This window comes from Excalfactoria chinensis, chromosome 5 (genome assembly GCF_039878825.1).
Source record: "Excalfactoria chinensis isolate bCotChi1 chromosome 5, bCotChi1.hap2, whole genome shotgun sequence".
NCBI lineage: Eukaryota > Metazoa > Chordata > Aves > Galliformes > Phasianidae > Excalfactoria > Excalfactoria chinensis.
Window position 1 is genome coordinate 48,934,398 of NC_092829.1, and position 121,096 is coordinate 49,055,493.

At 40.5% G+C, this 121,096-nt stretch overlaps 2 protein-coding genes across 3 annotated transcripts; one reads left to right on the forward strand and one right to left on the reverse strand.

Moving 5' to 3' along the window:
- The first annotated feature begins 18,290 nt into the window (after positions 1-18,290).
- LOC140253325 (uncharacterized) lies at positions 18,291-23,292 on the forward strand. Its single transcript, XM_072338841.1, has 9 exons — positions 18,291-18,461; positions 18,564-18,626; positions 18,726-18,752; positions 18,930-19,101; positions 19,543-19,592; positions 19,728-19,825; positions 19,905-20,033; positions 22,261-22,293; positions 22,833-23,292. The coding sequence occupies exons 1-9, from the start codon at positions 18,291-18,293 to the stop codon at positions 22,894-22,896; spliced, it is 807 nt and encodes a 268-aa protein (XP_072194942.1). The 3' UTR covers positions 22,897-23,292.
- An 8,987-nt stretch (positions 23,293-32,279) lies between these two features.
- Positions 32,280-114,233, reverse strand: LOC140252644 (DEP domain-containing protein 7-like). Of its 2 annotated transcripts, XM_072337571.1 has the most exons (6): positions 114,200-114,233; positions 113,775-113,862; positions 38,038-38,425; positions 36,442-36,626; positions 35,968-36,096; positions 32,280-32,946 (listed from the first exon to the last, which is right to left on the reverse strand). In XM_072337571.1, exons 2-4 carry the CDS (start codon positions 113,845-113,847, stop codon positions 36,620-36,622), a joined length of 468 nt encoding a protein of 155 aa, XP_072193672.1. In that variant the 5' UTR covers positions 113,848-113,862; positions 114,200-114,233; the 3' UTR covers positions 32,280-32,946; positions 35,968-36,096; positions 36,442-36,619. The 2 variants fall into 2 exon arrangements, with proteins under 2 accessions (XP_072193672.1, XP_072193671.1); XM_072337570.1 differs by lacking the exons at positions 32,280-32,946; positions 35,968-36,096; positions 36,442-36,626 and having other exon boundaries at positions 37,773-38,425.
- Between the last annotated feature and the right edge of the window lie 6,863 nt (positions 114,234-121,096).

Genomic DNA, 121,096 nt, shown 5'->3' on the forward strand with positions numbered 1-121,096 from the left:
AAAACTGAGAAAGTAGCTATACGCTGACAGCCTGCGGGTCAAGAAGCAGATGAAGTCACGCCACGCTTCACAAAGTCGGATGCTTTTCTGGAATTGCTTACAGCTTGATCCAGGCAAAGATCCACAAAAATCCAAATACCAGAATCGGAGCAAACTTCAAAGTTTGACCTCATCTAGTTTGCATGCCCAGCGGTATAGGGGGAAAAGCATTCAAAAGGAGACTGTGACCTTGGCTTCGAGGCATGAATCATCTTGTGGAGATACTGCAGTCACTTTTCCAGTCTTAACATCAGGCGATCTTCGTAGGGAGCACCAAAGAGCTTGCACACAGCCCAACAATCCTTCAGTTGGACTTTAGAGGCCTCAGAGGCGGGTGACGTGACAACTCTTTGGAGGTGCTGGCAGATGCCCCACTTCCTCTCCTGGAGTGGCAGGACTGGCTGTGCCAATGCCGCACACTGCAGCTGTAATGAAAAACGGGCCAAACCCATAGGATTTGAAAAGACTGGCAAATATTTCTATAACTCCAGTAACTCCACAGTTACTGTTCAAAGCACCACCCAATAGCCCAAAACAGCTAGTGGAGTTTGCATGCATAATTGATAGGCATCAGGCCAGTCCCATAGACCAATTCATATGCTTGGGGAGACCAGCTGTGGTCAGGTAGTTCTATCAGTTTGCCCTACTGCAGTCAAACTGGGCCTGACACTTAATCACAGAAACCAACACACCTACACAGCTTTCCAAGGGCTGCCCGGGCCTCTGATGCCATGCGAAAGTAAAAGGAAAAACCAAGCAAATAGCAAACACAAATCTCAGGCCCGAGAGAACCCACGGGCAAGGAAGGTAGGACTGCCTTGTCCCAAGCCCTGGAAGAGCAACGGAGGCACAATGCCCCATGTGTGCAGGACAAGACATAGGGTGCCTAAACGCTGTAAGGGTGCTGATAAGTGAATCTCAGAGTTCAAAATTGCGCGTTCCCAGCACATTCCATAGGAAATACATATATTAATATATACATCACTAACAGGAAAAAGAGGAGTTAAGAAGCTGGAATAATAGCTGATAAGGAATTGAGAAACTGCTGCAAGTAAAGAGTATAGCATGAGAAAAGAGGAAAGGGAAGAACTTACAGCACAGAGAGACCTGGAAAGCAAGCAGACTAGCCTAATAGTACTGCAAAAAGCCCCGCGAGCAATGATTCTGGAACAAACTGACAGAGACCAGCAAATCATAATTGCTACCTACATGGTCTTAAGGTACTCCACGAAGTTCACCTATCTGGTCAATCCAGAGAGCAAGCTGCAATTAAATTCTGTTAGCCAGCTCACAAAACAGGTAAGGGGGGGGGCTGGGGGGTGGGAGGGAAACGTGTAGGGCACTAAGTTAGGAAGCAGGAAATGCTGAAGAAAGCAACTGTGCCTGAGATAATCCTAGGTGACTTAGCATTCTCAGCCTGGGAAGCCTTGAAAAGCAGATCACCACAAGCTTAGAACAGCTTTCTATACTGAAGAGCCAATGGCCTGTATGTGACGATTCTTTCCTTTCTTTTAAAATGCTGCTAATGGTTCTCATAGCCCATTAGACTGCGTTAAACCAAAACTGAATGCCCTGTGTGGTCCAAAGGGCTTCAATTGTGCATTCCCTGGACAGAACTTCAGCATCCGAGTTGCAAGCAGGTACCTTCCTCCTCCCTTAAAATCCTTCCCTCGCAAAGCAGCACATTCCATTTCCTTCCCTGCTGTAGGCAAGCCCTCTCTAAAGTGCAACTTGAATTCAAAAGAGTACAAGAACAAGTCTACTCCTTCCCTGCTCCCTGACTACAAACTATACTTCTCAGTAATGTGAATTTAAGCACCTTAGATTAAGAAGTAGCACAGTGAGTTCTGGCTCGTTGGATAATGCCCCTAATCGCTCAGCCATTTTAAACCAGAGGGCGGCCACCTTTCACTGGTGGAGTGAAATGGTGTTTCACCAGAGACATAATGACAGGCATGGCACAACAGAGAAAGAAAGAAAAAAAGAATGCTTACCCATATAAGAAGATTGTAGGTTCACAGAGAAAAGCCTCACCAAAGAGAACACTCCAGGAAGAAACCCTTCCCCAGTGGCAGTCAGCCCTTAAATGAGGTCTAAGAGAGGTGCAGCCAGGTTCCACCCCTTCTGCTCACACAGCTCAGTTGCTTTCACCTGTGCTCCCAGGGCTGACTGGGTCCTTTCCGCAGGTGCTCAATCAGTGGTTCGGGCCTCCACTCGATAGTTCCCATACACAGGCCTTTGCCTGTAGCTGAACCAAAAAAGCACAGCTATCCCCAAAGGCAATATTCCACTCTTAAAGCTTTTAAAATATTGGTTTACTTGCAGGGGAAACTCCTTTCCTGATCAGAAACCAAATAAAACATTGGCAACTTGACACTCGCGTAGTCTGGGAAGAGACAGAGCAACTCAATAGAACGTGGTATAACTTGAATCAGTTGTAACTTTGCAGATAGCGTCAGAAAAATATTTTTAAAAAAGTATCGTGATAGAAAAAAAACCCACAAATGTTTAAAGAAGTTGGTGACCACGATGGTGGGTACATGCTGAAAACCAAAACAGAGTGCAGTACTTGGTTCTTTTTAACAACAAACAGCATGTTTCTAATCGCTAGCATCAGAGTCAAGCTAAACACAGCACCAAAGACAGTAAAACGTCACATTCTGATGTGTCCTACCCAGCAGACTGTAATGCTGCTTTATGCCCACCTCATCTGTTGTCCTGTCAACGTTCTTTCTTGTTACCAGCTTCTGCTTGAAACGCCGCTTTTCAGAATCACTCAGTAATTCATGTTGAGGTAACCATTCCGCTCTCTTAATGGACATTTCATAAGGAATTAAGCAGAAGAGGCAGGAAGCGAGTATGGCTGAGCAAGGACCTGCTGGTCAAACTGAGGGAAAAGAAGAAAATGCAGAGGCGGCGGAAGCAGAGACGTGCGGCCTGAGAATAATACAGGAATGCCATCTAGATGTGCAGATACGGGATTGGGAAAGCTGAGGCACCGATGGAACTGAATTTAGCGTGAGATCTGAAAAGGAACAAGAAGGGGTTCTACAGGTACAGCGGTCAGAAGAGACAAGCAAAGGAGAGTGCACCCCTCTGATAAATGGAAAAGGAGAACTGGTTATAACTGAGATGTGCAACAAGTGCTTTGCCTCAGTCTTCACTGCCAGTCAGGCTTCTCACACCACTCACATCCCTGAACCTCTAGGTGGGGGTCAGGGGAGCAAAATGCCTCTCTCTCTAAAAGCAGAGCAAGTCACAGACCACCTCATGAGACTAAAGATGTACAAGTGTATGGGGCCAGACAGCACGCATCCAAGGTTCTGAAGGAACTGGCCGTTGTGGCAGGGGCACCTACAGCTAGATTACAGTGCTCAGAGCCCCGTCCAGCCTGACCTCGAACGTCTCCAAGGACAGGGCGTCTCCACATCTCCAGGAGACCCGTTCCAGTGTCTTGCCACCCTTATCGGAAAAAAACATTTCCAAATCCAATCCCGAACTCCCTTCTTTTAGTATGAAACCGTTTCCCCTTGACACATCAGGACAGGCCCTGCTAAAGAGTCTGCCCCCTTCTTACTTGTAGCCTCTTACACATGATCTTTGAAGTCCCTTGTAACCTAAGCCATCGTGTAATCTTCGATTTGTTCCCTTTAGAGATCTTTGTCAAATAGCTAGTTATTCTCAAGTGCTTAACACCAACAACTCCCACGGACACATCGATGGGGAAACTGCATTTGAAACCTCTACCTAACTGCCTTTCTTACAGATGCAGTTTAGTGATTTCATAGCATTCCCCCTTTCCTCTTTTTCTCAATATAAAGCTGGAGGGAATCGTAATGAATACCACTGTCTGGCTGTACCACGCTTGCCTGTTTTTCTCATTAAGAAAAAGAGTAGAAGGGCTATTAATCTCTGGAGAATGCAAAATAAAAGATGCTGCTATCTGACAAGCTAGCAGCCTGTCTGCCTGCAAAGGCTGCTAATTCATACAATGCTTGCATGATGAAATATTAGCAACTTTTGGTTTTAGTATGTAGTTATAGATAATGCCACGTGTAGAATGAAGCCAGCTGAAGAACTGGCTTCTCACTTTGGGTACTGTAAGGGAAACTGTCAGTCACAGCCTCAACCTCTGATTAACCAGCTGAGGCAAGCGATGAGTCAACTGCAGGAGCACAGGTGAAGGTAATTCAGGTGTGCTCCTGGAAGGAGTGGAGCTTGACTCCACCTCTCTCCCAGATCCCATTTAAGGGCTGACCACCACTAAGGTAGCATTTCTTTCTGGAGGGTGCTGGTTTGTGGAGTTTTTGTGGTGAGGCTCTGTGTGGGTGAGTGTTCATCTTGTCTGAAAGCCTCAGCACTGGTGAGCGTTAGATACTCTCTAGCTCTCCTTTTACTCTGTAGTTATATCTTTACAATTTATATTAATGCATCTGTACAGGAGCAGTCCTTGTTGTGAGTACAGACTAGGAGAAGAACTCTTTGAAAGCAGCCCTGCGGAGAAGATTTTGGATGGGGGACTTGCTGGACAAAAGCTGGGTTTAGGCCAGCAGTGTGCTGCTGCAGCTTGGAAGGTAAACAGCATCCTGGTCTGCGTTAACAGGGGACAGACAGCAGAGAGAAGGTGAGGATTATCTGCCTCTTTTCTGCCCTTGTGAGGTTCCATCTGGACTGCTGCGTCCAGGTCTGGTACCCCCAGTACAGAAAGGGCTTGGGTCTGTTGGTGTGCGTCTAGAGGAGGGACACAGGGATGATCAGAGGGCTGGAGCAGCTCTCCAACAAAGGCATGTTAAGGGAGTTGGGCTTGTTCACTGCTCACAACACTCAGCATTAAAATCTCCTGCACTGTTAACTCAGAGCATGCAGCAACATCGCATCATGTCAACCATTATCCCATTCCCCCACCGAGCTGTCTGGGAGCGGTCGGCCGGCAGCGCCCCGCTGCGGGCAGGGGAAGCCGGGGCTGGGCTTTGCGTAAGACCGGGGGGGGGGGGGGCGAGCAGGACTCGCCGACTGTGCGGCTGCCGCCGGAGCTGGAAGGCGGAGCGTGGCCGGGAGCTGCTTCGCCGATGGGAAGCCGCGCGACCTGCGTCTCTGCGTGGCTCTCTGTGTGTGGGACCGCGCCGGCGTGGAGCGTGTAAAGGTAGGCTCGTTTTCCTTTATGGTACGTGCTTGTTGCTTTGCTTTGGTGTGACTCTCGGCCTTTATTTTCAGCTGTGTCGATCGCGTGGTGAGAGCAGAGAGAGCGCTGCGTGTGTGCCTCCTAGGCAGGGGACGAGCAATGCAGAGAAGTGGGATGCAGAGCTCTCCCTTCGTGTTCTTCTGTTACTGTGGGAATCAAATGTTGTTTCTGCATTTCGAGTAAGATAAGAATGTTTTATTTCAAGGTCTCATTGTGTAAGTGAAGCAATTTGTAGTTATTAGGTAGCAGTCATAGGTACAAAGACTGCAGCTCCTGTCTGTCCAGCTGTCTGAAATAGAACTACTGATTTTTTTGGTGCTTGTAAATAAGACCTGAGTAATAAAGGATCCAAAGAGGAGAAGTTAAAATACTTAACGATATACCTGTATAAACTAGCAACAATGTATGTTTTAATGTTTTGTTGTACACATTGTAATAATATACAAGCTGTGACATACCTAAGGATGTGCCTGAAGAGATATCGGGAAGGACTGGAATCACCGACCCCCTGGGCTCCTTGTTTAACAAAGGCCTCTGGGACAGAAGGGAAGAAGCTTTGAAGGGAATTAACGTATCACTAAGAAAAGAGTACCGAGACATCTTGGAAGCAGAAACAGCAGGATGGCGACTGACCGGCACGAGATAGCACGTGAACTAACACATTTCAAAATGTAATTAACAAATGCAAACCTCGGGTAAAATTGTAACCTGGAATATCTGGTTGCAATGGCCTGCAATTGCACTTGTGAATAAAAACTGCTTTTATCAGAGATACCGTCCTGACCAAAAACTGAGGATATTTCCAACAATTTGGGGGCTCGTCTGGGTTCATTATCGCTTCTTGGGGTGTCCCCGCTGCTCTGGACAGTATAAGTGCACTCCGCTGATTTTAGCGATCCCGTCTGGGTGGTGAGGTGACTTCTCAGGACAGCTGAAAGGAAATAGAGATTGTTACAAACTCCGTAAAAGCCAAAGGGCTAGGCAGGCACAGGTGTTAACCCTTGCAGACCCGGACACTTGGTGCACGAATCAAGGTAAGGGAATTTAATTCTTATCTTGGGTTGAGACTCTTGAATGTGTGTGGCTGAGACGCACTTTTAGTGCGAAGCGAGTGCGGAGTCCCGATCCGCGGTTCCGTTGTCCCGCGAGGGGCGCGGCCGGAGACGGACGAAGCGGCTGTGGCGCTGAAAGAGAGAGTCTCGGGCGGGAGCTGGTGGTGTACGGTACCCTGAGCGCTTGACAAAGTGCCAGCAGTACACCCCTGTTTAATCCGAGAGTCGGAGTGTGGTAACCTGAGAGCTGGGTAGTTCACAGTAGCACTTCGGAGGGATGGGTAATAGCAGCTCCATAGAACAGGGTAAAAGGGTCCCGAACACTGTACCCAAAGATAGCCCCTTGGGAAAGATGCTTCAGACTTGGAAGAATGATCCCAAAACCAGGAACAAGGATAGGAACAAGATGCTTAAATACTGTGTACAGATACGGCCTAGAGACACAATTCAGGGAAAAAATCAATATTTTGGCCAAAAGATGGATCTGATGAAGGTTGGGTTTGTCAGATCTTGAATTTATACCTAAAGAAGAAAAGTGCTTTTCAAAGAAAGAATCAGAATATGCTGCCTGTTGGATACAAGAAATCAGCCCGTTACTAGTAAAAACAACAAAAATAAGTTCCAGACCAGGAAGGAGAGGAATTAGAAAAGGGAACTAATCAATGGTACTCTCTAGAGAGTCTACCCCCCCCCATATAACCCCAGTGTTGCACAAAGGGAGACAGGCACTGCTCCAGTAAGAGAAAATGGTAAAGCACATAGGGTCATTTAACAGGAAGGGGGGCATGCTGGGCTCAGGAGAGAATTAAAGCAATGTAAAAGGGATATCAGAAATTTTCCTTTCCCAGACACCAACTGTACCAGCACCTCGGTGTACCCCTTATGGGAGGTCCCACTGGGACAAGGATAAATGTGCCATGTAAACTCCCCACTCACTAGTGGAGAAATCAGAAATGTTAAGAAGGAAATGAAATCTTTAATTGAGGGTCTTATAAGAGCAGCAGAACAATTAAATCAATTTCTGGGGCTTTCAAAACTTGGGTCCCAGCAGGAGCCTCTGGTAAATATGAAAGCAGGACCTGAGGGGGAAGAAGTTGTGCCTTTAGTTGATACTGGGGCAGCTCGTTCATTGCTGGCCCATGAGGTGTTAAGACTCAAATTAATAAATGAGAGCTTAAAGATAGCAGGGGTAGAGAGAACCAGGATGACAATACCACTTTTTGAGAATGCTGTATTAAAACTAGGGAATAAAGATGAAATTGGGAATCGAGAAAAACATGAAATAAGGCCATAAAGATATGGGTGGAACAGCCCAAGGAACTGAAGGGATGGAGACTGCTGCTGTAAACAGCAAAGGGGGAGGTGGAGGGGAAGGGGGCAATGGAAGTGAGAATAGCCTTCGTGTGCAGAGATGTAGGAAAGCTGAAATCCCAGTGTTAGCGCTGGACACATCTGGAGAGAAGGAGCTGAAACTGAAATAGGATGTTAGTAGTTTATGTAATGATGAGAGTTTGGAAAGTGAGGAACTTTGGGACAAACACAGGCTGAAGGAAGCAAGGACTGGCAAGGTATAACGGAGATGTCAGGGCTGAAGAGAGGAGGAGAATGATATGAAAACAAACAAACAACAACAACAAAAACTGACAAGCAGATAGAAAGGGAATTGGGAATAATAACAGCTGTTACTGTTTTGTGCTAGAATAGAGTCGTAGGACCCAGAGATCCCCTCAGGAAGATGGGGGGGGGGGGGGTAGGGGCTTGAAAAGCCCAGGGAGGGCTCTGCCCCGCTGGAAGGAAAGCAGTGTGCAAACTGCAATGGGAAACTGCATGTAGGGAAGCAGGATGAAGTGGTTTATTTTCTGGTGGATATGGTGTTCTTTGCACTCATAGATGGTTTTGTAACAGTAGTAGAAGATACTGCCCAACAAGAAAAGGTATTATTATTATTATTAGATTCATTAAATATAAGCAAGGAAAACAAGTAGGAATACAGGAGTTCTTGTACCTGGCAGGTTACTCTGGCAAGAAATTTAATAAAACTGGAGCTAAGAGTCCAACAATATTGACCGATTAAGAATTGTAAGTCTGGCTTTAACACAAACTGGGATAAACAATGCTGTACCCCCAGGAGTCACAGCAATCTCAAATAGGATATACTTAGGGGTGTGGGCATCAGAGCCAAATGTGAAGCCCTAAATAGAAATTAAAAGCAAGAGCTCGCCCAGACAGGGTAAAGCGGTGCCCTTTGAGGATATGTAACTGCAGCAGGATCAAAGAAATAATAGGTAACTTTTTGGAGTTTGGATTCCAATTTTGCAAAATGTTTTGATAGCGAGTGCTATAGTTTGGAACAAGACTTGAGGGCAAGTAATAGAACTGTTGAATGCATACACTCAGTGGTGGCAAGTCTGTGCACTTTATTAACCCGGTTAAGGAATGAATAGGTGGAGTTTACCTTCTGGATTTGGTGGATGTCTCTTCTGCCCGGTTATTTGCTTTTGAATAAAAAAGCCCTAATAGAGGGATGTCCTAATGTCCAGTTTACCTGGACAGTGTTACCCAGGGTTGTGAGAACAGCTTAATGATTTTTGAGTACTGGTCAACTCGTGAGCTTGAGGCCTGGGATCCTTCATCCCAGGGTGGAACTTTACTGCAGCAAGTGGATGCCGTGACAAGAAAAGAACTGTGTAATGAACTGTGAGTTTGCTGAGTTTCTTGGTCTACAGAAAGCACAAATAACTCTAACGACAAGTGACATATTTGGGATATGGGATTACAGCTGGACTTTGAGCCTTAAGGACAGCCAGGAAAGAACCCATCTGCCAAACCCCTGAGCTGCAAATTGCCAAGGAACTCCATACGTTCCCAAGAATGACAGGATGGTGCTGAATGTGGACACACAGCTACGGACTGATCATAAAGCTCCAAAAAGTTTGAAGGGAATAAGGGATGGCCAGGGTGCGTGAGTGCGGTGGCTGCACTGGTGCTCTATATTCAAGAAGCCTGTAAATCTACACGGGCCAAAGTATACCGGTTTTAATATCTCATACAGCGTTTACTGTATTGGAGGCCAAAGGGGTATGTTGACTCTCACTCCAAAGATCCCCGAAATACCAGGCCCATCCTTATAGAGCAGGATGATGTAGAAATAATTGCCGGGGACTGGATCCTAATCCAGATGAAGAAGGAGACAAAGCTGCAAACTGACTGGGAAGGACGGTTCCAAGTACTTGTAATGACTGAAACAGCTGTGAGGACAGCTGAGAAAGGATGGACTCGCTACACACTGGTAAAGGCATCCACTAGCCCTGAGGCCTGGGAACTGCTGCCACAGGACAACTTTTAAAAGATAAGAGTTAAAAGGAAAGAATGGGAAGTTTTTTTTATATGCTTATTTTTTTTTAAATAATATTTTAACCTTTAGCTTCTCCTTGAATAGATGAATAAATTGTATATGTAAGTGGGAAAGCACTGTAACCTATATACAACTAATGCTCACACAGAGTTTTCCATGTCGTAACGAGAAGTTTTTACTGCTGTAACGGAGTGTATCCCATTCGTTATCTTGAGAATTATCTGGAAAATGTAAAATTTGACAATAAAGCAGGGAGGGACCAACTGGTGGTTTTGATATAAGGGACTCTCTCGTAGCGTCTGGAATAGGTACGGTGGACAACTGTCTATTGAGGCAGGACGTATACAGCTGGAATATCTGATACTTCATGAGCAAATAAGTCCAGCCAGATTGCAAACCGTTGCAATGTAACGCAGTAAAAATAACAACTAACAAGACCGATAGCATTGTTATTACCAGTTTTGGTCTTGGGGTAGATATGCGTGGAAAGGTCCAACAGCTAGATGCCAGAAAGCTGTGTGGGATACGCTCTGTGAAAATAGCCATATTGTCCAGGATAGGGAAGAGCTTAAAAAGGGGTTATAAAATCTTCCTAAAAACCCTGCAATTGTGACAGTTAAAGACTGGGCCAATGCGCTCTTTTTCAATGGTTGTCATTACTTTTAAATAGTGTCCCATTTTGGGTGAGGTGATCGTTGGGTTCCAATTTTTTCTGTATGCTTTTTGAGGCTAAAACGCTGGAGCATAAATGATGTGCTATTTATTCTCTGGCCTGTGATATAAGCACACACCTGTTTGTGGATTTCATTAGTTGTATGTTACTTGCAGCATCATCTGAGAGCAGTTATACCAAAATAAACAGAATCCTCTTCACCGATACAACAACAGATGACAGTGAACTCGCTACTTAACGAGCAGTATTGGTAGGTCAGAGTTGCCCATTTTCTTTAAAAGGGCTTCAGCTGGAGGTGACTGCTCAAATGAAGAATGGCCTTGGCCATCAACTCCTAGCATTGCTGTCATTTTGTGGTTCTCAACAAGCACCTTTTTCCTTTGTAGGTCTGCTGTGTACTATGTTGTGAAATGTGCGGCAAAAAGAAATAATGTTGTACAAATTTGGAAGCAGAGTTTGTATAGAAGATAATCTAGTGTGTTGTGGTTTGTATAGAGATGGATCCAAGTAACTGATAATATGCGGTTGTTTGAGTTCCTGAAGAAACAGAACTGGAGGTGTTCCGGCATAAGGTGTGGGCAGAGACACTGCATGTAGGAAACACAGTACTTAGGTACAGAAAAGTGTAAGTGTTTACCTAAGTGACTTTTTGTCATCGCTGAAGGTGGAAGGATCGAAAGAATGACACTGAGTGAAAGTCCACGTTAACACCTCAGGGATAAAGACCCTCAACAACACCACGCAACCAAGGAAGATGGAAACTGCTGAGATAACCAATTTCAACATCAATTTTGAAATACCTAGTTTGAAATGCTAGCACTGAACTTTTTTTTTCTTATGCTTGAGTACATTTTTTTTCTTAATGAGTGTATGATGCACTGAGACACAAACAGTTTCTGCCTATTCTTTTTTTTTTTTTTTTTTTTTTTGCTTGCCTTAGTCATTTCTGTAGTAGTTACCCCATGCTAAGAAGATAGGTTCAACTTTTAGACATAAAATGTCTTTGTATACATATTTTTCAGGAGTATAGAGGTGGGTGAGGGGCAGTAGCGTTGAGCTTTATGTTTTGTGAAGGGGTTTATATGAAAAGCTCGAGGAAATTCTGATGCTTGAAGTCTGTGAAGGAACCTTTCTTACTGAAGATGGCGTGTTGCTGCTCGGAAACTTTGTGAACAGAAATCGAAGCTGATAAAGATACGGCCCAAGGACTGAAGTTGGATACATTCTTAAGAATGCAGAGAGGTGTTATAAATAACGAAACTTACATAAGAATAGTGCTCTGATATACGTATACACACACATAAATACATATACATATAATCTATGTTTTTTATATACATTTCAGAGAAAAAAATTCGCTTTGTTCCATTTCACTTTTTCCTCCTATCATGCCATCACACATACATGGTGTAAATGTGAAGATTGTGGTTTGGTTTTTTGTTATATCTATTTTAAAGTCAAAATAATGATGTAGTTGTTCAAATGCATTAAAGAAATCATACCAGAAGAGGTTTTATCCTTCAGTGGAGTTAATGATACAGCACAGAAGTAGTTCAATTCTAGATAATAAGTAGCGTCTTTTTTTTTTTTTTAAGAGAATATTTTGGATAATAAGGTATATGTAATACCTTTACTTTCAGCTTGCTGTTTAAGTCGTCTTCTTCATAGAGCTGATTATACAAGGAGGGAGAGGTTATGCCGTTTAACCCATTTGAAGTTTTCCTAGTTAAGATAGTGTTAAATTACTGTGCAAATGGCAAGGAGCTTTTCAGAACTTTATCCAAGACTAATGTGAAATCAAGCCTTTTTATACAGTGATATTTCTCGTTTGTTTGTTTCTAATTTTGTTTTTATTTTCTGTAGGTTTGCTGTCTTTAAAAAACAACCACAAGAACAACAAAATAACAGTTTGAACTAAAGAGCCTCAAAGAATTATCTCTGAGAAACTGGTGCTTTCTGTTGGCTGGCTGGCAACAAATGAAGAGAGTTCTGTTGCTATCGACAATGCAATTATCCTGACTACTTCCACGTGGTTGTCGGGGAATATTTGGAATGAAGCTGCCATCATGTCAGCCACAGGCGGTGGCACTGATATCAGGCAATTCCTGGTCAACATTAACTTAGGGCAGTATCTTCGGAACTTTAAAGAACGTGGCTATAACGCTGTGAATGAATGAACTGAATGAATATTGAATGAGTGGGAAAAAAAATAGCCATGAATATTGAATGAGTATTGAATGAATATTTAATGAGTGGGTGGGAAACGTCATGAATATTGAATGAGTACTGAATGAATGTTTAATGAGTGGGTGGGAAAAGTCATGAATATTGAATGAGTACCGAATGAATATTTAATGAGTGGGTGGGAAACGTCATGAATATCGAATGAGTATTGAATGAATATTCAATGAGTGGGCGGGAAAAGTCATGATTATTGAATGAGTACTCAATGAATGTTTAATGAGTGGGCGGGAAAAGTCATGAATATTGAATGAGAACAGGATGAATATTTAATGAGTGGGTGGGAGACGTCATGAATATTGAATGAGTATTGAATGAATATTCAATGTGTGGGCGGGAAAAGTCATGAATATTGAATGAGTACTCAATGAATGTTTAATGAGTGGGCGGGAAAAGTCATGAATATTGATTGAGTATTGAATGAATATTCAATGAGTGGGTGGGAAAAGTCATGAATATTGAATGAGTACTCATTGAATGTTTAATGAGTGGGTGGGAAAGGTCATGAATATTGAATGAGAACAGGATGAATATTTAATGAGTGGGTGGGAATAGTCATGAATGTTGAATGAGTATTGAATGAATATTTAATGAGTGGGTGGGAAAAGTCATGAATATCGAATGAGTATTGAATGAATATTCAATGAGTGGGCGGGAAAAGTCATGATTATTGAATGAGTATTGAATGAATATTTAATGAGTGGGTGGGGAAAGTCATGTATATTGAATGATACTGAATGAATGTTTAATGAGGGGGCGGGAAAAGTCATGAATATTGAATGAGTACTGAATGACATGAGATTAGAAAATATCTGTATTTCCAAAGTAAATGTCAAAGTTTATGTGGCCACTCTCTTTGCTGAGCGCATCTTGCAGACACTGCTCTCTTGAAAATAATTTATCTCTGTCAGGAAAGGAAATCATGTCACTCCCTCTTCCTGGCACACAGCAGAGAGAAGGAATTTGTAGGGGGCGGTGACATTGTGTAATACTGCTTTTGCACAGATAAGTGAGATGGCTTCACATTATATTGCTCCATTACTGGAAGAAGAGTCATTATCTTGCCCTGAAGATACAGGGCTAAATAGTTTGAGCGAGCCATGTAACTGTACTAACGCTTGTTACAAATTTGCCTGGGCAGAAATTGGAAGCATCATAGCTGCTGTAGTGCATGTAGCGCACCTCACAAATGCACCCGGGTAATACGCTAGGTCTTCTCAGCTTAGCATTGCATAGATGTGAGCTGGCAGTTTGCATTTATTACTTCCTGCTATTGCTCTGAGCAGTTAATGACACCGTCTCACCCAGTGGCTGTCTTATGTGATATTTGTCCTCTGGTAGCTCTCGAGCTCTGCATCTCTTCTGCGTCATCCTTTCTTTCCTTGAAAAGTTTTGTTGCAATTGGCTTCTCTTGTGCTAATGCACAATTATTATGCTTCCGCTTGAAAGGTGGTCACTGTGAGGAGGTTCTGCTTTTATCCATTAACCTCTATTACAAAGAGTATTTTCCTCTTTCAAACTATTTGCTTTTCTTCCATCTGTTAACAAAAAAGTCTGAAATACTGTAGAATTACTTTTCTTTTGTTTATATTTAATTCCACCTATATTACCAGATATATTCTGTGGTGTCTCTTAGCATTTCTGTTCATACCTCTAGATTTATTCTGCCACCAGCTCGTGTTTGTTTCCACGTAGGTGACCAGAAAAGGGATTTTGTGGAGTCTGGTAGCGAGTGAGCTCAGTAGATGGGAAATAAACATCTCGGCACCGTCAGATTGATTTGGACATCCCAGCCCTTCTACCGGGGTCTGCTTTACTATTGCATTATTCTGTTTGTGCTATCTTATTATGCTATGATTTATTTATTCTTCCTGTTGTTTTTCAGGTTGGAATGAATTATAAAGCACCATATGATAACTGTACCCAGTACACACGCACGGAATCAGGGGGCCGGTTCTCCTCGACTAGTACAGTTAAGGTCCGCCTGCCATTCGAGGAATCAGATTGCGTCTCAGTAAGTATTTCAGAACTAAAAGAAAGCCTCCTGAAATGAGCCGTGCCATCGCTCTGGGAGATTTCTTTACTCTTTCTACACTTCTTCTTGACATTGGAATATGCTTTTCCAACTTTCCACTGACTGTCCCGGGAAGCGTAACAAAAGTATGTGTGAGCAGCGCACACGCTTCTTGTGAAGTAAAGCACTAGCCAACTGGAGAGAGCAGAGTAGGGGGGCAATGACAAAGCAGGATTTTTCATCAATTAGGAATCTCCAGAGTTATAAAAGGAAAGTGAACAAATGATAACTTATCACGGAGCCTCAGGGGAACTGATGAACATTGTCTTCTGCTGCGTGTTGCACTGTTAAGCAAAGAAATAGTAGATGAATGAGCAGTAAGGATCATTTGTGACATGGCTGTCAGTGATGAGTGCAACCACTGATTAAAGTGAAAGCAGTAACTTTCAGACAGGCCTCGACAGCCATTGAATTGAATTACCTTTGGGGTAGGTTTTGTGTAAGTCAGGCTGTTTGATTTCAGGAGCAGGTGTCATTCTTTGGCTTCAGATTTGCCTCTTTTGAGCTGGTTTCAACAGAACCTAAAAGTACAAACAAAAAACAAACAAATAAAAAAATAAAAAATAACAGCTGTGGGGAATTGAACCTTTGTTAGTGAAAATGCAAGTTGTAAAACTTTTAGACTACTTTTCTCCTTCCCCTTTTCACCTTCTGGCTTGGAAATTGTGTAACATCTGTAAGTAATGAAGATACAGCTGTTTAGCGCAGACAGCGGAGTCACCGACAGTTTTATAATGTAACTTCTGTCGGTTGCCAGTCACAGTATCCATTATACAAAAAGAGATTTGATCCCTTTAAATGATTTTTAAAAATTACACCTGATTTTAAAGTTTACTTTCCCCTTTACTACCTGCTGTTGTCGAAGGTAACATAGCTGTAACATTCTGTCAGAAGGATGCTCTGCTCACTTAACATACGAAAAATGAATGTTAGGTTTTAATAATAAAGCAATAGAAAAACTGCTAAGGATTGAATCTGAAGTTAGCCATTGCTATATAGATCCCCTTTTTTTGTATCACAAGGTTTGATCATAAATTGTCCTCCCTACTTTAAATATTTCTACAGATTCCTGAAGGCATCTTGAAGAACCACGTATCCCAAATATCTCCACCTTGAAGCCAGTCTCTCTGATAACTACAAGATAACTTTAGACTTCAGGTTATAAAGTGCAACAGGGAATGAGAAACAGTGGATCTGGCAGGTGACTACGCCTAAGCCGGGTAACAGACTAACGCCAGGAAACGAAGCGCTGGAAATCACTGCTGACGGCAACCAGAGTTTCTCACCGTGTCGTCGAACGTGTGAGAGATAGCACAGGTCGGCAAAGAGACAAGGGGCTATCGCATCCAGGCTGGACATCCGCGGTCTGCTCACCGCTGTCCAGTAGCGCACCGCTGTGCCGAGCAGCGCTCGTACGCCACTCCGGTGACTTTCCAGCAAAGAGCAAACTATATATTTCATGTGTAATTATGTTGCCTACAGAATTTACAGATATTTATATCATGAAATACTATGGTATATATATATATATGTATGTATATGTATATAAAGAGACAGGTTTTAATTCTAACTGCAATGTATTTTGTTTTTGTATTGTACTAATAACTTCAGCTACTGAGGTGTAATGAACATGATGCCTCATCCACGTTGCCCCATCTCGCCTTCCTTGCAGTTGGATCCTTTACACTGAATTCTCATCCTTTTTCTGTGTTTTTTTGTTTGTTTGTTAGTTATTTTTTTGTTTGTTGGTTTGTCGTGATTCTGTTATTTTTTTAATGTACTTTGTGTGTGTGCGTTAATTTTGTATTGACTGAAGTAAAGGTTGTTTTTGTGTAAACATTTAAACTTTAAAAAGGAATAAAACAAAAGCAAACTTTGTTTCTCAAGTTCTCTGCTAAAATACGCAGTAGCAAAAAATTTGTATTGTTAAATAAATCAATTAGTTGTTAAATGTGAACGCGTGTCTGTTGTCACGGGGAGGGGAGAAAGCCCTGCCGAAAACGTGTCTGAAATCGCAGTTGCAGAGAGCATCTGGAGTTTGCCAACCGTTTCCCGGCTGTGTCAGGATGCAGTTTGGGTACTGCCGAATCAGCACTAGTCCTGTTTTACAGTTTTGTTTTTCGTTCCATCTTTTCATCACCTGTCACGTACCTTATGAGGCTGCGCGTTTGGGACAAGGTGAATTTAGATGACATTGTGAAAACGGGGCCAAACTCATCCGTTACGGCTGACGCGGGCCGAGCGCGGCCAGGAAAGCCCGCAGCAGCCGGGGGAGGGGGGCGAGTCGGGGCGGGGGGGAGAACAGGGGTTGGGGTCGGGCCGGGGAGGGGGGGCGAGCCGGGGGGGGGGTCGGGCCGAGCTGGGCCGGAGGGAGAACGTCGGGCGGCGGCGCTGAGCCGCGGGGGGCCGGGAGCCCCTCTAGGAATCAGCGCAGCCCCGGCTGGGGCGGAGGGAGCGGCCGCAGCCGCCGGGCCGCTTCCGCGCCGCGCTCGGCCGGCCGTGCCCTGCCCCACGAGCGGGGCCCGTGTGTTCCGGTGTTCCTTTTGCACCCCGTTGCTAGAAGTGAGAAACAGCGACAGCTCGTCGGAAACAACTTGCGACGGGTTATCGGAACCGGCCCCGCGCTGTGCCGTCTCACCCGAGTTCACGAAACGCGGGTCGCTCAAGCCGAGCGGGGCGCGGAACCCGTACGGCAGCGCCCGCTTCGTCCACCTCCGCCGAGCACCCCCGTTCGTTCAGGCCGTTCGTTTAGAGCTGTGACGGAGCGCTCTGACGGCGCCGCTTCGTAAAAAGAGGCAGTTAAAAGAAATGAAATATGCAAGCGAGAGACCTTCAGCTCGCTTTCCAAGTGACGACTGTGCAGATGGATGGATTTCGTCCAGATGGAGTGAAATATCATGTTTAGTTTCTATTTTCTTCGTTAGAATAAATATCAGGGTCCTGGCATTAGGAAGCGCTTCTTCTTTTCATAAAATCTATTAACTCACAAGTCTCACTCTGAAACGTAGCCGAGCAGACGGCCGGTTTGATCTAAGGAACAGGTAGCTGGGCAGTAACTTTGCTTTTCCTCGGCGGGATCTGACACCTCACTCTGCACGTTCAGATCTCCCTTCTCTTCCGTTTGATGCTGCCGATGGCCGTGTAAAATATACGTGTAACAGCGTGCAATAAAAACATTCACACTTCTACCATCGTAGACATGAAAATGAGCGGAGTCCAACTTTCAGGAGTTTCAATTAAGAACGAAACTGCCAGTGAAAGTGCCTTTGATTAGAGCAGTCTTTACAGAGTACCCGTGTCCTTTACTGGAGATAAGTGAAGTCTCACCCAAATCATTCCAGCTGATGTTCGCGACACACGAGCGCAATCCCAAGCGACACCGCACGGAACCGCTCGCAAAGCCACGCTTCACATTTTACCGGTAGGGAATTTTCTGTAGCGCATCGCAAACCCACCGGGGAATCCGTCACATCCCCGCTGCCATGTTTTCAATGCTGCCTTCAATCACATGTTCTGGGTCAGGTCCAAAGTATTCACAGGTTCAACACATCTTTTTTTTTTTTTTTTTTTTTTTTATGAATGGGGGAAGGAAAGGGGAGTAGAGACAGCACGGAGCAGAGGGCGCTGGAAAGCGTTAATGCCGTAATGCCGGGGACGTTCTTTGGAAGGGCGTGATGAGACGCAAAGCGAGTCGTTTGAATGAGGCACGACGATTTCACTTATTAATGAGCCTCACAACGAGGTGTGCAGAAGTGGACAACAAAATTGACAATGCGGTTCAGATCTTTAGTGCAGATCGGAAGTCCGCGTGTCGAGCTGTCAAACCCCCGCCCGGCTCTAACGAGGTAACGACTCCCAGGTGCCGCGGGGGCGGCGCAGCCGCGACTGGTTCGCAGCCGGGGGCGGGTCCTCCCGCTACGCCTCTTAAGCTCCTCCGGAGGCCGTAGGGAGCCATCAGAGGGATCCGGGATTCCATAGAAGATGGTAGTCGGCGTGGGCTCCGCTTCTTTGTGAGGTTTCGGTGCTTCTTCGGCTGCTTTTCTGGTACGGGACTTTGAGGTTGGGCTTTTTTTGTAACGTTCTCTCTGTGTTCTGCTGTTTTGTTTCAGGTTGCGGTGGGACGTCTCCCGGTGAAGGTAAGCTCGAAACGGTGAGTCGTCCGGGTATTAACGGGACCCCGGAGGCGGCGAGAGCCGAGGGGCCGTTCGGGGCCGTCGCCACGCACGGACTGCTGAAACAAGTTTTTTCCTATTGCAGGCCGAAGGTGTTCCGACGGCTGTTCTCGACCCTGTTCCTCTCTTTGTTTTCATCAGGGTGCGTTCTCAAGAATAAGAAAAAGAGCAACTACGGCAGGAGACGGGCGTCACCTCAAAGAGGAAAAAGGAGGTGAAAGCCAGTTCAGGATCCCCTTTGTGGGGGGAAGGAGACGGCTAACCGAAGCTTGCAAGATCGCTAACAGCAAAACAGAGGCTAGAGAACGTGCGGGTGCGTCGTTATCAGGACTGTCACCTGTGAAATAGGGGATGAGAGAAGGCGGAGGTGAAGGAGCCCTTCTAAGGTTCAGCGGCGGCTGCCGAGACGGTTCCTCGGGTTCGTCGGAAGCGACAGTCCCGGAGGAAGGACGATTTCCTCCGAGGTGCGGAGGAGCCGGTTAAAGATCCCGTAGGTAAAAGGCTGGTGAATCCTAGAGGCGCCGAGGTGGGAAGAGATGTCCAAGATCGTCGTTTCCAGCGGCAGCTTAAGCATAGGCGTCTACAAGGCTCAGCTGAACAGAAGGCTCCTCAAGACATTCCAGGACGCGGAGGCGACTTTCTCCCGGGGAGCCTATTTCAGCGTTTAACTCCCCTTTGGGTCAAGAAGCTTTTCCTAATTTCCAGGCTAAAGGTATCGAGTGGCAACCGTGGGCTTTTTTTGTCCTTCTGTCAGCAGGGAGAAGAGAGTATTGCGGTCGTCAGGATAAGCATCTTGGAGATGTGGTAAGAGAGCCCTAAGGTATCCCCTGAGCATTCTTTCCCTAGATCTTACTGGGCTACGCCTATGTCCGCCGAGGAAGCGGGCAGAAGTGAGCCCTCGAGTGGATTGTATGATGTTTTTTGTGCCGTTTGTTACAGGCAAGGCGGACGAGGAAGGACGGAGAGCCCAAAGGAGCGCAGCCTTCAGCGCGGGAGGGAAGAAGAGCCGGCGTCACGTCCCCGGGTGTCACGGTGTGGTGAGTAATGGGCTTTTTGGGGAGTTTGAGTCCTCTGTTCCGGGGTTGTTTAAGGCTTGTCTTTATTGTTTTTTGGCAGGGTGAGCAGCGCAGCAGAGCATTTGGATGGAGGGCGGGTGAGCCCCGCGAGCCGGCTGTCGCAGCGGTTCCTCAGAAGCAGTTCGAGGAGCAGAGGTGGCATTGGATCGGAGCAGCTGCACGGAGCGAGGTGAGTGTGTCCTTGTTTGTTTAGTGTGTTGCTTTTCGGTGTTGGGGACTTTTTGTCGGGTGATGTTGTGTTTAGAGCACTGTCGGTTAGTTAGTGGGTGCTTTTTTGTGGTTTTTTGTCTTGTTTTTTTTTGTGTTTCTTTGTTTCACTTGGTTTTTTTTTGTGTTTTTTTGTCTTGGTGGTTTTGTGGTTTTTTTGGTGTTTTCGCTTCGTGTTTTTTGTGTTTTTTTTTGTCTTGGTATTTTTGTGTGTTTTTTGGTGTTTTCACTTGGTGTTTTTTGTCTTGGTTTTTTCTGTGTTGGTTTGAATTTGTTCAGGGGGGAGAACACAGCTCACACTGGGTGACTGCTCTGGTCACTTAGTGTGGGCTGTGTTCTCCCCCTTGTAATAATGCTGGAGACCGGGTTTTGCACTATCTTTAAAAAGATATAATTTTTTTTTTGGGCGGGACGGTGGGTGAAACATAGTGGCAGATAGTTTTTTTTTGTGGGCCCCCGCCCCCTCGGGCCGACCCCGCCCCCTCGGGGCCCCTCCCTCCCCTGGGCCCCCTTGGTCCCTCCCCTGCCCCTTGGAGCCCCAGCCCCCTTGGTCCCACCCCTGCCCCTTGGAGCCCCTCCCCTGCCCCCTTGGGGGCTGCCCCCTGAGTCCCCACTTGGGCCCTGCCCTTCGGGGTCCCTCCCTTGTCCCCTTGGGGCCACCCTCTGAGTGGGGTGTGTGGGGAGGAGCCCCTCCCTGGTGAAGGGGTCTCTTCCTTGGGAGCCGGGGTGGCTCCTGTGTGGTGGTGGTGCTCCTGATCTTGAGGGAAGGAGCTCAAGTGAGGAGAAGCTGCGTTCTGGGTCCTGCTGAAGAAGAAGACTTGGTTTAATTCAAGCCTCAGGTAAGATCTTTTTGAAACAACTCTTGCTCTGTGCCTAAGGGGGTCTATAGGGATTTCCTGTTTACAGAAGTTTGGTTAAGGGGCTGAAGGTGGAATACACTGAGATGCGTGCCACAGGCATCAGTCCTGTATGTGCTATGAATGGTTTTACAGTATCAATAATCTAGGTAGACTGAGTGATTACTGAGGAGGGAAGTGGCTGCTCTGTTCTCTGTAATGTTATTGTCATTTCCTCTTAGGGAGGAAAAAATAAAACCTAACAGGCAAATAAATGGAAATGCTTGTGAAAGCTGTTGTGAGAGCTCTCTGAGGCCAATTATTTATATCAATTATTTATCAATTAGTATATATAATATACTTCATATAGCATATTATATGCATTATAATTATTTATTAATTATATATCAATTACATATTAAGTATAGAAAACTATCTCTTTGTGGGCAGAGTTTTACTCAGTTTGTACTAATGTGCCCCCTGTAAAGTGTCACAAATTGCAAGATGGGGGACTTTTAAAATATCTGAATTTAAATAATGAAAAGGTAGCTTGCCCTTAATAGCGTGTCTCCTGCTTCTTCTTACTTTAGCATAACTGTCAAGGAGAACTTCAGGATAGAATTCTGTTCTCCTCATTTCAATGCGTACCTCTAAAATACTGGTAACTAACCTTATTTCTGTGGTTTGGGAAGCAGGTGGTAATTCCCTTTTGCAGAATTATTGGCTTGTGAAAGCTTTTTAGCAAGACTTTCTGCAGTGGGAGCCGCTGATCTGCACTGTGTGTGGCATCTGGGATGGCAAGACTATCTGCCCTGTAGCAGAAAGACTGGGCTTAGCAACTTGAGGCTTTGCAGTGAAGCGGATACCTGTCTGTCTCTGACTTAACAGGAAATCAGTGCTTACCTCAAAAGAAGGAAAGAAAAAAGGATGCTCTATTTCCGTGCTTTGGCCCGGCTTCTTTGCTGCTGAAGGTTTTGATCTTGGGGAACGTGAAGAGGAAGAAAAATGATCCCTTAAGTGATCTGCTATTTGGCATTGCATGTTCTGTAAAAGAAAAAGGGAGACTTAAATCAATAACAAATATTTTTACAAGATACCTATGGCAGAGATACTGTGCATCAGGCTTGCTTTGTGCAGAGTGAAATGGCCAACTGTGGTGCCAGTGTTTGTATTGGATTGTTGTAGCTGTATTTACAAATGGAAATGTTTCTTGAGCTCACAGGTGCCTGTGTGCTCCTGACTTTGGTGTAGCAGTGACTGCCTTGTTTTCAAATAAACAAAGAAAACAAAAAAACTTTCTGCTGTCCATTTTTAAGATGAGCTCACTAAGAATAATCTCTGCTTTCTCACTAGGTTAACTGAGCTGGTGCTTCACTGTGTGACCCTGTAAGTCCAACATGCAATGTAAGTTAGTTCCTGTGAACATTTGTCCCAAACAGACTCAGCATTAGCGTTAACTATACAAATGCATCATGCTCTGCACTGTACACTTTAACAAAAGTAATGGAACTGCACTGCAGTTCTGCCATACAAGAATATACTACACATGAGCATTTATATCTTTATACAAGTCTGCAATTATTAATTGGTTTCACTTGCAATCAGTTAAGGATCTATTTCTGCTGACACTAAAGTGAAACGTGTGGGTAATCCAGGAGAGAAAATAGGGCAGCAGCATTATACATAACTCAAACTGTAATGGCTTGACTGCAACAGAGTCTTTGAGTTACTGGATAATTTCACTCACTAGTTCCATATGATGTTTGTAGGCAATTGAGGTGTTGCTCTCTGTGATAAACATAATGGGGGAGGGGGGGGGAGGAGGGGAACTATTTTACATAGGGATGCCTAAAATGTATATTACAGAGAGTAAGTTTATGGATAAACAAATCCACTAACTCAATTAAATGTCTTTTTGTTTACAGAATCAGAAAGCTGACCTGGTTGGAAGGGACATGCGATTCCTACCTCTGCATGAGATTGCCCTGACTTCAACTGCTCTACGTGAGAGCTGCATCCAAATGCTTTGTAAACTGTGTCAACATTGGGCTATGACTGCTGCCTCGGGGAAGCCTGTTCTGATATCTCAGCCTTCTTTAGAATGAGGTTTTTCTTTATCTCCAGCCTGTACTTCCTCTTACCGAACAAACAGAAAAGCTACCGGGAAAAAGAAGCGGACCCCACCTTGCCAAAGCTGCCTTTCAGCGAAGTTGAACAGAGGGAGTTTGAACCCTTCCTTGGATGCTTCCTGAAATCCTTATATTTTTTTTTTCTTATAATTTTGTTCTGTTAATATAACAGCCACTAATTGACTTGGAATGTATTAGATAGCTGAAGTTAATGGATGTATTGTTCTAATTGTGGAATGGAATAAAATCTGTTCAATTACCCAGAAGTTGAACATTCTTACAATCACTGTCATTTTACAGATCACATTTTCTGCATACTCTTATTATGTATATAATGTGTACATAAGAATTATAATACTATAATAATATTATAGTAATATATCTATTATAATATAAAATTATTAAATATTTATTTAATAATAAATATTATAGAATAAATAACTAAAATATATTTATATATACATAATAAAATAATGTGGTTATACAGATCACATTTTCTGTATACATTATTATTATCAATAATGGCTGAACAAAAACTATGGGTTGCAGCTATACGACCTAAATTTGCCAAAAAAAACACCCCACTGAAACACCCCCTTTCACACTTGTCTGTGGGGTCATAATATATTTCCTGAGTGCCTCCATTGATAAGAGAGCTTTCACTATTCATACTGGTCCTTGCCACTGTCTTCCCTTACAAACAGAGGTACAAACTCTCCCTGCCCTCTCACTTTAACCAGGAAGCCAGACTCTACAATAGTATCTCTCTGCCAGCAAAGACAACAAAGGACTTCCTTTCTCTTGTTTATTTTTATGATAAATCAGAAACAAAAGCCCCAATCACTTGAGCTTGGTGAGAACAAATGGCATTAGACAGCAAGCAAGCAGCTTTAAAAATCTAACCTTTGTCCTACAATTGTATACGTGGAGTTCTAAGCCTGCAGCAACTGAGAAAAAAATTAACCTTTTCCACTATCTATGCTGACCTGTGGTAATTACATCCACAGTCATCTCCCTTCCACACCAATCTGGGTTAGCCAGAAGAGAAGCAATGTCTTTCCCCCCCATATCTACACAATTAATGCCAAACTAAGGAGATTTTAATTTATTTATTTATTTATTTTAATTAGAAAAACAAAACATTACAAGGACAATAGGAGGTCTTAAACTTCTTTACCTGATTTAGGCTTTCTCAGCAGTCTGTAGGTTCTTAAGGACTCGATGCGCGCACAAAACAGCAGCAGAAGGAGAAAAAGTAAAGCAAGGGCAATGTTTTAGAATGCATGTTTTAGAATGCATCTTTGTAACTGCACCGGTCTGCTGCACAAAAGATGACACAAGAAGAATGCTCATCTGTCTCCAAAGATGACATAGGCTCACAGAAGAACTCTGCAAAAGAGGGATCTCCTGAAAGAGATCCTCCCTCAGTGGCGGTCAGCCTTTAAATGAGGTTTAAGATAGGTAGAGCCTCCCCTCAGCTGAATCCTTTTCATCTGTGCTCCAGAGCCTGACCCTGTCTCTCCTTCCAGGTGCTCAGTAAGTGCTTGGGGCCCTGACTCTGCAGTTCCCTTACAGTCATGCAAATCTTACAGGTTACAGTATAACTAACTGTTATACTGCAGTATAACAGTGCAGTATAAGCATCAGACAGAACTGCTTCCCTGAGGGAAGCTGAATTGCTTATCGTTCTTGTGCAGTGGAATAATGCAAGAATAGTAATGTACAGTTCAAATTGTACAAAAACGGTGGTAAATAGATAGCCAGACATTAACTATAGAAAAAAACTCACCAATTCTGAGGCCTTTGGTCTAGAGGGAAAATGCTGAAGCTTGTCACACAAACACCACTAAGGAGAGCTCTCCAAAAGAGATGCTGCCTCAATGGTGGTCAGCCCGTACATGAAAACTAGGAGAGGTGCAGTGGAGCCGAATCGTCTCCACCTGTGTTCCCACAGCTGACCTAACACTTGCCTCAGGTGATTAATCAGAGGTTCAGACTGTGATTAACAGTTTCCTATACACTTCTCAATAAGATTCCCCAGAGATGAGACCCCACAAACTTGTCTAGCATAGCAAAAGCACACGAGAATGGGTCAAACAAATTCTTATGAAGAAAATCTATTTCATCAGTGGGTACTTCTGGGGAAGACAGTTGTGGAGACCCATTTATGCAGCCAAACCCATTAATGCCACAATGCATTCTGGGCTAGGAGGAGCCTTATCTTAATTAATCCTACCCAAGATTGACACTGTTAAGAAGGCCCACCTGCAGAAACAGACAAGAAGATCACAAGAAACAAACAAACAAACAAACAAACAAAAACTATACACATATTCTCAACTGCTGAGTTATAAAAGAACATAAAAGGAACTCCTTAAGGATGCCTTTCTAAGAGCGTGAGAGTTCTCCTGGCCCCAGCAGAGTCCCCCCAAAATCCAAGCTCAGAAAGTGGGTTTTGAAGGGGAAACTGCTCAGCAGACACTGAGCAGACAACTGTATGTCCAGGTGGGGGGGGGGACAGTGATGCACTGTTTTCCCCAGTGGCCTGTCTTAGAATCTGTGCTCTTCAACATCATATCAAATGATATGAATAGCGGGATTTAGCACCCCCTACACACATTCCCCGATGACACCGAGCAGAGCGCTGTGGTTCATACAATAGAAGAGAGGGATACCCTCCAAAGGTATTTAGACACACCTCAAAAGTGAGCCCTTGTGAACCTAGTGAGGTTCAACACAGCCAAGCATCACGCTTGGTCAGGGCCTTCCTAGGTACAACCACAGACCAGGAAAAAAGACACACCGAGATCAGCCCTGCAGGGAAGCATGCGAGGGCTCTGGAGGAATAGAACTTTAATGTGAGCCAACAGTGTGTGCTTACTTAGAACCCAGAAGGCCAATGGTAATAAATAATGGTAAGAAATAAAGCGGAGCTGCCACAGTAGGTCTGGAGAAAGCCCATGAAAATGAGCAAAGGGCTGCAGCACCTCTTTTATCAGGAAAAGGTGAGGGAACTGGGTTTATTTATTTCAGAGGAAAAAAGGCCTCATTGCAGACTCCTTGCACTTGCAGTGAGATTATAAACAGGAGAGGGACTAGCCTTTTATTTGGTCTGTGTTTGCAATGCCACAACATGATACAAAGCACAGCAATAAGAGCAGCACAACAAAGTCCTGGGCTGCAGCAGATCAGAGTGAGCCCAAACACAGGAGCAGCCAGAGATGCAGAAACCAAGAAAAGAAGCAGCTTACCTTCACAAAACCTCTACTGGGCCACAAACTCTCACCTCTGCTGCCAGACCTTAAATGAGATCTGGGAGGGGGGACCCTGGCTCCACCCCTTCCAGTCAATCATCTGTATTACGTGCACCTGAGCTCCCCTGGGTTAGCCCTGCCTTCCCACCAGGTGCTCAATCACAGCTTCCAGATGTCATTTGACATTTCCTCTACAGCCTCATAGTGACAAGATGAAGTGGAATAGCTTTAAAATACAAGATAAAAGATTTAGGTTAGATGTTAGGAGACACAAATTTTTCAGTAGGGCGGTGAGGAACCGGCATGGGATGCCTGGAGAAGTCCTGTGTGGACAAAAGTAAATCAAATTGCCTTGAAAACAGAAATATTTTAAAACAGAAAACATTTATGTCACATGTGAACATCTGAGAAAATATCTCAACATTGATCAAAACAAAACAAAACAAAACAAAACAAAACAAAACCCACTTCTCCCATAACCCCAACTTGTAGTGAAAATAAAAATCTGTTCCTTTTTATTTCGAGTGATATTAAAGACAAGTTTCCTGTGCTCTCACCCAGAGCAATCAAATTTAGCTCTATTGGCGTGCGCCTTTGTCTCCAGTGATGCATGGTCACATTTTACAACTTCTAATTAGTGAGGTAAAAGAGAAGTATCCATTCTGTGATGTTTCTTGAGCAATGGGGAGGCCCCAAAATGACAAACCACACGAGCTGTGTCTGTATGATCATGATCCAAAACATTCAGCACAAGCAAAGCCTTGCATAGTTTTTCTTGCTGTGTGTCTCCCATATTCCCCCTTTTTTGTTTAATGATAAGAATGGATCTCAGTGTTTGATAAATGCGCTCAATGAGAGCTTGTCCAGTGGAAGACTGAGCAATGCCCGTAGTATGTCGAACCCCCCGTTCTTGGAGGAACGTTCGAGCGGCCGGTCCGTCCTTGTCTTTAGCGAAGTTCCGTGCAGGCTGCAGAGGCGCAGCGACAGGCGATGTAGACGCGGCGGAGAGAGGCGGCGTCGGGGCGAACGACGTGGGCGGGGTGGGAGGCGGCAGCGGCACCGGCAGCGTCGGGGCCGGAGCGGCAGCGCAGGGGGCGGCTGACGTCGGGGCCGGAGCGAAGGGCGGGGGCGCGCGTGGGGGCGCAACGTCCCTTCTCGCCAGCGTGGAGGGGTTCGGCGCCGCGGATCGAATCCCGGCAGGGCCCGTTTTCGGCACCGAGGGTGGGAGGGAGAGCGATGGGGAACAGTCAGAATCCCCTCCTTGACAAATTTCTTTAAGCTCGGACAAACAGCCACACACCAATATGGTTACATAGAGCTGCGTCCATTTATTGCCCGAAAAGCCATACTTTGATAGCAGACAGACGAGGGCGTCCGAAAATCACACGCGCTAATTGGAGGAAAGCTACTGCAATAACAACCCTAAACCCCCCTTCAAAGCCGCGAGCCGTTCATTCTTTTCCTAGAGGTGTCCTTGGTTCGCATGCTGTTTATCCTGCTCCGCAGCTGCTGCTCTGTGAAGTCCTTATCTCGATCCATGGCTGCTGCTCTGTAAAATCCTTCTTGTACCGCAACACAGTTCTTACTGTCTTTTCTTACCTGCCTTTTCACCAGCAGGTCCGCTAAGAAACTAACCTAGGTCCTGGGATAAGTGTGGTGCAGAGCAGCCTGAAAACGATGTTAACCATTGTAGTCGTCCCCTAATATTTCACAGAGAGCTCTCCTGCCGCTCCCCTTCCTCCCAAAATCTTGCCACGGAAACCCAACACAGATACCAATAGCTATTATTAGGAGGGGAAAAAATATATAGGATTATTATATTTTATATTATATATTATAATATATAGGATTATTATTATAGAATAGCAGGATTTCCTTCAAAAAATATCAAAATAGTGCGACTTTGATGCGATACTAGAAAGAGTGAAGTTTAATATGAGTTGAGAACAGGAATAACAAGGTAGAGCGTAACTTTAGATCTCAAAAGCCCTGAGAAATGATTGCTAGCCATGAGAATACTTTCCCTGGGTCACAGACTGTTAATTAGTGCTATTCCTAATTCATGAATGATGACATGGTTTGATTTTTTTCCGCTCAAATATACAAACTATACACCTCTGAGGTCCTCAGTAGCCCTTAAGCCAGCTGAATTAATTCCATTCATCCTTAGCCTTCATTCTTCCTTACCCTTTACTGCCGTGATCTCTTCCCTATGCTGGAAATTACAGGGCCAATGTCACTCCACAAATAATTTCCTCCCAAATTCCTTGAGGCTCCAGGACAACTGCGCAAACTCTGTTTTATACCACTCTCATGACTGAAAAGCCATTCTACCACATTTGCCATTGCCACGCTATTTAGCTACAACTTTATTTCCATACTTCTCAGATGCCCATGCCACAGGCCGGAAGACAGGTTCCTCCAAAATTGTTCTTAACAACCATGTAAGAAACACTCCGTGATACACGCAGGTCTGACTCCCAACCAAAAGCTTACACTCCTTCAGCAGGACATGATCTGACACCTGGCCCTCAGAGAAGCAGTACCTGCGCTATAAAGAACTGAAGACTAATGCTGAAGAAGAAAAGTCAGCACGCCGGACAATCTGCAACCTAAAAGTACCTGAAAATATTGGGTCCACAATGAAAGCTCCCAGCCCTTACAAGAGATGCCTCATAAGGGAAAGTTCTCTCTAGATTGAGGACAGGATATAACAGCAGCAAAAACAAGACTTCCCATCAGACCAATGAAAAGTCTGCCAGCTGCCCCTAAATGACAAAACCTTCCCCTAGCACATGTGGTGTCAGGGAACAAGTCTCCACGCCTCCAAACACAGAAATCAAGGACTGCGTTTAGGCGCCTGCTCCATTAAGGAACATTCAGCAATCAGCCCCAGTCCTCAGCCCATACACAAAGCCTAAGATCAGGAGATCACGGGCTGTGCGGGTAGATGTAACTGTGAGCAAGTCACCAAAGAGCTTATCAGAGTCTTTGGTTGACCTTATCACTGTGAAACTCTGGAAGACCAGTGTGTGAGACGACGAGCAAGCAGTGTCTGTTTGTTCCTAAGAGCAGACAGTATCACAGTATCACACACAAGAGGTTTCATTGATATGCATTGTTAATCCTGTTATTCTTAAGAAACCTTTCATCCTTTATCACTTTGTTTGGGAGAAGCTGGGACCAATTAACTGATCAGAGGAACTGTTAGAGGAACAGGAATGTCTTGTCTGTAAGTGAATGGTATATAAGATGCATGCTGAACTCAATAAACAGACGATCCTGATGCAACAAGAGAACTCTATCCTGACTGAGCGCCGACAATTGACGCCCGAACAGGGCCAAGAAACTTAAACTGAACTGAAGAACTGACCTGTCCGAATAAAGCAACCTATACAGAGGCACGTTGAGAGAAACGTGGCAGGCGTTGAGATAAACGCGGAGAATTCTGTACAGGAGAAGATGAAGAAAAATTGTGGATGCGTTGAGAGAAACACGGATGTGTTGAGAGAAACGCGACAGCCTGAGGATTCATCATCCCCCAACTGCTTCAATTGCCTTCGGCTGGACGAAGGTAAGAGACTGCGTTGCCATGGGAAAATGCCAAAAAAATGTCCTAGTTACTTTCCAGATTATTCTTAACAAATGGGGAAAGATGGTGCCCACTGCCATTATGCAGCAGGTGCTTGTATGGGCTACCAAGAATGACTCCTCGATCACAAATTAGACAATTTACGTTCCTGCAATATGGGACCGGTTCGGTCTGAGGCTATGGGACGCAGCGACTAAGGGTGTTAAGACAGTGTTCGCGCTGCTCCAGGTTTGGAGAAAGATTTTTGAAGCGCTAAAGAGCCACTTAAGATCGCAATCTGACACCCCCAGTCTGCCTGAGGGAAAGAGAGCCGCAGGTCGCTCTACAGATCGGCCCGCAAAGCCGTCGGCTGCCCTGCTACCACTATCGAATGAGGCTTTTACAGTCTCGCCTCCTAAGGATTCCAGTTTCCCCTTTGATCCCTGCCTCATAGACCCTGAAGAAATGACTGATTTATCCCCTCCTGATCTGTGTGATGCACGCACAACTGTTCAGAGGGAGGCTAGGAAAGCCGGAGATGCAGATATGTTGAAAGTTTTCCTGTTATCATAGCCTCGGATCAAGAGCCACGTTGTGAAATCTTGTCTAGCGTCCTGCACAACTTGCGATGCACAGTCGCATCCATGTCTCTATGTGAATTACAGGCAGGCACTTGTATTGCTCAAATGATTTATTCTCAGGCACAGCCGGTGCCAGCTGCGCCCATGAAAAGGGGTGATGCAGGGTTTGGATCAACAGAGACCCCCAACCAAAAGTTTGACGTTTCAGGAATTTTAACCACTGATTTAAAAGACAGTTTTTTCACCATCTCTCCGGACCTCCACGATGCTTCTAGTTTGCTTTTTCTATCATCTGTAAAGTGTCAGCACCAGCCCAGTGGAATCAGTGGACAATACTCATCCTTAAAACTATGCTACTTAAGCAAAAAAGAGGGAATGGAGATGGCACTTCCAGCAGGAAGGCTTGCTAAAATGACACATGTAATGAACTTTTTAAATCAAGGATGTGATGATGGGCAACAACCAGCAGCCCTCACTTTGTTTCAGTTAACGAGGAAAGAGTGAAAATTCATGGAAAAAATATGATAATATATTAAAGAATTTGGAATCAGGTCAATGGAAAGGCCCATTCCTGTGGATAACTTGGAGGAGAGGAAGAATGCTTAGGATAAACTGTATTGGTTACTGTCACTGTATTTGTGATTGTTAAATGTTTATGGTATATGAAAATCTTAATGCAAATGGTATACGGAAATGTAATCCTTAATGCTAAATAGAAGTGGAATTGTTAATGCTATAGGGATATGTAAACATTAATGCTATATGTAAGTGGAATTATTAATGTTATGTGCAACTGTAATTGAGGGTATGGATAGTGGAATTCTGAAAAACGAAGAACAACCACCACAAAAATCTGCAAAAAGGTTGAATAAGAACAGTGAGTTAAAATAGTAAAGTTTGTGATCTGCCCTAGCCAGCAGTTAAGTGCTGGCAAGAGAACGTATCCCCCCCTCCGCTCACCCCTCCCTCTGCCGCTTGTGATCAGAAAGTAAACGAATCGTTACTAACGAATGGAGACAAAAGCAAAACACTGGAAGCAAGAATAGCCTTTATCTGCATGGATCTAGGAAACTTGTTATCACGGGAAGGGGGCTGGCAGGGTCCAGGAGGACACTGTCACTTAAAAGAAAAGTAGTTAGTGCAAAAGGCGGCACTGGATTTGGTAACAAAAGAAATAACAGCAAAAGGTGGAGAAAATTAAGAAAGGAATTGCAGCAAAGTGTGGTATTTGTAGTGAAAGCTGAAGAAACTTACTGGGTGTTAAATACTTCTCTAACTCCAGTAAGTGATGAACTTGTAACCGTAAGAGAAGCCACTGGCTAAAAGTGAGAAAGTTTACTTTCTTAAGCCTTTAAAATTTAGTGTAGGTAAACAGGTAGGGATAAGAATGCCAACAGCATTCAGAATAAAGCAGGGAATTCAATTGGTTCAGATAACAGTAACCCCTCAGATCTGAAGACACGGATTACCTGATAGCTACCAGAACAAAGGAAATAATGCATAACATGGACAATTAGTTTACTAAACTTTCTCAGACTTAATGGCTATCGAGTGTCTCCCCAGAAAACCCATGTGGCACGGCCACCAATAACCTGCTTGCATTATGGAATCACTGCTGGATCCCGAACCTTTGGGAACAGTGAGGAAGAAAAAAAAAGCTGCCAGGCTCTGGAACCACAGACAGCTATGAAGCTCCAGGTTTTCCTAGGGATGATGAGATGGTGTCACCTACGACTATGGAACGCTGGTAAAACCCTTCTATGTCTCATACAGGTTGAGAAAGGTGAATAAGATCAAGGTTTACCTGCGGTAATTAGACACAGACTCTGTAGTTAGTGCAGAACAAAATCTTTTATTGTGAATGACGAAGTTAAGGCACTTGACCAAGTTCATATTATTTATTAAATGTGACCTCTCTTTTCACATGTGGCAATGCTGGATCTTCCATCCTGCCCTGAGGAAGATGGCGCTGGAGCTGCACTCATCCCTCTGGTGCTGTCCCACAGCACCCAGTCTGTGTTGTCACGAGGGTTGGAATGAGGCACAGGCTCTGTCAGTCTTTTTGTTTTTTGGTTTTGTTGTACCTCAGTGGTGTCTCCCAGTAATAGGAGATGAGGTCGTAGATGCATGCTGAACTCAATAAACAGACGATCCTGATGCAACAAGAGAGCTCTATCCTGACTGAGTGCCAACAACGGGCCTTCACCTCTCTGTCTGCAATGGAACACGAGACAGCGTGGACAGACAATTACCTTCCGTTGTCGTGCTTTCAGGTGGTAGGGAGGTGGTGGGTGTTGGTGTGGGTGTAGGTGTGCTGACTGAAGTCGAGCCGGATGTGGGCGTGCTCGTAACAGGCGTGGTGCTCACGGTGCTGCTGCCGGTGCTGGAGAGCGTCGTGCCAGAGGTGGAAGTGGGGGAAGACGCAGTTGTAGTTGGCGGGGCAGTCGTGCTGGACACACTTGTACTCGACCCTGTTGTACTCGTGGTGCTGTGCGAAGTGGGACCTGGGAAAACACAGGGTTTCATCATTGCAAGCAGGCAAACTGCATTTCCTCTTTAACTCCATGCTACTCCACTGTGTTCATCAAACCCCACAAGTAGAAACCCAGCAAATTCAGAGAGTTGGAAAAAACAACTTTTCATTAGCATTGTTTTCATCATTCCGGAATTCTACACCAAGATTTCCTACAACCTCCATGGGAGACACATCTAAACATTACACCTATGACCAATGCTGCATCAAACCACTGCCTGCTCTCTTAAAAAGTTTACACAGACAGAAAGAACTCAGCAGCCATTAAACCAGACGAATGCCTTCCAGTCAGCCTTAGGCTTCATTCTTCCTTCTCTATTTCTGTCACATTGAATTCCATGGAGATACCACCGTTCCCTGTGCAGGAGACCTGTTATCACCAGAACTACTTTCCTTCCAAGTTAAGTGGTCCTAGCACAAGCAAGCAATATATAAGCTATGCACCTCTCAGGTCCTGAAAACCATTCTATCACACTTTTCCTTGCCATGCCATTAATCTACAATTCCATTTCCCCCCTGCTCAGCTGCCCTCACCAAAGACCGAAAGGCAGGCTCCTTCAAAACTGCTCCGGACAGCCATGTTAGACCTGCTACCTGATACAAGGAGCACTGCCTTGAAAAATAAATAAATTAAATAAATAAAAGCAGAATAAAAACTGCTTACACTCCTTCAGGGTGATGTGAAGGTAAACATGTCAGACAGAGAAGCACTGCCATTACCACAACAGCATTGAACTAAAGCTGACAAAGAGAGGTCAAATTTGGCCTGTTAGAGTTACTAGAGGTCAAACTCAAGAATTTTTGGCTGCTTGGTATCACACGATGTCACCCAATTAGCCCTTTGGGGACATGCAAGGTCAAATTTGGCCTGTTGGGGTTACTAGAGGTCAAACTCCACAATTTTTGGCTGCTTGGGGTCACGTGAGGTCACCCAATTAGCCCTTTGGAGGTCACTCGAGGTCAAATTTGGCCTTTTAGGGTTAGTAGATGTCAAACTTTAGATGTTTGAGCTGCTTGAGGTCAACCAATTAGTTTTTTGGGGTCTCTAGTGGTCAAAACTGTTCATTTGGCATCACTTGAGGTCGAATCTGGCCTTTTGGGTTTACTGCAGTTTAAAGTCTTGATTTTTTAGCTTTTAGGGATCACTAGAGGTCAAACTCTTTGTGTACTTAGGGAACTAATCCAGCATCTAGAAAAGGTTGAAGGTGAATTACATCACAATAGGATGTAATTGCAGTCTCCATCATGAGTTTAAAATGCACAAAATATTAGGAATGGAAACCAGTTTTAATACCATTTACATAATCTATAGAGGTATAAGCACGTTGTAGAAGCACAGCAACAGTACTTACTTCCAGGTGCAAAGAAGCAACTACACAATTTAGAAAGGCAAAAAGGAAAAAAGAAACAAACAAACAACAACAACAAAAAAACCATTTAGATAACATTAACAAAAAGACAAAGGTTTGTCATACAGTCTGCTTGCAAACATATAGACCTGCTTTACCTACAGATAACTTTCATTAAGATCCATTTTGTACATACAATAAATGCCAGAAACAAGCATAAATACCTTTGGATGGGTGTATAAGAGTGTAAATCAGAAAGCAATTCTGATAGATTTTCATGTGGATACACATACAGGAATGCAATCTTTCTGCAAACTTTACATACGTGGAGAAATAAACCTACAGTCCATCAGATGGCACTGTAAGCCAACAAAGATGGTTTTTCTTTACCAAAAGATAGCTGTCACTGGGGATGTGAAAAAGGCATCCTATTACAAGTCACATTTACCAAACTAACTCCCACCTACAGCAGGCGTTGCTCTACTAATTAAGGTACGAATGTTCCATCTGCAATTAGAATGCACAAAGAGCGCAATGTGCATCAGGAAGCAGTGACACATTTTTTGTGAGCTTGTTTACTCCTTTTGTGAGTATACAGACCTGACATACAGTTGCCAGCCGTGATAATGTTCCTTCCAAATGCTCCATTTCCCTTTGAGGATTACAGTTGGGGTGTAACGGGGCAGGTGGGCAATAGCAGCTTGTCCCTTTCAGTCCTGCGACCAGCTGTGGCCTAGCAGTTGTTCTAAGGCAGCAGATAAGTGTGCCTGGAGCTTTGCATGCCCATCTCCCGCCAACACACAATGTGCTTAACTGCACGCACAAGCCGTCATTTGCTTTCTTGAAGCCCTGCTCGCTCCCAGATGCACATGTTTCAGAGCCCCTCATTTCTACAGTAACCAAAACCAGACTCCCTTCTCTGAACTGAGGACAACGCAGCCATTTCTGTCACACTGCAGTGATCTTTGTTTCTTGTTTATAGCTAAAATAACAAGAAATCAACAAGAAAAAGGGAGCTGTCAGCACAGAACATATCTCTAGCTAAAACAGACTGCTTATTTTTGTGTTTCATTGCTTCCTGAAAAATTCATTTAAATTAATTTCCTTTATTCCTTGAATGAACCCCTGGAAGCTTCTTCCAAAAGCCTCTTAGAACCAGCCTGGATTTCTGACTGAAACTGTAACACAACTGTAACTATAACTGTTGCTGTAGCTGTAACTGTAAGTGACTCCAAGGCATCTCACTGCTCATGTGTGACTCTTATACTTGAAGATACAGCCTTTTCTTCTTACATCCCAGAGCTTGATGACTGTATCCAAATAGCCAGATGGCACAGAACTTCCATAAGGATGGAAATCAAGGCTGCAGATGTTTGCTTTGTGACCAAGTAATGTTCAAAGAATTTTGGCAGCTTCCAGGTCCCAGACCTGAATGGACCCTGACCGGGACCTTGCAACGAGTTCCTTGTTGGCACTTATCTGTAGGCTCTCAGTGGGTGGTGTGGGGCCTATCAAGCTCCTGTCGGTTGTGTTTGTAAACTGATGTTATGTTTTTGTGAGTTTTGGATGTTGGTTTTCCACATCATAACATCATATAGTGCTTCCTTCTCCCTCGTGAATAAATGAAGCATTCTTTGCCTTACCTTGACAAGAGTTCTTCTGTGATATTTACTTGAAGGTTATTTGCAGGCTTTAAACTCAGGTTTTTCCAGAGATCCTCCAAGACTTCTGCTTTGACAGGAGTAGTGTTAAACAGCATGTTCCTCTGATGCCTGAGAAGAACAAACACATACATGTATATTCTTATCCACATATAAGAGTAACTGAACACAGCATAGTTAGATATGAACAACCATCTGAGATACAGAATTAAGACTCTCACCAACACACAGGCTCTTCTACTGTTCTAGCAAGCAATCTCTTAAAAAACATGCTGAGCAACAGTTCCACACAGGTATATAGCTCCTCTCTTAGAGCTTGTCAAAAATTGCATTAGCAAGCTACCTCAATTATCACAGAGTACGTACGGATTAGGAAGGGAAATTATATGAAAGTAACACACACAATAACCCCCAACAACTCAGAAAGAGTCCGAAGTTTTAACACATTATTCATACCAGTGACACAAGACCAGAAGTTAAGAGCTGTGCTTGGAAAAATCAGAAGGTGGCTGCTCCTTAGCAACACCTCTCCTGAAGCTGGGCAGCTAGTTTAGCTGATGCCATCCGCTAACAGAAGTTTTCAGAAACCTCTTCTCCGTTTCTGGGTGTTAGCTGGTTCCCCTCATAACTGACTTCATATGCTGTCAAGTAGAAAAACAATGCAGTAACTGCAGACACCAAGTTTCTATTTCTCTAAGCATAATTAATTTTAGTTTGTGTAGCTTCTTTGCTTTAGAGCACTACAACAGTCCTTTTGATGCCGATTATTTTTGCTATTAATGTGACAAAACGTTTGCATCAGTAGATCTGTTCTTTTCAGAAATGTAAAGGAAAAGGAATGCAGTCAAGCTGTGCCCAGCCCAGAAGAAAAACACCTTCATTCGACTCAAACAAAGTGAATCATCTTGCTTCACAACTACCTGACAGGTATGTTCCAAAGTCTTGCTTACAGATACACTGTGATCAATCCATTTTCATTTCTACACAGTTGAAGTAGTTCATTTATCCAGAATTCTCTTATGTCCATACACGCCATGCACAGACTTGGGGCAGTTTTCTTTAGCAAAGAACAAGAGCCAGTTATGACGAAGTGTGGGAGGGAGAGCAGGACAGAGAGACTATCTGTTCTTAATCTCTGCTTCTACAATGTTCTGTCAGTTGGGTTGACACACTTCAGCCATTTAACATTTGCTTCTCTCAAACACAACAAACATGCTTTCACTTTTTTGTCCAAGCCAACATCATTTGTGATTTTCAAGCGTATTTTATCAAAACTAACACAATAACTGCCTGAAGAGAACCCTCGCAAGAATGTCAGAATACACACAGAGATTAATGTTTGACACAAAAACTCTCAGAAGGAAGTTATTTGGCCAGGTTACCTACATGGCAGCGTGCTCTGTTCTACAATAGTTTAGCTAGTTCAAGGCTTTTCTCTACCCACACCTGAAATGGCAATGAAACAAGCCCTTGCCATAATGCTCCTCTCTGGCTTTGTGATGGCATGCAATAACATAACAGCACTGTAGCCTGCTACTTCGCCTAGGAACAGGGCACGTGCACACAAAGAAACAGCTGAAAGCGTTGCAGAAAGTTAAATTTGCAGTCTACTCAAGCTAAGACAATGAAAGCAGCAAGCAATTCTATTTCTCTTTTCTTCATAAACTGGATTAGTGGCTTAAGCCGCAGCTAGGCAAGCAGTACCCAAGGTTTTCTCCTGTGTACAGCCTGCTTGATGCACCTGAATGCCAGCTGCTCACACTCACTTAGATCCCAGTAGTTAAGCATCTGCAAGGCACTCAACTTGCACACGCTCCCCTTTCCCTGAACGGGATGTGGAAAAGACAAAAAACAAGTAACCATGCAGACTGAACTTCAAATTTGTTTCCTACCTGCCCTGCACCACAAACACCCACCAGTAGTTTCTCCCCCCACCCCTGCACCCAGGTCCTATCACTACTGCCCCTTTTGTTTCTCTCTCCCCCACAAAACAGTAACACAGCATTTCCCTACGGTAAGGTTTCTTATCTCCACAGTCCATCACGTACCAACCTTTGTGGTGTACACTGCTGGTAATCTTTATCAAGATCCGCTTGGCTTGAGACATTTGTGAATCTGCAGAAGCTGCTGCTACTGTCCTCAAACACCGAGTGTTTGTCTTTTCCAAAGACCCTCCTTGAAACAGTCTCAAACACTTTGTAGTCCATCAGCGCTTGACACACTTGCACTATTTTAGCACGGGAAATATCAACATCCCCAAAATACTTGTTCTGTAGAAGATGGGCAAACACAACATCCACTGCATCTGAACCAATAAAACAGTCATGGTAGCACTTCAGGTTCTGACGATGCTCTTTTACTTCCACGTGAGTTTGAAGTGCGCAGATAATGCTGTTCCAGACATAAGTTGCTCCAAACGGTTTCTGGGCCAAGTTAAAGCCTAATGATACAAGAACAGAGAAAGTCCAAAGATTACACTTATGATGAAATTAGATCTGTCCCCTCTGTGGCTAGTGGCTTTCGTGAAACTTGTAGGGATTTAAGAAGCTTGAGGCTTCTAGTTTGGCTTGCACTGAACCAGCCTTCAACAAAGGGTTAAACACTTGAGCATTACCCTTAGCAACTCTGCCTGCATTGCACAGGGAAACTAAACCGCAGATGAAAACGCAAGGGAGGCTGCTTTACAGTCAGAAAGGGTAATGAAACTGTCACAGGTGGCCGAGATAAAACCTTGTCCTGAAAATCAAATCTTCAGTGAGAAAGAGAAAGCAACTTTTAGAGAGTTGGAAGTGAAGGAGTCAGGAGAATGGTGGATTCTCCCTGATGGTGGGGAAATGGTAAACAAACAAGTAATGAGAGAAATTTTAACTCTTTGGCATCAGGGAAGTCATTGTGGAGTTCAAGCAATGTGCGACGCTGTATTAAGGAAGAATGTGTGTGCAGGATTGCATACAATAGCCAAGCAGATGTACAATAGCTGTGTAACACACCAGTGAGTAAACAGGAAGGCCATGAGAAAATAACCCCTGGCTGGAAGGGAAGCAGGACTTAACCTTTCCAGAGCACAAAAGTAGATTTTACTGAACAACCTAAGGTAGGAAGATTCAAGTATCTGTTACTATTAGTAGACGCTTGTTGGGTTGGGTGGAAACTTTCCCCTCGGTGTCAGCAACTGCAGGTGTAGTGACAAGAACTGTTTTGGAGCAAAGAGTCCCTAGATATGGGATTGTGCCATAAGGGAAGCCACTTTACTTCACACATCCTACAGGAGCTAATGAGAACTTTAGGAATAAAATGAGAGTTCCATACTTGGTGGCAACCCCCTTCTTCAGGGAAAGTAGAATGAATGAGTCAGATGCTGAAAAAGCACTTGTCAAAATTGATTCTAGAGACCAGAGTACAATGGACAGTATTTACCTTTATCCTTCTCAGAATACAAATCGCTCCCAGAAAAGACCTAGGCGTATCACTGTACGAAATGTTGTTTGGGTTGCCGTACCTGGCAGGGTGTGGTAAGCTGCCCACTCTTGAAAACCAAGGATCAGTTTCTTTAAGAACTATATATTCATGTTGTCTGCTTCTCTGTTATCCCTCAAGGAATGTGGACTGTTGGCTCAAACTCTGCATCTGGAATTTCCAGTGCACTCATTCGGTGCTGGAGTCTGGGTCCTAATAAGTACCTGGAAGGAGTCAAAGCTTCAGCCCAAGTGGGAAGAACTGGCAGCTTAAGGCCATTTCCCCTCATCCTGTCACCAGTCACCAGTGAGAAGAGACCAACCCTGCTCTGCTGTGAGCACCTTTCAAGTATTGGAAGAGAGCAATAAGGTTTCCCCTCAGCATCTTCTTCTTCAGACTAAACAGCCCCAGTTCCTTCAGTCTCTCCTCATAGGCCATATTCTTCAAGCCCTTCTCTGGACCTGCTCCACTACCTCAGTGTACCTTCTGTACGGAGGTGCCCAAAACTGAACACAGTACTCAAGGTGAGGCCTCACCAGTGCTAAGTACAGGGGCACAATGACTTCCCTAGTCCTGCTCACCACACCATTCCTGATACAAGCCAGGATGCCATTGGCCTTCTGGGCTACCTGGGCACATTTAAACTCTGTCTCAGAAATCTCCATTGGAAAAAAAGACAAACTTTTGTCATAAAGTCTACTTCTGCTTTACTTATGTATAACTTGCATTAAACCATAATTTGTACCTACCTTAAATGCCAGAAACAAGAATAAATACCTTTGGATGGGTGTATAATAGTGTAAATCAGAAAGCAATTCTGATAGATTTTCATGTGGATACACATACAGAATTGCAAACTTTCTGCAAACCTTACATCCTCAGAGAAATAAACCTACAGTCCACCAGATGGCACTGTAAGCCAACAAAGATGGTTTTTCTTCAAAAAATGCAAAATAACCAAAGCCAGCTGAGTAGCAGAGCCCACATGCCCAACGCCACCGACTGCTTTAACCTGAGCAGAAGTACAGACTAAGGAACGTTATAACTGCAGTTTAAAGATTTAAAGTGTTTCACCTAATTTTCTGTGAGCTTTTCAATAGCATCTTTTTCTCCTTTTTCACCCTGTGATACATTCTACAATTAAAGCAGTTTGACAGGTCAATAAAGCAGCAATCTGGCTGTTCTTATGCAGTAGGGGAAAAAAATTGGCCTAAGGAAGCAGAACATTTTGGATTCTTTATCCAAATAAAGGAGATGCTACAACATTTTTTATTTTTGCTTTTGCCAGTTGGAATAAAAATCAAAATGTCAGCTTATCACTGGGGATGTGAAAAAGGCATCCTATTACAAGTCACATTTACCAAACTAACTCCCACCTACAGCAGGCGTTGCTCTACTAATTAAGGTACGAATGTTCCATCTGCAATTAGAATGCACAAAGAGCGCAATGTGCATCAGGAAGCAGTGACACATTTTTTGTGAGCTTGTTTACTCCTTTTGTGAGTATACAGACCTGACATACAGTTGCCAGCCATGGTAACGTTCCTTCCAAGTGCTCCATTTCCCTTTGAGGATTACAGTTGGGGTGTAACGGGGCAGGTGGGCAATAGCAGCTTGTCCCTTTCAGTCCTGCGACCAGCTGTGGCCTAGCAGTTGTTCTAAGGCAGCAGGTAAGTGTGCCTGGAGCTTTGCACGCCCATCTCCTGCCAACACACAATGTGCTTAAGTACACGCACAAGCCGTCATTTGCTTTCTTGAAGCCCTGCTCGCTCCCAGATGCACATGTTTCAGAGCCCCTCATTTCTACAGTAACCAAAACCAGACTCCCTTCTCTGAACTGAGGACAACGCAGCCATTTCTGTCACACTGCAGTGATCTTTGTTTCTTGTTTATAGCTAAAATAACAAGAAATCAACAAGAAAAAGGGAGCTGTCAGCACAGAACATATCTCTAGCTAAAACAGGCTGCTTATTTTTGTGTTTCATTGCTTCCTGGAAAATTCATTTAAATTAATTCCTTTTTCCTTGAATTAACACCCAGAAGCTTCTTCCAAAAGCCTCTTAGACCCAGCCTGGATTTCAGAGGCTGCTTGCTGTGGGACAGAGCGCCCATCTGAGGTCACTGTGCTCATACTGCTCTGAAGGGCTGCCAGACTCCCACCTACAAGTTGGGCTGCCGAGCAGAAATCACTGTGAGGACCATCCCTCCCTCCCTCTGTGCCTCATTTCGAAAGAATGCATCGTTTCTCCTCCAGCTTTTCATTTAGGCGAGCAGGTTGCATTGGGCACTGTCCTACAGCATGTTGCGTAGCGCGATGGGTCTTTACACCCTTCCTGTTCTCCAAATAATGCTTCAGTAACAATAATAATGGCTGAAACCATCATCTCCCCCCCCAGTTATTTCCCTCTGCAGAAAAGAAGATTGAGAGTATAAACAGATAATACTTTCTTCCCCAAAGAGGGCTAAGGTTGTGCATGTTCTGAAGCCTTTTAGTAAACTGCATTACAAAACCAACATCTCTATCTGCTACAGTGAAATTGCAAATTAACCCCCTTTAAAAGTAGGTCAGCTCACATCACTTACAAGAGCAGCACTATGAAATCAATCTTAATATCATTATCAAGTAATCTGTGGAAGCCTGTTTGGCAGACAGCGCACTTTGACTCCATGCCCAGGGCTTATGCTTTGTGATTAATGATCGTGCTACTCCCCATTTGTCCCCATGCACGTTACAAATGTCCACCACTTAAGTGGACTTCATCTGAAATTCATGGAAGCATTAAAAATCACCAAAAGGGAAAGAATAGAAGATGGAAAATGTTCCCAGCATTGAAGGGAAAAGTTGCTGCAAGTTCACATGTAAGTCTCACCCTCTGACAGTCACACCCTCAGAGTGGTTTAATGCTTTACAAGTACGTACAACGCTATTTACTTTTAAGAATCTAAACACATGCTTGCCATTACAGATTTTTTCCCATTGTATCATCCAGTGCACTAGAAGAAAGAGTTCGGCACCTACAGGACAGAATAAGTCTGTCTGCAGCCCTCCAAGTGCTGGTTTGTAAACCTGCACTTTGTGGATACTTCTGTAATTTCGTTTTCTGAAACTATATCTTTTTGTCCCATTGAGTTTTCTCAGGAGACTGAATCACTGTTTGATTTACTGTTGCACGTGAAACCATCTCTTCTGGCTTTGGGGTGCTTCCACTGTTGCATTCCCTGCAGATGTCAGTGCCAGCAGAAACCTTTTAGCTACTCAAGATCAGGTCTGATTTTTACACAGCTGGAAGGATTTATACACAGCATGGACTTCATTTTGAGAGATGCAACTGTTAAGGTCACTGATGATCAACACAATTAGCTGCTGAAACAGCTCCCCCAGGTTTTTGTTTCATACCATAGAATGTTGCATAGCAAAAACAAAGGTAGTGCCTTCCACAGCTTGTCTCTTGCCAGTTGTGCGGGTGCAAATATTTATCTGGAGCAGTTGTGCTCAGGGTACCGCTCTGGCTTCAGTTGAAAGCAGGAGCTGAGGGGCTGGATGCTACTGTTGGAGAACAGAAGCAAAGGCGGGTAGTACAAATAGGCTTAAACTGAGCTTGTCACAGGACAGTTTGTTATGGCTCCATCAGACACATGGCAGACAGCGCCCAACATGCAGAACAGTTATGTAAAAGTCAAATGTATCTCACATACTAACAAACACCCTGTCTGATAGCTGTCTGATTCATCTCCTCCAGCGTTCATAACAACAATGGCATTCGAACAGGAACGTGAACAATTTTGTTGAGCATTTCAATTCTGAGGCATTGTAATGCGGTGCGCAGCTGCATTTTACTTTGTTTGTTTTTCCTGACGGAGAATATTCCCTGTTAATTCAATGCAAACAGATTACTGGCAGAAGATGTTGCCACATATTGGCACTTCAAAACTACAGCTAGCTCAGCCAGGCAACAGCAGAACATACTCCAACCCTTCCTCCAAAAAAACTTACAGAACACTACTGTTCAGGACTGGAAAAATACATGTTGTCAGGAATCGTACCAAGAAACAAAGTGGGCTTTCAAGGTAGTTTTTGTGCTTGCTCAAGAAAAAAAACCTCGGGATTCTTCTCATAATATAGTTCAGTAACCTAAGTCACAACACTCTCTGCATGACTCTATGATAAAGTCACATCATCAGTTGATTTTGAGAACATTTCAGTCTGCCAAAGAGAAGAAACAGGCATTCCTTGAAGCTGCTTTTCTCTCTTGGAAAATCATCAGTACTCTCTTAAATTTTTTGATTTAAATCCTTAGAGAAACATAAATTGATCAGGCAGCCCTGGGAAACTGAGGGGACGTCTGGCTGCAGGAAAGTGAGCAGAAAACACATAATGATGTAGCACACACGTGGCTGATTGTAACTCAACTCTCTTGATGTTAACTGAGGACAGCTGGCAAAATCACAGCAAAAAAAGCAAACATGCCTCCTCCCTTATTCAGTAAGGCTCTATTTCAATAAAGAAACAAATCTCACAGTAGCAAAAACGCGATGAACCATGATTTTAAATTAAGGTACATGAAGGGTTTTTCTTTTTCCAAATGTACATCTGAAAAGACAAATGTTGTTTGTTTTGGTATTTTTTTTTTGAGGAAATATCAGCAACTTTTGACAACTTCTCCTTGCAACCTTGAGAGCACGATGGCCTGAATATACAATAAAAGGTTGTATCTAAGTTTACAGCCACCTTCACCTGCCAGAGGGCCAAACCTGCACGAGCAGTTAATAGGAGATCTTACATAAATACAAGCTCTGCCTCTGATCCTGATGTTAAGAGGTTCTTCTCATCAGAACCACTTGAATTGGTTTGTATAAGGACAGGAAGGGCACTGAATTGTGCTTCTGTAAGTGAAAAGGCAGCATGTCCAAGAAGGGATGAACAGCTGAGGCACGGCTCCCTGTCCTGCTCTTCCCAGTGCCCTGGAAAAGGGCTGGGTCTACATAAGGTTTGGTTGAGGGAGACGCTTCCCTGGAGGTGCTCAGCAGTCTTTTGTCTGAGAGCGAGCCTTCCTGCTCTCCACTCCCCATCCATGCCCTGCAGCCAGGATTTAAACCATCTGTGCTAGATCTCCACAGCCATAATCTAATGTTTTAGTTGGCCATAAAGTTAGAAAGAGACAATAAAAGGGATAAACTATCATGGAAGCCAAGGAAGTGACAAAACAAATTAAACAGTGGGAGAAAACAGAGGAAATGCATAATAAATGTAATCATTAATATCCTCCATGTGCCGGTAATTTGACAGGCAAAAACAAAGATGACTCAGATATTTTCAAAAGTTCTTAAAAGCAGAGCTGTTAATCAGAGATCTGACTGAATGTTTCTAGAAATTCTTCGTTTTATTATGTTGGGTACATACTTCGTATAGTGATGGTTTAATTTTGCAAGTAAACAGGGAACCAAATGATGCCAAGACTTACTGATCTCATATAGATCTAACAGTTCAAAAGACAGCTTAATAATCTCCTATAAGCTACTTCTATACTGGAGTTAGTTTTGGGTGCTGTGAAAGAGAAAAGGGGAGAAACGAAGTCAAATTCTAGTTTTATTTTGAATACCACTTCTTCCTTAGTGCTGAAACACTTAATAACACTGTTAATATGCACCTGGAAATTGCTTTAACAATAGAAAGTTACAGACATGAATACCCATAATATTCTATTCAAATATTGGAAGGAGTAGTCCAGTCCTCCTTCTTACTGCCCCAGTATTCCAGTGAGTTAAGAGAAAATCTTTGCCTCGGTTAATCACAGAATCACAGAATGGGTTGGGTTGTAAGGGACCCCAAGGTTCATCAAGTTCTAACTCCCTGCCACAGGCAGGGCCACCAACCTCCACATTTAATGCTAGACCAGGCTGCCCAGGGCCCCATCCAACCTGGCCTTGAACACCTTCAGGGCTGGGGCATCCATGACCTGTCTGGGCAGCTGTTCCAGCACCTCACCACTCTCTGTGAAGAACTTTCCCTTAACATCTAAATCTAAACCTTTACTCCTTAAGCTTAAAACCATTCCCTCTTGTCCTAATCCGTGGCATAGCTCCCATGACCAGAGGAAAACCATCAAAGGTCAACTTGTTCTACAGTGTCCTTTAATAAAAATATTAAAACACCACATCACTTTTTCACAAGTTCTAAGTCCAAACTATTGCTCCTGTAAACAGATTACAACACGAAACCTTTTATGACTCCTGACTCAAGTTCTAATGCCTAGGTGGATAAAGCACAGCATTTTTTGCCTGCCTTGTCATGCAGACTATTTTCATTTGGGTTACCCCAAGAAAACAGAAATATCTTTTTATTCTCCTCTGCTCAGACTGTTTATCCTTACCTCACTTCCCATGAAGGACGGGGCAGAAAACATATTCTCAAAAACAAATTGAAATTCCCTGCAACATCATTCTGCTTTTCCCACAGAATAAAATCAGCAAAGGGTCACTATGTTCTGTTAGCTGAGACCAAGAAGCAGAGTCTTCCTCTAAGCCTCAACCTCTCCCTTTCCCCACCCAGCACATTTTTGGTCTAGTCTCCCCATCTTTTGTCAAGTTCTACTTTAGTCTGTACCTCAGTCTTACATATATTATATTCACGTTAAATTATGAGCAAACAATAACCTAAAGGTAAATTACTACAAAACCAATAATGCCAGAGAAAGCGCTCAGCGTGAGCTGGGATGAAGGAGGTGATGGGGATATTTTGCTTTCAATGGAACTGTGACATAAAGATGTCTCAGGCATGACGCCTCTCCTTAGATCTGATCTGGCATGTCTAAGATCAGACCAGATCTACATTACATATAATTTTTGTGTGATCTCATGCAACAAACTACTGTAAATGTGGTGCTTGTCATTATCAATGAAACAAAACTAGCTTTCATACATGACGAGAGCTTCTAACACAGCAGTGATGTGATCAGAGGGGAAAGGAGAGAATAATCCCATACTTTTCAAATGCAACACATGCTTAAATGGAAAGATTAGGTGCCTTAAAAGCAGAGCCACCATTTATACTTCTCTAGAAAAAGAGTAGGCAGAAAGGAGACTTGCTTCATAGAACAGTATCAGAAAGGAAAGAATATAATTCTAAAGATAACTAGGAATTACTGAAAAAAGAAAAACAGCTGAGTTCTCTGCAATAAAAGAACATGATCTGGTGTGGTAGGTAGAATATTTTTCCGATGCCTTAAGTCCTATCTAAAATACGGCTCTGTACATTTGACTTGTAGCATATTTATGCAGAATTACACCCATCTACTTTGCTTTCCATTGCCTGTGGTAAAATTGTCTACTGTTGCAAAGAAGTCAGATGCTGCAGAGGCAAGGAAGGAGGAGGAAGGGGTTGTGATAAAGAGAATATATGAACCTGTAAACATTTTACTTTCCCACCATTATACAAATATATTAAAATCCTGGTAAATAGCAGAACTTTATCTCATCCTGGTCCTGTTTCCCATGTAATAGTGGCCCTTTTCCTCCTGTTTTATTCATAATCCTATTCCACTGATAATTTTAATCCAAGATTGCATTAATAGATTTCAGGTACTCAAATCTACAGGCTCTATATGCAGTCTCTGCTGAAGTATGTATCTCTATAATGTAGCATATACTCCTATACATTTTGTTCAGTCTGCTGCTCAGTTAATCTAACATGACACTACCGCTGCTAATGACTTGCTTTAATAACCTGTATCCATCACCACGCAGGCAGGATTTGCATATGCTGCCACAGGTAGATACGCTGAACTCATCTGTGGGCACCGTCACCCTGCCCTCCTATGTAGCTCACATTTATTCTCCATTGTCACTAGTCAACATCTTATATTTATCAGTAATGGAAGACACAGATGCTGGCAGTGCTAGACTGATGCACTGACTTACCAGATTTAGTACAAAAATAATCAAAGGAGTTTCACATTTGCTGAAATCAAAAAGCAGATTTTGTAGCTTCCATTAAGTGCTCAAGTACTCCATCCTGTTTTCCCAGCCGCTCAAAGAAGATGTATTAGAAATGACCCTGACAGTGCAACAGAAAGCATGTTTGTTAGATCATTCTAATATTTTCAAGCGCACAGTAATTTCCACTTTCTACTCATTTCCCTTATTTCCAGTGCAACTTGATCTTGGTAAGTGGATCATGTTATAGTATTTTCAGCTTAACCCTTTTGCACACATCCATCATTCTGGTCAAGATCATATGTAACAATGCCTCTAAAAACTAAATAGCACACTTGACTGAAATATTCTTCTGTTGTTTACATATTTCCCACACAAATAATTTCACCTCACCAATCACGAAAGCCTTCAGTTTATGAAAGATGAGATTAAACACTATGCCTTTCAATTTACTTGTTCCCTTCTGTCTCTGAAGAGCGGTACTAGCTAAAGCTCATTTTGCCTAAAGAGATCTCTAATGCTTCATCTGCTCAACAATTTCATTAAATTCTCCATCCCTAATAGAAATAAGGTACAATTTTGAACTGTTACAGATTTTGGCTGCCTTTGTCACTGCTGAGATGCAGGAAATTGACATTTATTCAGTCCAACCTAAATTAGATTATTTCTGTGTCGAAGGACCTCCCAGGGCATGGCTAGCTGCACGTGAAGTCAGACTTAGGAAGGAAAAGATGGCCTTCTCACATCAGTGCTGCTTGTCACACTGTGAAATACTGGACAAAAAAGAAATACAGCAATTCAAGTTGCATAATTGAAAATAATTTAAGGGGAACGGGTCCATCTAACCAGTGAATCACAAGTACTAGAAGATGCTTCACAGTGTTTAACAGCAATTGGTTTCAGAAGACTGAAGAAAAGATGAGGCAGCTTTCACAGAATCAAACAAACATGGGAATGATTCTCCTGCCAAAATGGGGAAGAGGAGGTGAAAGTCACTCTCTGCTGTGGTAGGAACATCTGCAGTTCTGGCATCTCCTACATTTTCAGAGGTTGATGGCTTTGAAAACATATGCTGCAGTGTTCTGTAAGAAGAGTTTAGGAGTTACTAGCAGATGCTATTGAAGATAGATGGTGTTAAACATTGTGCCTTCAATGGAAAACACAGGATCCAGAATTAAACATAACTGTTTTCCAGCATTTCATCATATGCTGTGCATGTGTCAGAAATAAAGCTTTATTTCATTCTGAAGATGCAGCATCCTTCAACTCATAAAGCAGTTGCTAAGAAATAATGTAATCTGGGAAAAATATTTGATAGAAATCCAACTGCTCATTTGTTCACAAAGTGGGTTCTGCGTGCATAAAAACTTGCCTCAGAACTACCAAGGGCAAAATGTAACATGGTTCTCAAGAGTTGAGAAAGACCGTTTATACGCTGTGGTCCCTTGGAGCACACACTCCCTCATTCAAGCCATTTTACCAAGCTTATTCTCATGGTGCTTCACGAGCTCAACTTGGGAAGCAGGCATGGGCTGGAGGAACAGCTCTGGATTCCCATAGAGAAGGTTATTCAACAAGGAAGCCCGGTGCATTCAGAGCAGCTATTTGATCAGAGAAAGACTTCTAGTTAGAATTCCCTGCAGTGCCTACCACTGTTAAATATTCTCAAATCATCACCTCAGGGCTTGGGTTTGTTTGCTTTTTTTTGTTTGTTTTAAATCAAACACACGCAGTTGTTTCTGCTACCACTCGGAGGTACACAGGAAGCTTTCCTGATGCCCACACAGATGTACTCGCACCGAACGTTTAAGTGTAATAACAGTACTCACCTCAGCTGCTGCAGCAAATCCTGCCCTCGAGAGGGTGCGCAACACTTTCAAGGAAAAGTTTTGTAAGGGATGCAAATACCACCTTCAGAACAAGGTGTGGTTTAATTCTCATTAGTGCTCCTGGCAGGAGGATGTAGTTAACTTGTGTGACAGCCATGCTGTCTTCAAGGAAAGCATCTGCATCTTCAGCAGCACGCTGACTGAGGCAACCCTTTTCCCACCTACGTGCAGACAAGGAGCTCATTGTTATCTGCATATACAAAGACTGAAAAATATTTGTGACAACTGAGTTCAAGGAAATGAGATCAGCAAGAAAAAATACTATTCATTTGCCCACAATATTGCTTTTTGAAACCCTGAACAGAAAGGAAAAAAAACAAAAACAACCACTTTTGAAGAATAATATTCACCATGGATTCTGGGCTCATTTTAAAACACTGGCTGAAGGTCTGCATTGTGCATGACACCCTAGTACTCCTGCCAAAAGGTAGTATTGCTAGAAATCGAAGGGAAAAATGGTAACTTTTATGCAGCATATGCTCAATTTTTAACTCAATATTTAATAACATAAACAATTTTCTGAAAAAAAAATAAAATAAAATAAAAATCAGAGTATAATAGAATGGCCCAGATTGGAAGGGACCTCAAGAATCATGAATTTCCAGCCCCCCCCGCCACAGGCAGGGCCACCAACCTCTGCATTTAATACTGGAGCAGGCTGCCCAGGGCCCCATCCAACCTGGCCCTGAACACCTCCAGGGACGGGGTATCCACAGCCTCTCTGGGCAGCTGTTCCAGCACCTCACCACTCTCAGAGTAAAGAACTTCCCCTAACATCCAACCTAAATCTTCTCTCCTTCAACTTAAAACCATTTCCCCTTGTCCTGCTATTTATCTACCCTTGTAAGGAGTTGCCTCCCTTCCTGTTTATAGGCTTCCTTTAGGTACTGAAAGGCTGCATTGAGGTCACCTCGCAGCCATCTTTCCTCCAGGCCAAACAAGCCCAGATCCCTCAGCCTGTCTTTGTGCTCCAGCTCTCTGATCATCTTTATGGCCCTCCTCTGGACCCCTTCCAGCAGCTCCCTGTCTTTCTTGTATTGGGGCCCCAGATCTGGACACAGAATTCCAGATGGGGCTTCCTGATGGCAGAGTAGAGAGGGACAATCACCTCCCTTTAAAAAAAAAGAAAAAAAAAAAACAAAAAAAACCCCTAAAACTGAAATACTGGCACTGGAACAGGTTGCCCAAGGAGGCTGTGGATGCCCCATCCCTGGATGCATTCAAGGCCAGGCTGGATGTGGCTCTGGGCATCCTGGTCCAGTGGTTGCAACCCTGCACATAGCAGGGTGGTTGTAACTGGATGATCATTGTGGTCTTTTTCAACCCAGGCATTCTATAATATATTGTTTTGACATTATTTTCATGTATTTATTATATGTCTAGGCTCACTCATTCCTCATACACACCACCTTGCATAAAGAGTTTAAGAATCAAACTCAACTCAATACACTATTAGTCTTTATAGAACAAAGATGTTTGAGATTAGAAAGGGTAGGGTAATACAATAGCTGTACAAGGTCTTCTATTTCTGTGCCTTTCAACCACAAAAGATGCTCTTCAGTTGTTTATAAATCCCTAACAGTATGTGAACGAGACATGTACTGCCTTCAGATTCTCTGAAAAGAACCTGTACCAGGGGTGCTTTACCCTGTATAGATCCCCAAAAGACCAGGAACTTGCAATGCAAATTAGGGCAGTCCTTGTTTTTTGGCCTTCCAAGATGCCTGACATATTTTACTGTATAAGACTTAGCTTCAGGTACAATAATGCATTGCCAGATATGCTTATAGTTACGCAGAAATGAACTCCTGTCTCCTACCTGAATGCCCCTTTCACTCATTTAATTCCTCCTCTTTTGCTTCATACCCTGCTTTCCCTCTAGGTGGAGGAAAGAAACCTTTTCTGCTTAAGGAAGAATAGATATCCACTACCTGCCACGTTTTGACAGATATTTCAGGCAGCTGAATTTAGCTTAACCAAAAAATCACTGTAATTCAAACTTTTGTATGGGAAAGAATGCCATTTAAACAGAAGCCCATCACATTAACCTTCGGTGCAGCATGATTCACACATTCTAAACACTGAATATTTTCCGATGGTGAGAAAGCTTTCCTCTTCATGATCAGAGCTCCACAGCAATTGTTGAGCCTACACCGATGAAGCACAGAGCCACAAAAGCACTTAATTATGCCTTCAGAGTATGGCTCTAATACCAGTGTTTACCTCTGAGGCTACAACTAAATTGCATGTTTCTGGTCTAGCAGAAAGAGCTTTCCAGAGTCACTGTTCATATTGCTGTGGGGAAATGCATCTAGTCTTTACATAATCTCTATATAATTTATATTATTATTATCTATAAGACAGTATAGTGAGTAAACAAACAACAGCAGCTCCATCTTCATGTGCTGCTAATCAGAAGCTGATTTCAGAGAGCAGAGATTCATAAATCAGCCTCCTTAAAGTGAATGAATGAGCACAACAGCTTCCCATCATTTAAACAGACCTGAGGAGTATGTGAAAAGTACACTACGAAAACCTTTCCTAGGTTAAACACACGCCTGTGGGCTTAGCACTGAGTTGTTCCTTCGCTCCAGTTCATATGCATCATTTCGACTGAATAAAATATGATCACCAAACAAGATCAGGAGCTTTTTTTTTTTTTACTTTAGGCACTGCACAAACCCATAGCTGGGAGGAAAATTTGCTCCTCCAAAAGCTTAGTATGTAAATCAACAAGCTGGAAAAAGAACCACAGGGAAGAGCAGAGCAGAGCAGTGCAATACGCACAAATCTAAGTATGTAAAGCACATTATCAGCTTTAAATAGACAACTCTTAATGGAAAATAATAATTAATGTTCCTGTAGCTTTAGTAATGTTAACAATTATTATTATTACTTCTCATTAAAGAAAAAATTGAGTTTGAGTGAGCGCACTCACAAAATATTTCATTAGGACCTTCAAGGTAGCAGTCTGCAGAAGTATTTAGAATACTGTAAAGCCAGAGAGATTTATTTACTTTTTAAACATATTCTAGCATTCTTTCTGAAAAACAGTTAAGGAACTGCACAGATATGTTTCTGGCAGCCATTTTCTTGCATGCCCTGGGCCACCAGATTGGAACTCCAAGGGGTGAAACACTAACTCAGGAATTGCACATTGGAAGCTTTATGGCTATTTTTGTGGGTCAGGACAAAAATAATAATAATAATAATAATGCCAATTAATGTACGTACAAAACAGAATGGTTACTTTTGTTTGTTTCTGATGAATTCAATGATCTCTGTGGATTCAGCTTGCTCTACAATCACTAGGAAAACCGAGCTTCCACCCCAGCTAATGAAGACAAAAGATAAAGTTGACTTTCCTACTTCACAAAAAAAAGAACTTGAGGGACAGAAAAATCAGGATTATCACCCTTCGAAAATTAATTCACTTGCAGCGACTTATCAGCTGCACTTTGCCCGTTGCCAGGACAGTCTGATGAATGATGTTGTGCACACACAACTACCTTTACAGAAGTGGGACTTGCTACTTAGCAAGCATCCAGGCAGCACATACAACAGAAAACCTGCTTTCACTACCACTGCCCCAAAAACACTCCCATTCAATACAAACAGTGCCTCACTCCACCTCTGACTTCAGCTCCTGATCCTATGACACATCCTGATGTTGGCATTATATTAGATATTTCAATAACATTGCAATCATTGGTTGCCTTTTCTTTTCAGATTAGATGGATAGTATATGAAGGTCAGCCTGTTTGAAATGTAAATGAAATTAGGCATTCATTATAGTCATTTAGTATAAGGGGGATTACTGATATGGCAGTATGATATAAAGGTGACGATATTAATAATCAGGTGATAAAACAACTTCTCTTATCTCTGTTCTATATGTATATATATAATAAATATATAACACCACCCTACAGTGAGAAAATAGAACTATGATGTTTGAAACTTCCCATATTTTCGATACAGTCAGTCCATAGACCAAGTTTCTGAGTAATTTCTTCATTTATATCTGTGTGCTATGCACTTATTCTCTTCGTGCTGTTATGGCTATAACACTTACACAGAGAAGATAGATGAGAAATAAAGCCAACACATTTGATGCAAATATGAATGATACAGGGAAAGAAAATTAACTTATTCTCTTGGAAATTATATCTTCCCAATTAAACTGCTGGTGGTCTGACACTGCCTTGCCTGAGAAGAATAAAAATACACAGTACACATATCTGCTTAATTATCACAGTTTGAAAAACATGTATACAATTTAGAGTTGGAATACTTGAGCAGCTTTATCTTCAGTACTTACAGGCATGTAAGGGATTATAGTTCAGGTTTAGAGTTTCATAGAGTAATCCTATTTTGAGGGCATTTTTTTTTTCTTATATATAAGCACGCATATACACATGTATATGTGATACAGAGTAACAGGGTACACGTGACTACGGCACATAGGTATTATAGCAATGCTAGCATTAAATCAAAATATCTTGCCCTCAGTGAAACCCACTCTGTGTGATCTTAAGCTCTAGCCCTTTTGTAAAGCAAAACAACAAGGCCTGTGACTTGTATTACCCTGGGAACTTAGGGAGAGATCTCCCAGCATGTGGTCTAGTAATCAAATAATTGCTAGGATATATACATATTTAATTTATTACCATTTTTTATTATGACTATTTCATAAACGTGTGATGGACAGAGACTTGGAATGGACTCTGCATTAGTAGCTTTGAATGACCCATTATTTTATAAGCCATTTTCCTGCTCCCAGCCCTCACATACTCTTATCATTTTTGTTAATATATACACTTAAAACTAATGTATTAATATATTTGCAAATATATCTATGTAAATAATTTGTATTGTAGAGTCCCTTGGTTTTGTTCAGATCTGCAGTGAATTCTGTGTACTCCATTTCATGACATTACTTTAAGAATGGAGTGATCCCTGTATTGCTATTTGGATGGTTGTTTGTTGCACAAATCCAACTCTTGTAACTCCAATTGCCATGTCAGGAAGAAGCTCCTCAGGATTTGCAGGGAATCACTGTACTTAGCACAAAAAAATCAAAGAGCAGATTGATGGAAACTTTAACTGTCCCTAAGAGAGAATTTTTTTGCCCCACACAAGTTCTATCTCCAGGAAAAACCCTTACACCAGGCACAACAAGCACAGTGTGCAATAGAAAACGTGAGCTCTCTCTGAAATTTTGAAATATGATGCTATTTCTCAATGAGAACATCAGATAATATAGTGGCTGTCAAAGTGGTTACATAAAAATTAAGTATACATTTTAAAAAACCCTTAGATTAAAATTCAGAATAAAATTGAGTGTAAAAAGTAAAAGTATTCATTGTTGTACAGAATAGGGTTCATTAGTTCATTTACAAACACCATCTTAGGAACAGGTATCAAGATACTCAAATACTCCAGTCGAACATCTGCAAGTTACAGCTTTAAAAATATAATTTGCTTATCCACTTAGGACAACGTGAAACCATAAAAATGAATTTTATACAATACTCTTCACTATTAAAAATGCAGCTGAAAATCATTACTGTCTGCTTTTTTTATTCTTATGGAAAAGAGAAGCGTTCATTTTATGAATGGGAAACTGCCGTGAAAAATATTTTGTGACCAAAGAGTAGAATTTGACTCTTAGTTTAGCCAGTGCCTGCTGGAGGAAGAGGAGAAATAGAATGTCTCTTTGATAAAATGCCTCTTTGATAAAATGTCAATGTTGCTGTCAAGCAGTAGCCATTTTGGGGTGCGATTACTTCTCTTTATGAATAAAGCATAGATGGCCTAGCAATTGAATAGCTTGTCAAAAATGAAACTTCTGTACATATAAAAAAAGGACTGGATCTCACTTTCAAGAGTTTTGGAGAATGATAAATGAAGCGGCACCTGCAGGCTGTAAGAAGCAGAAGTAAACATATAACCTGACTGCTCACTGTGGAAATGGAAGCTCTGCTCAGATCACTTCCATTTTCTGAAAGGTTTCAGCAAAGGTTACACAGGATTTCAAACACAGAATGTAAACAGGACAAGAACTGGTGTTATTGCTGGCATTTTTAGTATTTACTAATTTGGCTGCCTAAATACTAAAAACGTCTGCATAATTTCACTATTTAAATCCAACAATGGAAAATGCACTGACATTTTAGATCGGTCAGTTTGCTTTTAGTTTAGAAATGTTTTCTTCAGATTCTGCTAAGAGAACCATGGAAACAAAATTGCACGAATAGCATCTGACTTATGATTCTGCTTTCTGTTCAATCAGCATGGAGGAAAAAGAGAAGATAATGAGAACGTGGCTGCGACAGGGTGCTCTTTGCCCTTCTGCAGGCCATCATTTTAGTACATGTCTGATTGGCTTTCTTCCCACTTGAGATCTGAGAGAATGTGCATAAGACACTCGAGTACAAGGCAGCTCTTGAAATGACTGCTCAAAAAACCAAGAAATATCTTTCCATTATTGGAGAGATGATAGCATGTAATACCACACAAAACATGATAACGTAAATAAACAAAAAGGAATAGTTCATTCATTTGTTAAAAAAAAAAATAATTAAAGTTTTACTTGTATAGCACAAGGAAGATTTTGCAAACCTGGGAGATCAGAGCTGTCGGATGTGTGGCATATAGGCTTTCCAGCATATATTTTTAAATGAATGTTGATATGATTCTCTTTGATATATGTGGATTGTCAGTTTTTCTATCAAAGCTTATTGGAAATGTTGCTGATAATTGGAAAAGCGAAGGACTGAACTTAAAACTTGATTAAGAGCAGCCAACTTGATTTCAAGGATGAAGACCCATTGAGTACCTGACTGTGACTGAAACTGGTGCAATCTTTTGAGAATAATTTGTATGAACAGGGCACCACCAGGACCCAGGAAATTCTGTTAGGTTCCTCCTAATGAACCCACAAGGGACTGGTGCTGAAAAGCACCTCAGAGAACAAGCCATCTGGGAAAATATCTGCAATGTTTTTGCTTCTTATATTTTGCTCCACTTTGTTATGGAGGAGCAGTTCATTTTTCTCTTAGTCATCCCTCTTACAACTGGTTCAGACAGAGAAATCTGTTCCCACTGCACACAAAGGGACACTCATGTTTTAGTGGGGACATAAGAATCAAATGCTGGGGATGTGAACCCCATTTGTAAGTATCCAGGTAGGAGGCAGGTTCGGTGAGTGCTCCTACTCATAGGTCTGCTCAAGGCCTCTGCAACAGGAATACATCCACCACGCTCCTCCTCCTGACTTGCAGGTGTTGGATGACACTGCAGTGGTTTGGACCATTACTAGGGCCAGGTCCTTATGTCCTGTGCCTATGCCATTGCTCGTGTGAGTTGTACAAGTTGTATTTTCTGAGATGCATGTCTGACATTAACATCAGCAAAGAAAATAAAAAATCCATCTTTCTTCAAACATTGTTTCTGGAGTAAATAAACATAGGCTGTACCTGCTGGCTGAAGACTTCTGTCCAATTGCACTGCATAACCTTTTCCCTTCAACTAAGAGTTTAGCAGCAGGAGTCCTAATGCAAGAGGGAATCGTATTGTGAACAGTCTGACTTCTGTAAGTCTTTCTACGTGTTTATATAAAAAATATAAATTAGCATGTGATTATTCTATATAATAGAAGCCAATTGCCTGGAAGAAATCCTGCAGTTACCCACTTAACAATTTACTGAAGGCAAACATTTAACTTCAGGCACAGAAAGCACAGCATTTTTTTTGACAAAGGCAACTGTGAATTGTTTGTCTATACAAGCAAAGGGTTTTGTTCTGGGTAGCAATTAAAACAAGAACTTTTTACAGAACTGACTTCAGGCACTGCTATATAAATTAAGGGGTCCCTCTATTCAGGGTTTAGTTACCGTAATTCTTTTGACATTCCCTGCTGTAATCCTTGAAAACACCCTCCTTTATTAAGAAAAGTACTCAAATATTTTTCAGACCCAAAACCAAATAAGATTATCTGATTCCAAGCCACGTTTACTTTCAACAAGAAGTGCAAAAGACTCCATAACCCCCCTCAAAGAGTTTACTTCTGCTAGTTATTTGTATGAAAGGCCCCAGATGAGTCATTCAGCCACACTCAGTGTGAAAACAAAACAAAGACCAAGAAGATACTTCTGGAAGGCCTACAGTAGAAAGCCCACAACATTCACACGATGCCGTATGCATGCACACACACCTCACGTACATTGTTTTTCCTGAACTAAAATTACTCTAAGTTAAGTCCATTTTAACCACGCAAATAAAATTAAGGAGAAATTAATTCTTCAGGTGAAGAAAAACAAAAGTAAAAGCAATCTACTCAAACCTATTTTATATATCAAAATATTAAAATGTAACGAATGAGCTCATGGTTAATAGTACAGATCAGCAAATACTACCAACATTCAGCTCTATATGTACCTATGTATATATTCCTTTTTCTTGTGTGTGTGTGTCCAGTTAATTTCAGTAAACAGCTGTAATGGAAAATGAACACAATTCATTATGCAGTAGTGAAGAACAGAAAAGAATTACAGTTTTCTGTCACATATGCAGTCACACAAGTACACGCACACTACAACGGTTCTCTATTAGATCCTAAATCCATCTACCCCTGTCTTTGGCTGCCCCCAGTGCCAGCAGCAGATAACTAAGGACAGGGAGTCATGTGCAGGCCAGCAAGCTGTGCTACTTTCTTCAGAATACTCAAGCAGCCTTCCCTTTGCAACAAGAAAATAACATGAGAACTGGATTCTCTCCTCACTGAGAAGTGGCATCTTGGGTTTTAAGATGCTGTAAAGTATTATCCCCAGGCTATAACACTCAGTGCTTCTAATGTTTGACACAGCTTAGCTTCCCATGCATATATTTAGAGCGGGAACCTAGAGATGCAAAATGTGTGTTGATAAAACAGAAACCAAATGCATCCAAATCAGAATCTAATTTTTGGATGAGAGTCAACACCTACAAAAGGTTATCTTTCAGCTAAAGATGCAAAGTAACTTCAAGTGAACAGTGTAATTAATAAAGACTTTACATGTGAGTATCTGTATCTGGTGAGCCCACTATAGAGGATGAGAAATTATAATAAGGATGCTACCTCTTATCTGGAGTTCATCATGTTCACTGAGCACTGCAGGAGCCAACACAACCACAACAAAACAGCAAATTGAAACAAACAATGCTTATACTTGTGACATCAGCAGAGTAAAGCCAGCCGATAGTGACTATGGAGGAGGATGCACACCTCCCCACCGGTCTCCCAGATGGCAGATTCAGAGATTAAGTAACAGACACTGTTAAGCCACATTTGTCTGAAATTCTGCTCAAAAGAGGGAAGAAGGTGAAAAACCTTTTCCTGTATTGATCGCATCTTTAACACAATCAAAGTTTTGTGGAAACCCCCTTTGGAGCATGCTTGCCATGTAAAATTGCCAACTGGAAGTCTATGCCAAGCTTCTTCAAACCACTGTGCATGACCCTGCAGAGCAGCACGGTGAGCAGCTTGCACCCACCGTCACACAAATCAGCAGACACAGCACTATGATGTTTGTTAAAGAAGCAAGCTGCTCAGCATACCCAGCTAGGCTTGTAGCAGTTTCAGGGGCAATCTACGTAAAGTGCCATATATTAACAAGGGCCGATATGCTGCAGTAAAGCTTAAACACCTCTGCAAGCAAAACAACATCAGATAATTAAACTAATGAAAAAAAACTGTATTTCCCAATTGCTGATTTTTTTTTTTGCTCACCTTTGAGTTTAAGACACGGGTTGAAGCGCACATGCATCGTATAAAGGAAGCTGACAGGAAGAACTGAGATGAATACACTGTCTAATATTCACATTTACCTGCAAAGGGTTGGATACAGATGGACTGGAACAAGTGACACCTCAAAAATTGGTGTGAAACAGCTCCTTCCAAACATGCATGATAAGTACCAACAGACACCTGTACGGCCCAGTTTCAAACCTGTGTCCTTCATTACCTTGTCCCCAAGCAGGACAGAGGCTTTGCCACAGACTCTGAAAGGTTTCTGCCTGCTAAATGAACCAAAAGGCTCTCCAAGGCTGACAACACTCAGCAGTAAAGGTAGTAGTTAAATCATGAATTAGTTTGAAGTCAGGCTCGTTAAACTCAGAAATGAGAAACAAAGATCTTTTCAAAAAGGATGAGTTGGTTAATTTTTAATTGCTTGTCACAAAGGGGTTTTCAGAAAGTTTCTTCACGACTACGGAAAGCAAGAAACATAACGTATTTGTAGTTGTTTTCATTTTCATGACAAACAGCCAGAATTTGAAGGATATACAGAGACTGAAAAAAAAAGCATGCTTCAATCAATATTTACATAACATTCTGTCCACAAGCACAGAGATAGAAAAAGAGTGCAAATATGGAATATTTCCCTTAAGAACAGAATGCTAAGTATTTACAGATAAGAGGAAATGATGAGACCTTTTGTTCTAGTCGTTCCCAAACTGCCTTACACTCCAATCATACAAAGACAGGCTTTGATCAAAATCTAGCATTTGCACAGCAAGTTCAACTGCTTTGTGATTCCACAGGTTATTACTTGTAGCTTTCTGCATTCATTCTCACATTAAATCTGGCAGCGCTTATCCAATAACAACAGAAAAATCATTAGTGACAAAATGATTTACTGACATTACCAGCCATGCCAGTGTATTTTATGGTACAAAATGCATTAGTTTGGCATGCTTTGGATCTGGAACTCACCGCTGGATGGGCTTGCTGGCAGCCTGCAGAGCCTGCTTTTGCTGACCTGAGAGGTTCATCCAAGTACAGTGTGCTGCTGCTTGATGAGGCCACAGCAGCGGTACCAGGGGAGCATGAGCCCACACCAACTGCAGTAAACTTTCAGGAAATTACTTCTTTTCTCCCACCTGCTTTCAGCAAATCCTTCCTTTTCCACCACGGGTAATCCAGAAATCCCTTTTACGCAGAGTCTACCACCAATTCTAACACATGCAGAAACTGTTTCTTTTTTCTTTCTTATTTTTCTTTTCCCCAAGCAAATATCTGTCAAAATATTGTGCCGTAAGAAAAATATTGCCTTATGCCTCATGTCATAACAGGGGTGTGTTCCTTCATCCCACCTGTCTACGTGAGCAGGGGACCTTAATACACACTGAGATCTAAATAAGGCATATATATAACACAAGCATTTTATCTCCGAAAGTTGGGATTGGCTTTATCAAGGATTCCCCCTACACTACTTGCTGCATTTCAATCTGATCAGAAGCCATCCTTGCATTAACCAAGACCTTTATAAAGTCATAATCCTAGTACTGGATGGTTCTTGAGCTCCACCACTGCAATACTACCAAGCCTGTAACACCATGACCCATGAGGGCTGGCCTTTGCTGAAAGGGGTTTGCAGGCCTTCAGAAGAGGTCAGGAGACAGCATCTCCTGCAAGGTACAGCAGCCAAGTCTACCCCAGTGCTCAGTGTGGCAGAGATGGAGACAAGTGAAGATGAAGACCAAGATCAGCTTCTCAGAACATTCTCTCATTAGTGGCAATTTAACTTTTCCACAAGGGTTGGTGAAGAAAACTGCAATAGCCTGATGCAATTCTGGCTGCTGGGAAAATCTCTTCGGTCATGAGGTGAGATTATTTTCCTCTCTTCCCCTAGAGATGTCACTATCCTTGCCCCTTGTTACCCACGGAGGAACCCATGCTCACGTCTTATGCCTGCCACATACAAGATCACGCAGGAGGTAGTAGGAAAAGACAGAAAATTGAAGAAAAACTTTCATGTAAATAAAGAAGAGCATTTTACAACTGAGAAAAAATACTATATAGGTTGTCAAAGATGATTTCTGTAATTTACAAAAGGTTTGATTAAGGTTGCAAGAAGGTAAAATGTCATATCCAAAGTTCTACAATCCAGTAGCTAAAAATACAGATCTTCACATTACGTAACATGTCCTGAAATGCAAGTCTTGGGCAAACTTCTTTTTTGGGAGAATTTATAAAACATATCTGCCTCATGGGAATCTCTGGAAAACAAGATTCTTAGCTAGATGTTACCAGAGCAATTCCAAATACAATTTTCTGCTTGAGAGAAACAGCCTAGTGCCCTTAGGCTTATCACTATGAATAGTATTAGTATTTATTATTTCTGTAAGCAGAACTTTAGCCTTAGACATAGCTCCCAATATCCTGACAACATGCAACAGCACTGTGGTTTAGTAAATGCAATCTATTGATAGTCTATCAATAAATAAAAGACAGTTTAATGCAAAAACTAGGTACTGACCATACTGCCCCCTACTAGAAACTCTGATGAAGCAGACTGAAATCAGATACTCTGTTAAAGTTAGGGTAAGCTCAGCTACAAAGAAAATTAATCAAGAGCAATATTTTTAATTTCACTCTGTCACCACATCTCAAACACCACCCATTGCCTTATTGTGCTCACATCCACTGTTTGGTTTCCATCAACATTCAACAAGAGTTGATAAATGTCAGTGGGTGCAATTCTTTCCATTTGGAAGAATTCAGTGACAGCCTTCTGCTTCACCTACACTTCCATCTCAGACACCATTCTGTCAGACTGCCCCTTTGCTGCCACCTGTCACACAGCAACAACATGGAATGGAACACTGTTGGGAAGGTTCAACTTCTACTGCCATCCATCACCTGCCTCTGATATCATAGGCCAACATCATAAAATAGGAGGCATTACTTTCAGAGCAGCCCTTGTATTTTCCCCATGTGGTCTTTTGAATTCATCTCGGCATAATGATAGCATCAACAGTAGCAACAGAGAATGCCTTCCCCAAACCCCCTCCCTCACCACACACACTCCTCCAACAGGTGTTAAGTGTGGGCTTCAAACATCCCAGGGTGAAACTGGTGCTATTTCACTTCCTGAAGTAAAGCTCAAATCACTGAGCTGATACTTCAAAGGGATTCCCTGCCTCTACCTCGAGCTGATTTTTGGAAAGCACACTCTGGGCAGTTCTTTAAGAGCCATGTCGAAGGTACCTACCTTCAGCAGACAGCACAGAAATTCACTCTTCAATTACACAGAGCTGAGCTCCGGTGGCCCTGATTTAAGGTAGATGAGTTAAGCTTCATCCCTGGCCTCTTTCTTTCCTAAAACGCTCTTTCAGATGTGCCTAACTTTACTCTCCAGTATCTCTTCCGTTCAGATGCAATAACATGTAATACCTGCAATAAGTGGCTTATAAGGCTATGTCTTAAATCCAGTTTCTGGATTCCCTGCTTGTAAAATCAACATCATAAAGTTCAGTGTTATAGCACTTACAATTCAAGGTACTGTGGATTTCTGTTTTACCCAATTTTGCAGCCAGTTATTAATCCACATCATTATGTATTTTACAATATCACATTGTTAATTCAAAGCACAAAAAAACAGCATTGTAGTTAGAAAATTGCTCTTGTATACTTAGACTTCATGTTAAGTATTTATTTCTAATCCCAAATCTGCTAGGATATTTAGATCCTCAGCTGTTCAGATTTCTCACTCCAGCCAAAATCAACAGCACTCAGTAACATCTCTATGTTCAGCACACAGGCCCTTCTTATGATTAAGGCTCCCCCTCACATGAATATTCAGTATACGTCTCATACAGAGTGCTGCACTTCTCATTGTAGCAGAGAGTTGGATCTCTGGAACTTTTCTGACCTTTGAACACTTTAAACTCACTCTGTTGATAGAAACTTGTTATGTTCAGTAAATTCTTAGCATACCCATAAACAGCCTATACACATACATGCTAGGTACGCAGGTTCACACACAGCAGGCACTTCACAACCACTGTAGTCCAGTGATACAGAGCACTTTGGATATAATAGCACTTGTGCAGAATGCATTTATTAAGCTTTGGCTCAGAAGTCTCACTACAGGGAAAAGCAAAGTCATGCCAGGATGTGGTTGGTTTGATAAATAATGGAAGGAGATTTCGTAATACAGAACCCTATTATCCCTTCAGCATAAAACGCAAGGGAGGACAAAAGCTAATAACAAAGCAGTATAAATTTCTCCTAATGGAGAGAGTGACAGATTCTTCCCTCGAGGGGAGAGGGATTAGGCTTTGTACAAAATGAGGCAGAGATAAGAGCTACTGGCTATCCCAGACCTATCCATTGGTGGAAGGCACTGCACAGCCTATACTCTCTCTTCAAATGGTAATGAACAGGGGGGCAACAACTGGAGACAACCAAATCCTGCCTGAGTGAATGAGCTCTCTGGACACCAGGAACTCTCCAGCCATGCTGTTATAGCAATCCACTGACCAACTGTCATTCTGTCCTGTTTTCTTAACCCTCTGGTGAAGCAGCTAAATGTCTGGTTAACTGTTGCACATCTCTGCCACCAAGTTCACTTCTGACAGAGTGTGATGGAAGCCAGCAGCACAATCACTTTAATAGTTCAGTATTATCTGGGAATCACTTGGAGACAAAACTTGAGACTTTCCCCCTGCTTTCCAAACCACTCAGAGGAACTAAAGCACATCAGGACATAATTTCTTCCCCTACTATTCCTTTTTCTGAAACAAACTGTATAATAAATTCAATTTGTTGGCAGTGAAAATGTAAGTAATATTAACGAAAGAAGAAAACCAAACCAAACCAACAAAAAAATCCAACACAAACAATCTAGGCAAAACAAAGCAGTTTTCTGCAGCAGAAATATATCAGTATCTGCAGGATGTAACACATTTTGTGGACAGAACTTGAATCATCACTGCTATACACTGATGAGAGGTAGGTAAGTTTAATCACTACCATTCACTTACCAAACACATCGTTCTCCAGGAACCATCAGAATTGCACATATTGCAGCCAGCAGGGGCTCTGAGCAGCTGTATCTGAACACTGCAATGTATTATGGCCTTTTTATGTAAACGACAAACTCATTGATTACGTTTAAATGGCACATATAGAGTCAAAGTCAAACAGCTGTACATATCTGACTCCATGTATCCTCATTTTCTGTCTTGAAATCAGGAACAATTACTGAATGAACTCTACATGTTGAAACTAAGCCTCATCTCAGCCAAAGCAGACATCATTTCCTCCTGATGCAATACAATACGATCAACATCTCTGAGAAACAAAAGCTTTGCATCAGGGCTTACAGGCAGTGCAAACAGAAGAGCTGCCCAAGGAGCAGATAACCAGCTTACACAGAACTCAGTGTACTCGTGTTATCAGGACCAAGAACAGCTGCAGAAATTAGTTGGAAGAGTAATTCCATTTTAGCATTGCTCAGTATGTGACTGAAGATGACCACTTTGCACTGAAAATTACTTCCCTTAGGAGGCTTTTGGCAAATGATGCTGACGTTTCTCCTCTCAGCATGCTAAAAGAGGTTAACTTCGCACATACGCTGAGCAGATATTTTCAGGTTCAGTTCTAAGTTTTTGCCTGTCACTGAAGGCAAAGTCCTTGAAGTGTTAGCGCTCTCACAGAATCTCCCAGGAGAACAAGTAACAAATGAAAGGACCTACAGGATTAAACACTGGAAGCAGTCTAGGTACTGTAATGCAAACCACTCAGACTGCCAGCTCCTGCCACCAGCTCAGTGGCAGCTGGCACTGCCACTTCTGCCTCCATCACTGTCACCGTCAGGCTTCCCCTGAGACATGGGGTCAGAACTAGAAGCACAGCAGAAACCACAGCCACAGTGGAGTGGCGAAGAGTGAAGAGAGCAGCAGTGGGAAGGGCTTGTGAACAGCAGGAGGCAGGCGTGGGATGGGCATGCAGCCAGGGCTCCTCGTCCCACATCAGCCAGCATCTGGAGCTGTGTGGCACTCACAGGCTGAGCCAGTGCTAAGAGCTGAGTTTTACACAAATGCTGCTATTCAGTTCTTTGGCCAAAGACAAAGCATGGAAAAATGTTGTCCTGCCACTGGAAACATTCCCATTTACTCCCCAAATAAACAAATTCCATCTAAAATGTAATTTTGGAGTCAAGTGCTACATTTAATTTAGTTTATTCCTCTTTTCACATTAAGAATTTGAGTTAAGAGACAACACCTTGAAAACAACTTTGCACATTTGACCCACAACTGTGAATCCCATTGGTTCAGTATAAATGGTTTTTGGTTAATGAGCTAAGCATCTTTTGGTTAATTAAATACTTGTCCTTAATAACTCCCTTGGTTCTAACTGTGGTCCCAGGGATGTCCATTTCCATGCTATGAAATGCTCTGCTGAATTGCCATCCTCTTCTTGTTCCAGTAGCATCATGAGACACAAAATTTCCACTAAGTTTTCAGAACTGCCCAGAAGCCATTTATTTTGTTGTTTTCTGTTTTTGTTTTTTAAATGCTACTGCACAGTGACATGAAGCATCTATTGTTACATTAGTCATAAGAGAGCTTAGACATTTGTAATAGACCAAATGTTACTAATCTAGTCTGACATCAGATAACTGAGATCTACAGTGTTTCCTCAGAGGAACAAATGCCTGTAACTAACTGTAGTTTGTTAAAAGGTCTGAGAGCAGCTTTTCACTGCCTGATCTGTCCAGTGCCTGGTCTGAAAGTGTTCCTCTGTAAAGAGGATTCAACGTCATCTTTATTCAACAACCAATACGCAAAGAGGTCGTAAACTGCAATAACTATCATATGAGAAATAAGCTCACTGTATTTAAAAAAATATATTAATTATTGCACAATTCTTCTGATACATTATGGATACTCCCTGCTACTGTTAGCTCAGTGCAGAAGCTGATCTTTGCATTTTGGAGGTGCTATGGGCCAGCAGGCATTATTCTGAGCGAGGACCGACAGACCACACATTGCCATTTCACCACGACTGCCCTGCGAGAGTCTCCTCTCCCCATTCATAATCACTATCTGTATCACCAAAGTAATGAAGAACCTGAGATTAAAGATAGTAAAAAAAAAGTAGTAGCACTTCTATTACAGAATTCTCTGTTCCAGCTGCTTGCTCATCACTTCAAATTATAATCCTCTGCATACTCAAAATATCATAACTGATTGCATGAAAGTGATTAAGATGTTACACAAAATGAAGGATTATCAGACCAAGGGAATCCTGGCTAAAGTACAGAGACAGATGAATAAGTCTGATCCTCTATGTAAAATAAAGAATTAAAATGCATGTTCAACAAAATAAACTACCAGCTGTGACACAAACTAGTATTCTTCCTGATTTATAAAGGTATGGTTATGCTCTGTGGCTTAGGCTTGCCCGAGTATCAGTATTTTCTTTGCAGATTATTTGTTGTATTTGATGTTCTTTGATTTGTTATTACAATCATTTCTTCATCACAGCATCAGCACCACTCTTCTACATGTGCACAGCCTCTCTCTCAGTGCCCTTGATTTCAGCCCGGTTAGTATGGTGGCTGTCGCATAAGACAGTCCCTATTGAGATACAAAACACTTCTAAAACAGAAGTTATTGAGGGCCCTACCAGTTATTCACCAAGGATCTGGCATATTTGCTTTAAATAACTCTTCCCAACTTTCTCTCCTAACAATTTTATCATTTATCACATTTACCTAGCAACATATTTTCCAGATTCTTGGACTCCTGCTGCAGCTCTTTTGCTTTTGTGTGTTTAATGTTCGTATATAATGAGACTGAGTGCACTGTTTTCTCACAAACGTTCTGAACAGCAAGCGTTTTTCAACTCTTTCATACAGCTCATGACCTTCAGCTTGCTAGCAAAGGACCACCATCTCATTTCCCACAGATGTCAAGCCTATGTCTTTGCATTTGTCTCTCCAGATCTGCTGGAAGAGCAGGAGGACGGGTAAAGGCAAAGACCACAATCAGCCGAGTGCATTCACACAGTTTTAGTGTATTAGCAACCACGCATCACTCAAGTTTAGATTAATTCTAAAAGATCCAGCAAATACAAAAAACTCCATTCAGCAGAGCCTACTCTATCGCAATGTTGAGTCAACGTCCTTCAGGAAGCATCTGTTCTGTACTTTAAAACAGACATTGAAGCAGTACAATTCCTGAAATAGAAAACTACAAGGCAAAAGGAAAATGGCTGATGTAAACTCTATTGCAGTAACAAGGCTTATTTTGACAACATTAAGTGACAGCAGGTGCCTATTTTCTTACAAGCATCAAGACTACTAAAGTTACTTGAACACAAACATCAACTGGGTCATCAAGAAACAGAAAAAAAAATATCAACTGGGCCATCAAGAACCATCTCAAGTGACCTCATTGAGCAAAAGAGTTCATACAGAGTCCTTGTATGATTTCCCCCCTCCCCCCCCGGCTAATAAGCCTTAGATAAGCTCTTGCTTTATGTAATGTTTAAGACCGAGTACCAAAAAGTATTAAAGGCATGACAGTTGGTACTGTAATAAGTTGTCATAGCTACTTGTGATGCTGCCATACTTGTGTAGCAATGCATCACATAACAAACGTTACAAGGAAGGAAAACTATTTAGTTAAGCCTGAGTGTCTGGTATCACCTTGTTTAATTAATTTGTTTGATTTGCTAAGTAGCTACTTGCACACATGATCATCTCAGACTACACCGCTGAAAGTTAGTTTCCAAGTTAGTTATACACAAAGCTAGCTACGTCACCAGTTCTACATGCAATTCCCTGAAGTGACACAAACCGAACTATTTTGGACAACCACTGGCCAGAATAACTGTATTTCTGAAAACATACTTCCTTTTGTGCTCTTTCCATGATCAAATTTATGCCAGAATCATACAAGTGAAAATCTCCCCTCCACCACCCTTATGACTCTCTGAAAAGTGTGTAAGTGGATGAGAAGACATACAACAGGCTGTCACCCTTGTTGTGCTGCACTCGATTTCAATAGATGCAGTGAAAAAACTATGAGACAGAGCTTGGATTGTTTTTCTTCTTCTTTAACATAGAATGACATGGACTGAGTTTTATTGCTTCTGAAAGCATCCACAGAGCCATTCAGTGAGATTTAAAAATCTCCCAGTGATGCAATCCTTATTGCACGTTAGATGTTATTAAGCCTCTCAAGCTTACCTTGGGTCTAGCATGAGCCATCTTAAATGCATCTCAGAAAAGTTATTATGCTGAAGGCAGTATTATTCACATTACAACTGCACCAAGAGATCTCTGAGGCTGAAGCCATACTGAGCCAGACACGCTATGTGCTGATAGCAAGAATTCATGCCTGGCCCCAGGAGCTTACCATACTAACTAACCAAGCAGAAGATATAGGAAAAATCAAATAAAAAGGACTTGCTTGCTTTATAGCCAACCTACAATTAGAAATCACATCTCTGGAATCGTGGGTCAGCCCCCTTTATAAAACCTGATCCTTTAACTTCTGCCGAACAATGAATGAGACAAAGCACAGGCATGATAAAGCTGCCTTGAATTTCATCTTGGAGATTTCCCCAGTGTCAGGGGGCCCTTAAAGCAAATCTCTGCACTGCACCACTGCTTTCAGCCCTTGCTAGCAAAAGGTTCTCCAGCTGAGAACAAACTAAGGTATGTCATCACATCGTAATGCCTCTGTGTATAGAGTCCTCCAAATTCTCCCTGCTCCCACTTGCTAGCAATTCCGCATCCTACACACAAAATGAGAAATGGGGGAAATAGGAGGTCCACAGTTGCTCTCTTTTTGAAAAACTAGGGAAGTTCTGGTAGGGAAATCATTCTCACAATTGTATTATGTGACACTTTACTTGACTCCTGTAAAAGTTTGCATTCCTAAGAGCAACAAAATCCCTTGACAGAACAAATGAATGGGTTCTTCTGTCTGTTCCACTAGAAATAAGGATGGATTGAAAAAATACAAAGCAAATTCCCTGTGTAACATCAGAGAAAGCTGAATCCCATATCAAACTAGCTTTAAATCTGCTTCCTTGCTATATAACCCCTAGAATCTCCTAGAAAGATAGAACAACAAATGTGTAAAGGAGTACTAAATTACGGCCTGTTTAGTAGCCTACTGTGCAAGGGAGTACTACTATGTGAATAAGCATGAAAATAATTCTTAATCTTTTCAAACTGATTAAGGTGAATGACAATGAGGTTATTCTAATTCATTCAGAGCTATATTACAAAAACAGCCTACCTCAACAGCTCCTTCAGAAACACCAATCTTTTCTCTTCCATCTGCAGCACAGGTGCCCTCCTACTTATTCACGTTTGCAAGGGAAATCAGGCACATTGCTCTGGTCGATACCACTGCAATTCTCTGACTGCTGTTTTGATCTGTGACTTCAGGAACTGCTAGTTACTTCACCACCGAGCACATTGCCTGCATTTTTTTGCAGCATGTTTAGTTTAACACTACCCCCTCCAATTCAGAGTATTTAACTTTGAGCTCATTTCCTATTTTTAAAAGTGTCTTCAACTACCTACTTGTTTATTTCTTCATACCTGAATTGATAAACACACCACAGTTCACCTGGATCATCATTTAATTCCTCAGTTCTTTAACTAGCACCTCCTTAAGATTCACAAGCTTAAACCTCAATAACTGTCACTGTTTTTATAGTTTCTAAAACAACATAACATTAAAGGGAATCGTTAGGTGAAAAAAACCATCTTTCCTACAAATAATGAACAAGGCTATTCAAAGTTACATAAGCTCACACCTGGAGAAGGCACAAAACTAATTGCCAGTATATGCACAGCTAACCTAAGCTGCAGGGTGACAATTTGCACTTGTGTGAAATTGGACACTAGCCCATTATTTCTGTTGCCTCTGCTCCCTGCCCATCGCCTTCACAGCCGGTGCCACTGTATCCATGGCAGCCACTCATCCCACCGGGGCCTGCCAAGGCACCTCCAAGTAGGGACACTCAGCAAGAAAGTACAGTGGGCAGGGGAAAAACAACTACAACCGTTTGAAGTCAAAGGGTTGTGATGGTTCATTAGGAAAGCCATGTGAATTAAAGATTATCAGAAGTGAAGTAGGTCAGAAGACAATGATGTATGTAAGCGATAATTAACGTAGGATAGATGTCAAAAGATACCCCCCTCCCAGAGTGATTTTCTCAGTAATGAGCAGTGAATTGTCTGTTACTTTTTTTTTTTTTTGCCTTTTTCCCCAATATGTTCCTCACACACAAGCAACTCCATTTTTAAGTGCTAGTGAAGAGGATGTGTTAGCATGGGAACCCATAGGGCAGGGAAGCAGGGAGGACCTCTAAGGGGATTCTTTTCCAGAGACTCCTTCCTTGAAGTCAGCCACCAGCAGCTTCCCCGAATGCGATTCAGTCAGTCATACAAAAGGAACAAAGAATCTTGCAAAAATGTCACATTAAGATTCTGAACGGGAAGAAAAAGATTTAAAACTCAACATCTCAGTGAGCAGTAACAAAACCACGCAGTGGTCAGAGGTGGCTGGTAGCACAGGGAAGAAACACGGTCTGCCTCCACAGAAAACTGCCAGACTTTGAGCATCACAAGCCTGAGGATTCATTCAGGCTGTGAGCAGGCAGGGAGACTGCCACAATGTGCAACCAAAACATTTACAAACGACATGTCTCCTCCCCGAGCAGGTAACGCAGCTGGGCCTGTAAATCTCTCATTGGCATTTCTAGTACAACACAGGATAAAATAATACACCTCATCCCAGCACCTTCTGAATCCAAATGCTATTCATGTTATTACTAATCTTCCCTCAGGGTTTGGTTGCTAAACTCAAATGCTTTGCTTCTGCACCTCCTGTTGCTGTAAAACCTAGTGGAAGATGGGAGTGTAAATGACAGAGAGCTGCCTTATAAGAACCCGTTTTAACCCCTGACAAGAGTCAATGGAAAGAGACCCACATATTACAGCCTGTGATGGATCACAGCCTAAAACAGCGCTTTGTATGGCTATTTTTGTCAGACAAACTTCCTTTTGAATCTTCCATTAGAACAGACTGCAACAGGTCTGCATTCATGCATGAGGCATTCATGCTACGTATTTCACGTATGTGGAACTGCTTAAGTACAACATTTAATGAACAAAATACTTGAGAACCACTGAGAACTTGTCATTTGCTGCAAGCCTCTGAGATACTGGAAGTGAGTATGGTGATTACTGCTAGCACTACTAAAAAAAAAGTGTGTGTTTCTTAGCCTATTTTTACATTGCATATTTAATCTATATAAACTAGGATTTCAACTTGCGATTCAGGAAGCTGCTCCTAGCTCCTGCTCAAGACATCCTTGTGCTCCTCTTTGTCACATGCTTGTGTTATGCAAGCCTCCTGCTAATCCCTCAATTGCATCAGCTGATCTACTAAAAGATGCAGCTTCAGAATGGCCTTCACTCCCATCATTGAAACAAAACACGAAGCCCTTATGACATCCTCACTTATGTTCTGAAAAATATAGAAAATCCAAGACCAAAAGCTGTAACAAGCACTGAAGGAGAACAGCCGTGGTTTTAGTTTCAGAATCTTTCCTGCTTCATTATCTAAGCCTGGGCTTCCATTTTTATTTTTGCCTCTTCCTGCATGCAGGAAAAGCACAGTTCTTCCCATGTCTATAAGAGGCTTATCAATTAAGCTCAAGTAATGCATGCCTTTAATAAACCTTGAGATCATAATATGACAAGAAGCAGAGCGCTACATCAATGGGTTATGTGAATTAAGTTTACCTGAGACAAACACAAAGAATGCCAAGAATTCGCACAGAAACCGTGTGGAAGTATTAAATAAACAAGCCTGTGTTTAAGTACTGAAAAGAAGTACAGCTAGAAGTTTTAACAGCCCAAGGTAGCAGATAAACAACCAGCATTTCTCCAGAACATATATTTTGTGGCATAATAACAGAAATTACAATGCCCTACATTATTCTTTAGAAAAAAAGCAAATGCTATGGAAAGCTCTCTTTCACATCAGCATTAGCTTCCTGCAAACTTAGTATAAACATGCTGCTCAAGCACATAACCAATTATTTTAATCAGATACTCAAGCCCCACAGCCATGTCCAATACTGGCACTGGTGATAAGTACTCATCACAAAATGTTGATTGCACTCCTTTAAAAACAGTCACACAGCCTATACAATTTCAAATATTATGTGTGATTTCTCCCTAATTGCTCCAGAAATATATTTTCCCTTCACCTTTTCTTTGCACGTGAAGCTCAAAACTATTCTGGAACCAGAAGACAAACACTTTGATGTCTCTCTGCCTTAGAAAAGTCTTTACCCAGTAAATTATGATTATGTAAATATTAGCCCCCCCAGGGTATAAGTGCCTCTTTGAGACATAAAATGATTAGAGCAGAAAAATTACTAGATTTGTCCATGACCGTGCTATGCTATTCTTCCTCAGGAAATTGTGTTATCAAAGAGTTCAGTCCTATTCCCATCGAAGCAAGTAAATGTGGATGCTGAGCTAAATGGAAAGAGAATTCAATGCATTCATCTCCACAGCACCCTAAAAGCCCAGATGATAGCAGTATTCCAGGTAAGAAGATTCAGTCACAGTTTTTATCGCTGCCCTTCCATAATTGTCAATGATTTTATTATTAATGCTCCATTTCTACTAATGTGAAATCTGAAGCTTTTACAAACAGCTCCTGCAAAATATTATTTGATTTCAAACAGCAGCTTGGCAGCAAGAACATAGGTCCATAATCACATTCTGTGGTCATCACAGTGCAATTGTCCACTGGTGAAGCAGCACACAACTATATTGCTTTTGATATTAATGCTTAGTGGATAACGGCTTGATATGATACTTGATATTCTATGGCAACAGTTACAGGATTTGTGTGAGATGAGCAGCTTCTGCTATATAGGAAGGATGCACGTGAAGAAAAACATATTGGTTTTGCAAACCTTGACAACATCACTAAGACCTTTCCATCACTCTCACAAACGGCTCCATTTTTACTTTGTTCCTAACATTCTTCATATCGTGCTTTGCAATCTCTTTGAGGTCCTAAGTAGCAAATATTTCTGTTCCATCCTTTGCTCATACAATCATGAAAGACTCCAGAGGCTTAACCTGCTTTCTCCTGAACCAGACCAGCTGTTGACATAGCCATTTCCTTACAGGCTTTCTTCTTATTGAAGACCATGATGCATATTGAATTTCCAAGGAAGGCAAAGAAGTGATACAAGAGCAGGCTTAAGCATATTTGTAGACATAAAAGGTTTTAATGAGGAATGGATGAAACCAACATTACCACAAGATTAAGGCTCTATCCTTAACTGAGGCCAAAGTGAGACAAGTTAGGGGGTTGGAACTAGATGATCTTACAGGTCTCTTCCAACACAAACCATTCTATGATTCTATGATCTCCTCAATAATTTACATATACCTGTTCTGAAAGACTTATGGGAGAACAAGCATAGTAGTTACTGCAGTATTTTTAACTATGTTTATTCTTTATAGAGGGAAATAAAAAGCAAATAAAAAATGCTAATATTAGATTTGTAATAAATTCTATAATAAGGCATCTTAAGTGCCCAGCACAGAAATAGAACAAAACACCAGATCTCAAATGGGCTGTGAAACACTGAAATTTTGAGCTGTTTTCCAGAAGGGAGACAATGACCACATAGGTATGAAGCTTTGTCGTATGCCCTCAGCCAGTAACTTGTGCTCTGAAATTTCACAACATACATACGCTAGCAGGAAAGTAACACCTTTCACTGGAAGTGAAATAATAATTATCGAGAATACTGGGCAGTGTCTTCATATTTGTAGACATGACTCTGCATGTTGTTTAGGGACTGAAAGTTAACACATAGCAGATGAACTACAGAAAAGGCTTTGAAGGCACAAGGAAATATTTGGCAGAAGCTTTAGCTGCTTTACTGTCCTAAAAATAAACTGTGCCAGGTGCATGTGATGACTCACATCCTGAATCCGTGAGGCAGTGTGTCTAAATTGAATGTGAAGATGGGAAAAATCTACACCTTGAAGTACGTACTCTTCTCAAGGTTCTGCTGGGATAGTGGCTCCCTCCTGACAAAAGGTCCATAAAACAATAACAAGAAGTTATTTTTAAGGAGCAGGGAACTGGACGCCATGGCTCCTCTTGCTGAGATGCTTTATTGCTGTAGAGCTCAAGATCACTCATATCTCTGTTGGAGCATCAAGGTCAGCAGTGCCCCCTGCTACTCCTGGACTTGCACCAATTTGAATGGACAGAGAAAATCATATAATGTTAAGAGGATATTTTACACTCATTAGTAAGAGGAAACTCCTGCCTGGCTGTGAAGCCTAAGTTTCTCTTATGATTGTGTTGCATATATGCATACATGTAAGTTTGTTATGTTACACAATATAGGTGTGTGGCAGGAGAGACATGGACTCTGCCGCTGTTGCAGAAAGAAGACCTTTATTGTAGGTGCTCACTATCTTTTATACCTGAGCAACAAACCCTTGGTCACATGTACCAGATTAAGGCAGTGGTGCCTGCTAATTTTAGGAGAAATTCCTTGCCATCTGAAACTAGAATTTACCACTTTAACTGAGAGAGATATTAGGAAAAAGTGCTCCACAATCCTGCCAGGCACAGAGGTGAGACTGACTGCCCTGCAGTTCTCTTTTTTTTCCTTCTTGAAATGGGAGTTAAGTTTCCCCTTTCCCAGCCACTGGAAACTCCACCAAACTGCCATGACTGTTCAAATATGATGGACAGTGGCTGGCAACTTCATCCACCAGTCTCCTCAGAACACGTGGATGGATCTCACTGAGTCCCAAGGACTTGGGTACCTTCAGGTCTTTCAGGTGGTCTCAAACCTGATCTTCACTTACAGAGGGCAGATCTTCTGCCTCCCATTTCTTACCTTAACTTTCTGCAGCTTAGGCAGTGTGGCTAGAGTCCATGCCAGTGAAAACTCAGGGAAAGAAGTCTTTGAGCGCCTTAGCTTTCTGCATATGACCAAACCTCCAGTTTCCTTCCAGAGAGGTTGCAAATCTTCCCTGACCTTCCTTTTATCACTGATAAACTTGTAGAATTTCTTCTTGCTTCCCTTCATGCCCCTGGCTGGATTTAATTCTGTCCAAGTTTTAGGTTTTCTAACCTGATCCTAGCTGTTCAGACAACTTTTTTGTTGTCCTGCCAGTTAACCTGTTCCTGCTTACATTCCTTATAGACTTGCTATCATTGCTACTATAATTAATCATCACATACAGAAAACTAACAAGCCAGCATAGGGTAATGGAAGAAATAATAGAAGATTCTGCTTCGAACAGACTGAAGTAGATTCCCCAGTGTAGGCAGGTTGCAAAATACATGATAAATTACTACTATGTGATAAATGCTTTGGAAAATTGGAAGAGAATAGACCAAAATAAGCACTAAGAAGAACGTTGTAAGGCATGAGTTGGAAGGACAAATAATCATATTAGAAATGTTTCAGACTCTTTTCAGCAATGGAAATAAATGGAACATTCTAAATTAGCCTGTAACACTTAGCATAGTGTATTTGGAATTTAAACGATGGATGGTTTCTGCAACCCCATAACAAAGGTCAGCATAAGAAATTTGTTGTTTTGTTTTTTTTTTCCCAGCTTTGATAACTGTTCCTCATAAAGGTAAAACAAAGAGAAAAAAAAAAAATGAAATCCGTAATAACATTTTCTAAGGGATAAAGTTGGACACTGATTGTGCATTTGGCTTTCCAAAGATTGCCCAGAAGCAAAGCCCTTGTTAAAAAGAAAAGTAATCTATCTGAGCCCATAAACAATCAGTACACCTAGCAGCTTCACAGCAGTCAGCAAAATACATCCCAAGGTTAACTCAAACCTGAGCAAAGAACTCCAATACTTAGGCTTGTGATTTTGGACCTCTGTACTTATACCTGTGTATCCTGCTTTCACATTCAGCTCTGCTCCCCCTTGGGCTCCATACTAGCAAAGTGCTCTGACAGTGCAGCTTCTGTCTGCATGGTATTTCACATTCAAGAGGGACACACACCAGAGCTCCTACTAGCTGAACAGATGCTGGGCAGCAGCGATGTGTTATGGTCATTACCACACTCTCTGCAGGTGACACTGTCAGATTTTGACTTTTTCATATCCCTTTTGCTGTGGTTGTGGATGTCAAACTAAGTAAGCTGAGAAAAAAAATGATCAGTGGTAAGGTGACACAGCACTGAGACCATAGCTGCTTGGCTAAGAGCCACTATCTGTCTCAAGAAGTGGCTCTTGGTAGATAAAGAAAGGGGAAAGAAAACAAACAGGCTTTTGGAAAGCGGATTTTTCTTCTTGCAGAACTGCAATTAGAACACACCCAGTAGTTCTTCTCCAGGACTAATGATTGGACTGCACAATCAGAGAAATAACTTGCAAAATTATGAACAGCATCTGTGACCCAAACACAACAATCTCAAAAAAACAGACTTGTTTTGTTGTTTTTGTTGCTATTGGTTTTGTTTCATTTTTAGTTTGAGATATAAGTGATCCCAAGTCACTGTGCCATATTTAGACCCACTTAATATCAGTGTATTCCCCTGATAGAATTTCAGCCATCTGTCAAACTCTCTACAGAGTAAGACATCAAATACATAATATATTTTAAAAGTATAAAATATTCAGCAACAGACAAGACCCCCCTCTGGTTGCTCAGTAAGAAGCTAAGTGTTTGTACAGTAACTGTATTCCTTCACTTCTTCATAATTTATATTAGCAAAAGATGGAATTAAAATCATCATCTTCTACACTTATCTTCTCTCAATAATACCTTCTTTTCTGACTTGAACTTTATAAGATCGCCTAACAAAACTTATTAAAGTAACCCTAATCGCTTTTAATCATGCAATTCAATCACGATCAGGTTACATGGAGCTGAGATGGATATGAGTAAGAATTCATTCTTGTCCAGCACCTGGAGAGATAAAACCCCAGAAATCTTGTTGTCCGTGTGAATGCCCACCTGTCCCTCATCTCCAAAACATCAGCCGACAGAGAATGAAACCTGATGTGATACTTTGCTGAAAATGCACGCACATCTGAAATGATTTTAATGTTTCAGCCCCCACTGATAAATCGCTCTTTTGTGTTCAATTTGAAACAGTTTGTTTCTCCACTTACACCTTCCAAAAGGAAATGAAATTAATACAGAAAGATGAATAATGATGACTAGAGATGCAAAGCCAAGCACTAAAATGTTTAGGTACGCGCTGAAGATTGCATTTTACTTCTACATTTGCATTTGCTTTATGTTCTTCATGGCATTAGAAAAATCTTGTGGTCAATCAAGTCTACAATCTAACTCAAGCTCTTCTTGGAAAGAAAAAAAAAAAAAGAGGGGAAATTAACTATTTGGTATTAAAACAGAAACCATTACACCTCTAAGCAAGGAATGACAAATTGCTCTGGACATAAGCTTTGCTTCACAAGGTATTTACATTGACTTGCATTCAGTACCAAGTCTATAGTTGCTAATCTTTTAAAAAATTATATATATTTTTAGAATTTCACTTGCAGCAAACTCTTATAAAATATTCCTTTCAAATGGGCACAAAGATTACAAAATTATTATTTCCCTAGCTAAGGTTTTAATTTTCATATTTAATAGTGACATTTATTAAATATTAATTAAAAATACATAATTCATTCCTATGTTTAGCATAGGTTAATAGTTCCATCCCTGACAACCTCCAGCTCAACCACTTACCACTATTCATACTAATGTAGTTAAGTGAATGTTTAATTTTATAACTCTTAATTACTCCGTATTTGCCAACTGATTTGGCATTCAACCACACCAGCAACCAACATGCGACTTTCTGACCATGCCTAGAAGCTACCACGAGCTCAGAGCAGAAGGCAGTCCATTGCCTATGTGCTTGGGCTCTGTCATATTAACATTTTTGGAGAGCAGAGTAGAGCGGTAGGAAGACCTGAAGAAATTCATGGCCTAATGATAAGACCAGTTTCTCTAACTGCATTCATCAGAGCTGATTTAATCAACAGGGTCCATTTCTGTGCTGAGACAAGTTAGGTTGGAGCCGCTCTTTGCATTCATTTATATTAATCTATTTGGCACTACGTTGAAAAAGTTTGTCAGTAATCACTGAGACAGTAACCAGACCTCAAATAAGACAGTAACTGAAAGCTGAGCTGAAAGAACAGTTTTAGTTGAGACAACTTTTTTTTTTTTTTCTCCCTCAATTTGCAGTTACTGAGGTGTAGAAGACAATAAAGAACAGGGATTTTAGAAAGAAATTACCAGTAAGTGAATAAGAATAACTAGCCTAGAGCCACTTACTGAGCCGAAGATGTGCATCAGTGAACCTCAAGTATTAACTTGAACAATGAAAGAAATGCACCTATAGGGTCAACATTTGGCCCTGGCTCAAACCTAGGCCAACATGATCTACACAATAAAGGAAATTCTCAGCCTCGCATGGATGCCTCAATAACTTTGAGGGTTTGCCTCTTTTGTCTTTCTGCTCTTCAATATACTTTATGCTGGATGGAAAACAATATTATTTCCTTACTTTAGTAGGGAATGCAGAACAACTATTGGATTAAACACCGAAGCCACTGTGAGTTATGAAGTCCCTCTACACATCTTATAAGGTCAGATACTCTGAGAACATTAAATGGGTCTTAAAATCTTATTTTTAGTCTTGGATACATATAAGCACATAACCAAGGAACTCTTACTAGTTCGCTCTTAGATGCTCCTTATTCATGCAGCTCAGCTACCAGAGGGTGGCTATCAAATGAATAGATTAACATTGCATAATTTTATCAATTAGCTCCTTTGCTACAATAACCAAGATAAACAGTAGGAAAAAGCCTGACAGCAGAGTATAATTTGCAATTTACAGCCTCCAACTTGTGATACGCTAGACATACCATGAAACTTTTCAAAAGGCCTGCCCTGCGTTAAATAAGTTAGTATTAACATTTCAAATATTACCATCTCCCAGTAGTAAGGTAATTACAGAAGGCAGTTGAGAATATACTTGAAAATGTGTTTTAGAATTTGTAAGCAGTTAGACTGATATAAGATTGATGTAATGCCACCGAAATCAATTACATTAAACTGGCACAAAACTAGAGAAGAATGCAATATCAATAGGAAAAAGTTTCCAACTGAATAGGTCACATTCAGAAAAAATGAACTGAAATGTTGTCAGAAAGGGAGACTGTCAACTTTGATATCAGATTTGCCCTCTAATTAATCAGTGAACTAGAATAATGTCACTTTTACAACTTCAGAGAGGCCACACGCACCACTGCTGTAACTCAATTTGAAGAGAAGAAAAATTGCAGTTTGCCTACATGCTCGCAAGGTACAGTGCAGCCCACCCTTTGGCAGCCGGTGACCCACATCTTTCCATTGAAAATAATTAGGAATTGCACCTGTGAAAGATGCTGTGCCTTTCCCAACAAGGGGCACAGAGACATGAACTGAAGCTTCACAGAACTCTCAGGAAAAGAAGCAGAAAACAAAGCTAAAAGAGGATACTCAAGGAAGTATGCAAGGAAGCTATTTAATGCTTTGTGGTGTGCTCTCTCAGCATCCCGCTGACGTAGCTCAGACAGTTTTTGAGACAGAGAGAATATCTTTGTGTTCAGCCCCCAGTAAGTTCATCTTCTATTAATTTGTTTGATCTGCTCTTGAAAGCTGTGTAAGCTTTCAGAATTTATGTCATTGCACTGTAGAGACTTCTATCGCTTAATTACATTGGGTGAAGAACACAGAAGTAAAAAATGAAGATTAAGTTTCTGCAGTGGGCTTATTTTCTCCAAGTGCTCCTTCTGCACCTTGATCATCTATCAACCTTACCCTCTAGCAGGATTTCTCATTCTGATATATTTGGAGAGGGCAGGAGGAAAAAAATAAAAGCTTTTCTATTCATCTTCATTCTGCCCGTGTTTCTCATTTATATTTTCTCCTGTCTTGTGCTTTTACTTCAACCTGCTGGAACGTCGCAGCTTTTGTATAAGTCTGCTAGTCCCACTTTTATGGTGTAGTGTCCTTTCATAGTTCTTATTCCGCCTTCAAATACTCTACTTGGGTTTAAACACAATTATGTATCCTTTTACATGTTAAGTGTCAGCATTTTAATTACTTGGGTTTTTTGTGGTTTTTGTTGCTGTTGTTCACATAAGCCTTTGCCTCCTGCATACACTTCCTCTATTGCAGACACCTCCCTTACCTAAAGAAGTTGTACCCCTCGTCCTTGTGGGCTGCTTGTATTCTTAGTGACACATGGAGATTTAACCTCCATTTCCTTACCTGTGCTAACATGTAAGTGGAACCAAGGGATATACATGTACACACAAAAACACTTCAGCAAGGTTATTAATGTAAGTACTGTTAATACTGGATTGCTCAGAGTCAGTTAACACTTGTTCTGCTAATGGAAATACTCCATGAGTTGATGCAGGAAGTGCCGCAGAGCATATTTTTTGTGCTCAACACAAACAGTGATGTGTTTTAAACTTGTTAACCTCTCAGTATAAATTCTGAAAGCACTGCTGCTGTCTTTGCTACTGTTGTGCCCTGTGCCAGGGCAAAGGTATAATGGAAGAGCTGACAACTGCACAACTGGGTCTCTTTCTTTGCGATATGAAGAAACGTTTGAGCCCAGGAATGCTGGACTAACAGCTGAAGAAACACATTTGCCTCCGCTATAGCCCCAAATACAAAAATTATTTTAAAAGTCCTGTGTTTTGAGCTGATTTTTATTTATTTTTGAATTATCTGTAAGAATACGCGTGTCATTTAACTACAATACACAAAGGTCTCAACCTACAAACTGTATTGGACAAAATGAAAATCAGGTGTGCAAATGCAAAGGCTAGCTGGATGATAATTAGAAACACACCACACCGACCTAATGCCCACACAGCAACTTAATGAATGAATGGGTACCACAGTGACAAATAAGAGTAGTGTCAAACACAAATATTCAGCAGTGCTTATTTCAAGAGCAGTGATTTTCCCACCACTTTTACGGAACCAAATGTTAGGCAAAAACTATAAGGAATACACAGTACTACAAGGATTTAATAATGCAGGCACTACACCTGTGAATGTCAGCTAACTTTATCAGCACTGTGTGCTGATTCAGCTGCTCCTGAACAAGAAGCATTCATCCTGCTGCTTTGAAGTAATTTTTGCATTCATTTTAAATATGCTTTCCCTATACAATCATTACGACTTCAAATTCAACAAAGAAGAGCGGGCTTTAATGCAGAACCTTTTTTTTGCCTAATATTTAAGATTCTTTTCATGATGGGAGGTAACAGCAGTCTCCATTAATAGTGCTTTTTTACAAGCAAAATTCAACAATCTTCCGTCATATGATATTACTTATTCATTTTATTCCCATGAATAATAGATACAGCTTACCAAATGTTAAATAATTTTTAAATGCTTGATTATTCTTAAAAGCTTTGCAACACACTTAGGAAAGATCACAGCTTTTTTATTTAAGTCATGCTCCTTTAAATACATATTCCTGTGTAACAGTGGCAATATTCGTGTATTAATTCTTTTTTCTAGCAAGAAGAACCCATGATTATATAACTACAAGTAACTCACAAAAACAAAACGTGGCTTTCTGATGATGCCTACATCTGTTATGCAGAAAAAATAAATTAAGAAAGGGTGCCTCTTACTCATCAGAAAGGTTTCCATCAGCTCTTCATAGATGTATTTCTATTTCCAGAAAATACCCTCACCTAGTGGCATTCCAGACAATAAGCGGGTATGGGAGGATGAGATTAGATTGATTTTACAAAATCTGTACTTCTAAGAATGATGCCAAGGAAAGAACAGCTTGTGTTATGCATATACTGAGATACACGGAGGCATCTGGTTTAGCACAGTATTCAATCACCCTCGCAACATACTTTGTGGGTTTTCTTATTCCCCATATTCAAAGTGACTCTGCTGGAGTTTCCCAAGAGGAGTCAGAATTTCTTCTACTTTAAATCCCTTTAATTTTGCAGAAAGACCAACAGCAAAATTTCCTCTGTACCTTTATGTCCTTATCCACAAGTCCACACAATTTTAGTGTTAGAGTTAATACAAGAAATACAAGTTTTCATGGTTTTGGGTTTGGTTGCTTTTTGCCTAAATATAAATAGTGTGTGAAGAATAAGGCAACTCCTATTTTAGGAAAATTTCAAACATCTGAGATGTAATTGTGCTGTAAACTCTTTGCCCCTGTCTGCTTCTAGTTTACAAAACCAAAGGAACCAGACATCTTTGAGTATATTACAGATATTCACTATCAGTAACAAACAAGCCACATTACGGATCCTACGGGAAGTGAAAAATAGGTAAAAATAAATTTCAAGTATAAATTAATAATGCTGTTTAAGAATATTCCTCCAATATTATGCTGTAGTCACTGCTCTGCTGTATTTTTCATATGTAAGGAGATATGCACGTTTGAAAGAGTTTCAGTGTGACACCAAGGCCTAGTCCTTCAAAATACTATAAAAGCTCAATCTCAGCCTAGAACGTCACTACTGAAGAAACAGCAAAGCATGCAAAGCTCCTAAAATTTTAGGGATTTTCAGATAACATACACAAAAAATTGAAGGGAGATTTTCAAGTTGCCCAAAGAAAAGCAATATTGTTTATGGAAGACAAGAGGTTTTCAGATTCATAATCCATTCGACTTAAAATCAGCCTTCACTTTGAAAAAAACAAAAATAAAGCAATACATACTACATGGACTCAGTAATCTAACAACAGAGCATGCATCTGTCCTCTAGCAAAATCTTGCAAGCACTTTCCAATTGGCTTGAGTCCTGCTCTGCATTCACAGCCTGAGATGGGGAGTTAAAAGCAGCACTGTTAGCAGTTCTTTGCTAATGCTTCCGAACTGCTCTAGATCCCTGTCTCCAGCAATCAAAGTCAACTGGACTTCTACATACACAATTTAAAAGAAACACACTGTACTCGGATGGCCCCAGCCTCTGACAGCAGATACAGAGCCATCTTAGGAGACAGGTTTCCTATATTATAATAGGCTTCACTCAACAGAATTATGATGCCTGCTACCATTAAAAAAAAATTTCATCTGGAGAGACACAACAGCCTTCCATCAACCCATCACTTTAAGCACCATAGGGCGGTACAACACTGATACCAGAAATGCACAGGAATTCTTCTTAGATAAAGAGATTAATTAGTGTCACTTTGAGTATGAGTCAGAATAACTGCACTTCACCTTTCCTTTTTATTTTCAGTATAAATATCAGAGTAAAACTCTCTTGAGATTAATTCCTAATAATAATTAAAACAAAAATCATAGCACAAGTCTCACTGACATTCTCAAAAGAATTTTTAAAATGCATAAAATTCTCCTCCTAGTCACTATTTCCAAAGACAGACAGAGCAATTAGAGAAAGGTATTAAGGTATTGTATCTTGAAGCGGATTCAGTACAGAACAATATGACTCCTCCCATTTGTTCTTTGGTATATTCCCCTGCTTCTACCTTTTAAACACATTGACTATAATTGCAGCTGTTTTCATACTTCTCAGTAAAGCGGTTTCTACTTTTGAAGTTGTAAAAAGATTTGGACATTGTTAAACAAATGGGGATCTACATGAGCAGCAGTATTTGTTGCAGTAATTATCATTGCTGCTGTCATTAAAATTAGTCAGACTCAGTTGATATTTTCTATTAAACTGTTACTAAATCAAATCTTTCTCCCACTGAATTATCTCCTCTTAAGTTACAGGCAAATATTTCTATGCCAGATCAGGAGATGAGATCTACGCACCAAAACTGCATGACTTCAATGACTTATAAAATCCATTTCTATTGTGCTTAACTGAAGTTTGCATAAGTAAAAATCCTGAGGTACTGAAAACACTTATAAACTGTATGCGTTCACAGAGAGAGGCCCCAGCAATGCCTGCTGACAGCAAAGGAGGCTGCAGAATGAATTTGTTCTCCAAGAGCATCAAAAATAAGTTCAGTTTCCAGACATAAGTTCTGTGACCTGTTTTTAAGCTTCCTGACTGCCCTTAAAACCTTTTATCATCAGATGAGTGAAGCAATATTGCATCAGTGATTAAAATACAACCCCACATTAGGTATTAATTGCAAGCCATTATCTAAAAGCATTTGAGTTGTCTGCCTGGGAAGCACCCACACCTCCAGCCCTTTTCTTAGCTCTCACCTTTCAGGTCCTAACTGAATGTAAGACCACAGGCATTTCCTAGCAAAGGCCAAGCAGCAAACAGATGCAAAGGTGAGTGCAAACACACTAACACTTGTAGTAAGCCCTCCTTTTTATGTAGACCATGAGAAGCTTAGACTGCTTTCAGCATGTGCTCTGAATAAGCAGAGGATTTCTGTCTCCAAAGCTCCTTATCCAAATACATCGACAAGCACTAAATGTGTTTCATCGTTATTTAAGAGAAAGATTCATCCCATGAATCTTTGCAAACAATCCTACCTAATAAGTCAACAAAAAAAAGAGAAGCACTGGAGTTTGTCCTAATTTCATCACACGTTGTCTTATTGAATTCAACATCTATTTAACATCAGATTCTAAAGTCACTCTTGGAAAAAATATCCATGTATTTTGTAAACAGCTGGATATTCTCTTCAGTAATTAATTTCCTTGTTGCCCTTATAAAACACACACACAAAACCCACAACACCTGAAAGAATGGTGCTTCCTCCAAATTTCTTTCAGAACAGTGAACAACTTATCACAGACTAGTGAGAAATTTCACATTCATCCTCAAATATCCAAAAGCCTCACAGACTCGCATCTCAGGGAAAATTAAGCCAAACATTCAACTGCAAGTGATTATAGGAGCTTCTCAAGATTACTTCAAACCGGAGCACATGCTGATTCATGGATGGTTACTAGAGGAGATGTACAGCTCAAATTAGATCCATCTCCAGGTCTGGTTATTTGAATCCAAATGTGTTGCTTCTACTTCTGATACCTGCTTATCAAACCTTCCCTGCTGTAGACAGCAGTCACAATTCAAAGGCTGTAGCCAAGTGATATCCAGCACGTTTCTTTTTCACAAAGGGAGAGATATGCCCAAACTGAACTGGCTCTGAAAACTTAATTTATTAACATCTTTGAGATTTTCAAAGCATCATTTCCATTTCCACCAGTAAAGAACTGACTTCAGAAAAAGCCATTATAGCTCTGAGCGTAATTAGATCTGGATGAATCATGCTTTTCATAACGTTCCCATAGAACATCTTATATTCTAATACAGACTAAGATCGTATTACTGCTCAAAATTTTCAGGGGACCTCTACCTCACTTTGAGTCTGCCTTCTGAACAATACTGTTCAGACATTTGCTGGCTTTATTATTGCCAGCGAGCACTTGTCATGTCAGCTGTCCATCTGCAGGCCTTGGTCAGATATATTCAGTTCTGCATTGAGCAGATAGGTCTCTACTACAAACCGCATCCAAGGCTAGAACTGTCCAAACTAGTTTGTGTACTTAAGCTGGCCTAGCATAGCAACAGAGAATGACTTAAGGATTACTTTCACTTAAGAGGTTTGCCTGTGCAAACACCATTTGCAAAGCTAGCCAACATTTAATTAAAGCCTGCAATCATCTCTAAGGTAAGGCTGCAAATGAAGAAATACAAACATATTTAATTGGATAACATTTAATCTGAATTGATTGACTCAAGGATATCTCACTGTATGAACAGACACCTGTTATTAAGTAACACAAAAAAGCTGATCAGCAGCGAAGAGTTAACATAGGAAAACAAAAGACCACTGTATCTGAAACCAAGAACATTTACTACAGGGTTATTTAGAAAGTGAAATGAAAATGGACTCCACAAAACACTCCTTTAGACTAGCCACTATATTTTGTGCTCTCTTTCTTACAATTAACCTGGGAAACATTAGTGGTTTTAATGTCTTGATGGTTGCTTTTTGTGTCAATATATATCTTACTATTGACAGTACATCAGACCAGTAATGTATGTTCAAGGGAAGAAAAGCTAAGAAAAGCCATATTTAGAAGATAAGAAAACAAAACAACTGACAAGGTACAAAAACTGCAGCAACACAGAACTTATAAAAAAAACAATGCATTAAGTTACAAAACAGGTCATCCTTTTGAGGCAAATTGTAAACATAATAGCATTAAAAAAAAGAGCTTATAGAAAAGTATGAGCTATGAGGTCACTATTTCAAGAAAGCCTGCAGTTCGAACTGAATGTTATCTGCTTTTTACTCTTCTCTTTAAAACATTATTCACATCCCTGTAAGTTTTTTGTTTGCTTTTTAAAAATTAGTCTTCATTTTAAGGGAATAAATTCATCTATTCACCTGAGTTCCTACTACTCATTTGGTGCCTATACCTGTACTCACCTCCCTTCAGTTTCCTTCTCCCCACTTCCAAGTGATTTCTTTAAACATCTCTCATATCCATTTCATTTCTCTTTTCTCTCCATTTTCACTCTAATGCCACATCTCTGTATTTACTCTTCTACCAGATGTCCACATTATCTCCTTTTCTCCTTCATCATGAAATTTAGCTTTTCATCCCTAAATCAACTGATTTGCTCTAGGCTTTTTTTTTTTTTTCCTTCCTGTGATGCTGCCTGACCCTCTTATCAGCTACTCCACCACTCTTCTCTTTCTTTTCTCTCAAAAAATGACACGAGAGATTTTGCAGACCTGAGGCAGATACCCTGAAGATCTTCAGTGTCTGGAGGAAAGTGACGTATTGCAGTTCTAGACATCTAAAAAGATCCTATTTCAAGGCTCTACAGTTTTGCAGAACCAGAAATGATACATTACCACCAGATGTATGCTATAGTTATGACTGTATTTTCTATTCTTTTGGGGAATATCAGGACTTTAAAGACCCTTTGTTACTTAAAATATAAGTAACTCAATGATGAGAGGTGAGTTACTAACATCACAGCACAACAGAGGAGGCTGAAAGAACATACTAATAGAAACTGAAGGGTTGTCTAAGAGTCCTCCAATAACAAGATGTAAAAACACATCAACTGAAACTGATGATTTTTATAAATTAACCAGAGGATAGAACAGCAGTATATGACCATCCGAAATGTATTCTCAGTTACAACAAAGTTCAAAATTCAGCAAGATACCAAAGAAGGGTACCTAAATGTAGTTTATGTCTGAGATCAGTGACTGGTGCTTATGTCTGAAGTACAAAGTGAATTCCTTCTTATGACTGAGATGCACATTAAGCTACAAAATTTACAAGAACATTTTTCAGAAAATATATTTAACATCCACCAAATCAGCACTGCAATTCTGAAGACATTTTTCACACTGAAAGAAAAATTGTTCTTAATTCTCACTGTAACTTCAACAGTTCAGCTGTTAATCACAGTGTTGTGACATCTTTCTATATAGAAGTATCAAAGGAAAAAAAAAATATCACAAACACACACTTAATCAGAGTTTTTATGTTCTTAAATTCCACTTGAGTACTAAGCATGACTGCACGTCAACCAGCTTCTTCACTTTCCCCCCTGTTTTATGAGGCATAATAGCTAAGAAACCAATTCTTTTATTTTATCATCTGGCTATTTACCATGTTAATATGCCACAGTGACTTCATGAAAACTCACCTACCAGCTATTGGTACCAAGATAGCATTTAATTTCAGAACCTCAAATACCATTTGGCTATTTAAAAAGCAGATCCATCTTGTGCACTGTGAACTCATAAAAAAATAATACAAGCATCACCTTCTACAGAAAGGAGTAATGTGAAAGTATAAAAAAATGATAAAAAGTTCATTTTGTCGCTATCAAGTGACATATATTGAGAAAAGTACACCAGTAACCACCACTTGCAAAGGAACCTGCGTATTTCCCATCAATGCAAACAGATATAATAGAGAGTCTTTCAATATAACCTTCCCCTAGATCCTACATCCTGTACTCTGATACAACAGAAAGATAAAAAGACAGTTTCTCAAAGAACACAATGCCACTCACAGTCAAACAGTCAGAAACATGTCAAATTTACCCCCAAAAGCAGTAGATTTTTGTAGAGTTTCAACCATGGTGACACATACATGCACCTCTTCCCCACAGTATTAAACAGCTTTAAAACACAATACCACTAAAATGGCTTTCTCTAATTGAATTGTCAAGATAAACAAATACTGGCACTTCTTTTGTCCTACAGACATCATTCTTAGCCACTTCAAAAGCTGACAGAGCTTTCAGTCTGTATCACAACAGAACAGTGGAAGTTATGCAGACCATATTATGTTAACTTAAGAGTTGTCAATGTTTTTAAACACTGACTACTGACATAACACTGCTTGTTCTAAAGGCATCAATCGTTATGTGTAAAAATGTAGGGATTTAATCATACATACTAAGAAATTACTTGAACCTTTTCAAATCACTTTTTTTTTTTCTGAAAAAGAAAATGTGCAGGTCCAAGGTAACATGATGAGGAGTATTTCAGGTATAGTGTCAGCATCCTACCATGAAGAAAGAGAAGGCTTATTTCAGGACCTGTCATTGTAACTTCTGTCCCCAGGATCCACGCCATGACTTTCCTCCTCCTTTTAGGCTTCACTGTGTTTTTAAATACTCTGTAAATTGAGAGAAATGCTTTGCCTTGAGTGTGCTTTCCAAAAGATAAAAATAGTTCACGCTACAAAGACCACTTTTGGTTCATAAATAATTATTCACAATATCCCCCAGGGGTGAAGTCTTTACTAACCAGTAAATTATATCTGCTCACCAATATTGATTAAGATCATATGTTGATTTTCCTATTGATTATGTAAAATGCTTTAGAAAAGTGTTGGGTTAGCAAATGAGGTAGAACAACATGGAGAACATTCTCTCTCCATGGAATTAAAGTTTTACTTTATTGTATTTACTTTTTAAGATACTCCACACACTGTAGATACTTTTCTAAAGAAAATTTTACCAGGTAAGCAAAAAGGTCCTTTAACTGCTATCTACACATTAGGTTACTATAATATTTGATCATGTGGACTCGTGACAGAACTTCCCCACTGTACAATTTCACTTAAGAGTCTCTCTGTAAGGTGAATTTGACCTTATCTCCCCACTATTACAGCTAAACCAGGAAAGAGCCAGTTAGTAGAAAAAACAATCACCTTGATACTCAATGACTAAGAGGAAAATCATACTTCCTGTTCACATTCAAACTCCATTAAATATTCTTAAATACTGTATTGTCAAGAGGCTTTTAGCCTTCAGTTGGGACTCACTGTCACAGTGAAATTGGAAGGATTAAAAAAAAAATCCCTCAAAATATGCTATTAACTGAACATATTATATCATCCAAATGCACGTAGCATGGTCCTGACCAATTGATCAGATACAACATAGCAGGAAGAGCTGCAAAAATACAGCAATTACGGCTGTCTCCAGAAAAATAGCAAAGATTTCCTTTCCTCCAGAGGAGCAGTTGGTACTGCGAAGGCTGACACAACTCTGGACAATAGCAAAGTGACAAGAGGAAGAAGTTGCATATAGTCTGGTTCACAACACCTACAACAGCAGTAAATACTGACTCAAAGTGACCATTTTATCTTCCATAATACCACCTGCTCTCCATGTACATGAAACTTGAGTGATGTGTAGTTATGAGCTGCGTGTAATGCCATTTATCTTACTGTCAGCCCTTCCTCCCTACCTGATAACTGCAGCTTCCCAAACTGAGAACAGGAACCCCAGCTGATCAGTAACACACCTAACAGCTGATTTCACTGCATGCCTCAGTTCAAACCATGAGTGTGACTTCTGATGTTTTAAGCTCTCACCAAACGGAGGTATGAATGCTGAGAAGACATGGAGATGTTCAGAAAGCTAAACAAATGCAAACCTGGAAGGTTGCCCAAATATGACATTTTGGTGACTACTATAAGCAGAATTAATAACACAATTAACTTAAGAGGCGGTATTTTTAAGAAAACAATGAAATCCCCACCTACCTACTTAAGAAATAACACCAACCTTGAAAAATCAGGGATAGAAAATGTTAACCAACATAGAAATGGTCAACAGTTTATACACACATAACAGGTCACCTGCTTGAGGGAAGAAGCTGCAAGACAAAAGCCTCAGGAAAAGAAGTAGGACTTTCCCCCCAAGCGGCAGAATCAGAAAAAGATTCATGTTTACTACAGCCTATTGCTCATCACCAGCCTTAAATCTTCTTAGTTGATCTTGTTTTATGTTTCACCTTTTCCTTTCATGCTGTAATTATTGGATATGTCTATAAAAGGACAATTGAAGCCTTCAAAACCAGCAAATCCCAATCAATCAACTCAAGAAATGTCACAGAGAAATTTCTCTGTGAAAGATTATCAGGATTAAACTCACATTTTATCAAATATGCATTTAGTTTACATATATAGTTTTATGTATTTAGTTACATAGTGTAGCCACAAGAGGGAAGCTCAATCCACTTGTTAACTGTAACTAGTTTATCAAGTCCAAAGCATTCAGAATCTAACAAGGTTAATTTTCAATAAATTCTTAGGTTCGAGAGTGAAAGTTTAAAATGCTATTCTAAGCAAGCATCAAATTGTACTGTAAAACATGTAGGAGAAGCAACATACACAAGGCTAAATGAAAGCTCCACAACTGCAGACCAAACAAAAAATGTGCTTCTAAAAGATCTCAACTTATTTGCAACCACATTGCTAAAGAGACACACAGTTTAAGGGTTTTAAAGACAAGCAGCACAGGCAGAGAAAGACCTGACTGAAGCAGAGAAAAAGCATGGAACAAGACACAGCAAAGAGCAGAGCACATGCACTTTGCTTGAACAAGGGACACGAGCTGGTGTGGGAAGGTGCAGGCACCTCCTGCTCCTGTGCCCAACGACTAACTAAGCAGGTGACTGTATCACAAGTATGAACTAGAGTGCAAATACAGCATTCCATATATCCACCCAAAATTCCAAGCTCCATCTGCTGATGTGGGTGGTCAAAGTTGTAGAATAAGAGGTCAATAGACCATTTCTCACCTCTAAGCTACCAGAAACAGCTCTGGTGAGGAAGAGGCAAGCTTATCAGACCCACAGAATAAACCCATTTTGTTTCGCTCTCAAGGGATGAGGGCTCAGTGTGTACTGGGACATTGAATGCAAGCAGGCATCTTCCTGCACTAAAATACATGCCTGAAAACAGGGACACTTGGCAAAAAGAAGCAGAAAGACTATATCAGATTGATTTCATCCAACAAAAGGATACCCATGTTTATACACCTGGAAAGGAAAGCATATTGAGTTAACTTTTTATAATGCTTCCCTAAATACAGGGAGGAGAAAAGTAGAGGAAGAACTAGTCTTATTTTTTTTTTCCTTTTTTTTCTTTTTTTAAAATTTTTTCTTTTATAACCCACTTTTAATGTTTGCTTACTACAAATTCCAGATTTAACAAAATATAGACACTGAAAAAATGAAATGGTTTATTTACTGTCCCCCCCAAACAAACAACCAAAAAACAAAACAAAGAAAAAAAAAACAACAAAAAAACCCAAAAAACAGCACAATACCTCAGATGGCTATTGGTTTTATAATACCCTGCTCCCTATCACAAAGTAACTCACATGTAGATTTGATAACCCATCTTGACTGACAAGATGGAATATCAAGTCTACAAACTCCAGTTTCAATAAAGGCATGTACAGCTACCAAAATTTCACTAGACCCACTTGAAACTATTGACAGATACTAATAAATTTTTAATTATTACTGCAGCCATCCTTATTTAACCTCATGTTAATACTGTTTGATTGTACAAAAGAAGCCGCACTAAAGATGTGCATAAAGCATATTTCAATAATTCTTCCTATTGCATAGATTCAAGGTTACAACAGTGTCCCATAAATCTTCAGGTTCCTTTCATCAGCTGGCACACTGAATTGTTTTAAGTTTCTCACAAGAAAAGGACGTTTCAGAGAGGCACAACATCAAAAGTTGTTTTTCCTCCCTTCTAGAATCACTGAATACAAATTTGGACACTTTCTAGTTCAGCTGTGTACATGAATGACTTCAAGACCCGCACATCCCAGTGTGTCACATAATGAGGATGTGTGCAATCAGTGACTCGCTGATTGGAACAGGGTCAGATAGCAATTAGGCCTGTTTGTCTAAGAGAGGAGATGCTTCCCAAAGCTTATAACTAAAGGGAAGTCTTTGACTTTCATCACAACCTGGCAGATGTGTTAATACAGGAAATAACTATTAGAATATCAGTTATTTTACCTACGGTCTTTCTTATCTATAGAACCAAACAACTTACCCAATATAAAATCATGATCATGCATAGAAGAGCTTCTCTATCTGCACATATGAGTCTCAGAAGGAATCATTTTAAGAAAAAGTAAATGGGACTGCTGAGTCCAGAATAACATAAGGAAAAGTAGTACATTCTTGCATGATATCGAAGTGTGGGCTGTTCGTTAATATCACTGTGAGATGACAAGTAGTCAGCAACCCAATATTAGCATTTGAAGCCAATAATTTTCATCTGCATTAAAAAGGAGCTAAGGTATTTAACTACTGTCAGTCTGATATTTATTACATTGCCACTCTCACAATGACAGCTAAAAATCTTTTCAGCATTTGTAAAGTTGTTGGTAATGGCAACAGGCTATCTCAAATCAAAGTTCATTGAACAGTCAGCAGTTTCTCCACAGAACAAAGGGCAAAGCCCTCTTGCAGTATGGTGATGCAGATGGAGGAGACAAAGCAGACACCATCCATGTACCCTTTGTATCCTGGGACTGAAGAACAAAAAAACAAATGTCTCCAATGACTTAAGAGTCTTCCCCTGCTTTCTTTACTCCCTTTCCTTTTAGAGAAACACCTGCTCTGAAATCCCTCCAAATTTTTTCTCGGATTCTGACTAAACATGAAGCAGACTTCCCCCTCTGCAATTGTTTTTCCTTCCCAACTCCTTCCTTTCTAGGTTAGTAATACTAAAAGTCACTCAAATAAGAATCTTGGGCAGCTTAGTATGAAGTATTGTTTTGCACTATCATAAACACAGACAAGAGCATTTGCAAGCGCTGAGGTTTCAAATACAATACTGATCTCAATTCATCTAACCAAAATAAAAGAACGTTTTATAGCATTATCAGTTTATATGGTGTTCCTTATATATTTTCCCTGTTTTAATATGCTTTCCAATGATCAAATGACAACTCAACATATGAAGAGACAAAGAATGAGTAATCTTGTTGTCATTGTCTTGAGCCAAGGAATATTACTTTCAAAACACAGGTAGCATTGTGCAAATGGTACCAGATGCTTTGTGCTGATGCAGTATCATATAGCATTCCTAACTCCAAAAATCACTGAAAGCCATTTTCATTGAAGGATTCCCCATGCACTGGCCACAACTGACACACTCAGACAGTTTCTAGGATGGTGAATCACATGAAGCACACAATGTGCACACTCATCTGCCCAGCATAAGAAAGGAGCTAGCTTCACAGCACTTTTCTTACAGATGAATCTAACCAGGCAGTGCCTTTTGTGGGGCAGCTTAAAAAGAGAAATGAGTCTTGCAGGCACAATTGCTGGTAAGAACCCACCTGTACTCAACTTCATAAAGTTCTTGGTTGCAGCAGAAACAGAGAAATTAAAACAGTTGAGTGGAAACTAAACAAACAAACAAATAAAAAAACCTCTAGCCAAACAACAGTCATTTTTTAAAGATCCTTTTTCAAATGTATCTGGAGAGATGATCATTCATGAGTATCTTCAGCTGGATACTCACAGGTAGCAAGGCAGTGAAAGCATTAGATGCAGAGCTGCAGAATTTTGTGTAAAAGCTATAATTTCGCAAGCTAAGAATCTCAGAATACGACCCACAGCAGAGCTAGTTTGACTTTATTTTGAAACAGCTTCGGAATTCTCAGTTAAGTGATTTGTATTACTAAGTAAAATATCTCAGGAAGTGTTTTTGCTTGCTGACGGATGTTAGATGCCTTGTTTATGCGCAATCTGCAGCTTCCAGCTCTCATGGAAGCACCATGAGGCACCCTGCTCCCCAGGGTTGGCAGGAACTGATAGCAAGGATCCCAAGGGGGAATGCAAAATTTCATTGATTCTGGAGAAACTGCAGAGTATTTCTGTCAGAGGGGAAAAAAAAACCAACACCCTGAAGCTGATTTTAAAGCCTTGTGTCTGTATTGCACAAGTAGAACTTGGGTTTCAAACAAATAGTTAGAACCCCAGCAACAGGCAGCAACGTTTTCAGCCCAACTATCCTAGGGCTCAGAATATCGATGTGCATAAGTCAAGCCTGAAACAAGGCCTCAAAGTCAGGAGATTCTTAGATACAAAAATCTGTTTGTTTGTTTTGTTGATGTTAAACATGTTAGTCACATCAGTTTCAGCCTTTACAGTTGTTGTGAGATAAATGAAGTTACTTGCCCAGTTTGGAAGTTATAAAAATCCAGAGCACCACTAATCTGTGATGTCTTAAGAGCAAAACACCTCATACCAACAAGGGTTTGACTCTCCCAGGCTCCCCTCTTCCTCAGCCACTTCTAGGGATGACACTCCCCACAGCACACAGCTCCTTAATCAGAACATGCTGTGCTACCAGAATTACACAACTGCACATCAGCTGATGGGCTCTGACCCAGAAAGAAAAAAGTGACTGATAAGATGGATTATATCCATCCTGAGTTGAATATCAAGACAGCTACAGTGCACTTGTAGCAATTCCACTGAAAACATTACCCAATTTTTATTTTTAAAGGATTTCCACAATAAGCAAACACTTCTGATGCACAGTTCATCAATAAGACTACCGACATACCAATCTTCTGAACTTCTTTACACTGCTTTGTTAAAAAAAACCACAGCTGACAAGGATAATCATCAGGTTATTACTTGTTAACTTTTGCATATTATTCAGCTCAGTTTTAAAATCTCTACTAGAACCTCCTATGCAAAAGCATTGACCTTAGAATATGTTATTTCATGTTTTAACTATAAAATCTTTATTTTAATATCTTACTTTCCCAGCTGTATGAGAAGGTTTTACACGCATTGGCATATTCATGAGATATAAATAATAAAAAAAACAAACTTGAAAGCAGAACTGTGTAGGTAGATAAATCTACTTTACTTGCTAGTTCTTCCAGTTAACTGTCTAACAACTGTACAATATCTTGAAGCAAAATAGGTCCTTTGAGAGAAAGCGCTGAGCAAGGTCTGCAGTTAAAAACACCCTCCATCTTTTAAATATAAGCTCTGTCACAGGATATTAATGTAACAGTCCCAACCTCTGATAACGTAACACTACTGGCTATTAAAAGGAGGAGCTGGGAGTAGCTAAGGAAATTCTTATAAAATTAAGCAATCTGCTTGTACTTTAGCAGATTCTGCATGTGGGTGATTTTAAAACAAACTTGCTTCTCATTCCTCCCAGTTGACTTATGGATTCTCTCGGGTCCACCACAGCTAATTTTCCAAAACATTATTTTCATTTACCTCTCATCAACTTCTTAACAGCCTCACAGGCTCTTAACTTTCCTTTGAGCATTTCTACTGTACAAAGACTTGAGCCAAAAAGAAGCAGGGAAGAAATTAGTATGAATATTTATATTCCAAATATTCTGATTCTTCATCCTTGTTTGGGCTGGGATAGAGCTGGTTTTCTGTTCAGTAGCTGATGATATGAATTCATATGAGAACAATGTTGTTAACATACTTAAGTTTTAATTGTTGTTGAGCCGTCCTTACACTAGGTCAAGGACTTTTCAGCTTCACACATTGCCCTTCCAGCAAGGGTGTGCACGAGCTGGGAATGGATATGATCAGGACAGCTGACCCAAAAGAGCCAAAGGGCTGTTCCATGCCATATGGCATCATGCTAATCTATAAAAATGGGAGAGTTGGACAGGAGTTTGCCACTGCTCGAGGACTAGCCAGGCATCAGTTGGCAGGTGTTGAGCAATTACATTGTGCATCACTCATTTCGTATATTCTTTCATCGCTATTACTGCTATTATCCTCCCTTTTTTTTGTCCTATTAAACTGTCTTCATCTCAACCCATAAGTTTTATTTTTTTTCTGATTCTCTCCCCCACCCCACTGCCATGGAGCAAACAGCTGCTGAATACTGCTTAGCTGACCACCAGGTTAAAGCACAAGACAACAACCATTATTAGGCAGGACATTCTCACATTTCCCCCCCCCCCCCCCATTTCTTTTAGATGTGTGGGTAGCTTTTATGTTTGTTTTTAATAACAACTTTACAGTAAATACATATTGTCTTATAAGCCATTAGTACTGTACCTTCATGATCAATGCTATGCAGCAATATTGCAAAATAATATTTTGCAATATTTTGTGAGTCATTTAAATATTAATCATTTTAGTGAGCTGTAGCATGGATGTGCTATTTATATAAACATGAACTGCAGTAACACAGCTTTGGTCTTAGTTTAATGGCTATGCCTCCTTTGCTAACTTCAGTATTTTCTTAGAAGCTAGCAAGAAATTAAGCAAAAGCTTGGAAGAATACCATTATTTCAAAACTCTCCTTGACATCCTTATTTTGCCTTATTAAATTTTGATAATTTTATGTCTTATTTCAGTTCCACTCCAGTTTCTTTTGGGTTTCTTTTTAAGTCACCTGTCAAAACCCTTTGGGAACTTCCAAGTCCCAGCAGCTACCCTTCCAGAAGTATTTGTTCACAATCTAATAAGACAAATTTTATTGAGTGATCTGGAAGGCTTTAGATGCTGTCTATTGATCTAGAGCACAGATTTTCTTTAGCAAGACTGTTGGTAAACATTTTTGCCATGTTTGATTCTTTCTTCTTAGAGCTTGCACAATAATGCATGCTCTTAAGTAGGCCTGTCATCTTGAACATCTCTGTATTTTAGATAACAACATTAAGCTAAACTAAGCTTGCACTGAGTAAGCCATCAGAGTTCCACCAAGACAGTTTTACATGATGCAGTCAACATTTTAGGCTATTTGCCTTTTCTTCAACTAATACATTGTGACAGTATATTACTACAATAAAAACAGTCATCTACATCTATTTTTAAACAATCAAGGTTAAAAAACACATGATCCTTCTGTCACACTTCTTTAAAAACAGCAATAGACAACTGTATTACTAATTTGTTCTAATGAGATAAATCTGGTTTCAAAGCACAGTGACTTCAGTGAATTGGGTAAATAGAAGTGTAGACCACAGGAAAGATTTCCAATGGGGCTGTGATTTCTTCCAAATGACCTGTTTCAGTCACGAGGCCTAATATAATCCAGCTCAGATGACTTAAGTCCCAAAGGTGTTCAGTTTGCCATATCATGGTGCACACTTAGCATGATCCTGGCCATTTTCCTAAGACCAAATTAATCTGAGATCCTCCAAGTAAGGACAATAAGCAGCTGAAAAATACTCTCAATTCCAATTTCATATTATCCAAGGAAGAACAGCATCTAGTTCTATTTTTGTTTTGGGTTAAAGCCCTAGGGGTAAAACCCTCAACTTCTTGTATGCTGAGCTTTCCGGCCTCATGACCATTACAATGGCTTATTTGTAGCCTTACTGCAACATGTCAATACCCTTTCTGTACTGGGGAGCCCTAGAATGGATGCAGTAATCTATGTCTTACAAAAAATTAACAGAGGAGAAGAATGAGCACCAGCTTCACTCTTAATATTATAGTGAAAGATATGTTTGCACAAAGACCTGTATTTAAGAATTCTAAGTTTTAGTGCGTAACACAGACTAATTGCTGTTAAATCTTCAGGAAATTAATATTTGAAATATAACTACAGATTATTAATTGCAAATAAAAATTACAGATACATATAGCAGAAAATTAATGAAGTCCAAACTGAAGATTGATCATTATTTATCCCTCAGACATTACCCTCACTAACAGATTCGGTCCCCAAAATTTTACAATTAGGATGAACAGAACACATCCAGGAAATTTAAGATGACAGTGCCTCACAAACAAGGGAAAGAGCATTTCCAAAGCACTCAATCTCTCTATCCACTTGTTAACAGATGCCATTAGAAATCCCAAGAGAACCAGAATCAACAGCTGGAACAAAACACTCTGCTTTATTTTCTCATCTCCCCTGTTAAAATCCCTGCCTGTGTTTGTGTCGGTAGCATCTTTCATGTTTCTACCATCATCACTGATTCAAAGTGGTTTGAAACATGACTATAGTTTTTACAGAAGTTATTCCAACTAAGAGGGAATTCTTATATACCTCAGAGGATGGTTTTTATCACCTTAAGACAGAAGGAGCTTATAATGCTGTTTTATAAATGGCAATAGACTGGAGATGCATGCACCATCATTACTTCCAGTGCTGAAAGCAGTCTATATGAAAGCCAAAGAAAGGTTTACGGAAGATAAGGATTACAAGTTGTTCCTAGACAACTGGCATAGCATTGCTCACATGGAAGCACATTTTGACAGCTTCTGATGAACCGGAACCCCAAAGACAGGCACTGAAGATCCCTGTGCTAATCAGCCTGAAACAGAGATTAAGGAAATCTTTCCTGCAAGTACAGCATCAGAAGAGAAAATAGTTTCAGAACTGCTGGAGTAATGGAAGAAGCTGACACCAAAGAATAGGAAAAGCATAGCATAGCAGGATCTTTTTTCCTAATAAGACTCCATTTCATGATATTTCTAAACAAGTTGTATTTAGAAACAATATAGGTATTTATACCCAAAGTGATGACAAGGAAACCAAAAGGCAGCATACGTTATAAGAACTGTTATGAAAGAACACTGAAATGGGTACAGAAACATGAATTATTAACATTACCACATACTGAAGAGAGAGGGTGGGGGAATCATGAACTAACAGCCAACAAGATGGAAACGCTGTGCAAATCACAAGCAATAGTCTTGAAACAGAAGGAATCAAGCAAAGGTCTGCAATTGTTAAGAATTACACTTGGTCCTACCAAGAAGAAGCAATACCTGAATTTACTTTCTTATAATCTGGATAGTTTAAATTTTTAATAAGTACTGTCTGGAGTTATTTACAAGCAGGTCATTGAGCATTTCCTTGCCAAAATTATTCAGCAAATATTATGTAAATAATTTAGAAAACCATTTGGCTCAGAGCTACCAAGTTTTGTACAAGGATATCTTTTTATGCAAATTATCTCATAAACACATCAAAATGTTTCCAAAGACGACATATCTATGGACAAACTGTTCTAACTCTACCAGCTGTGGCAGATGGCAGGATGTAGAATGTCTGGAGCCTGCTGGATAGATGGCTTCATCTAGAAAGGACAGCCTTGAAATGCATGGCAAAGAGGATGCTCATCCCTCAATAACCATTACTTTTACTTTTTCACCGTCATTCTTCTCTAACCATTGCTTCTTCCACATTTAAAACCAGAAGATTCAAGTCTCAAATTTGCTGCTGAAAAAAAGGACACCAAAATACACCCTGACAGCTCAGCTGAGACTGGATGTAAGAACACACGAATTAATCAGTACAGAAGTACATCTATCCACACCAGCTGTTACCCAACAAAAAAATCACAAACACCTGTGGAAAATATAAGTACAATAAACACTGTACGTCTTCTTGCATGCCCTACCAGCTCCTAGAAACCAACTGTTTACTAACTCCTTGTACTTCACATGAACAGACCCTCTGGCTCTGGTTTCTTTCTCCACATAAAACTATTCTGTGCTCCTGATCACCTCTATAACTACTCTCATGGACTGCTAGAACTTCAAAGTATTTAGCACAAACATACCAGATGCTTGTAGTGGCTCAATACCACATAACCTTTTCTTTCATGCAATTCCTAATAACACGTTCACATTTAGGACCCTCGTTGTGCACTAAACAAATAATTCAAGTGACCTAGCCAGACTCAATGTGAAGTGTAACCACTATATTAAAGAGCACAAGCATTATATTGTTAAATTTTCCTCTCTCTCAAACACAAAAACACCACCAATAGTTCATCAACATCTACGAATTCATTTATGTTTCTAAGTCATAGTTCCCATCACATGGCCATTCCTCTGGTTTGATTTCAACTACCTGTAGAGATGTCATGGTTTTGCAGGTCCAAGAGAGAGAGTCCAGCACTGAAGTGAGATTATATAGAGTCCGTGTCATATGACTGACCGTGATGTTCTCTGGGACATTCAGTCTTCTTTTGTGAGCAGCACATTCGTCAAAATTATCCATGCTTTATCATGATGTTATGATGTGGAATACTGATGCAAAATTACAAAATTGCAAAACCATGACAAGAGATTTTATCATTTTACTTTGATAAAAATATTGAAAAGTATGCTGCATAAGATTGCTGTTAATTGCAAGTTGCTTCTGGAGTCTTCACTGTTCCTACCACCTTTTTTTCCCTAGAAGGCATTCTGTGTGTGACATTTTAATTTTAGAAAACTAAGATGATTGCAAAATAACTCTCAGAAGCGGTAGCAGGGGTTTCAGTTACGCAGAGCTTCCTTGTTAGATGTATTTTTTTCATCCTCGAAGAGAAAAAAAAAAGAACCAAATACACACACTTCTTGAACAACTGCTGATCAATTTTCTACAATATTTGTGTGTATTTAGTCTGTAAGTTCATTCAGAAGTCAAGACTCAAACTTACTAACCATTCAGAAATAACGAATCAAGGAAACTTATCACACTGCTTTTAATATATTCTCAACCATAGCTCCAAACAATTCTGCAATCAATGGTTTGTTCAAAATGTGTGTTCTCATTACTATGCATTCAAAAAGCACGAGTTCCTGAAGTTTTTACTGCTTCCAGATACTAAAAAAAGGCCACAGCTTTCTAGTGCCAAGTACTGACCCCAGGAAAAACACAACAAACAGAAAAATGGTTACAAACACAAGTCATGTGCCACATTAACACTGCAGATCTATAAAGCTCAGTTTTAACAGAGCATTGCACAGAAGACATATGGTGCTGGAGGTGTTAATCTAGACAAAACAGATACCAAGAAAAATTCAGTTTCCAAACCAACTTGTCCCCAGCTTCCTCTAGCTTGCTGAGGCACAGATTTGACTGGGATTTCCCCCTTTCCCCATGTGAATGGGACAAGATTGCTTTCTTGTTCCAGCTCTGCTCTGGGTGCAGTTGATACCTGTTGAGCTATGCTTTTATACACCTAATTCCCACAGGTCAACAAAAATCTATCACTATCCCAGACAGACTTAAACACAAAGTTAGGAAACAGATTATTTGTGGTAATTACTCATCAGCTGAAAGCCTCTCATTAAAATACTAGTAGTATCTTTGGTATCCTTATTGGACACAAGGCAATAAAAACATGCAGAGATCACTTGTTCATCCTCAGTGTTTGATGTTGACATGTTAAGAAGAATGATGTATTGACTGTTGCCACTCAGGATCTGCTTGACTGAGCGCATGCGGACAGCAGGGACTGCATGACTACATTCAGGTTTGTTGAAGACATTACAAGGAATGGAAGAAAACATGGCTGAGCACAAGGATAGGACCAGCAGCACTTGGGAAGTTACCCCTTTTCTTTCAGAGCAGTCTTAACACAGGAGCTCCAGTGGAAAAGAAGGAAAGAAGTAGTTTTGTCCTGGAGGAACATCTTTCCCTCAGAATTCTTGAAGCATTTCTTACATCAAAGTCAATAGGCTCCTTCAAGCTCTTAACCAATTCCTTTACACTTCTACATAAAGTTTATAGGTATGGCCCAAAAGATCTCCCTCTTTTTACAGTTTTATTGTCAATACAAATTCTTGTTCACATTCAAACTAGATATGTTCTTAAAATACATAGCAGCATCCAACAGAGCATTGCACTACTCTGAAGTAACTGATGAAATAACTTCAATAAACCTGACACAGAGACTAACTGCTAAGAACGCTAGCTGTTCTTCTCACTCTGTGGTTCAATATGCTGCAGCACTGATTGCAAAGGATGAAAGCGACCGCAAGGCAGAGAAACTGAAAATTCACTTACCTAAAAGCTAAGCGCTTATCTCTCTTATAACTTGTGTACCACACAGATGCCAGGAAAATAGGTAAAAAGTTTTTGCAAGGACTTGCTGCATTTTGTAATCAGCAGCTATCAGATGCTTAAATATTGTTTTCCACATGTCTGAGAGCAGCCACTTCTGTTTGGCTCAGAATTTGCTTTTAAAAAAAAGAGAGAACAACAACAAAAGAAAAGCCCTGGTTTCCTTGTGTATCAACACTTCAATCTGATGACTCTCAGAGCTCTTACTACCAATTTGCAGCATATTGCATCTGTGTGCATAGGAAGGTTTCATTTTGATACCCAGCACATCTTACTGTTACAAATGTCTTTTTACTCACCAAATTATGTGAAATTATGCAAGACAAAGAACTTTTCCCAGACTTTTGCAATAGTTCTAATATTTACTTTCTGTGTCTGTGCTTATGAGATATTAAATAGTATATATACAGTAGAAATACCAGATGGAAACACACTAGTTGGTTCCTGATATCTCTTGTATATGTCTGCTGTCACTCCTTCAAACAAAAATACTTGTGCGAGTAGAATGCTTCTTACATTGCAACTTCACCTAGCACTTGTTACAGCCCAAATATCAGTTTTAGCAAACAAACAGCCTCAAAATCACAGAAAAACATACCATCTTTGTTCTCCTTTTTAAACCAGAATGTAAGATCAATACAGAACTTCCTAAGAAAATGCAAAACTTCAACATCCTTCTTTAGCCTTAATGCCGTACTGACTACACTTGACAAATTATCTCTGCTTCAGATTCTGGAAGAACAGGACAGCTTACTGGAATAAGTAACAGCTGGTAACTTTTCTTCTGTTACTACAGAGCCACAGCAAATAAAGTGCAAGAATTATGAAATTAATTGAAATGCTTTGAAAAAGCATTCTGGTTGTGCTCTTTCCCAGTGGCTTGGAATTTAACAGACAGTTCAAAACTCAATGATGCAAACTAAAACACAGGTGATGGATGAAATGATGCAAACATCATTTTCAGACAACATTAAGTTCACATATATTGCATAGGATCAGATTAAAAACGCTTATATATTCAAGAGCCCTTTAATGCACTAGCAGTTTATCAAAATCCCCAGGTCTTAAGCATTAAAAAACCCATCCTTGAAATAAAGACTTTTCAGTCTGGCCTTTCCTACATGTGTTTATATATTGCACAGAAAACACGAAGGTTCAAATAAGAATTTACCTTTTCATTAACTTCAACTGTTTTCAACTCAAGTATTTTGGAAAGCGAGCTCACTTGCAGCCTCCTGGAGAATTTTGCTTTGAGGTGCTATTTGCAAAAGTTCTGAAAACTTCAGTGTTCTGGTAAACCAACATCAGAAGCACTGAAACAACCAAGAAGTTGTCACACTGAGGGCACCACTTTGCTTCTAACGCAGTTTCATAGAACCTTGACTCTTGTAAATAATTCACCGTATTTCCCAGTAAATAGCTGAAGAAAAACAATCACTGTAAAACTCTTAGGAAAAATAAACTCATTAGAACAAATATCTTGCCAGTTTCTTTTCCTTGCTTCCTTTGGAAGAGATAAAAACATATCAAACCAAGCTGTATTTCGTTATCAAGCTAACTATGCATGCTGAAATAAAGCACAACCATTAAGATACTTCTAGCTGTAGAGGTACTCCACAAAGAAAAGATCTAACATGAGTAATAAAAGGCTAACTTCAAATAATTACAGCTACCTTAAGAACAAGGAGCATAATGGCAGGAGAGCTACATTGCACAAGATCAATCTTCAAATGAAATTCAAATGATCATTTCAACGTACTTCTATTTGGTAACATTTTTTAACTCCATCATTAATCCTGCTTTCTTCCTGCTGTTTAAATGATCTTTCCAGTGCTGTAGACAAACTAAAAGCATGCAGAGTTCTTAGCAGCACATCTATAAGTTAGGGTTTCATCTGGAATCGAAGGACGCATCAAATCATCTACAGCTGGAAAGGCTTTGTTTTGCCAACTACACTACCTCTATCAGACTCTTATCTCTGGCAATTACAACTAAAAGGACCAAACAACTGACAGTAGTCATCAGCAAAAACTGAGTCTTTACTAAACCACTTTGACACTAGTTATCCTAGGGAGGGGTTCATTAAATCAGTCCCGAAAAACTCAAATGCTTTAGCGGTAACTGGGGAAGGGTTCACAAATGATTTCTTTGGAAGCAGGATTAAATTACATGGAATTATACAACTGATTCAGAAAAGGCAGCAACAAGCCAATGCTATGCACTTCTTAAAGAAAGATTTCTATTGTTTCCACTTCCTACAACTGCCTTCTCCAGTTTCCATAGAGAAAAATCTAATTGACACAGGCATGTAAATGCCTTTTTGACAGCTTGTAAACTGACTTAAAATAAACAGCCAAACAACCAAAAAGCCACTTGCAAAAAGAGAAAAACCTTCCAAGCTTTTGATGTTCCTTGTGGACATACCTGAAAAAACAGACTCTACTACAAGCTCTGGAAATGCTGCATAGAAGATTACAATCTGTGGCAGCTGCAGCTTTATCTGGAGCACTGTGCACTAATCACATGTTACTTACACTTATTGCATCGTTTTTATAAGCTTCCACAGCATTTCTATTTGGCTGCCTTTGGATTTGTTGCCTTTGCTAACAACTCCATAACATCTCCTCAGAGATGAGCACCTCAATACCCTTTTACAAGTAACAATGTTTTCCTAAGAGCTCGGACATATAAATAAAACCCTCTCTGATACACATCTGTTCTAATAATGTTCAGAATTATTGCAGCTAGCAATACAAATCCGAAGTGCTTAATTATTACTCTTCTTGGGAGAAAAATCAGAAAATCAGGATGGTTTTTCATGTCTGCAAGTAAGATGGATGGATTTGCCCAGAGAGTCACTCAATCAAATTTGAAGGCTGGTTTAGAAGACAAGCAAAAACCCACAGAGATTTGTCACCATCATCATTCACCAAGACACACGGATCCTAAAAACTGCATTAGCTACAAGGACACAAAAGTAAGCCTTTCTAATGTTATGGAATAGGCTAACATCTAAAGACAGTCTACCTATCAATTTCCATGAGTTCAGCCATATTAAGCTGGGCTTTGTATTGCCACGTTAATCAATTGAGACCAGATCAATTATCTGGAAATGAAAGAATTCTGAGTTAAATCACTCTGTTTGTTATTTCAGTTTTTGCACACATGATACACTACCAACATTTGTCATTAATTCACTGAAGGTCTCAACTGAGGCACAGTGACGCATTTGAGATTTGCTTTACACCACAGGAGCCATATCAACATTCCATTCAACAGAACATAAGTCTCTGAAATGGTAATATCCTTTGCAATTCTGACTTAGTGCAAGTCAACTGCATTACAATATAGTATTATATTTACCACTTATAATACGAACATTAAGCTGCATTAGCCCTTGAACAGAGATTAACTGCTTTCCCCATTAAACAGTTTTTTCCTTCAGTCAATGTTACAAGGCTGTGATTTAGCCAGAAAAAACTTTAAGTGAATGGGAAATACGTTATGGACATTGAGGAATATTTTAGATACCTTCTGCAGCCATTCAAAATGCAGGACCATTTTACTTTCTGTCATACTAAAACTATTAAATTACTTTAAAACACTCATTATCCCCAGTCTCCCTTTCATCCTTAAGAGTTGAGCTTTTTTCTTGTTTGTTACTTAAGAAATAATGTTAAATGCTGACATCAGTACTGCAGCCTTATCATTAGATTCCTCTATTTGCAGCAGCCTTGTTTTAATATTTTAAGTTTCCTAGACACATTTTTATAATGGCATGTAAACACAGTTTAAAAAAGAGAACTTAGTAAACAAGTATATTAAAACATCTTGTCCCTCTATAAAATTTCCTGGTATTACGGGGCTAGACAACCACAAGTAAGGAAATTTTTTAGACAGGCTTATCTCTTTCTGCATGTAATGCTACACAATTTATTATTCCTTGATAAATTACCAGTCAGGAAAAACAGACAAACAAAAAAGCTAGTAGAACATTTTCATGTAAGCGATAAAGACCCCCACTTTGCACAATTTAATTGTCACGCACTTTCCTGACACTGTCAAAGTTACTAATGTTTAACCACAGAAAATGCTAATGGGAACTGCTACCCATTTTTCCATGGATAACTCAATTTGAATACCTAGAAATCCCCGAGCAAGCCTTGCATCAACGCTAAGTAGCTTACTTCATATTTTCACTTCAGATTGCAACAAGCTTGCCTTCAGGAGTGACAGGCTATGACTTTCTGCTGCTAACTAAGCAAACTGTCACAGGTGGCACACAGGGAAGAATCAAGGACAGACCAAAAGACATGAATTATTTTATTCTTTTCCTGCATTATAGGAACAATTCTGTTATCTGAAAGTAGGTGTATATCTCCACTGCACGCTTATGAATGTATTACACTGGAAAACATTCCAATTATGCTAAAAAAAAAAAAAAACAACAGCCAAGTCATAGGGTCAACAACCATGACACAGAACTCAAGGGTTCTCACTGAATGTGGCCATCCTTCCTTGTGTTAAACACTGCAAGGCACAAGAAACTGTCTAGAAAACAAAAACGCTAATAGATTAAGAAAACTCTCCAGACTGCCTCTGTCTAAGTTGCAGCAAATTACCATGCTACTATTAGTAAAAAACACCTGTCACATTATATCTATCTTTCAAGAGAACATTGCACTTCCTTTACACCTGCTAAAGTGCTTCTGACCTACAGTTATCAGACTCTTAGCACATTCTCATGCTCATTCTCCTCACATTTCAGCTTTAGTACCTCCATGGGAATAAAAACTATGTGACATATATTATAAATGAGCTCTTTACCATTAGCAGTTTAAGTTTTATAGAAAGAACATATTCTACAAGACTTTTATTTAAAATATTTGCATAGAAATAAGCTTGCACTGAAAAGGCTGTGGAATAGGGAGAGAAACCTCCATAAACCACCAGGAGTATGAGTCAAAAGGGAACACCTCCTAAAGCTTTGATTTCTAATTAGAATGCAAGAAGCGTGAGGAAAGAAACATATCAGAACTGGTCAATTAAGAATACTCTTACTGCTCTTCTACTGCAAGACCCCTTGCTTTAGCATAGGACAGAAAACCATCACAAATTGGTTAATACTTCACTGCCTAAGTAGTTATCCTTTGGGAAACAAATAATTATTTTTAACAAAATACAGACAACAGATACAACTGGAATAATTTTATCGTCTGGTTTCCAAGGAGACAAGTGACCCGCATTCCCTTCCACTAACACGTGTAAGTAAAGCCATAATAAAATAAAAGCTAATTGCTACAGAGATTATCATCTCCTCAAAGATGAAGTCAGACTGAAAAAATAAGAACTCTGGTAGCTCATTTACCAATACAGCTTCATTACTGTTTTTCAGAATATTCTTTTTAATAGACAATTCACTGTAATTAGGTATTGTCAGTCCTTATTTTAAAGGAAGAAAAACACAGGCAACAAAGCCTGCTGCACCACGCATACTACAATCAACAAACAACCAGTAGAATAATCTAGTTCTAGCATGTATGGGGCAAAAACTTCCTATTATACGAAATCTATCCCATTACACTCAATCAGCAGTTCTTTGAAGCAAGCACTTCTGCTGTATCAGCACTTCTCTATTTCAGGCTTCCAAAATCTCAGGAGGATCGTGCTTTCTTCCTCAGCCAAGCTCAAGAAACATACCAGAAACATACATGATCATATTTTCAGTGTTCCCCTAATCTACAAGAAGCAGACTTTATCCAAGCACACAGTAGAAGAGATAATCCATCTTCCCCTACTTCCCTATCAAGTATCACTCACACATTTACACCAGCCTAGATTAAAAAGGATGCTACTTTTGCCATAGAAAGCTGTTTCAAGTTTAACCTATGATAGTTTACCATCTCCTCCAAAGAAACACCAAACACATACATTATATTCAAAAGTCCTTTACCCTGGCTTTCCTGCAGTCTTTCCCTCGTATATCCTCTCAGGTGTAAAAAAAAAAAAAAAACAACAAACAAACAAAAAACAAACAAAAAAACCTTCAGCAATATGGAGAGAGTAAGAGTGAGCTGCTGGACTCCAATGTGCTACTTTGAGCAATGAGCACAGAAACAGCACACCTGGGATGCATTAGGACTAATTTCAGACTTGTCTAACCTATCCCAGCAGCTGGCAGTGATAAAGGAAACCAAGAGATCACCAAAACCTGTTCGTGGTAGACGAACAAGTTATATGCAGTATTCTCCCAGTTTACTTTAGAATCCTGTACTACTAATCTTATCTTTAAACCCTGTGCTGTAAAACAGGAACTCTAGCTCTAAAAGACTCACAACTGTTGGCACAGAGTTCCTGCATCTGAAACATGTATTTGGCACAGGCCAAGCAACAACTAACACAACTAAAATTAAGAGAAAGAATAAATAGCAGTTTTCTGTTGATTTAAAAGGGGGGGGGGGGGGGGGGGGGGGGAAGACATGATCTTACAGATATTTTACTGAAAAAGATACCTGGTTACTCTGTCCCCCTTGATCCCAGAGGTGACAAAACAAGCACAAGAGAAAGTAGCAGGAAATGAAAAATACTGAAGTAGCATGGAGAATACTTGTAGTTCCTCCGCCTCCAATATCAAATGTGCTTGGACCTCTGATGAATTTAACAGCCAAACAGTCACTCAGACTCTTCTACTTGCTGTTATTTGGATTATACATCTTTCACTATGCATAAAGTGTTTTCTGGATAGCCAGCAAAAATGTGATTTCTTTCCAGTTCTCCATGCTTGTGCCATTTTGTATACACACACATATTCCTGTATCCTGTTCTATCTCTATTGTTTTGACCACTTAAGCATGCCTTATGCTCTTATTTTGATAGTAACTGTCTCCTTTCAAACCTGTTTGCATAAAGGACAATCCCTATTCAAAGCAATATTAATTTCAAATAAAACATGCTGCAGTAGACACTTTCACATTTTCCTATTACCAAGGCTCTCTGGGGTATTTATATAGCTCATTCATACAGCATTTTCTTGATACCGTGAGCTCTCTCATTCTACAGATAGAAAAGAAAATGAAAGAAATCTGCCATTGAGCATTCGCAGCCTTGTGCTCACTGTTATCACTTCCTGCAAGCACAGCCTCACCTAATTACAAGATCACTAACATCCACAGCTGTGTGGTACAGCCTGACACAGGTGTGTTGCTTCATTACAGAAGCAAGATGAGGAATGCAGGGGTTTTTGCACTGATATCTCTGTGATGAGGCATTCTTTGGAATTCCTGTGTTGATAAGCATTTGATGCTACAGAAGGTTACTAAATAGGCAGCTAGATAGAAAGAGATGTGGCATGTACTGACAGACACATTCTGGGGTGCAGGTATTACAGTACAGTCAGCAGGAAGTCCAAGGCAAAATGGTATTTTATTAAGGTAAAGCACAAAACATGGAGCAAGGCTAAGCAAGGTTGTCAATCCTTTTAACTCCACAGAAAATAAAAGATACTGCTGCTTACAGCTTAAAGACAGGTCGGACTACTGTGAAACTGAGCACAGAATTCTCACTAAAAACACTCCTTTTACAAAAAGATTTTTTCCTAGCAGCAAACAACAAAATATCCACGTTCAAAACTCCTCAAACTAAAAACACAGTAATAAACTCAAAACACAAGCAGACCATAAAGCTGCTAATTTAAAAAGCAACAGGAAAAAAATTAACTAGGAGTACTGCCATTAGTTTTTCCTCAAGTGTAATCAAAGATCTTCAGTTCTATACACTTCACAACTTAACAATAAGCAGGCAAGATACATTTGATGCTGCATGTTAGTTTCAATCCACAGCAAGTATTTTTTTTTCCTGTAGTTTGTTCAATTATGGAATTAGATATGCTGTTCCTGGGATAATAAAGGATCCCTGAAGCAGAAAGTCTTCCAGGGATACACGGCTGCTTAACATTGCTGAACATCATTATTTTCACCAGTTTGATGACCCTTGAAGACAGCAGAATGCTGGCAAGCAAGACCTTTGCAGTCAGGACATCCTATTTGTGGTAGTGTAGGAAACTTAGCTATTTTCATTCATTTTTTATGCTTCTCATCATTTCCCTTATCGAAATATTAGAAGTTGACAATAACCGTATGTATGCAGTAAGCCTACTGCATGGACGTTTGATACAGAGCACTTTCTAAGATCTCTTCATAAAACTAATTTAACGGTAAGTTATGTAAGTGAACTGGAGTCTAATTCAGTTTGAATTTTCAATATCTAAAATCCCAATTTCCCATTACTGAGGCTGTATTAACAAACTGCATTTATAGATGAATTCTGGTCTGGGGTTTCCACTCCCAAACTACTCTGAGAACATTTACCTTCCAGCTAAATTCAACTAACTACCACTAGGGTATTCTAAGTAGCTCACAGCAAGCCCTTTGCAAAATCAACAGTCAGTTTTTGCAAGATAAAATGTATTTCACTTCTTTCAACAAAAGAGTTAAATTTAAATCACACATTTTAACATTCAAGTGGTTGAAGAAACATACTTAAACAGCTGCCTACAATATTGCTTCTTCAGAAGTATTTTTAAACACATCAGTGAAATTGGGCTTAGATTGAATCCAGTGTATAGGAAAAATAATGACGCATATACACCATTTTTATAATAAGCTCACACATGTCCAATAAGAATAATCAAGGAAGGTGTCTGAGTTCAGGAAAACATGATAAACAGCTAAAATCAGTACTCAACACACAAACTGCCTCAACTGCGGACAGGAGCAGCTGGACTGAATAGTAATAAGGTTATAGATCACAGAATCATGACATTGGAAAAGACCTACAAGATCATCCAGTTCAACCATCCTCCCATTACTGTTGCTGCCACAAACCACTAAACCATATATTGTAGCACCTCATCCAGATGCCTCTTGAATGCTGCCAGGGACAGTGACTCCACCACCTCCCTGGGCAGCCATTCCAATGCCTGACCACTCTCTGAGAGAAAAAATTTTTCTTGTGTCTAATCTAAACCTTCTCTGTTACAATTTGTGGCCATTTCCTTGGGCCCCATTCATTGCCTGGGGGGAAAAGGCCAAACCCCTCCTCATCACAACCTCCCTTCAGGAAGTTGTAGATAGGATGGGCTGTAAACCTAGAATTATCACTCAACTAGTTATTTTCAACAAAAAAATACTTACTATCTAAAGAATCACATTAGTACCACTGATGAGATTTAATATTTGGAATAGTGTTCAGGCATTATGAGCAGGTAACAGGAAAGCAAAGGCTGACGTACTAGTATATATTGTTGATAATTGTTGCTGGCAATGACAAATGGAGGGGGGAAGCCATATTTGTCTAGAATCTTAGTGTTTAATCCAGGCTTGCAGTTGCAGTGGGATATCTCAACTTGGACATTAGGAAATACTTTTTCTCTGAGTGATCAGGCACTGGAAGAGGCTGCCCACAGAGGTGGTAGAGTCACTCCCCTCATTCCATGCTATGGAACATCTGCTGCTAGTAGTGCATTAGTAGGAATTAGTCCTTCAGCACATCCTCCCTTGATAAGAGCAACTAAACAACAACAAAAAGCAACCTCCCCCTTGCTTTCAACAAGTATGAGGTAACTTTAAAGTAGGACTGCATGTTTTATAGTTTATTATGCATACCATTATCTCAGCTGTTCCCAGAGTGAAACTATTTTATCCCAAATACCCCAGTCTCTTGAGATCATTTCTTTCTGAGCCTAAGTACCTTTCTCACTTCTGCAAATACGACCTCTTTTAAAACATCTGAAGGACTCTTTCTCCTATCCTCCACTTGGTAAGCTTGGTTAAGCTTTTTTTTTGGACAGTCCTGTGGGATATTAGAGATGAATTCCACAAAATAAATTCCAGTGTAAAGGAAAGGTTGTGCTGACTTGAGACAGAGAAGCACATTTTTAGGAATAAGAACTGCATTGCTTAACCTTGCTATCAATTACTCTTTCAGAGAAGTACAGAGCATCATTTGGCTGGGAAAGGAGAAGTCTGTGTACACTATTCAGAGAAAGTGGTGGGCTGTATTGGCATTTTTATGCTTACAGAATAATTAGAAGCAAACTATTTTATGACTGTGCATAGGATAGCATAAAATGCATGAGTAAGTCTGGGAAGCTTATAAAATGGAATCAATGAAAAATAAAATGCTACATCTAAATTCAGCTCTGTAAAAGCCCATTTCCCTAGGCCTGGGCTAAGGTACAACAAAGGATACAAAGAATGCTAGAAACAATTTAAAAAAAAAAAAAAAGAGAAACAAGATGTTGAAAGTAATTTGTGTGCAAGCATGCAATTTTATTTCTTTGTTTCCCCATGACATAAGTATTTCCATATTTAAGTTTTTCATTTCAAAACATGAAGCTGCCAACTGCAGTTTTTAGCAGGTTGCCTTAGACCAACGTGGTGTGACTGAGGTTGAAGTTGACTTGGAGAACTAAGAAGGACAACAAGCATGTTGTATACTGAATCGATTCCTCAGTGTTTGATGAAGTAAAATAAAGCGTACTGAATGAAGCCTGCTTGTCATGCTTTACTTCTTCCTAAGACAAAGTAGCATAGGTGTTATTCTGCGCAATTATGAAATTACAAAGACTTAGTCCAGCTAGCATTTCAGAATATTTAATGCCTTTATATCAGCAGAGGGGTTTACAGGCAAAGAATGCAGGCAGCAGAGTGAATGCTGTAATCTTTTTCTTTAAAAGTGCAATTGGCACTGAAATAGTCCATTTTACTCAGGAGGATGCAATTACATTTCAGCTTTCATGTAAAGCTGGCATCATAAAATTGAAAGGCCTATGTATAAACAGAAACATAGCAGCAAGAAAAAACAAAGGCTATAGCTGTCTATGGATCATTTCTTCTTCTCCACATGGTTTGAGGGAAAAATAGCTGGATGCACAGAGTGAAATCAATCCACAGTAAGCTCATACCAGTTCCACTGACCTAATGGCAATAAGAGGTCTAGAACTTAAGAGCTCAGACTCCTGTGGAAAGCAGATAATCAACACCTCCTATTTTTAAGGGAAGATTTTATGAGCTGCACAGATTTACAGAAAAAAACAAAAAAAAAAGAAAAATGGGAAGCTTCTTCAGACTCAAGAGAAAAAGAAGAATCCTATTGGTCAAAGACCCTTTCACAAGCTTCAACACAAACAGCCAGGAATCTTTTAGCTCAGGAAGTTTTTGTAAGTAAACTCCAATTTGTTTGCTTTGTTATGTTAATAAGAACAGCAGACTTCCATGGCTGAGAGGGTTGGGGTGGAATGAGATGCCCACAAATAGAGACAAGACAGACAAACATCTTCCTTCCTCCCTCTCAGTTTTGTTTAGCAAAATTAGCTGCTGGGAAGCTCATGTAGAAAGTGTTTGACTCATATCTCAGATACCTACTCAGAAAACCTTTGGCTAAATGAAGAAGCTTACTTTATCAGTAGAACTGAAACCAACCAACTAAGCAAACAGAACCAAAAACAAGAACAAGGTTTGAAGGTTGAAAACAAAATATGTTTTGAAGAATCTTACCTTCTGCCCACCCTGTGGTACTGAGAATATGGTATTCCTCCAAATTTTGAGAAACTGGAACAACATTTCCCATCAAACGCTAGTTGTACTATGATTAACCGAAGTTCAGTTATAAACCATAAATTGCCAGAGACTGTCAGCTTCAGAAGTTACACTCTGATTACACTAGGCAACAGTCAGCTAAATAATATTCACTAAGCAACATTAGTTCCTAACATGAGAAGCAGAAAATAAAGTCATAAGGTTTTATTTCATATTCAAGCAAATATAGCTTATGTTCTGAGACATAACTGAACGCAAGTCCTGATCTGTTAATTATTAAGGTATTGTGCAGTTACATAACTACACAGTCAATAGGTAAACAGGTCTCATACAAAAGATTATCATGATAGAAAGATAATCTACAATAAATGAAAAATGCTCACCAATATTGAAGGTTCACAGTAAACTCTGCAAAAGAGCAATCACCAGAGAAAGAAAACATGCCTCAGTGGTAGTCAGTCCTTAAATGAGATCTGGGAGAGGTGGAGCCAAGCTCCACACCTTCCGGTAGCACAGCTCAATTACCTTCACTTGTGCTCCATCAGTTGAATCATTGCTTGCCCCAGGTGGTTAATTAGAGGTTCAGGCTGTGATCAACAGTTTCCCTTACAGGTATTTACTGCATAGTTTTAAATATTTTGATCAAATGTTAGAGAACTCCAGTGACAGGTAAATGTCCAGTTGGAAACTAAGCTGTGTTGCTTTGTTTACAAGAATGTTGCCTTGATTTTAAGTATTATGATGTTGGAGCACCAAAAAAGTTCAAAGCTTTTTTGTGATGAATGTCATAAAATTTAATTATTAATTAATTAATGCTACAGAAATTTAATGTTATTATTGATTGCAACAAGACAGATCGTATGTTTGTCAAGAAAGACCAAAGTTATTACCAATAACAACTTCGTTAAATAATTTGTCACCTTGAAGAGCTTAATGAGGAGAAACAACAATAAAATTATTAATGATAACACATTCTTTAATTTGTTCACACTTCTACTGTGATAAAGTACTTATCAGTGTATATCACTGTATTACCAATAGGTCTCCAGGAAACTCATTTATATTTGGGGCTTCAGTCATAAGTTTGTTATAACTACACTAAAGAAACAGCTTTCCTTTCTTTCCCTCAAAAGTACCCCATACAGCAGCAGTGTAGCTCATTTACTTACTCTGTATTCCAACTGAAGCAGAAAAATAAGTCACTTATTAGTCTCTTGTGAAGGGGGATGTCCAAGTCATCTACAAAACTCCTTCTGCCTTACAGATTTATTCCAAGCACTGCATACTGTGCAGGATCAGAAGGTCAGCAGCAGCAGCCTTTGCATTTAGGTATAGCAAGTTACACAGCATCCAAAACATCATATGGGATTCATTTCTCTCTTTCCTTCTAGTGAATTAAGCGAAAGAGAAGTGGAAATTGAGCAACGTTATTTCCATCATTTATTGCTCAAACAAGCAGTCCAGGAGCATTAACTGATACAGAGATATACATGGGAAGTGTCTAAACTTAAGGGACATGGATTGTCTCATTTAATTAAGCACAGAAATATCATGGTGCTTGAAGCGATGTGCAAGCTTGATTGAATTCACGCTTGTGGAAAAAGGGATTACACATCCAAACTCTGCCTTGAGGCCAGGGCAGTGATGGACTCAGCACGAGCTCCAGAGTGTTTATAGAAAGAGTCGAGCTAAGGGAACCTCAGAAATTAAGAAAACTGGACATGAAATCTGAAGCCTTCCCTAAGAACAAGCGTAAGATCATAGCAAAAGTGAAAAGAGCTTTTAAGGCCTTATCCTTCCATACACACAGTCGCCTTATTGCCCCATAGGCCACACAACTCTTGCAAGCGTTATCTGAATACCCAGGAGAAAGGAAGTTTTCACAAAATATCCCACTGGAAATGGTGGCAATTTGTTAACTTAGAGTAGTATGTCACCCCTCTTCAGCACACTGCCCTGCCTGTAGCACAGACCACCATTTTGTTGTGACAGCTGTCAAGGTCGGGGTCAGTGCCATTGTCCTCAGGATTGTTACAAGGGATACAAGGTATTTATTCCAAAGGTTGTTCAAAGCCTACATACCATATACAAACTATACATGTGTCACACAGGCATTTACTCCCAGCACCCAAACTCTTAACTTCATATCTCCTTCTTTTTCCAGATTTCCCCAGTAATACGTGGCAATACATCAGCAAGTGCACATTAAAAAGAACTCTAATGAGACTGAAAGTAAACAGTTTCATTAGACAGCTTTCCTGTTAAAAACAGAGTGTCAGGAACAACTTGGAGCGAGGGCAGCCATGAAGAACACCCCTTTTCCTCTCTATCCATGCACACTCTCTACAAGAGCCCAAAGCAATCTAAACTGCAGAAGAGTGTTTTAGAGCACAAGGAGAACTAAAGGCAGACCTGAAAGGAATACAGCTTTCCATCAATCCACAAGGGTCGTTATGTGTTAGGACAAGACTATCCAAGTTGCAGTTATGAAGTCTTGGGGTTAACACTAGAAGTAAGAGCCCAAGGACTACACAGACATATATTTTCTGATCGTACAAGAGTAGCCATTATCCAGTTCAGCTGGCCCGCTGAAAGGACTCAGATGGTGCTTTCTCACAAGCTCTTTTCTCTTACAAAATCAGTGAGCTATAAACCATAAACCCACAAAATACTTTTATTTCTTCTTTTGGTTAGGAAATAGTAATAAGTAGCTGTGAGCATCTGAGTGGAAATACATTAGTAGAGCTTTCCTCCAGTTGCCTTTAACAGTGAGCTCTTATATACTTATATGATCTTTATCATTGAGTGGGACAATCAATAAAAGTCATTACATAAAGCTCCTTCTAGACAGCATGACACCAGCTTTGAAACTCATTTTTGTCCCAGGTGATTCTGCTTTCTGAACTAGAAAAAAAAAATGCTTTGGAGGAAATGACATCTACTTTACTCAGTTGCTTTGTTTGCTAAGCCTGCTTCAGGTTTTATATACAATCCCGACTACATTATTTTTCCAGGCAAGACTACATTCAGTGACGTTACACGTAATTTTTCATGCCCTTGTCATGTACTTACAAATACTCAAATGATATATTTATTTATTTATTGTTATTTGTTGACTGCATAAATCACAGGGCTACCTCCCATCTTGTTACCATCTGACTTCTGTGAGTATGTTGATGTAAATAAGAAACTACAGTGCTAACCCTTGAAGAAGTAAGACACGACACTCGGTTTCTAAAAGGTTCTTTTCTTCAATCAGTTTTTCATCTTTCTCAACGACTTGGATGCTTCACCAAATGAGCAAAGGGTAGTAGGCACAATGCCTCAGAAAAGGGCAGTGTGATGGTTATTTGGGTGAATGTAGGAACACTTTCCAGCATATTCCCTTTTTTTAAATAATAGTCCATCTAGCATCATGAAGGTCAGCAGAAGATGTTGTTAGTTTGAAATTTTTCACTTTATCCAAAAGCAACTCATGCAGTAAGATAGTGTTATGCCTCTCACAGCTCAGAGAATCATAGAACATCTTGAATTGCAAGGGACCTACAAGGATCACCAAGTACAATTACTGGATCCACACAGAACTACCTATAAACAAAACCCTGTATCTGAGAGTGTTCTCTAAATGCTTCTTGAGCTTGAACAGCCTTAGTACCTTTCTAGCCTTGAGGGAATCAACAGCTCCTCATATTTCAGTATAATCTTCAAGCTTACTTTTTGTTTATTCAAGTCCAGAATTCAGAGCATTTCTAAGAACACTGAAGAGAACTGCCCCTATGATGGAGATTAGCAGAACCCCACTAGTGACTGGTCACCAGCCTGCTACAACGCCATATGCTATAACACTCCGAGCCTGACCATTCGCCCAGACATTTGCTTTTCATTAATCCTCATTCAGAGGATTAAGGATCTCAATTATGTCTTTGTCAAACACAAAGCTCAACACAATCCAGCCCGACTAGAACTGAATTTAGAATTAAGTCCAGAACTTATACTTCAGAAACTAATATAGAATCAGCTGTAAAACAGAATCTAAGGTGAATGAGCAATTTTTGAACAAACAAATAAAAAACCCTCAATGTTTTAGATTACCAGAACTGCAATTATAAGCAAATCAGGAATACAAAGGAACAAAAAGAATGGAAAGTAGAAGGCACAGAGCTTGGATTAGATTAAAAAAGATTCATTCCTACGCTACAGTTGGGTTGCTTTTTATCTTCATTAATGCATAATAGAGAATCAGGGTCACGTGTATTTGTGCTGTAACTGTTAGGTTCAGAAGCCTGAAACAAAGATGTATCTGGGCCTTTCTGTTTCGTACCAAAATACAGTAAAAATACTGTTTTTATAAAATAAAATGAGTAAATGAAATTAATTCCATAAAATACATTTGCATTTATATAGCTTTTTCTCATTGACAAAGGATCTCAAAGTGATTTCCTGATAGTCATATAAATTTCATATTATGAAATCTACTTCTGATTATTTCTGCTCAAACGTGTCTTGTTAATCACCAGAACTCCAGCCTACTCTGTGTTAACTGTGCCCTATTTCAATCCACAGCCTTACAAATAATGAACTAGATTTGTTGCCTCTCCACTGTGCTGGCTGAATCCTACTCAAAAGAGTAATCCCCCTGAATTCACCGGAGCTACTCACGTAACTCTTCAGCAGCACATTAAAATATTGTGGAGCTTGCACCGATACATCTGAGACGATCCACGTGAGTTATTCTGCCTTTATGGCTTCTTCCTGTTAAATTTAGTAGACCATAATGCCATCCTACCAGAAGAATATGAACTCATTTTGCATCTGCAGAAGAATTAAACAACCCCTAAGAGGGATGCCTTCCTGAAAGGGGGAGGTCTGTCTCAGGAGCGTGTGTCAGTCCTCACGCTCTGTAAAGAGCACCTTGTTTTCTTTCTTTGATGAGCCAGAAACCAGCATAATCTGCGTGGTAGCTATGTGAAGAGCTTATCTAGTTCATTTTGTATTCGTCTGAAGTTGATCCACTTAATTATTTCTTCCATTAAACAGCCCACTGCTGCATTTTCCTGCTGGAAAAAGCATCTGTGTTACAAGGGAGAGATTTTATGCTCAGAGGAGCTGGGATTAGAAGAACAATCACTCTGCTATCAGAGATTTGTGTTTGGAGGCAGATTGCTTTTGAGCACATAGGAAAAATGTTACGCTGACGCGCATCTGTGTTATGACATCATTTCAAGCTCTGGGGTGGCAATAGATATTATAGTCCACAGAATGAGAACTGCTGGTTTGGGATAAAGAAGACGTCTAGTGTTATTAGAAATCACAAGGAGGCACACGGCAAAGTAGGCCAGCATAACAGCTTACAGCTGACTTCTTGGGCTGTGGCGTACGGCGCTCCCTTGAAATAGAGCTTTTTGTGGCAGAGGAGGGTTTGATGCATTCTTTTCTATTACCGCAGCAAATTCAATTAGACCACAATAAAACAGAGAATAAGGGAAAGGAAAGGCTTTGGGATCTCTGGCTCTACAGTGTAACCAGATTCTATACTAAGTACTCTTCAGCGGTATGACAAACTCGTCACGGGTGGTCGTGCAGAGCTTTCCTGTCTCCAGCATGTTCCCTTGGCTTCTCCCTCCTGTGCTCTACTCTCCACTGATCTGCACCTAGTAAGATTGCCTGGCCTTTGTCTGCTTTGTAGTTATCATTGTTTGAAAGAAGAAGACATTCACAGCTTAAGTGATGGGCAACTTAAGCTTGAGTTGGTGCAGTTTCTGTTTGCAACCATCAACTGCCTAGTGGTGCTCAGAACTTTGCTAAATGTTATTTCAGGAATGCGCGAGTGCTGCCCAGTACTGCTTGGGAGTGCAGCCACATCAGTATTTATTTTAGCAGCTTCACTGAGGAGCCACTTGGATTCTGAGCTTCTGCTGTCAGTCTGGAGATATCTTAGCTGCACAGACAAGGAAACATGCAGAAAGTTGATTTCTTATGTGATGCTCAGAAGGTTTCTTATCATTTTTACTTGGTTATAATCTTTGACATTTGGGAAATATTAATTACTAAGCTGAGTTCTCCACACTTCCTTCTATCTGATACTGTTATCTCAAAGTTCAGATTAGCCAAAATTGGATCGTGTCTCCTTCTGTGGCTCCGATGCTTCAGAAAGGTCTCTGTGAACTGAAAACCTAATGACAAGTCTACATTTCAGGTTATGTGTTTTGTTTGGACAAATACGTTTACGCTTCCCACGAGAATTCATATTTTTTGGAACTAATAAATTCTTCCTGGTTCAGGCTTGAAGCCTTGAATTTCAGACTGTCATGGATTTGCAAGTTAACCTATGACACAGACATTACAGAAAACCCGAGCCCAAAGGATATGCTGTATCCATTCTTGGGGGGAAATGAGTAAAAACCCAAGTGACACAGCACTCGTCTTTTGCACAGTTACAGCACTGACATAGGAGCACCACATACCAAGGCAACTCCACTGCGAAGGTGCAGTCATGTCCAGGTGACCGTAACTTGGGAACGCTGAACTTGGTTGTGGCACTTAATGCTGTTGAAAGCCAGGTTTCACTTGGGCTGTGGTTTGCTTTGTCAGATGCTTACTTTTCCCTTGTGACTGGAGAGCAGTAAGCTTTCCTAGCAAAGTCAGGCTCAGCCTTCTCTGCCACCAATGTCCATGCCCCTGCCTGTTATCCTCAGGAAAGGGAGCTGCTAGCACTGCTGCCGAAGATCCCTCCTAGTGTGAAGAGGTTTGTGTGGTGGGTGCACAGCACGTCCCATATACAGATATGGGATGCTGAGTAAGAAAATTATAAATACACTTAAAACAAGGGCAATATCTGGTTTCAAAAAGACACTGAAAACAATGACAACAAAATAATTTTATCCACTCAATCTTTTTTATCCACTCAATTGCTTGCCTTCAGACCAGAGGTGTATGAACTCTGACAAACATGATGAGTTCTGGTTACAGCATAGGCATAACAGTGATTCTGATGCAAGTTGTCCACTTTCTTCCAGAAAGCCATTTGCTTCATCAACACCTGTGCTTTGCAGGTTTTTTCATTGCCAGGCAACCCTTGCATTACTGGTAGAACATTTGAGAAAATCTTTATTTCAAGGTAAGAAAGAAGAACATGACAATTGAGGATGACAGACTCGTTGCACGTCAAGCAGTTCAACATATTCTGCTTCCACATAAAGCTTTGGGATTTTTTTCTAACTTCTGAATGCACTGTATTGTGTGAGGACCGCTGCGTGCTAATAGGAAAAAATATATGCATA

Coding starts and splice junctions, on each gene's coding strand:
- LOC140253325 (XM_072338841.1), top strand. CDS start 18,291: ATGAGACGCAAAGCGAGTCGTTTGAATGAGGCACGACGATTTCACTTA. Junction 19,826..19,904: donor TCCCCGGGTGTCACGGTGTG/GTGAGTAATGGG, acceptor GTTTTTTGGCAG/GGTGAGCAGCGCAGCAGAGC. Junction 20,034..22,260: donor GAGCAGCTGCACGGAGCGAG/GTGAGTGTGTCC, acceptor CTTTCTCACTAG/GTTAACTGAGCTGGTGCTTC.
- LOC140252644 (XM_072337570.1), bottom strand. CDS start 113,847: ATGGGAAATGTTGTTCCAGTTTCTCAAAATTTGGAGGAATACCATATT. Junction 38,426..113,774: donor TACCACAGGGTGGGCAGAAG/GTAAGATTCTTC, acceptor TTGTATCATTAG/GCTTTAACTTGGCCCAGAAA.